The sequence below is a fragment of the Hyaena hyaena genome, unplaced genomic scaffold, assembly GCF_003009895.1.
Source record: "Hyaena hyaena isolate Hyena2069 unplaced genomic scaffold, ASM300989v1 scaffold_333, whole genome shotgun sequence".
Classification (NCBI taxonomy): domain Eukaryota; kingdom Metazoa; phylum Chordata; class Mammalia; order Carnivora; family Hyaenidae; genus Hyaena; species Hyaena hyaena.
Genome location: NW_024080963.1, coordinates 1,290,051 through 1,434,229, shown reverse-complemented (window position 1 = coordinate 1,434,229; position 144,179 = coordinate 1,290,051). Strand labels below are relative to the sequence as shown.

The 144,179-nt window shown below is 42.7% G+C and overlaps 2 protein-coding genes across 2 annotated transcripts in view; one reads left to right on the top strand and one right to left on the bottom strand.

Annotated features, from left to right (window-relative positions):
* RAB33B (RAB33B, member RAS oncogene family) overlaps window positions 1–6,185 on the top strand; it is a 16,661-nt gene extending 10,476 nt beyond the window's left edge. Inside the window, exon 3 of the mRNA XM_039249177.1 lies at window positions 3,377–6,185. Within this exon, the coding sequence (XP_039105108.1) occupies window positions 3,377–3,817 (441 nt within the window). The 3' untranslated portion in view covers window positions 3,818–6,185. The remainder of the gene's footprint in view (window positions 1–3,376) is intronic.
* A 33,502-nt stretch (window positions 6,186–39,687) lies between these two features.
* Window positions 39,688–87,670, bottom strand: SETD7 (SET domain containing 7, histone lysine methyltransferase). Its single transcript, XM_039249150.1, has 8 exons — window positions 87,101–87,670; window positions 79,174–79,303; window positions 66,685–66,886; window positions 61,705–61,894; window positions 56,732–56,813; window positions 53,270–53,387; window positions 50,065–50,222; window positions 39,688–45,427 (listed from the first exon to the last, which is right to left on the bottom strand). The coding sequence occupies exons 1-8, from the start codon at window positions 87,138–87,140 to the stop codon at window positions 45,247–45,249; spliced, it is 1,101 nt and encodes a 366-aa protein (XP_039105081.1). The 5' UTR covers window positions 87,141–87,670; the 3' UTR covers window positions 39,688–45,246.
* Between the last annotated feature and the right edge of the window lie 56,509 nt (window positions 87,671–144,179).

Sequence of the window (144,179 nt, the reverse complement as noted above, 5' to 3'; positions counted from 1 at the left end):
CCATTTTGTGAGCTGTCTGTTCACTTTCTTGATAATATTCTTTGAAACACAAACATTTTAAATTTTGATGAAGTCCAGTTTATTTTGTCTTTGCTTGTGCTTTAAATATCATATCTAATATCATGGTCTAACCCAGTGGTCACAAATATTTATCCCTATTTTTTCTTAAGAATTTTATAGTTTCAGCTCTTAAATTTAGGCTTTTCATCCATTTTGAGTAAATTTTTCTATATGGTGTGAGGTTGGGGGTCCAGCCTCATTTCCTGTATATTGTCCCAGCACTATTTGTTAAAACAACTATTCTTTCCCGTATTGAATTATCGTGACACTCTTGTTGAAAATCAATTGACCACAGATATATGGATTTATTTCTGGACTCTTAATTTTGTTCTTTTGATCTGTATGTCTAATCTTACTCCAGTAGCACACAGTCTTGATTATTGTAGGTTTGTGTAATAAGTTAAAAAATTTTTGTTTTAATGTTTTATTTATTTCTGAGAGAGAGAGAGCATGAGCAGGGGAGGATCAGAGAGAGAGGGAGACACAGAATCCGAAACAGGCTCCAGGCCCTGAGCTAGCTGTCAGCACAGAGCCCGACGCGGGGCTTGAACCCACGAGCTGTGAGATCATGACCTGAGCCGAAGTCAGACGCTTAACCGACTGAGCCACCCAGGTGCCCCTGTGTAACAAGTTTTGACAGCTATAGTTGACACATTTTTAATTGTTTGTTGAGTGTTTTTATTCTTAACCTGTTGGTGGGATAAGAAAGTTGTATTTCTTTTTTTAAAAGGAAAGTTGGATTTTTAAAGAATTAAACATTTACTTTATTAGCTCTTTGCATACACAGTGTAGTTAGTCTATGAATGCTTATTTTTTAGGTCTGAAACTAAATTTTACTTTCACTGTTGAAGAAGCTAAAGCCTAGAGGTAGGCAGTCACCTGCTGGCACACAGTTGGCATTGAATAAATATTTGTTGATTTAAACAGACTTAGTTGTTAGTAGTTCCTAGTTTGCTGATAGTTGTTTGCTTCTATCTCTGATTTATATGATAGTAAGTCTTTATGGCCTATTTGCCAATTATGTTGCTTACATCACAAAAGGACATTTTATAATAATTTATTTTGTGATGTGGTCTCTAGGTGTGTATTGAGGCAAAACCTTGTGATTTAGTGAGTAAATTGAGTGTAGGGTAAGAGTTTTAAACAGTGTACATGGTAAATAATTTTAGGATGCCATTTAGCTACATATAAGAGAAATTCAACTATAATGATTTAACCATGTAAGGTTTTACTTTTCTCATGGAATAAGGAGACCTGAGGCAGCAGTCTGTATGATGGTACCCTGTCAGCAGGATTCCAGGTCTAAGTAGACTTCTGTCGTTCTTATGTGTGGTTTTCTTCTTCATGCTCATACGATAATTGCTGAACCTCCAGTTATTGTATCCAGGTAGAAAGGGTATGGCGACAGAGGTGCAAAAGGCATGTGCTAAATGCTCCTCTTTTTTTTTTTTTTCTTTAAATCACACATCCATAGTTTTCTTGGGACATCCCACTGAAAGACTGTCTACACATTATTGGCTAGAACTATGTCATTTGGCCTCCTTTAGTTCCGGAAGAGCCTCAGAAATCAAGTTTGTATAGTACTTTATATTTATGCCTAGAGCAGAATTTGGTTATTGTTAGTTAGAAAGAAAAGGAGAATATTAAGAAAATGGGGAAATTTGTACTTAAAAAGAACTACTAGGGGCACCTGGGTAACTCAGTCCATTGAGCGTCTGACTTTGGCTCAGGTCATGATCTCAGTTCGTGAGTTCAGGCCCCATGTTGGACTCCTTGCAGTCAGTCTGTCCATGCAGAGCCTGCTTAGTATCCTCTGTCCTCCTCTCTCTGCCCCTTCCCGATGCTTGTGCTCTTCCAAAAATAAAACAAATACTTAAAAAAAGGAACTACCAAAAAAAAAAAAGTAACTGATAAAAACTAGGGTAGTATGGGAGTGCCTGGGTGGCAGTCAAAAGAGCATGTGACTCTTGATCTCAGGGTTGTGAGTTCAAGCCCCACATTGGGTGTACAGATTACTAAAAAAAAAAAAAAAAAAAAAAAAATTAAGAAAATTAAGATACCATGGAAGAGATTGATGATCCATATTTTCATCTCTAATCACACTTTTAAAGTGTATTTATTCATTCATTACATCTTAATTGAGCACTGAATATATGTGCTGAGCACTTTATATCTTATATCCTACTTACATTTTGGGCCATCTATGGAATCTCCTCATTTCCCTCTACTTTGGTGTTGACAGCTCTGTGAGAAATCACCAGTTTAGGCTTCCAGTTCACACTTTAAGTATTTATAAATAGTACAAGTCTGTCAACCAAAAATTATCTAAGCAAGGGGCGCCTGGGTGGCTCATTTGGTTAAGCATCCGATGTCGGCTCAGGTCATGATCTTGTGGTCCATGGGTTTGGACCCTGTGTCAGACTCTGTGCCGATGGCTCATAGCCTGGAGCCTGCTTTGGACCGTGTCTCCCTCTCTCTCTCTCTGCCCCTCCCCCATATGTGGTCTGTCCTCTATCTCTCTCTCTCTCAAAAATAAAAAAAAAAACATTAAAAATAAAGTTATCTAAGCAAATCTACCTTTAGTCTTTTCCACTGAGATCAGTATCCTCATCATTTAACTTCTTTAGGAAATAAAGGTAAGGGAATTCAGTCTTTTAAGATAATTATAACACAGGACTTATATTTAGCTTTCGATATTATTTTCTTCAACTCCCCCATATTTTGACTAGGAGATATTGGAATAGTCTTGTTGGTTGAGATGTTTAGGTTAAATAAGTGATTTTCTAGCCTTTTATAATTTACAAGGGGGCTTTTATAGATTATATATCTGTATATATCTATTTATATCTATCTATCTATCTATCTATCTATCTATCTATCTATAGTTGTGGGGACTAGACCTAATGACTCTTAGTATCTGTCCTAAGTCTACTATTTTAAGTTAATCTAGTAAAAGGTAGAGAAGGGCATATAGTAACTAAATTTACATGGATTAGACAGTTAACATGCTTGTTAACACCGAATGTATTTTTATTTAATAGTTTAAAATCATTTTTTAAGGTAAATTTTCTCCAGACAAATTTAACTTACTGAAATTTAAATGCTAAGTTGAAATATTTGTTCTGATACTTGCATTAATTATGAGGTAATTAGTGTTATGAAATCTGGATCCCATAAATTATACTGAAAAGGCGTTATGGAAGGGAACAAAGTAATATAAGTGAAGAAGTACTAAAGACCATGCAGAGTTGATGAAAATTTTTAGTATTTATGACTGGGATGAAATTTTCAGTTTTCTCTCTCTCTTCATTTTCAGATCCAGTTGTGGGACACAGCAGGACAAGAGCGATTTAGGAAGAGCATGGTACAGCACTACTACAGAAATGTTCATGCTGTTGTCTTTGTGTATGATATGACCAACATGGCTAGTTTTCATAGCCTACCATCTTGGATAGAAGAATGCAAACAACATTTGCTAGCCAGTGACATACCACGGATTCTCGTTGGAAATAAATGTGACTTGAGAAGTGCCATTCAAGTACCTACAGACTTGGCACAAAAATTTGCTGACACACATAGTATGCCTTTGTTTGAAACCTCTGCGAAAAACCCCAATGATAATGACCATGTGGAAGCTATATTTATGACCTTGGCTCATAAACTTAAGAGCCACAAACCATTAATACTTAGTCAACCCCCTGATAACGGAATTACTCTGAAGCCTGAACCAAAGCCTGCAATGACATGCTGGTGCTAAGTAACAGTCATTACACTATCTAATTTTGACTAAAGAAATACTTTTGAAGTATGACAGTGATAAGTCATAAGATTTAATCTCAAATATAATGGATCGTCCTGACACTTTACTATTTATCATTGTCATGCTAATTTTTGTATTTTGTATCTACTTAATTAAGTTTGTCATTGTGACAACACGGGAAAAGTTGGTTTTCATGTGAGGTTGAAATGAAGCAAAGGTAGAATGACTCACAACATTTTCCATTGAGAGCCCAAAGGAGGAGGCTTCAAATGAGAGCATGATGGTATTTTAGGAGTAAGTGACTATGCCATCCTGTGTTCCTGGGATTGAAAGAACAAATTAAGAGTTTAGGATATACTTCCTAGGTATGTGCTTTGAATGGGAAGTGTTCTCAATAGGATAAAACTGGTATTTGCCTCTCCCTAAAGTTCTTTCTCTGTATCATTGAGGTATTTAATTGCATTATTATTGGTACATTTTAGAGCCAAGACTTTATTTAGTTCCAGTGGAAGGAGAAGGCATGGAATGTTTTCTGGTTCTCAGTGCATAAAGAGTGATTTTTCCAGTGTTTCCAGATACTTGATATTTCTATTCAGTATCAATCAGATCTTCAGAAGTCATTGTTCCTTTTAGAAAAATAATTTGAGTTGTTTTCGTACTGAGTTCTATTAAAATACGCAAAAATAAGACTGACTTTAATGAAAATGAAGTGACATATTAAGGTGCTTTATATTTTATTTTGATATCTTTAGTGAAAAACCAATTGAAAGCATTTGAGGAGTTGTAACTTGAGAGAAAATACGTAAACATGGTTCCTGGCTGCCACAGGAGACCTATTCTTAGCTTTTAGTAATTTCAAACTGTATATCTGGCATAGTATCTCTTGTTCTCCTCCACAGTCAGTCAATTTAATAACTAAAGGTTGAATTAACAACTCAACTTCTATTTAGAGTGTAGCTCTGAAGGCATACTGCTAATTGCTATGAGTCTACATATATTTCTGTGATGTGTTGTGTTATGGTATATCAGTTTTTAAAAATCTTTAAATTTTATGGTCACAACAAACTATTCCTTCCCAGTATGAAAAATAAATCAAATATTGAAAAATACCTTGGCTGTCTCCCTCAGTTGTGGAAAGAATAGTTCAAGAAGCTTTTTTTTTACCCTAAATACTTTTATTTTGAATTTGAGACTTTGCACATTGAAAATAGTAAGCTTGCATATAAAGCTATTACATGAATGGAATGTAAGCCATGAACTTTAACTGAAGGGTGCACATTCACTAATTCTGATAGATTGCCATCCTTGATAATTCTAGAAGTAATTAAACCAAAAGATGATTGTACTTAGAATATTTTCAGAACGTGGTAAATCAATTAACTATGTAATCTAATGTAATTTGGGATTTTTGTTGAATCATTATGGTGGTCCTAACTGGATAATATAATTATAAAAACAAGATTATTCTATCAAATGAACTAACTGAAAGTAATAATTTTAGAAAATAATTATTCAGTTTTAAATATTAGAGCTTAAGGAAAAACAAGTTGGCATTATGTGTGTTTAGGGAGATTAATCCACTTTGTTGCTGGAATTAAAAATGGTTTGAATTTAAATTAATGTTGATTTGTAACTATTTTTATAGTAAAACAATGACAACTGTGCTAATTGTGGTGGGTGTAAGAGTTTTTTAAAGAAGGGAATCTGTTTATTGCTTTTAAAACACTTTCTGAAGTGTGGGAAGGAAGTTTACAAACTTTCCAAGCACATTTCTGTTTTTAAGTGCTGTTAATAATGGTTAAAAAAATAATTTAACTTTATTTCTTTTTGTAAGAACTTAGTAATAGGTATCCTTTACAGTTCTGTGAAAGGACTTATTTTTTCACTTTAATATTTATTAATTTTGAAATATTTGTATCTCATTTGTAATGATTTACTGTTTTAATTTTTTCTACATATGTTTTTATTTTTTAAAAGAGCATACTTACCAGTTGGGGGTAAAGCTTTTAGATATTTTCCAGAATATTTATAAAACACTTCATTGTTGAGAAACCACCTCCAGAATGGTGGCTATCAAACAATTATAAATTTTTAAAGCACAAGTTACACATTTTGTAAGTCCTATGTGAATTTATTTTAACTGTGACCTTTAATTGAAAACATCAGATATGTTTTGGAAGAGTCTTAATTTGAGAACACTGACAGAAGCTAACCCAGAGTCTAATGTACTTAATATTAATCATGATGCTTTATTGACAGTATATTGCTAATATGTTTCCTCATGAAATCTTAAATAATTTCATTGTGGAATAGTGTCACTGTAACGTTTCTCTTATGAATTTCAATAAACCAGGTTTGCCATAAAGATATTGTGTTTTATTCCTTTTATTTGGTTATTAGAATGATTGCAGAATAAAACAAAAAATTTTTGTTTTTTTCCCCCCTGGCCTCCAGGTAATGTATAATACATTAGAAACAAACAAACAAACGAAAACTAACCTGTTGGGTTTTTATTTGGAAATACATTTGGGGTTAAAGAACTTTTCAGAAAGGGCAACCAGGGTGACTCAGTTAAGTGTCCGACTTTGCCTTAGGTCATGATCTCATGGTACGTGAGTTCCAGCCCTGCATCAGGTTCTGTGCTGACAGCTCAGAGCCTGGAGCCTGCTTCAGATTCTGTGTCTCTCTCTCTTTCTGCCCCTCCTCTACTTGTGCTCTGTCTCTCTCAAAAATAAACATTAAAAAATTTTTAATTAAAAAAAAACTTTTCAGAAAAAAACCCTAAATATTAAAATTGGTTGATAGGGTAGGTTTTTAATTTGTGTGGCTGAGCAATTAGCTTATTTAAGAACACTTCAGGGCAAACAGCAAATACTGTAAGAGAGGTTGACATCTCCAGATTTTGAGGCAAAACAACAGAATGAATAATTATAAAATATATGAGAAAAAAGAGAAGTACATTGTAGGTATAAAATTGCAATTTCTACATTCAAGTGACTGATTCAGGCCCTTTAGGAGAGTGGATGGGGCTTGGGGTCTCTGAAGTTTGTACTGCTTTACGTGGCCAGTTTATTTCACACGTAAGTTACTCTTCTGCTCAAACACAAAATTATTCACAAAAGACTGCTTTCTTAATCAGATATTAAAACAAGTTGGTCAAATTTTTGGGGGGCAAATTTCCAGAGCCTATGTGGGAAGTGCTACTTGGTTTGAATAATCTGGTTTATCAAACATTTGTGAAGTATTTGCCGTGTGTTTTTCAGTTATGCTAGGCATTGAGCTATGTAAATTAATAAGACTATGTCCTTGAACTTATATAAAGTGGGAATTCTACAATATAATATGGTCAATGTAATCAAGGAGACAAATACTTAGAACAGTGAGCACAGAGAATGGAGCCATGTTTTGACTTTGAGGCAGGGGAGTGAGTGCTGGTGAGAACAATGGGAAATGAGACTATCAAGACAGGCTGTGGTTGAGCCACCATGTTGTCAGGTATGGGGTAGGGGGGTGGATTAGGACTGACTTGGGTGCAGGTATCAGAAACTCTGAACTAGCCTACTAAGGGGGGATTTATTGAGAAGAGTCTGACTCCTCCCACTGGATTGCAGGACAAGGATGCAACTGGACTCAAAGAAGAGCTGGGATTGAGCACTCAGTTTCCTTTGAGCTCAAGCTTCTTTTTTTTTTTTTTTTTTTTTTTTTACGAATAGTTTATTGTCAAGTTGGTTTCCATATAACACCCAGTGCTCATCCCCACAAGTGCCCCCCTCCGTGCCCATAACCCCCCTCCCCCCCCATATCCATCAGTCCTCAGTTTTTGTCAGCATTCAAGAGTCTCTCATGGTTTGCCTCCTTCCCTTTCCCCCACCATTTCCCCCCTTCTTCTCCCCCATGGTCCTCTGTTAAGTTCCTCCTAATCCTCCTATACGTGCAAACATATGGTATCTGTCCTTCTCTGCCTGACTTATTTCGCTCAGCATAACACCCTCAAGGTCCATCCACGATACTACACATGGCCAGATTTCATTCTTTCTCATTGCCATGTAGTATTCCATCGTATAGATAAACCACATCTTTTTTTTTTTTTTAAATATTTTTATTTCTAGGAGAGAGAGAGAGACAGCGTGAGCAGGGGAGGGTCAGAGAGAGAGGGAGTGACAGACTCTGAAACAGGCTCCAGGCTCTGAGCTGGCAGTCAGCACAGAGCCCGACGCGGGGCTCGAATCCACGAACCGCGAGATCATGACCCAAGCGAAAGTCGGCCGCTTAACCGACTAAGCCACCCAGGCGCCCCTAGATAAACCACATCTTGATCCATTCGTCCGTGGATGGACACTTAGGCTCTTTCCATGTTTTGGCTATTGCTGAGAGTGCTGCTATGAACATTGGGGTCCATGTGCCCCTATGCATCAGCACTCCTGTATCCCTTGGGGAAATTCCTAGCAGTGCTATTGCTGGGTCATAGGGGAGTTCTATTGTTAATTTTTTAAGGAATCTCCACACTGTTTTCCAGAGGGGCTGTACCAGTTTACATTCCCACCAACAGTGTAGGAGGGTGACTGGGCTCCAGCTTCTGTACATATCTTCATTCTCTCTCTCTTTTATAACTGGATTTCTCCCCTTTCCTGGTACAGTTGGCAGAAAATGTGGACAGATTGTCTCTGAACTTTTGTATGCTGCAGGCATTCAAAGAGAAATGAACTGATTGTCAGTCCTGACTCGATATTTCTGGAATGGACTATTTTTGGCCTGGCTAGAATCAGATACCCAGCCCAGGACTAATAGCCTAAAAGAAAAAAAAAATCAACTAGGTAATTTCCATATTTGGATATTTGGGGGTAGGGAAGGAATTTTGGAGAAAGAAAGGGAAAAAGGATAGTCAATGAAACATTTGAGCTTTACTCAAATGGGTAACTAATTAAAGTGCTGAAGCAAGATAGTGAGTGGGACCATCAGACTTATGCTAGAAATTCCAGGGGCAATGGTAAGTGTCTGTAGGAATGGAACCATGGTGGCCGGGTAGTTTACCATAAGAGCCTAAAGAAAACGTTTCACTGGGACATTGGCAGAAGAATATAGATTGGAGATATTTCAGGGTTAAAATCCCTAGGAGTTGAAGACTACTTAAAAAAAAATTTTTTTAATCTTTATTTATTTTTGAAAGAGAGAGAGAGTGCGTGCAAGCTGGGAAGGGGCAGAGAGAGAGGAAGACACAGAACCTGAAGCAGGTTCCAGGCTCTGAGCTGTCAGCACAGAACCTGATGTGGGGCTGGAACACGCGAACTGTGAGATCATGGCCTGAGCTGAGTTCAGATGCCTAACTGACTGAGGCACCCAGGGGCCTCAAAGACTAATTAAATATAAGTTATTAAGGCCAAGGTCAGAAATTTAATTTCACAAAGCTGTTAGTATGGTTCTTCCCTAGAGCTGCACACTGCATGCATATATGTAGCTAGATGTTTTTAAAATGAATATTTTTAGCCTTATTTTTTGGATTATTGTATTGCTTTAATTTGCCTATATCAAAAGTTTGATTCCTGTGATCTTTCATTTTCATATTTATTTTTCAAAATTATGAGTCAGATGAAACTTCTCATTTAAAATTATTAACTTTAATGCCTTACCCTAACGCTATTAGTTATTTATACTTTTTAAAAAAGTGTTTTTTTTTTTAAGTTTATTTATTTTGAGAGAGAGAATCCCAAGTAGGCTTTGCCTTATCAGTGTGGAGCCCTACTCCAGACTGAAAGTCATGAATTGCGAGATATTGACCTGAGCTGAAACCAAGAGTTGGACCCAAAAGACTGAGCCACCCCAGCCACAAAGGCACTTTGAAATTGTTTAATTTTAATTAATTACAGAAGATTTTGTGTACTTTTCTTGGAGTCCTGGAGCATTCTTTAAGTTCTAAAACAAAAATTGAATTTTCATTTTGGTCCTTCATTCCACAGAATTAACAGAATATACAAAAGCATTTCATTACTTCTCTTGGCTCCTCAATCGTTTGAGAGTTCTATTTATCTATAAAATATGACAAGGGCTTCTTTTTCGCTAGGAAGTACATTCACATGGTTCAGTATTTGGACCATGTACAAATGAGTAAACAGTGAAGTCTCCTTCCCACTCCTCTCAGCTTCCTGGTTCTTCACAAACAATCAGGATCATAAATTTGTTGTTGTTTCACATAACAACCCAATATCCTGAAGATGAGTTCATATTAAAATATACAAGCATCATTCTCACTTAGGCCTCATGGAATTCTTTTAGCCATAATTTATTTAGACAGCACTTTATTGGTGGACATTTAGGTTGTTTCCAGTCTTTTGCTATTCCAATCAATATTGAGATGAATAACCTTTTACATAAATCATTTTGTAAAAGTGTGAATATATCTGAAGGGCAAATTCCTAGAAGTGGCATTGCTAGATGAAAGGTCTATGCATTTGCAAGTGAGATTTCCTTTTTTTTTTTTTTTAATATTTATTCATTTTTGAGTGCTAGAAATTGAGCCTGGGCTGGGGATGGGCAGAGAGAGTGCAGAGGATCCAAAGTGGGCTCCTCCTTGCTGACAGCAGTGAGCCCAATGTGGGGCTCCAACTCACGAACATGAGACATGACCGAGCTGAAGTCAGATGCTTCATTGAGCCACCCAGACACCCCACCAGTGGAATTTCTAATTGCCCTCCTCAGAGGTTGCACTGGCAAAGGGAAGAGTCCCTGTTTCCTTATACTGTCACCAATGCAGTCTGTTATCAAAGTTTTTGATCTTTGCAGATCAATAGGTGAAAATTTGCATTTCTCTTATTGTGAATGGGGTTGAACATCTTTTTAATAGTCATTCTTATTTCCTTTTCCGTTGAATTGTCTGTTCATATCCTTTGTCCTTTTTTTTTTTTTTTTACTGATTTGTAAGAATACTTTATATATTGTGGAAGTTAAACTTTTTTGTGATAAGTGTTTTTAAATCTTTTTCTAGTGCACTCTTTGCCAATTGAAAGTTTATAATGGTTTTCGCATGAAAATAATAATTTTAATTTGTCAAACCTAACAGTCATTTTTATGATCTTAGTTCTGTGTCACAATTAGAAAGACCTTCTGTATGTCCGGGATAACATAAGAATTCTCACATGGTTTCTGTGTCTCCCTCTCTCTTTTATGGTTTGTTCTTTTTTTTCACATATAAATATTTGATCCATTTGAAATTTATTGCAGTGAAAGATATGAGATATGAACCTAACTTTTTCTTTTTAGATGACACCTACTTGGTCTAACACTGTGTTTTGAATAATGTGTCCTTTCCCCTTGAACTTGAGGTGCCTACTTGATTATTTCCTAAATTCTGTATGTATTTGGGCTTATTTTTGGATCTTCTCTGCTGTTCCATCAATCTACCTATTCATGTGCCATTTGTTCTAATAATATTAGGTTATTATTTTCAAATCTGGTAGGATTAGTTCTGTTTTTACTATCTTTTTCCAAAGTTTCCCTGGTTCTTGCTTATTTCTCCAACTCAGAATTAGTTTAAGATTGAAAGCCTAGAAAACAAAAAAAATCCTGCTAGTATTTTTATTAAATCTATGTTCAATGTTGAGGTTAAAGAGAATTGCTATCTTTACGCTTTGAGGCTTTCTTTTTTTTTTTTTTTTTATAGGTTTTTATTTATTTCGAGAGAGAGAGAGAGAGAGAGACAGCGTGAGCAGGGGAGGGTCAGAGAGAGAGGGAGTCACAGACTGAAGCAGGCTCCAGGCTCTGAGCTGGCAGTCAGCACAGAGCCCTACGCGGGGCCCCGAACCCACGAACCGCGAGATCATGACCTAAGCGAAAGTCGGACGCTCAACCGACTAAGCCACCCAGGCGCCCCTATGCTTTGAGGCTTTCTGTTCAAGGTCATGTTGGGTCTTCCCATTTCCTCCACTGTTCTTTTGTATAATTCTGGAGCAATTAGGGAATTTTTTTTCATATAGCTATTCCTCATTTCACAAGAGGTTTTTTGTTTTTTTTTTTTTAATATAGTTTATTGTCAAGTTGGTTTCCATATAACACCCAGTGCTCATCCCAACAAGTGCCCTTCCCCATGCCAACAACCCCCTTCCCCTCCCCCCCACCTCCATCAGCCCTCAGTTTGTTCTCAGATTCAAGAGTCTCTCATGGTTTGCCTCCCTCCCTCTCTCCAACTATTTTTCCCCCTTCCCCTCCCCTATGGTCCTCTGTTAAGTTTCTCCAGTTCCACATGAGTGAAAACATATGGTTTCTCTGCCTGACTTATTTCACTTAGGATAAACCCTTGAGTTCCATCCAAGTTGCTACAAGTGGCAGATTTCATTCTTTTTCATTGCCATGTAGTATTCCATTGTATATATAAACTGCATTTTCTTGATCCATTCATCAGTTGATGGACACTTAATCTCTTTCCATATTTGGCTATTGGCACATTCTTATCAATGTTTTATGTATTTGGGTGTTTCTGAATTCAGTGCATTATACTTGTTAGCTCTTCCTGATGGATAGACCCTGAAATTATTATATAATGCCCTTCTTCATCTCTTGTTACTGCCTTTATTTTAAAGTCCAGTTTGTCCGATATAAATATGGCTACTCCAGCTTTCTTTTTGATGTCCAGTAGCATGATAGACGTTTCCCATCTCCTCACTTTCAGTGAATGCGTCCTCAGGTCTAAAATGGGTCTCTTGTAGACAGCAAATAGATGGATCTCATTTTTTAAAAATCCATTCTGCTACTCTATGTAAATGTATTATTATTGAAAAATACGGGCTTAGAGTTATTATGTTCTCTGTTCGATTCATGCTTGTAGCGGTGTCTCTGGGACTTTGTGTTCCTTGCAACATTTCCCTCATAGAGTCCCACAAGAGGTTTATTTTTGATATTTAATTTTTTGGTTGCCCTTTTAAGTTATGTTTGTGGGATTATTAAGTGTTCTGAGAATGCGTCTCAGAACTATTCTACACATTTGGTCAAGATGGAGAAATTGGAGGGGCACCTGGGTGGCTCAGTCGGTTAAGTGGCCGACTTTGGCTCAGGTCATGATCTCACAGTTTGTGGGTTTGAGCCCCACATTGGGCTCTGTGCTGACAATGAGGAGCCTGCTTGGGGTTCTCTCCCCCGCCCACCCCCCACCCCCCGCCCTTGTCCTGTGCGTGTCCCTGACTCTTTCTCTCAAAATAAATAAATAAACTTTAAAAAATTGGATCCAGATAGTCTTCAGTCTTAAACAATTAGAATTTTGGACAAAACATATGAAGTACCAGTTTTTAGACACTAGACAAAAGGGAGCACAGGACTTAAAATCCCAGAAAGAAAGTTCTGAGAAATAAATTTGGCATGGTAATTTACTCCCTCAAAAATCCTAGCCTCTCTTACAACTAGGTATGGCCAGATGCCATGGTTCTGGTCAAAGAGATGTAAACACATGGCTGCCAGGGATTCCCAGATAAGGTTTGCTTTCCTGTAAAGAGGACAATCCTTTCCTGTTTGCTTCCTTTTTGTTTTGTTTTGTTTGTTCCTGCATTATACACGAAAGGGAAGCTGGAATGGGTATGGGTGTTTTATCATTACAAAAGAGTCTGAAAAGAAGAATAGTCTGGACAATGGCATCCAATAGCTACTACACCAGCTCAGCCTTCTTACCTCATGACTTCTGGTGAGGAGAATGATCCCTATTGGAGGTTTCAGTTACATGTAGCTGAACACAAGCCTAGCTGGAAAGACGCTTTAGGTGAAAGAGTGAAAGAGGCTTGGGGACACTGGGATTAAGGCTTCTGGAGAAAGGCTGATCTAATGCACTTTAGGAACTGTGCATGTGTAGGCAGGGAGCGAACGCGGTGGCCACAGGCTGTCCTGATGCACTAGTCCTTCATGGGGAGGAACTTGCTGGGAAAGCCTGAGTTCGTGCCATTCCGTTGCCCTCTAAACCTGCCCTGGGGAATAATAGCCTTTTAGGAATTTAGTGGAAAATGCATGAGCCTTGCAGACATTGTATCCGTAGGCAACATCCTACGAGTGGCAGAGCAGCAAAACAGAAGGACCCTGGGTCTCAGGCGCCACCATCGTAGCCCTGGACCGCCGAGAGTCAAGTAGAAGGCTTCTGTCGTATTCAAGCCAATGCTATTTGGGGTTTATGGATTCCTCATCTAAGTTATACCAAAAAAGTAAATCTTGCTTCAAATTGTTAAAGTTTGTCAGTCCATGATAAAATTAATGGTATAAAATTTCACCATTGAATGGAAAGCAATATTTGTGTAAAGTCTGAAAAGGAAACGGTATACATTAGGGGTCTCTTCCAGCTTGTTTAAAGTGAAAAGGCTTTTGGGGCACCTGGTGGCTCAGTCAGTTAAGCATCTAACTTCAGCTCAGGTCATGATCTCATGGTTCGTGAGTTCAAGCCCCACATCAGGCTCTCTGCTGTCAGTGCAGAGCCCGCTTCAGATCCTCTGCCCTCCTCTCTCTGCAGCCTCCCCTGCTACAGAAATTAAATTAGTTAACAAAGAAACTTAAAAAAAATTTTTTTTTAAAAGATGAAAAGGACTTTTTAGAGGGTTTTAGGTAGCTTACAGAATCTCCAAGACCTGGGGCCAAGATTTGGATACTATAAAGACAGGAAAAACAGCAGCCTAGAGAAATGCCCAGGTGTTGTGGCAGAAGGTCCACTGCCTACTACCTCCCCTCAGCACCTGTGACACGCAAGATCTGACTCCAAAGCATCCCCTGGAGCTGCTCCAGAAGAGCTGAAGACTTCTGACAGCGAATGACCATAAAAATGTTTTATGCTATTTGGATGATTCAGTGGTTATCTCACGGCACAGTGGTTAAAAGACTCACCAAAGTCGGGGCGCCTGGGTGGCTTAGTCGGTTGAGCGTCCGACTTTCGCTTAGGTCATGATCTCGCGGTTTGTGGGTTCGAGCCCCGTGTCGGGCTCTGTGCTGACTGCCAGCTCAGAGCCTGGAGCCTGTTTCAGTCTGTGACTCCCTCTCTCTCTGACCCTCCCCTGCTCATGCTGTCTCTCTCTCTCTCTCTCCTAGAAATAAAATTAAAAAAAAAAAAAAAAGCAACCTCAGTGTGATGGAAGGAACTTAACCTGTTAAATTTCCTCCAATATTTTATTATGATAATTATTGTTTTTTTTTAAAAACTCTTTTNCAGTCTGTGACTCCCTCTCTCTCTGACCCTCCCCTGCTCACGCTGTCTCTCTCTCTGCTAGAAATGAATAAAACATTTAAAAAAAAAAAAAAAAGACTCACCAAAGTGAAAGAAGCGCCACACATTTTTCTTTCACAAAGAGACATGGTTCAAATTGTTGGTCACTTCTGTTGTACAAGTGTCTAGAATGTGTTTCATACTAGGAAATACATTTCCTACCTTACAGTGATTTTTTAGGAACACCAATACCCTCAGTCTCTCTTCCTGATTGCCATTTGGAAATGTTTCCATCTGGTGTTCTTTTGTTTCTAAAGTCTGCGTCACCGGTAAAAATGCTATCTCAACATTTTGTTCCAACTGGTCTTGAGGGGTAAGCTTACACGTGCCTTGCTTGCTGACCTAAACGCGGTAGTTCATAGCAGAACTAATTTACCTCCCTTGAGATCCCACATATGTTGGCCTTGAGGAACATACAGCCAGAATTTCTGGAAGATAAGTTCTGACTGCACTTCAAACAGCTGCCACTGGCCATGGTCTCCTCAATAAGAGACACCTGGGAGCCTTGATTACTTGCAGAGCCGAGTCCTTAGAAGCCTTGCAAGTACAAATGTTTAACTGTTGAGCACCAGTTTCTCTTGCAAGTAGCCCCCTCACCATTTTCCACGACTTCCCCTTTAAAAGCCCTCTGCTTGGGGCATCTGGATGGCTCAGTTGGTTGAGCATCTGACTTTAGCTCAAGTAATGAACAAACGGGTTCAGTTTGTGAGTGTGAGCCCCACATTGGGCTCTGTGCTCACAGCTCAGAGCCTGGAACCTGCTTTGGATTCTGTGTCTCCCTCTCTCTCTGCCTCTTCCCTGCGTGTGCGCGCTCTCTCTCAAAAACAAATAAACATATAAAAATTAAAAGCCTTCTGCTTCACCTGGACTGAGAAGATGGTCTTTGGGATGTTAGTCTCCCATCTTTTCGAATAAAGCAACCGGTCTCTTGAGTATTGGCTTTCAAGGGGCCAGCAGCCACTAAGTTTGGAACTGGTCCTCTGTCCAGTAACTTTTTATTCTAGTCTTCTATTCTATTCTATTCTATTCTATTCTATTCTATTCTATTCTATTCTATTCTATTCTATTCGAGAGAGGGTGAGAGAGGGGACACAAGTGAGTGTGGAGCAGAGAGAGAATGGGGGGGGCTGGGCAGAGGGAGAGAGAGTGGAGGGGAGAGAGAGAGAGAGAGAGAGAGAGAGAAGCAAGGCTCACTGGAAACAGGGCTATTGTTCCTGAGCCGGACTTGTGTTCACCAGAAGCAGAGCTCATGCTTACCCCAAGCAGGACTTGATTTCACCCTATATGGAACTCGAAGTAATAAACCATGAGATCAGGACCTGAGCCAAGGTCAGATGCTTAATGACTGAGCACCGAGGTGCCCTGTCCAGTAACAATTTTAAAAGCTAGAATTTCCCGGGGCGCCTGGGTGGCTTAGTCGGTTAAGCGTCCGACTTTCGCTTAGGTCATGATCTCGCGGTTCGTGGGTTCGGGGCCCCGCGTCGGGCTCTGTGCTGACTGCCAGCTCAGAGCCTGGAGCCTGTTTCAGTCTGTGACTCCCTCTCTCTCTGACCCTCCCCTGCTCACGCTGTCTCTCTCTCTCTCTCCTAGAAATAAATAAAACATTAAAAAAAAATTTAAAAGCTAGAATTTCCCATTCTGTTTAAGAATACTCCAAACTAGGACTTACACGAGGCTATGGATCCATTTGTTAAAAATAGGGGCGCCTGTGTGTCTCAGTCCGTTAAACGTCCGACTTTGGCTCAGGTCAAGATCTCACGGTTCCGTGGGTTCCAGCCCCACGTTGGGCTCTGTGCTGACAGCTCAGAGCCTGGAGCCTGTTTCAGATTCTGTGTCTCCCTCTCTCTGACCCTCCCCCACTCGTGCTCTGTCACTCTGTCTCAAAAATAAAAAAAAAAATTAAAAAAATATATAAATGTAGCATCCAGTTAGTTTGCAAGAACAAAATGGGGAGATAGAAATCTAGAAAATGAATTCCGGTAAAAACCTTTGCATAGTTGACAGATGGGATTGAAAACTTGGCATCAGGTTTAAATAAGCCTGGTCATGATGTCTTTTTGTTTGGACCCAAGAATATTTGTGAAGTTTTTTTTTTCTTTCTTCTTTCTTCCTTTCTTTTATTCTTTCTTTCTTTCTCTCTCTCTTCCTTTCTTCCTTTCTTTTTCATCTTTGATAGTCATTGCAAGTATCAACACAAACTGGGTTTAGAAATAGATCTTCACCTTGCTTAATCAGGAAGTGTTAGATCAAGATCTTCAGAATAATAAAGCATATTTTATTATTAGCAAAATAGTCCTTTGTGTGTGTGACAGAGAGAATAAAAAGGCTTTGTGTGGTTAAGTGAAAAGAAACAAAATACTTTTTTTAAAGATTTTTTTTAAAATTTTTAAATGTTTTTTATTTATTTCTAGGAGAGAGAGAGAGAGAGAGACAGCGTGAGCAGGGGAGGGTCAGAGAGAGAAGGAGTCACAGACTCCGAAACAGGCTCCAGGCTCTGAGCTGGCAGTCAGCACAGAGCCCGACGTGGGGCCCGAACCCACGAACCGCGAGATCATGACCTAAGCGAAAGTCGGACGCTTAACCGACTAAGCCACCCAGGCGCCCCTTAAAGATTTTTTTTAATGTTTATTTTTGAGAGAAAGAGTGCATGTGGGGAAGGTGGACAGAGGATCCAGAGAGGGATCTGGGCTGACAGCACAGAGCCAGAGGTGGGGCTCCCGCACACAAACCCGGAGATCATGACCCTAGTGGAAGCTGGTTGCTCAACCAACTGAACCTCCAGGGCACCCGTAAAACAATTATTTAAAAAACATTATTTCACCGCATCTTTCAAATGTCTATTTCGTGTATGTTTCTTGTTATCAGTACAGTCTGTGATTATAATTTTAGGTGAACCAGTAAGCATGCATTGGAAGTCCTGGCGCCCATGCTTTTCCTGATAAGGATGTAGTTAGTGTCTAAAGAGTTGGAAGACCCGGATGTGAACACTCTTGGGCTGGAAAATGGCCTCAGCAGATGGCACCTCGCGGTGGCTTCAGCTTCGCAGCTCTGTGGCTTCGTGCCTCTACCGTGTGGGAAGGGGCAGAGTCAGGAGGCACCGCTCAGGTTTCCTGGTGAGAGCATTCTCTTGCTCCTAATTTTGCTTATAGCAGCCTTGATTGCATATTGTCTCCACATCTTCACAGTACCTAGTATTTGAATGTCATTTGTTTCCTCCAAAATCACCTCTTTCCCTAAGTGTTCGCCATTTAGAAATCACTCATATTCTTAAGTGATTCCTCTTGATTCTATAATAATTTGGCTCCAAGGGCTTTCAAGAGGAAAAAAATTTCCTGATGTGAGGGTTGAGTCATGCTTCATGAAAATGAGCAATTCATTCCCAGCACGCGCTGTAGTAACATTACTTTAAGACTTTGCTGAGAACATGTGTCTTCTGGGAGTTTTGTTACATGAAAGTAAAAATGAAGTCACTCTGCTTTTAACTCCATTGCTAAGCTTAACAAAACAAAGCAGCATTTCTTAATTTAAAGACGATGATGAACTTAAAGTAGAAGTCCTTATTTTCTTCTCTTGTATGCTAATAGCAAGAAGTTCCAGTTCCAGATGAATCTTGGCAAGACTCCTACAAGCCATGTTACCTGCTCGGACTCAGTTTCCCCATCTGCAAAATGGGATCAGTAAAACCTGCCCCCTTTATGCCTTAAAACAGTTATTATTAGATTGACTTACACTAATGAAATCTACTTAGAAGTGTAAGTGGGACTTCATTCTGCATCTGACAAAGCAGTTTCTAAAACAAATTTCTATCTTGTCTTATGTCTCCATCCCCAAATTTCCTACAGCCAGAATCTTTTTTGGTCTTATGAACTGAATTCAAATTAGATACCCTCAATTTCAGATATTCTCCAAGAAACAAAACACTCACAAGAACCACTGAACTCTCCCAAACCGTGGGCTCCAATCTGGAGTTTCTGATCAGAGTGCAGAAGCTTGCTCAGATTACCTCTGGGGCGCCTGAGTGGGTCAGTTGGTTGAGCATCCGACTTTGGCTCAGATCATGATCTTGTGGTTCCTGAGTTCGAGTCCCATATTGTGCTCACTACTGTCAGTGCAAGGCCTGCTTGGGACCCTCTATCGCCCTCTCTCTGCCCCTCCCCCACTTGTGTTCTTTTTCTCTCTCTCTCAAAAATAGAAGAAACATAAAAAAGAAGAAGCAGCTTGTTCAGACTGCCTCTTGTTACTTCTTAAAGGCTTTTTCCCTCAGGGGAGACCCATTAATGCCAGGCTCCATAGGCAGGAAACCGATGTCTCTTAGAGGCAGCTTTTCTCTCTCACCCTTGCTTTCTCTCTGAGCCTCGGGACTTCTCTCGTCCGTCAGTCCAGTTTTTGGAACTTGGGCAGCAGCAGCTGCCTCAGGGAGGAGGAGGTTCTGGGCTTAGGTCCGTTTCTATCTTGGAGGCTGCCCGCTGAGTCACCCTCTCCTATCCTGCCTCCAGCAAGCTCTCTTTATCCATTGGGCAGCTTTTCCCGTGCTTGGGACCAAGGAACTTCCCCCAAACCTACAAACATTATTGAGACCTAAAAAAAAAAAAAAAAAAAAAAGAAAAAAAAAAAAAANAAAAAAAAAAAAAAAAAAAAAAGGAAGAAAAAGAAAAAGGATTGAACTCAAAATATAAAAATAAAACAGAATTAAGAAACATTTAAATGTCTACAAACTAAAAAATTATATTATTGATTGATAAATGTTAATATTCATAAACTATTATATTTGAAAACAATTAGTACATGTGATTATTTCCCTTTAAAAGGCTCATGTACCATGCTTGCTGAGAAGCTGATGACAAATTAAATCGTTTACTTGTAGCTAAATCATTTTTTAAAGTTTTCAGAAAACCAGTACTATCACATATCTGATATTATGTGTAATGTGTAACATTCAAAAGACAGAATGTTTGGAAATTAGAATACAGACTATGTGCTAGATGATATTAGGCAATGGTTGTTAATTTCCTTAGTTGTGTGAATGGTATTGAGTTTTAGTTGGGAGAATCTCAGGAGATACTTATGGAAGTATTTAGGGGTGAAGTGTCCTGATATTGCAACTTGCTTTCAAAATGTTCTGCAAGATAATAACAACTATAGAGGGGAAGAGAGGAGGAGATAGACTCATTTGTTCTGCTCATAGTAGCCTTATGAAGATTTGAAGGAAAAGTATTCCAGGCATAGGGGGAAAGCCATACTCAAAGGCCCTGAGACAGGACTTAATAGCACTTGGTACTGTCCAGCTAAATTTTTGTTATTGTTAATCCGGTGAGAGTAAAATAGGCCCTTATGATTTTAGTTTGTATTTATCTGCTCATAAGGAGAAACTTTTCATGTATTTATTTGCTATGTATGCTTCATTTTCTGTGAAAGTCTTATCAAGCCTTTTGCCTAGTTTTCTCTTGGGCTCTTTGTCTTTTTCTTATTGATTTGTAGGAATTATTAATATATTCTGGATATGACTCCTTTGCCCATTATATGTGAAGCAAATATCTCCTTTGTATTTATGGATTCTCTTTTCATTCTTTTCATGGTGTCTTTTAAAGAGCAGATGTTCTTAGTTTTAATATAACCGAATTTATCAATCATTTTATTTATAGTGTGTGTTTTTGTGTCTTGTGTAAAAAAATTTTTTTTCTTATCCTAAAGTAAAAAGAGATGTTCCATTTATGTTATTCTAAATGCTTTATGGTTGTATTTTGTATGTTGAAGTTTTTAATCCACCTAGAATTGAGTTTTATATGGTATGAACTAAGGCTCCAATTTTGTATTTTTTTTCTGTGTGAATATCTTATTGTTTGGGCACCATTTATTTAAGTAGCCCACTCTTTTCCTTTTGATCTGTGGTGATGACTCTTTATCAATAAAGGCACCACTTATGTGTTTATATTTCTGGGCTATTTTACTCCACTGCTTTGTCTGTTTCCAGATTGACCCAACACATCCTTAGTTTCTAGAGCTTTATATCTTGATAGTTAACAGGGCAAGTTTCTCATCTTGCTCTTCAACCAGAGTCTCATTTATTCTTGGGCTTTTGTTTTTCTACCCAAGTTTTAGATTTAACTTGTCAAATTCTATGAAAAATCCTGTTGGAATTTTAACTGAGATGCTTTGAAGTTATCAACCAGCATAGGGGAATTGCCATATTAACAATGTTGAGTCTTCCTGTCTAAGAATATGGTAAATCTTTCTATTTATTTGGGTTTCCTTTAATGTCTTTGAATAAAGTTTTACAATTTTCTTCTTAAAGGGCTTGATTTGATTTATTTCTAGTGATTTTCTTTTGTTTATTTTAAAAGATATCTTTAAATCTTCATTTTAAAATTTCTTGTTGCTAATGCATAGAAATACAATTGATTTTTGTATGTTGGTTTCACCTAGGAACCAAGTGAAATATTTATTAATTCTAATCATTTATTTGTAGATTCTTTTTGGTGTTCTCCATAAGTAACCAATCACCTGCAAATAAGAACACTTTTTTAAAAAATGTTTTTAAATTTATTTCTGAGAGAGAGAGACAGCGTGAGCAGGGGAGGGTCAGAGAGAGAGGGAGATACAGAATCTGAAACAGGCTCCAGGCTCCGAGCTAGCTGTCAGCACAGAGCCCGACATGGGGCTTGAACCCACGAACTGTGAGATCATGACCTGAGCTGAAGTCGGACACTTAACCGACTGAGCCACCCAGGCACCCCCTCAAATAAGAACACTTTTAAAAAATATATTTCTAATTCTTATACAGTTTTTACCTTTATCTTGTTTTATTGCACTGGTCAAGATGTTCAAAGGAACATTAAATAGGAGAGGTGAAGTTGACATGCATATCTTGTTCCTGATCTTAAAGAGAATGCTTTTGACATTTTACCAGTATATATGAGGTCTGCTGTGGATTTTTTCATAGATACCTTTTCTGACATGTGTTTTCTAACACCACCAACCAATTCTCTAATTCTCAGTGGATGCTGACAGGGTGTCCCACAAAAAAATTTTTTTAAGATTCTATTTTTTTAAAGTAATCTCTACACCCAATGTGGGGCTTGAGCCCGCAACCCTGAGATCAAGAGTCACACGCTCCACCAACTGAGCCATCCAGTCACCCCAAAAGTGTCTCACAAATTTAACCCAGTTCTGACATTACCTACCTGGTAGCATCAGATCCCACAAGTTTGGGACTCAGTCCTGTAAGACTTCTCCTGCTTCAGATGCTGATCACAAGTCCAGGTTGTCACTGACTATAGCTTGGAGTTCCACCATGCCTCCCTTGGGTTTAATTAATTTACTATAGCTGCTCACAGAACTCAGGAAAACCAGTTTACTTACCTGATTACATAGGATATTAAAGGATACAAGTTTATTATGTAGGTTATTGAAGGACACAAATTTATTACATAGTATATTAAAGGATAGAATGAACAACTGGATAAAGAGGTACACAGAATGAGGTCCAGAAGGATCCTGAACACAGAGGCTTCTGTCCCTGTGGAGTTTGAGGTGGGTCACCCTCTGGGTACAGGGATGTGTCACATTCTCAGTCAACCGACCTTGAATGAGAATACCGCATAGGTCAGGGATTTTTATGGAGGCTTCATTAAATTATCACACAATTGATTAAATCATTGACCTTTGGTGGTGCTGGAATGCAATCTCCAGGCCCTCTGTACTCAGAGGTCAGGGGATGGGGCTGAAAGTTTCGACCCTCTAATCACCTGGTAGGTTCTGTGGGCGACAAGCTTCCAGCCTCAGGTTACCTAGGCACTTTCTGAAAGTAGCCTCTTATTAACCTCATGAGGTGTGGTTGAAAGAGGCTGTTATTAATATCAAGACCCCCATTTCACCTTTATTGCTCTGAACTAAGGGCAAAAGATCAGATATTATAACACAAGATGCTCCTTTTGCTCCTATTAGGAAATTCCAAGAGTTTGGGGAGCTTGAGTCAGGAACTGTAGATGAAGACCAAATATATATTTCTTATTGTAAACCATGGTATCACACACAGACACACAGACACACACAGACACACAGACATATACACACACACATCTTTTCCTCATTAAATCCCCTCCAAGTCCACCCTCTTTGTTTTAAAGTTATAACTTTATTAATCTCTTCTCTACTGGGCCAGATGCCTTACATATGATCGATCTCATTTTCTCTTCACAATATCCCTTATGAAGTAGGTATTATGAAGTAGGTGTTCTCCTAGAGAAGTTAAGACACTTTTCTAAAGTAATACTGCTAGAAAGAGATGGAGCTGTTTTTATTTATATTTGAGGGAGAGAAAGGGAGACAGAGCATGAGAGGGCGAGGGGCAGAGAGAGAGGGAGATACAGGATCCGAAGCAGGCTCCAGGCTTTGAGCTGTCAGCACAGAGCCCGATGTGGGGCTCCAACTTAAAAACCATGAGATCATGACCTGAGCCGAAGTTGGTCGCTCAACTGACTGAGCCACCCAGGCGCCCCAAGGGTAGTCTAATTTTGTAGGTTCTGCTTTCTCTAGAAATCTTTGCCACCTGATCCTCAGGTTGGAAGCCATCCAGTACAGGAAACACTGTGGAGATGAATCAGAGCAGCTGATTTGAACAGAGGAGGCCTGTGAGGAGAGGAAGTAAAGAGAAACGGGAATTTAAATGGACAGTGAGAGCCACCTCACTTGACCTGAGATGCCAAATTTGTGGAAAGCAGGTCATTTCCCCTTGATTGGCCTGGCCGCCTTCACTTCCAAATGTCTTCTCTCAAGACTCCTTTGAGTGTCTACAGCCATGGTGATCCAGATAGTTTACAGGGTGATGAGGGCCACTGCATGGCACTCTTAAACCAGTGACAATTGCTCCCTTTCTTTTGTTTTGTTTCTTTGCTACCAAGTTGGCTCCCGTTATCACCCTTTCCTGGAAGCCATATCTCACTGTCACACATGGCCTGTGTTAAGCACTTGTTACTCTTGCTACAAACTCTTGTTCAGCCTCTCATTTCCTTTGATGAAGAAGTAAAATATCAGAGATGGAGATCCGCAGGGAAGACTCATTCATTTGTTTCACAAATGTTGATTGAGGGCTTCATATGTCTCAGGCACCGTGCAAGAGGCTAAGGATATAGCCAGTGAGAAGAATGACAGAGATGGCACCCCAGTGATGCTCATGTTTTAGTGATAGAAGACAATGAAATAGTAAAAAAAAAAAAAAAAAAAAAAAAAATACATGAAATGACAGTGGATTGGGCTAAGGGATAACAATGAAACAAATTGGGTAACACATTAGGGAATAAATAGGCAAGATTTCCAAGAGGTTGGAATGGAGAGGGAAGACACCTCTAACATGAACTGCATGGCTTAAGAGCTGACAGTTGAAAGAGAGAGCAAACCATACAAAGGGTGGGAGGAGGACACCGCGCAGAAGAATCAGCAGGTGTAAAGGCCTGGTACCAGGAAAATGCTTGGCAAGTTTGAGAAACAGAAGGTCTGCCTGAAGTACAGTGAATGGGAGAATGGGCTAGATGACACTGGAGAGGGAGGGGAACCAGGCCATTGCAAATAGTTTGTATTTATTCTACATACAGTATAAAGTCATTGAGGGGTTTTAGCAGGGCAATGGCATGATCTCCTTTACTATTTTAAGATAGCACTCTGGTCACTGCCTGAAAAGTGGGTGGGGGAGTAAGAGATGAAGGTAACATGCCTGTGGAGTGTCTTTCTTTTATGTATCTTTCCTGGAGGCTCCCCTTGGTGAGTCTCCACACCCCACCCCACCCCCAACATCTCATTGGCCAGAACTGGGTCAAGGGGTCAACCTTAGCTGCAAGAGATCCTTGAAAGGTGAATATTTTGCGCACAGGAAGGCAAAGGGAACAATGGCTTGTGAATAGCTCTCGGATAGCCAATCCAGTGTCCATCATGGGGGCCATCTGCGTTACACTTAAGCCCGTGAAGTAGTGGGGGCACTGGGCTCATTTATAAAGGGGAGACAGTGTTAAAACATACAAAGCTCGTAGGGCTTGAGTCCTCGTATTTTGACATCAAATTCAATATGCTTTTCTCAGTACCTTTCCTTTCTCTGGGCTCTGCAAAAGGCTGACCCTGGTAATACATGTCCTGCTATGTCTACGGATGAGCGATTCTTCCAACTCTGTGTTCAATGTCCAATGTACCTGAGCGATTACACAGCTGAATGGGCAGCGGTGGGGGGGGGGGGTAGGGGGGGAGGAGGGATGCCAGGTTATCAGATCAGACTTTGGAATGGAAAGAAGCTTTCAAAAATGAAAAGAAAAAATAAAATAAAAGAGAGTGTCTTTGGTTATAGTAGGAAATACTGTTCCACCAAACAGAAGGATGAGGTAGAAACATTCCAGGGAGTGTGGAAGACAAACCGATGGGGTGAGGGAAGGACATTGAAATCTTGTGTTTGCATGGATATAGATGATACAGACTTAGAGGCTTAGCGTGGCTAGTATTTAATACATGAATTGACATTGGATGTCAGACAGGCACAGCAGCACCCTCAGGGTCCATTCCCTTTCAGTGATTGTGGCAATACACATTTACAAGTGCCTGCTTATGGGTAAACTACCATTCTTTGTGATGACATGCGGACTGTCAATGAAATTCTATTTAGAAAAACAATGGCTAATAATCATACATACAGATATATATCTTCACAAGGCATTGTAGCCCAAACGTGGCATTATAGATTATATACAATGAGTATTTAACATAGGTGCATTTTTCCAGATTAATGAACAATCTCATGCATTCTTTCAAATTTTTTCCCCCATTTAACCAGTTATGATGGTAATCTTCCCCAAGTAATAACAGGGCGCCATGTTTTCTATTGTGAAAATTAAGCGACATAACTAATGGATAACTAATTAGACAACTAACAGATAACCAGAATCCTAATTTAGCGCAAGTAATGAAGAATAGGACTGTCACATCAATGCCAGCACGACCAGAGCATTTTCACCCTGAAGGCAGACTGACAGTCAGAAGATTGCTTTGGTGAGCAAGGAATCAGAACAGAGGGAGTTTTCACTTATAAACATGTAATGTTTAATGCTGTCTGATGGGCCCATTCACAACAGGGATTACTTTGCCAGTGGGACCAGGAAATTCAAGGAAAGCAATTACTTAGACAGAATTAGGATGAGTGATGTTTGCCTCTGGGACACTTGTTTTTTTTGATATATTTATAGGCAACTTTCCCTTTTGAAATTTTATTTTTTCTTTTCACCTTTTATGGTGGAGATTTGGAAATGTATAAAAATGTACGGTATAAGAGAATGACCTACCTTCCCACCATGTACCCATCACCCACTTCAGTCACCATTCACATGAGGTCAGTCTGGCTTTATCTACAACCTCGTCTACTTTCATCACCTCTTGGAATTTGAAGTAAGTTCCCATCCTGATTGTTTCTTAAGGTATTTTATCAAATCAAGTCCTGCTGGTTTGACAGCCATTTTTTTCTTTCTCCAGTGACTTTAGATATCTCTGCTCTGATCTTACAATGGCTCCCCCAGAGCCATTTCTGAGTTCTTGGAGGAAGCCTATGTTCTGACAACAATCACCATCATCATTAGGCAGAATACATTCCACTTACTTTTATCTTTCCTTAATCACGCAGGAGCCTCATTCTCAGATCCCTGACAAGGCTACATTGTGAAGCAAAAATGCCGGGCTTTCTGTGTACTGCCGGGGGACTTGACCCAAATGCGGAATCTCTGGGATTGGCGTCCAGGAGTCTACACACCTAACACATTCCCAGGTGACTGCCCACTGAGTTGGCATAGCAGTGGCTGAGTAGTTTGTGACAGGTTGTTACAGTACATAGGTTTTGTTTTTAAGCATATTTACTTATTTTAGGAGAGACAGAGACAGCACAAGATGGGGAGGGGCAGAGAGATAGGGAGAGAAGGAATCCCAAGCAGACTGCACACTGTTAGCACAGCGCCAGACCGGCTTGAACCCATGAATCATGAGATCATGACCTGAGCTGAAACCAAGAGTCTGATGCTTAACTGAATGAGCCTCCCAGGTGCCCCAGTACATTGGTTTTTAAGCCGTGGTGCTGAAAAACTGGAAGAGAGACTTTCAGAAAACCAGCCACATTTTCTTTTTTTTTTCTTAAATAATTTATCGTCAAGTTGGTTTCCATATAACACCCAGTGCTCATCCCAACAAGTGCCCTCCTCCATGCGCATCACCCCCCTTCCCCTCATCAGCCCTCAGTTTGTTCTCAGCATTCAATAGTCTCTCGTGGTTTGCCTCCCTCCCTCTCCCCAACTATTTCCCTCCTTCTCCTCCCCCACGGTCCTCCGTTAAGTTCCTCCTAATCCACCTATATGTGCAAACATATGGTATCTGCCTTCTCTGCCTGACTTATTTCACTTCAGCGTAACACCTTCAAGTTCCATCCATGTTGCTACAAATACCAGCCACATTTTCTAATGCTTCTCCCTCCCCTCTCTCTTGCCGGTTCCCACATCTTACTGGTCAGAGGCTCTGAGGCTGGAATGGTGACGTTCCTCAGTGCCTAAGTCAGGGAAGTTTTACAGAACAAAGGGCATGAACTTTGAAATAGCTATTGGCTGCTCAAAAGTCACTTACTTTCAGGTTTCTGGCTGTGTTCCACATGGCCATGGGGGCTGTAACTCTTACCTACATAAGTGGTATTCCAGCACACACACACACACACACACACACACACACACACACACACACACACAGCAATTACTAAATTTTGAATAGCTCTGTGTAAAGAAACTTTTAGAAATTTCTCTGATATCCCATTCTATTGGGATAAGTTATCCTTTTAGGGATCAATTTTAGTAGTTATGGGATGGACACAATTTCCCCCAGTGTATGTCCTGCTCTCATGGTAAGCTTGAATATGACTCCATTTTTTATTTAAGCTACTTAAGATGCTCTTGTTTTAGAGAAACTATATTCCTCTGCCTCAGCTATAAGCTAGATTCTAGAGTCTAGAAGAATCTCAGGAAACTGCTCATTGATGAAGGTCTCTTAAACACTTTCATTCAGTTCTGCATAGTTTTGCATATGGTTAACCAGAAGGTAATGTCCCCTGGTGATCCACGACTCTCTCACAACTCATGGTTGACTCATTAAAAAAAAAAAGAAAAGAAAAGAAAAGAAATATGATAGGTTAGAGAAGTACAAGATTAGATTAATTCAGGACTAATGAATTTATAACCCATGTTTTGCAGAAAATTGTGTTCTACCCAGAAAGAGATTTTAAAGAGCTATATGACATAAAATGCTTTTGTTTGTTTTAATAAGTAAGCAAGTTCTATTCAACTTAGTTTACTGCAGGTTTCAAATGTATTCTTAGCTCTTTTGAGATTTGGGTCTATTTAAAAGTTAAAAAAAAAAAAAAAGGGTGCCTGGGTGGCTCAGTTGGTTAAGCGTCCGACTTCGGCTCAGGTCATGATCTCACGGTTTGTGAGTTTGAGCCCCGCATCGGGCTCTGTGCTGACGGCTAGCTCAGAGCCTGGAGCCTGTTTCAGATTCTGTATCTCCCTCTCTCTCTGACCCTCCCCTGCTCACGTTGTCTCTCTCTCTCTCTCAGAAAAAAATTAAAAAAAAAAAGCTCTGGAAGTGGTGTCTTCATCTGGTGAGTCAAAGTTCAGCTTGATGATGGGGATATACATCAGCACACGGTTTGTCTCTGTCTTTGAAATGTGTTACATCATCCTTTTGCTGAAGTTCATTTTGTTTTACAACTTCATGTCAGAAACAGTATCAAATCCTTACCACAAGAGGGGGCTGGACCATGAAGAATTAATGGGTTGCTTTGGAGTCAGAACTGAAAACAGGGAGAGTGCCTGTGATTTGGGGGAAGACCAGTGTGAGCAGTGGAGACAGAAGTCATTCCACAGGTAACTACCTCATTCCTGCAGCAGCTGTTTATATCAAAATTCAGACTTAGCCTTGACTCCTAACTTTCCACGTATTAAAGATATCCTTTTATTCCATTACTTCGACATCTGGGCCCTTGTCGACCCTGGCTGTCAGTTCCAAGAGACAGCAAACAACTCATGCTTCTTACATGTCCAGACACCACTGCAGAGCCCACACCGCCACCAGCTTCTTTATACTCGGCTCCTACAGGCTCTTTCACGCTGGGCCGCTGTCACCCCAGGGCCAGATTCCAGGCAGCTGTTGAAATTATTCAAAGTAGTCAATCCTAAACTTGCTTACACTGCCTCACCTGTTCCTTTCCCCCAAGTTATCATGGAGGCCCTTGCCCCCTGACACTGATGCTTCCCTGTGGCTTGTGCCCCCACCTCCCTGCCCCCACCCGGGCTCTCTCCTTTTGGGAACTGTGAGTAGCCAGCTGTCTTTCACTAGCACTCATCTCCTGATGTGTTGGCCTCACCACACCTCAATGATACTAAATATATCTTTGAAAATAATTAACCCCATTTCTTGTCTCTGCAAATCCTATTGTCTCTGCTTTACTGTATGCCTGAGGTCCTACCACCTCTCCTTGTCCTTTGTGTTCCCCTCCACCGTCGTCTTCTTCTTCCTGCAGTTACCTGGCCCCGTGCCCACTCTAGTCTGTTCACCTGTTAACCGCCAGAGGGCTACAGTGATCCTGCTGCAGCTGGGAAGCACCTCTGACCACTCTGTCGTTCAGAGCACGCCAACTGTTGGGATGATAGCAATTAAAATTTTAAAAGTGCTTTCGGGGGCGCCTGAGTGGCTCAGTCAGTTGAGCATCCGACTCTTGATTTTGGCCCAGGTCCTTATCTCCTAGTCTGCGAGTTCGAGCCCCACGTGGGGCTCTGCACTGACAGCACAGAGGCTGCTTGGGATTCTCTCTCTCCCTCTCTGTCTCTCCCTTGCTCACGTTCTCTCTCTCTCTCTCAAAATAAATACATAAACATTTTTAAAAAGTGTTTTGGAACCCACAGTAAACTAAGACAAAGCTGGTTTGTTTTTAGAAACAGACAAAATGGGTTTATATCATGGGTTGATTTCCCATTACACTCTGAGTTAATAAACAAGGTCTTTAAAATGGCTTTGAGGGCCCCCAGACGTCTGGATTTCTGCTCTTCCTTTGAGTACTTGAGCACATCGCCCCAGCCTCTCCTTGCCAGCCACCCTGGCCTGGACACTCCACGCAAGTTCCCGCCTCAGGGAATCCTGGCTCATTGCATCCCCTCCTGCATTGAAACTCTCTCCAGACCCCCTGATTTGTGTTCTCCCTTCTTCAGTGAGGGCTCCCCAGTCTTGCCCCTGCAGACCCCTTCCCACACTCCTTCCTCCTCCCCTGTCCCACAGAACTTTCCTGGCACATGCAGCCATTCTCTGGCTGGTTTGTGACTAAGGTCCCCCTGAACATGTAAGCTCCGCAAGGCAGAGACTTTATTGTTGTTCAGTGCTGAGTTGTTAATGTTTTAGAATAGTGGCTATTATATAGCAAAACTTAAGCAATATATGTTGAATGAATGAGCAAACTGAGACATAATTTTTTTAAAAATTATTGTTGAGCTAGCCTACATACAGTGTAGTCTTGGCTTCAGGAGTGGATTCCTGTGATTCATCACAGACAAACAACACCCAGTGCTCATCCCAACAAGTGCCCTCCCCAATGCCCATCACCCACCTCTCACACTCCCTCAACCCCCCACTCCCATCAACATTCAGTTTGTTCTCTGTATTTTAAGAGTCTCTTATGATTTGCCTCCCTCTCTGTTTGCAACTTAGTTTTCCTTCCCTTCCCCTAGGGTCTTCTGTTAAGTTTTCAAATTCCACATATGTGTGAAATCATTTGATATCATTCTCTCTCTGACTGACTTATTTCACTTGGCATAGTACCCTTTAGTTCCATCCACGTTGTTGCAAATGGCAAGATTTCATTCTTTTTCCTCGATGAGTAGTATTCTGTTGAATATAAAAACCTCATCTTCTTTATCCATTCATCATGTGATGGACATTTAGGCTTTTCCCATAACCTGGCTATTGTTGAAAGCACTGCTATAAACATCGGGTTCAATGCGTCCCTATGAATCAACCCTTCTGTATCCTTTGGATAAATTCCCAGTAGTGCTGTTGCTGGGTCATAGGGTAGTTCTATTTTTAATTTTTTGAGGAACTACACACCGTTTTCCAGAGTGGCTGCTCCAGTTTGCATTCCCACCAACAGTGCAAGAGGGTTCCATTTCTCCACATCATTGCCGACATGTGTTGTTTCCTGAGTTGTTAATTTTAGCCACTCTAACAGGTGTGAGGTGGTATCTCATTGTGGTTTTAATTTGTATTTCCATGATGATGAGTGATGTTGAGCATTTTTTTATGTGTCTGTTTGCCTTCTGGATGTCTTCCTTGGAAAAGTGTCTATTCATGTCTTCTGCCCATTTCTTCACTGGATTATTTGTTTTTTAGGTGTGGAGTTTAAGTTCTTTACAGATTTTTGATATAATCCTTTATCCAGTATGGCATTTGCAAATAGCTTCTCCCATTCCATTGGTTGCCTTTTAGTTTTGTTGACTGTTTCCTTTGCTGTGCTGAAGCTTTTATCTTGATGAAGTCCAATAGTTCATGTTTGCTTTTATTTCCCTTGCCTTCGGAGACATGTCAAGTAAGAAGTTGCTGCAGCTGAGATCAAAGAGGATGCTGCCGGTTTTCTCCTGTAGGATTTTGATGGTTTCTTGTCTCACACTTAGGTATTTCATCCATTTGGAATTTATTTTAGTGTGTGGTGTAAGAACGTGGTCCAGTTTCATTCTTCTGCATGTTGCTGTCCAGTTCTCCCAGCACCATTTGCTAAAGAGATGGTCTTTTTTTCATTGGATACTCTTTCCTGCTTTGTCGAAGGTTAGTTGCCCATATATTTGTGGGTCCATTTCTGGGTTCTCTATTCTATTCCATTGGTCTCTGTGTCTGTTTTTTTTTGCCAATATCATACTGTCTTGATGATGACAGTTTTGTAATACAGGCAGACGAAAGTCTGGAATTGTGATGCCTCCACCTTGGTTTTCTTTTTCAACATCACTTTGGCTATTCAAGGTCTTTTGTGGTTCCATTCAAATTTTAGGATTGTTTGTTCTAGCTCTGTGAAGAATGCTGGTGCTATTTTGACTGGGATGACACTGAATGTGTAGATTGCTTTTGGTAGTATTGACACTTTAACAATATTGTTTTTCCAATCCATGAGCTTGGAATGTTTTTCCATTGTTTTGTGTCTTCTTCAGTTTCTTTCAGGAGGTTTCTATAGTTTTCAGCATACAGATCTTTTACCTCTTTGGTTTGGTTTATTCCTAGGTATTTAATGGTTCTTGGTGCAATTGTAAATGGAATTGATTCCTCAATACCTCTTTATGTTGCTTCATTATTGGTGTATAGAAATACAACTGATTTTTGTACATTGATTTTATATCCTGAGACTTTGCTGAATTTATGTATCAGTTCTAGCAGTTCTTTGGTGGGGTCTTTCGGGTTTTCCATGTGGAGTATCATATCATCTGTGAAAAGTGAGAGTTTGACTTCTTTGCCAATTTGGATACCTTTTATTTCATTTTGATGTCTGATTGCTGAGTCTAGGACTGCCAACACTATGTTGAACAACAGTAGTGAGAATGGACATCTCCGTTGTGTTCCTGATCTCAGGGGAGAGCGCTCAGTTTTCCCCCATTGAGGATGATATTAGCTGTGGGCCTTTCATATATGGATTTTATGATGTTAAGGTTTTTATTAAGAAAGAATGCTGTATTTTGTCAAATGCTTTTTCTGCATCTATTGACAGGATCATATGGTTCTTATCCTTTCTTCTATTCATGTGATATACCACATTGATTTGCAAATATTGAATCAGCCCTGCAGCCCGGAATGAATCCCACTTATCATGGTGGATAATTCTTTTAATATACTGTTGAATTTGGTTTGCTAGTGTCTTGTTGAGAATTTTTGCATCTATGTTCATCAGGGATATTCGCCTGTAATTCTGTTTGTCTGGGTTGGGAATCAAGGTAATGCTGGTTTTACAGAATGAGTCTGGAAGCTTTCCTTCCGTTTCTATTTTTTGTAACAGCTTGAGAAAAATAGGTATTAACTCTGCTTTAAATGTCTGGTAAAATTCCACTGGGAAGCCATCTGGCCCAGGATTCTTATTTGTTGGGAGATTTTTGATAATGGATTTAATTTCTTCACTGGTTATGGGTCTGTTCAAATTTTCTATTTCTTCTCTTTTGAGTTTTGGTAGTGTGTGGGTGTCTAGAAATTTGTTCATTTCTTCCAGATTGTCCAGTTTGTTGGCATATAATTGTTCATAGTATTCTCTAATAATTGTTTATATGTCTGTGGTGTTGGTTGTGATCTCTCCTCTTTTATTTGTGATTTTATCTTTTTAAAAAATTTTTAATGCTTATATATTTTTGAGAGAGAGAAAGACAGAGCATGAGTGGGAGAAGGACAGAGAGAGAGGGAGACGGACAGAGAGAGAGGGAGACACAGAATCCAAAGCAGGCTCCAGGCTCTGAGCTCCGAGTTCTGAGCTTTGAGCTCCCAGCACAGAGCCCCACATGGGTCTCAAACTCATGAACATGAGATCATGACGGGTGCTGAGGTTGGACACTTAAACAGCTGAGCCACCCAGGCACCCCTTTCATTTGTGATTTTATCTATTTGGGTCCTTTCTCTTTTCTTTTTGAGTAGTCTAGCTAGGGGTTTATCAATTTTGTTTATTCTTAAAAAAAAAAACAGCTCTTAGATTTATTGATCTATTCCGTTGGGTTTTTAAAATTTTTTATATTGTTTATTTCTGCTCTAATCTCTATTATTTCTCTTCTTCTACTGGCATCAGGCTTTATTTTCTGCTATCTTTCTAGTTCCTTTAGGTGTGGGGTTAGGTTGTGTATTTGGGACCTTTCTTACTTCTTGAGATAGGCCTGGATTCCAATGTATTTTCCTCTTAGGACTGCCTTTGCTGCATCCCAAAGGGTTTGGACTGTGATGTTTTCATTTTCATTTGCTTCCATATACTGTTAAATTACTCCTTTGATTTTCTGTTTGACCCATTCATTCTTTAGTAGGATGTTCTTTGACCTCCATTTATTTTGGGGCTTTCCAATTTTTTTCTCGTGGTTGATTTCAAATCGTACAGTGTTGTCATCCAAAAATATGCATGGTATGATCTCAATCTTGTTGTACTCATTGTGGGCTGTTTTGTGACCCAGTATGTGTTCTATTTTGGAGAATATTCCATGTGCACTTGAGAAGAATGTTTATTCTGCTGCTTTTGAATAAAAAGTTCTGAATATATCTGTTAAGTCCCTTTGGTCCAATGTGTCATTCAGAGCCATTGTTTCCTTATTGATTTTATGCCTAGATGATCTGTTCATTGCTGTAAGTGGAGTATTAAAGTCATCTACAATTACAGTGTTATTATCAGTAAGTTTGCTTATGTTTGTGATGAATTGATTTATACATTGGATGTTTCACAATGGGGGCATAAAATTTACAATTGTTAGCTCTTCTTGATGAATAGACTCCTTATGATATGATGCCTTTCTTCATCTCTTGTAACAGTCTTTGTTTTAAAATCTAGTTTGGGGGCGCCTGAGTGGCTCAGTCAGTTAAGCAACCGACTTCAGCTCAGATCATGATCTCGCAGTTTTTGAGTTCGAGCCCCATGTTGGGCTCTGTGCTGACAGCTCAGAGCCTGGAGCCTGCTTCCTATTCTGTGTTTCCCTCTCTCTCTGCCCCTCCCCTGCTCATGATCTGTCTCTGTCTCTCAAAATAAATAAATGTTAAAATTTTTTTAAATAAATAAATAAAATATGATTGAATCATCAAAAAAAAATCTAGTTTGTCTGATATGAGTATGGCTACTCCAGCTTTCCTTTGATATCCAGTAGTATGATAGATGGTTCTCCATCCCCTCACTTTCTTCAGGTGTCCTCAGGTCTGAAATGAGTCTCTTGTAGGCAGCATACAGTTGGATCTTCGTTTTTTATCCATTCTGATGCCCTGTGTCTTTTGATTGGGCCATTTAGTCCATTTACATTCAGAGTGATTCTTGAAAGATAAGGATTTAGTGTCAGTGTGTTATCTGTAGGTTTCTTGCTGTGGTGATGCCTCTGGTCCTTTGTAGTCTTTGCTGTTTTCCACTCACAGAGTCCCCCTTAGGAACTCTCTCAGGGCTGGTTTAGTGGTCATGCACTCCTTTAGCTTTTGTTTGGGAAACCCTTTGTCTCTCCTTCTATTCTGAATGACAGTCTTGCTGGATAAAGGATTCTTGAGTGCATATTTTTCCTATTCAGCACATTGAAGATTTTCTGTCACTCCCTTCTGGCCTGCCAAGTTTCAGTGGACAGGTCTGCTACTACCTTTATGTGTCTGCCCTTGTAAGTTAAGGCCTGTTTGTCCCTAGCTGTTTTCAGAGTTCTCTCTTTATCTTTGTATTTTGGCAGTTTTACTGTTATATGTTGTGATGTTGACCTGTTTTTGTTGATTCTGAAGGGAGTTCTCTGTGACTCCTGGACTTGGATGTTTGTTTCCTTCCCCAGATTAGGGAAGTTCTCAGCTATAATTTGTTCAAATAAACCCTCTGCCCGCTTCTCTCTCTTCTAGAACTCCTATGATATGCATATTACTTCTTTTCATTGAATCACTTAGGTCTCTACCTAACCCCTCAAGGTCTAGTAATTTCCTTTCCCTCTTTCTCAGCTTCATCATTTTCCATAATTTTATTTTCTTTCTTACTCATTCTCTCCTCTACTTCTTTCATTCTTGCTGTCACTGCATTTAGTTTATCTTGCATCTCATTTACAGCATTTCTTAATTCATTGTGACAATTTCTTAGGTCCTTGATCTTTGCAGCAATAGATTCTCTGCTGTCTCCTATGCTTCTTTCAAGCCCAGCTATTAGTCTAATGACTATTATTCTACATTCATGTTCAGATATATTGTTTACATCTGTTTTGAGCAATTCTCTGGCTGTCATTTCTTCCTGGAATTTTTTTCGAGGAGAACTCTTCTGTTCTATCATTTTTGCTAAGTTTCTGTCTTTTATCTGTTTTAATAGCTTGTTATTGTTCTTTTTTTGCACCTGTGAGAACCACTGTATTAGAAAGGGGTCATACACTGCCCAGGGCCTGGAACTTCAGGAAGTGTTTTTGGAGTGTGTTTTGTGCACTCTGTTGTTGTGTATTTGGCTGCTTTATCCCACTACTTATAGTGGTGGATTGTTTGGACTTTCTACCAGGTGTGCTTTGATTTGTTCACTGAAGTAACCCTAGAAAAAAGGGGGGAGAAGGGAAACCTTATCCCAAAGAGAGAAATGAAAGGGGCAAAAACAAAGCAAAACAAAACAACCTAAAAAACAGACCCACCAGGCTGAGAATCAAAGAAACTATATGGCTTAGTCCAAAGAGAGAGGAAAACAAAGAAGAAATAGGATAAGAATAAAGAAGAAAATAAAGATACAAAGAAAAGATGTAAAAAGAATAGAGTAAAAATGCCTGATTAAACAAACAGAACAGAGAAAGAAAAAAGATATAGATAGATAAGATATATCTATCTTATATCTATCTTATCTTATATATCCATATATATCAGATATATAGGTATATATAGGTATATACATCTGATATATAAGATGTATATGATAAGAACTGACCAAAAGTCAAATCAGAAACTATGAGCCTGATTCCAAAAGGAAGAAAGAAGAAGGAAAGAAGGGGGGGAAAAGAGGACGTTAGAAAGAAAAAGAAGGAAAAAGAGAAGAAAAGAAAAAAAACCAGACTAACATACAAATCCACAGGACAGTTGTCTGTTAGTGCCTGGGACTGGTGGCTATGCTGGTCCGGAGGAGAAGCTGTCTGGTTTGGTCAGTGTCAGTCCCACTCGGGGCGGGGGCGGCGGGGGAGGGCGGGGGAGGGCGGGGGGGTGGGGCAGGGTTTGGTGTGAGTGGTCCCGCCTCCGCTGGGGGCGCTGTCCTGTTCCCTGAAGCCCCGTAGTGTTGGTGATGGGGAGAAAAATGGTGACATTCCAACCTCTCCTCCCTGGACCACGTATCCCAAATCATGCTGTTCAGGCCACGCTGGCAGAGCAATGTGGGTGTGCGTGGGCAGCTTGCTCCACAGTCTCCTGTGCCTTCCAGGTGCTCAGCTGGGGTTCAAACTCAGATGTCTTAAAGGATCCCGCACCTAGTGAACCCGGTTCTGGGGTAGCGCCATTCTGCCCACCGGCCAAAGGTCCTCTGGCTGGTGCCTGCAGGGTCTTTTCTCCTTGTGGGGAAGCAGTATACCCTTTCCCCACAGTACTCAAGGGAGGGGACAGCTCTCTCCCAGCATGCCCCCTGCGATCACTACGGAGTCCAAGGGCTGGCTCCCCTCGCCACTAGGTGTGCAAACACGGCAACGGCTTCAGTCTGGAGAAAGTCCTGCACCCCTGATAGTTGATCTTCAGTTCTCAAGGCTGTTTGCAAAGTAGAAACTGGCTCTCTGTACTTTTTGTTCTCCTGTCCGTGGTCCAGAGAGGTTTCTCCCTTGTCCCAATACAATCTCACACTTCCCAGTCTCTTTCTCTTCCTTTTGTCTCTCCACAGAAGGGGTTCCCTCCCCTCTGTGCCTGTGCTGTTGACTGTTTTATCCCTCCCAACTCATCTCTGTCCTGCCAGGCTGTCTTGCCAAGCTGTCTCCTCCACCTGTGATTTTTTTCTGTCATTCTGCAGACTGTATTCCTGGGTGTTCTAAGTGTTCAGAGCTCAATACAGCTGTGTTTGAGGGCTGGGGAAGTCCCGGTCCCCCTACTTCTCCGCCATCTTGAAGAGTCTCCCAGAACCTGATTTTTGAAATAAAGACATGCTAGTTAAAGTCATTCTCACAGCAAATATTTGGAGACTGCTTCATATGCATCCACTAGGATACACTTGCTGGTCCCCTAAAGCCTGTCGTGTATGTGAGAAATCAGCTAGAGGTTTCACTCAATGAACAGTCAAGGATATGCAGTGCACACCCTGGCATGGCCCGGCAGCATCCACGTGGTGCAGAGAAGGGGGACTCCGAGGGCAGGTCCTGAAGAGTCAGGCCAGCTTCCCGGGACAGGTTGTCTGCATTGGGGACTTCTTGGAAGGAGGTACTCTTTGGCTATGCCTCGAGAGTGGCATCCTGAAGCAGCAGGGCCACAGTTCATGAGCCTTCTCCACGGGTCAAACACAGTCTTTTGTTTGGTTTTGCTTTTTTTCAGGTATCATCGTTAATGCAATTTTGCACATAAGGAAACGGAGGCACAAAGAAGTTATGTCACACAGGACATGGTAGAGCTGGGTTTTCAGCCTACGATGACTACCAGAGTTCTCTTAACCATTACAATCTATTCTCTCCTGTTCCATCATTCAGTTTACTGACTGTTTACTTTGGGCCACACATGAGACAAGTACTGAGACTAAAAGGATGTGGTCTCGATCCTCCTCACCTTACCTCAATTCTACATCCCCTGACTCCACACCAATTTTAATGCCCGAAAAGTTGCCTGATCTTTTGCTTTTGAGATTTTAGCTTCTTAGACTCACCCCATTAGCATTACAATTTTAATCTCATACCCCTCCCCGCACAAGGAGGAAGAATACCAATATTGTGTTAGTGGGTGAAACTTTGCCTTAAAGAGCCAGCATAAAATTTAAAAATTTTTTAAAAATGTTTATTTATTTTAGAGACAGAGCACAAGTAGGGGAGGGGCAGAGTGAGCTGGAGACAGAATGTGAAGCAGGCTGCAGGCTCTGAGCTGTCCGTACAGAACCTGACGCTAGGCTCGAACCCATGAACCATGAGATCATGACCTGGGCCGAAGTCGGACGCTTAACTGACTCAGCCACCCAGGGGCCCCTATATGGAAGCGTCTTTATCGAAGTGATATAGCTGATCCAGCATCAGTTTAGATTTAATCATCTTACTTGCTTGGGTTTTCTTCCTAGGAGGTGTGATAAGATCAAAGACTGAGCAACTGAGGGAGGTAAGATAAAGCAGGTCTCCTGGCCTGCTTCAGCTGGATGCCTAACTGCACCTCAGGTAGTACCACCCAGCTTACTACAGTCCTTTGCTTTGGGTCCCTGGGCACAAGGCGCAACTGGTAGCAAGGTGTTATTTTTACATCCTGTGTCTTTGGTTTCTGTTCTTTGGGAATGTTGTAGGGGCGAGTCTGGGGATGCCAGCTGTGATCCGGGGAGGGATCAGGGGTTGCCGGTTTTCTCCGCTCAAAACTGTCCTAAGATCCAAAATCTACCACAACATCTAACAAAATCCCTATGATCTTCTTTAAACCATGAGCGGAAGCTTCCCATCCTTGAGAAATTTCCCGATTGTTTCATTTGTATCCAATACCCTTAACATTTATGTAATCAACTAGACCCTTTTGTTTGATGTTGAGAATTCTTCCGGATTCATAGGTGTATGTGGAGTCATGCTAAATACAAATCTCCTAACCATTTTATACCCCTCCTCTTGTCTCGCCTAATGCTTTGAAAATGGCAAATGGCTTAAAAACATTTAAAAATAAGTCAAAGTGTAAAGTTTGCTTAGTGATTTCAACATACCGGAAGACATGTCATGAGAACAATGTTACTACCTTTCTGCTCCAAATGACAAAGAAAGACACTGACAGGTGATTGTATATTTTGTTTAATACTTGCATTGTTTCTATAGCGCAATTATAGCAATCTTTAAATTTACTTTTCATTACAAATATTTGTCAAGTTTTGTTTCAGAAACATTTTTCCTACTCTCTTGCACATGCACCCAGACACACTACAAAAAAACTCATTCATAACACAGTAAGGGCAAACATTATTCATGTAAACATCTTTCAATAATTTCCCATAATTTAAAAAAATCATAGAATTATAGATATTGAATAAGGCTCATAGATTTAGTTCAAATTCCACAAAAGACCAATCTTTTGTTAACTGTGACGGGGTTAACTTTTGGTTGCAATAAATGCTGAAAGCATACCCCTAGGTTCCAATCCTTAAACATACCTCACAACCTAATAAACGCATTTCAGGATAAAAGGAGAACATAGAAAACCCAGGAGGAAACCTTTTGAAAGAGGGAGCTCAGACCATGAACCTAATTTCTTCAATGATAAGCAGACATTACATATTCCTGTGGTTTCCCAATGCAAGGATCGAAGTTAATTATAGGAACTCAAAATATAACCAAGTCGCTGTGTTAAGATACATTGGCATGTGTGTACATATTGCTAGTATACACAGTGAAAATTTGTCGTATTTATCATTTCTTTATATCCAGGACCGAAGCAGAGGAAAAAAAAATCCCACTCAAGTTGAATACCATTATAAAGGAGTGTTCTAGTAACGTAAGAGTCAGGAGAGTTGGGAGGTATGTCCCAGAGATGTGATTGGTCTTGATATTAAAACGACTTCTAACAACAGTGTGTAAAGTCACAGACAGAGGAAGCAAGGATTTGCGTTATCCGAGGACGTCTCTCTCTGGTTGGAAGTTTGGTGCTTACGTGCATAGTCTCCCAGAGCTGAGACAGGAAATGGACTGTGCTGAGAAATGGGCCCCTTGCCAGCGGCTCCCTCCTCCTTCCTCTCTGTGAGGCGGAGGCCAGGAGGCAGGGACTGCTGGCAAAACCGTGAAGTTCCACCCTGGGGTCTGAACCCCAACTCCACTGAGGGCAGCCTCCCTGACATGTGTGACTAGGCAGTAAGGGTGGCGGTTGATGGTGGCCAGAAAACCTGGTTCCGAGGTTCCCGTGGCCACATCTGGCTTCTGATTCTGCTGCCCTGCAAAGAAATTGTGCTCCGGATAACTGCACCAGTGTCTCTAATGCCTCTAGTTCACTCCTAGGCCCTCAAAGGCCTGGAGCGATGTCACTTAAAGGTAGACACACCTCCATGAGCACCTAACTTACACCAGGAAGCGGCGGAGGCACTGGGGAAGCCTACGAGCTCTCTCCACGGCAGATGCAACAACGCGGGGAGGTTGCCATGAGTCAGAGTTATTTGTAGGCTTTTGAGTTTTAAAAATCAAAATTGATCTGCATTGTATCTCAATAGACTCAGAGAATTCTCACCAAAAATTTTGTAATTTGTTTAAATAGCACTGGAATAATTCAACTTCATTTAAATATATTCATTCTACCATGAAAATATTTCATACAAACATCTATTTACATACAAACACATTAAAATTTGTGAAAAGGGTTTCCACCCCTGTGGTTGTATGGCTTGAAATAGTTTCATTGCTTTGAATATGTTTGCACACATTTGGCAAAATAAAACTATTAAAATTTAGTAGTTTTAAAATAAAAAAGTGACATCAAGACTCCAAATTCCTGAAGGGAAAGATCAAAGAAAACACAATCTATCAAGGTACCTCAAGTAGATGTAAATTTAATATATTTTGTGAACCTTTGATCTGTGGCAAATAAACATTACAACTATCAGTCTTGCAACATAGTTTTGCTTGTTTTTCTAAAAGAAAAGATGTCTGGATTCTAAATCACTACTCTTAAGACAGAAACTTGAGGCAACTGTTTTAAAACAAGGCAAAACAGAAAACGACACTCTCTTGGAAGATCTTAAATGCACTTCGCAGTGAGTGATTTAAAATTTTATATATTAAAGGAAAGTTTCTATAAAGTGCCACATACTGTCTCACTGAGAAGGCAAGCCTTGAATTCACCGTTTACAGTTACCGCCATTTTAAGAGTTCCAATTAAATGTTGTCATTGGTTACACTTTTGCCTCCATGTTGGCCTTTCCAGGTTGTGGGTGATAAGGAAATAGTTTTTCAAGTGTGAAGAACCCCCAGAAGGCAAATAAATTTAACTAGAGCCCCGGCCAGGTTCAAAGAGGTCTTGAATTTCCTTCTTTGTTTCTCCCATAGACCAGGGATGAAGCCGGTTAAAATAAGAATAGGTACTACGAAACTCAAGTCCTCCCTGCCTGCTGCCTCTTAATCTCATCATTCCTTTGTGTCGAAAACTCAGTCCTTATCGTTGTTTTGTTAGTCCATTCAAATGTCCATTTTGGGGACATACTCCTACAGGTTAGTTCCTATTCCTAACTCTAACACAAGATAATATTTTGTCATAGAAAAGCTGCTAAGGAAAGATCTAGTCATGCAGGAGTTGGCCCGAGACAGCTCTGAGTGAATCTCCTCGAGACAATGGTGTCACGTACCCTCACAGGTGCCAGCATTTTTGGGGAGAGCACGAAGTTACTTTTTTCTTCCCTACCACCTGGAATCTTCCACAATTCTGCTGTGGTCATGATGCCACTAAAACTACCAGATCTGGCTGCTTCCTGACAGGTTTCCTTCCACAGTGGATGTAAAGGCTCAGCAGAAAAATTACATCCCGAGGCCTTCCCTGTCACACTTTGGCTCCAACAAGGAGCAAACAAGTTCCTTCCTAACCAGTTAATTCCTTATGGTACCTCCACCGCCACGACTTTACCTACCTACAGAACACAGTGAACCTCAACCCTGCTCTGATTCCAGTCCGTGACGAAGCCTTCTGTTTGGGAGTGGGGTGGGGGGCGTGGGAGAGCAGGAGCGACAAAGCCAGGCAGAGACTCAGAGGAAATGGCCAGAGGTACACACAGAGGGCCGCTCAAGAAAGGAGAGATGCTCAGAACAGGGAGGGAGAGGAGGGAAAAGGGCAAGAGACCAGCTCACACAGCAAAGCTTCTTACAGACAAGAGAGGACGTGGAAAGGGATGGGACAGGAGAACGGGACAAAGAAGAGCCAGAAGACACAAGAAGAGAGGAGAGAGAAAGACCAGGCTCGGCTTGGGTGTACTTACTGTTTCCTCGGATTTGTCTAAAGGTCACAGACACACTGCTGGGTTTTAAACTGAGTGTTGTCATCACATATCTAATTCGAAAAACGGATTAGCTGGTACTACTTACAACTCTTCGATCCCTTGTATCAAAAGAGAGAGAGGAAGAAAGAAAGATTCCATTTGAGTGGGGAAGTTCCAATAACCCATTAGGTCAGAGGTTATCCCCCTACCGCAGCCTCAGCAAGAATGGTATCTCCCCCAGGAATAAAATCATTCAAGGCCTAGCTGTGTGGGAGGTGTGACCGGCTCCATGCTGCCCTCGCTCCCTGACTGGCTCCAAGCCCAACTGGCCGGGGCTAAGTGAAGCCGCCTTTCTCCTGAAGAAGTCACTCACTTTGGGACGCATCTGAATTAAAGCACCCATCAGAATACAAGTCCCGAGACTGTCCCTCTATCACTGCCTACAGAATCATCTCTTTCTGCAGAACAGAAGCTATCCTATCCTGCCGCATTTTCATCTAAAAACCCTATTTGGTTCCTTTTGTGGCAGATCCTTTCAGCAGCCCTGACCACTGCTCACGTATGAACGCTCAGCTCCAAAACCATTGCCACCTGGCTGCACGCCTTGTGCTGGCCACATGCCCTTGGCACTGCTGGGGTGGCGGGGAGCGGGGAGCTCCAAGACTCTGGGTCCCGCAGAGGAGGGAAGGGCCCTTTCCGTCACTGAGGGCTGAATACTGCATCCAGAGACCGCCTGAACTGAAAGTTGTGAATAGCGCTGGCTCGGGCACTTTTGCTAACTTCTTCCTAAGAGCAATGGGTACCTGCCAAGAAAAAGCAAATTCCTTCCTGCCTGTTTCTTCACTCCCCTCACTGCCACCAAGCAATCTGTGCTCAGCCAGAGCTCCCCACCGGCTCGGAAGGCTTTAGCTTTCAAGACCTAACCAGCTCAGGTGACAGGTGCCACCACTGGCAGCGGCATTTCGGAACCACCGCTGCTCTCCAGAACTTTCCAGCTGCCGTGTCCAGGCATCTGAAGAAGACCCGGCTATGGCATGTGGTGAGGGTGCTTGCAAAAGCCCAAGACTCTCGGAATTCATTCAGAGCGATCCCAGACACGTTACACACCAAACTAGCTAAACTAAAAAAAAGGGGTTTTCTCCTTATTTCTGCAGCTGTGATTACACATAGCTGGCAAAATGGCTGAAATGCTATTGATATCATTGCTTTTAAACTACACAGGTATTACTCTTAATTTACAATGCTTTGAAGCAGGTAAGTGCTTTGAAATTACAATAATGAAGAGTTTTAGCATTACAGTTCGATTTGTACCTAGTGATCAGTATGTCTCTCTTAACGGTAGCAATTAAAAAAAAAAAAAAACTTTTGAATTCTGTGTTAGAATTCTAGTTTGTTGTTTGACTTCTGAATTCAATGCAATGTGCCACGAGCCAGACTGCTCTATGTTATGTACATTTAAAGTGTACCCGAGGAGAAGAAATTACTAGTACTATTAAAGATATTGCAAAATTGCCACAGTTACTGCTCAGAAGTACTAATTTCCCTCTCTCCTTTCTTAAAGTATATATTACAACTCTTCCATAACTTAATGCAGACAATGTAAATTCATCCCTTCTCACATCTTAAAGCAAAGATATCTTTGTTTACATGCGAGAATAATAATTCTATAATAATACCCCGGCCCTATGAGCCAGTTCTTTATATTAGGACATAAGAATGAAACAATGATATAGAAAGAGCCAGAGAGACCTACGCACTGGCACTGACACGAAACCCATTTGGAAGTTTTCTCTTATAAAAGATATAGCTAAGATAGAGATTGAGACTGAGGGGTGAAATGACTCAAAAAGTGGGGTTCTGTCTGCTCGGAAAAAAAAAACAAAGCCATTCTATTGCAAGATACAGATCAAAGGTTAAAAGGCAAATTATACTACATTTAGAGAATAAAAATGTAGTAATTCTCCATCCTCCATATGGCACACACGCAAGTGTGAAAACACACCTGGTGTTGGCCATAGGAAAAAACATCATGGAAAAACCACTGGCTAAAAATGACTGAAAAGCCCCCTTTCCCTTTTTCAGTCTAATCATTTGGCATCTCTGAGTGTGGTACAGATTTAGACTTGAACCACCCAAGAACGTCACGCTGTCTGTGTCAAGTGTTCGACAATACCTCTCAGTAGGACGTTGTTGCAAGGCTAGCTAATTTTAAATCTGGTATGAGTAATACAGTCAAGCCTAGTTAGTATGCGAGAAAGTCGTTGCTAACGCAGCGTGAGAGGATATGATGTCACAGCATGAGCAGTCCCTGGTTGTCCCGTGGTCGGAAAACGTAGTGCATAGATCCAAGTTTCTATTCCAGGTCTCTGAGGCCCAGGTCTGAGCCTTTCACTTCTGCTGGGTGGCCTGGAAGGCCTTTAGCTCCACCTGGTACCACTCAGGGGCTTCAGGCCCACTCTTCCCCGGGGGGCTGTGGTCATAGCCGTAGGCAACGGTGAGCTCCTCATCAGCCTCTACAGCTCGAAGTGTGCGGATACATTTGATGGGCCCAAAGCGGGGGTGGACAAACCTAGACATCAAGAGGCACAGAGTCATTCCTGAGCCAGACCAGGAGGTTAGAAGCAAAGCCTGGGGGGCTGGGGGCGGGCAAGGGGGTGGGAATCCCCCACGTGCTCTTTCCTGAGCACCCTGGTATGTCCTCAAGTGTGGCCCATGTATCGGCCAGCATCAGCTTCACCTGGGAGCTTCTGGACATGGAGAAGCCCAGCCCCACCCACACCTGATCTGGAATCTGCATTTGTAACAGCACCTCCAGGTGACTCAAATGCACATTCAAGGGTAAAAATCTCTGTTCCGAGGGAAAGTGGGGGATGGGCACTGAGAAGGGCACTTGCCAGGATGAGCACTGGGTGTTGTACGGAAACCAATTTGACAATAAATTGTATTTAAAAAAATAAAAAATAAATAAAAACCTCTGTTCTATCTTTCTTTTTGAGCATATTTGGCACTCTGTGCTTATCAACCAACCATCACGGTCAATGACAAAAGTCTGTCCTTAATGAAAAACTGGATCCAGAGCAGCCGGCTGGCATTTCTGTTCTTCTGGCCCGTAGCAGCAGATGACCTGGCTGTACCGTGTGGGCAAGGCTTTACCGGGGTGCTTTGGGGGCTGTACGGAAGAGCCCTCTGGATGTTCAAAAGCAAAAAACTCTGTACTCCACCCTGTACAGACAGAGGAAGTGTCATGTTCTAGCATAAACGCAGATGAAGATTTCTTTCCAAGAGGGAAGCCTAGACCTTTCTGCCAACCTGCTTTTTAAATATTTCCCGGTGAAGCATCTCATGAAGCGAGCAGCCTCGGGTGCCTCAGAACCGGGGGCAGGACTAACGCTATGGCTATGTTCCTCTGCCAAAGGCTCCCAGCCCAGGTCACCCCCACAATGCCTGCGGGGGAAGAGGAGCTAAATAAGTTATAGACTTAGCTCACCTAACAGCTACGAGAACCCAAGATGGAGACACACACACACGCGCGTGCGCGCGCGCACACACACACATACACACACACACACACGTGAGGCATGGCCAAAAAGAAATCTGCTTTATTTCTATATGTATCTGGTCAAATCAATCTCATTCATTTATAGTCTTGTTTGGAGGACACTGAGACACCAAAGAAGAAGTTTCCAGACCTTAAGTTAACTTAGTACATGGACCATGATAGGAAGCACTTGTCTAGTTCCCTCTGTTGGTGGTGGGGAAAGGAGTGTGTCTGTGGTTCAGGGACATCTTTTAAGTGGTGGACAAAGGAACGATCTCACCCTCACTCCCAGGGGCTGCTATGTCCACCCCACGTGGCTGTCATCTTCCCTGGAAAGCACTCTTGACTCCGGGTCAGAAGACTTTGGTGTGGGTCCAGGATCGACATGTTATTACTGCCCCCTCTCAGAGAGCTTACTTCCGTATCTCTGAATCTCACTTTTCTCACCTGCAAATTCAGGGTAATACTAGTAATCCTAATCCTGTAAGAGTCCTCGTTGTGACGAACTAGGATCATACATATAAAGCATCTCATGTAGAGATGCATGTGGCACAGAGGACTCAGCTACTCTGAGTGTGTGTCTGTGTGTGAGCGTGCCCGCGCACAGAATTCTCACATTGTGCTCCGTTACAGACGTCCCTGCCCCAGAGATTCAGGAATTATGAAAATCACAACTCTTTGTCTCTAAATTAAAGATTTCATTAAAAAAAGAATACCCCTGAAATGGAGCTCCGGCTAACCTTCTTGTACACTGAACAAACCTGGGGGAAGCCTAAGATTTCTGTTATAATCCTCTTATATTTTCTTTTTCCTGCTTATTGCCGTTATTTTCAAAGAGAAGAAAATGGACAGACTGAAAAGAAAGGACTTAGTTTCAGGTGCTGATTCTCCAAGGCAAGCACTAAGGCCCAACAGTTAAGGACACTTAGCCACTTGGACTGAGAGGCCCGCGTTTCCTGTCTGTGAGTGAGGGGACAGTAACAGAAGTTGCCCCACAGAGGTACTTAGAGGATTATATGAGATAATTCAGGAGAAGCCGTTAGCACAGCACCAGCCTCAAGTGCTCATTAAATGCCAGCAGCACAGTTACCGGTCAAAGCAAACCTCTGCACCAAGTGCTTTGGCCCCTTGGCGACATGTTACCTATATTTACAACTAGGAAAGTAGTCCATTTGACATTTTGTATCAGACTACAGCTTATGAGGATATTGTTTTATGTTAAGGCGTGCATAATAATGCCAATGATTTTAGAGACAAATGAATGCCATGAACTGGTATCTGAATTTTTTTTAAATGTTTATTTTTGAGACAGACACAGTATGAGCAAGGGAGGGGCAGAGAGAGAGAGAGAGAGAGAGGAGAGAGAATCTGAAGCGGGCTCCAGGCTCTGAGCTGTCAGCACACAGCCCAACACAGGGCTTGAGCTCACGAACCGCGAGATCATGACCTGAGCTGAAGTTAGACGTTAACCAGCTGAGCCACCCAGGCGCCCTATGTTTCTGAATCTTATATTATGATATATTATTATTCAGGTAGTCTTCCCATTACCCCCAAATAACCAGTATTTCACACTGGACTCAAAGAAAATAACTCTGAAGAGTACAGGGACTTGATTCTGCACAAATGGTTTCCTCCCTTGTCTCCTGTGCTTTCTTCCTTTTGGGGAGAAGAATCATGCCCTTGCAATGAAATCACAGAACTAATTTGTTTTCAAAGAGCAGTCTAAGTAGCATTTGTTATCGTTAGTTACCACTGCTTTAAAAGACTGTTGGTAAGCTGTGTGCAGCCTGGAACGATGCTTTGGCCTAATTCACATTGGCCGTGAAAACCCTGGAGTTAATAACAGTGTCAGTTTCGTTTCATATGACACATGTCTTTTGCCATTTCTACCTGCCCTTTTACACAGCAGTTTAGCTTCAGTACTTGTTACTGGCTGCCAAGGGGAACGAGTCACTGCCAGAGCAATTTTCAAGCCATCTCAGGGATGCAAGGAGGGACATTCAAATCCTGGCAGTTTTCTGGCAGTTTTCCTACAGATTAAATGCATATGATCTAACCCTGCTTCCATTAACAAGCAAGGCACTGAGGGACTGCCAGCTCTAACTGAGCAGAAAAGGTTGCACGCAGCTGCCTGGCTCCCAGGAGGAACCGACGTTCTCTGGCTGAGCTAAGAGATCGATGATGATGGTACGAAGAATCCCAACTGTACCATTCAAGGAATAGTCAGAGACGCTTGATTTTGGAAGAAGCACATTCAGGGGGTATATGAAAACTTCTAAAATATTTGTAGAGCTGGGGCACCTGGGTAGCTTAGTCGGTTGGGCATCCAACTTCGGCTCAGGGCATGATCTAGCGATTTGTGAGTTCAAGCCTGGCATCAGGCTCTGTGTTGACAGCTCAGAGCCTGGAGCCTGCTTCAGATTCTGTCTCCCTCTCTCTCCCTCTGTACCTCTTCCACTCGTGCTCTGTCTCTCTCTCAAAAATAAGTAAACATTTAAAAAAATAAAATATTTGTACGGCTGCTATGTGGAAGAGTGACTGGCACAGTGCACAAGAAAGGGAAATGATTAGGGCCAAGGGCTGGATATTACAGGGAAACCCATTTGGGCTCCATAGAAACAACATTCTAATCATCGGAGCCCAAAAGCTAGTTTCGTAATATCTTCTTCAGTTTGTCCAGATAGCTGCCCTCATGGATAACAGTAAGCTCCTCATCCACGGAGGTTTACAAGAAAAGGTTCTATGAGCAGGTGGAAGTGGAGGCTCAAACTCCGAGAGGTAGGATTATTTGGCTTTTTAAAACAGGAGCTTTGTTGAGACACAATTTATATACCTTATAATTTGCCCCTATGAAGTATACAATTCAGATTCCATCATGTAATGTTTAGCACTCAGGACTCTGAAGTATACAATTCAGCGGGTTTCAGTCATGCAATCATCATCACTCTCTAATTTCAGTACATTGCACCACCTTCAAAAGAGACCCCATACTCATTAGCCATTAACTCCACTTCCTGCACTTCCCCCAGCCCTGGGCAGCCACTCCTCCATATTCTGTCTCTGTGAATTTTGCTGTGTGGACAAGTCATATCAATGGAATCATACACTATGGGGTCTTATGTGACTAGCTTCTTGCACTTAGCATGACGTTTTCAAGGCTTATCCACGTTGTAGCATGTGACGGTATCTCCTTCCTCTGTATTGTCAAACCATGGGGGCTCTGATTTTGTAGGTCTTTTCCAACACCAAGACCTTGCACCCTAGGCTTTAGCATTTTGTTTTCTTCCTTCCTTTCACACCTAAAAGAGTGTGCAGAATAATTTCAATTTTTCTAAGATTTCAAGTATAACACTATCCTTACTTTTCCAGAATGAGACAACAGAAGGACAAAAAAAGCGTCAACAAAACAGCACGAAGTAGAGCGTTTCTGCAGCATTTCTACTCTTCCAAGAGCTTTTCCACTTCTTAGCCTTCTAAGGCCAGAGGAGGGGCTGGTCAGGTAATGAGTTTCACGTTATAACCTGAGGCCCCGGGGGGAGGAGCCTCGGGCACTTGGAGGGAGTGGCCTTTCTGTGGGGCGGGATGACACCTGCTACAGACCCTCCTCAGACTCCGGGCCCTGGAGGATAGGGCCCCGATCTGCCCTGGCAGCTCGGGGCCATACTCACATGTCGTAGATGCAGTTTGGAGTGAAGGAGTGATTTGCCTTGTGTCCCAAGGAGGCACAGTACTTGGATACGTGGTTGTAGGGCTCAGGCACATCAATGACCGTTTCTTCATCGAGGGAGAGGGTATTCCCATTAAGGGCCCAGTCCCTGTTATCAACCTGTAGAAAACACGAAAGCAAACATGAGAGAGGGCCTTTCTCCCCAAATCTCAAAGAACAGCAGCAATAGTAGATCATTTATCCTTATGTTTCACGGTTTGAGGGTTATATACAGAAAAGCACCTGAGGCAGCCGTCTACACACTGATGGTGTGAAAGCCATTTGTGGGTAGCACCAGGCAGCTCAACTTACGATGTATTGATTTTTCCTTACCTTCTATGAAAAAAAAGAACTTACAGTCCTTTAAAAGACACACAAATATAAAACCAGATGTCCCTAGATTGTTTATTTCTTGAGGGCAGGCTAAGTCCTGTTAGTACAAAAGCCCTCCAGCACCAAACTCGAAGTTTTACACATTGAATTGTGTTTTTGTTTTTGTTTTAAATATTTTTTATTTATTTCAAGAGAGAGAGAGAGACAGCGTGAGCAGGGGAGGGTCAGAGAGAGAGGGAGTCACAGACTGAAACAGGCTCCAGGCTCTGAGCTGGCAGTCAGCACAGAGCCCGACGTGGGGCCCGAACCCACGAACTGCGAGATCATGACCTAAGTGAAAGTCGGACGCTTAACCGACTAAGCCACCCAGGCGCCCCTCACACTGAATTGTTTTTTAAAGGTCCCAAACAAAGCAGACTTTTAGCCATTCAGGGCCTGCTTTTCTGAGGACACCTGACCCCACATCTGCCAGGAGTAGATGAGATATGTCCAGCACCATAAGACGCCCACACGGCCTCTGTCCTTTGGAGCTGTCTGGCCCAGAGACCCCTCACCGTACCCCCGGTCACCTCGACATGTAGGCCCCCTCTCTGCCCCTCTCTTTCCCAGGAGTTCCCTGCCCTCCTCCTGCTCTGCATGTGGCCCTTGTGCACAAGCTTCTGGAGCATCTCAGGCTGGGAGGACATCCCCTCTCTTGCCACCCTGTCTAAGCACTGCCGTGTCAAGGAAACCCATGCGCTACTGTCACCTATGCTCTTAACTGTTTCTCTGATCGGCCTCCAAATCCCTTGGACCCGTACCGTGAAGAAGGTGAGGCAAAAGATAAACCAAAGTAAGAACATCAAATGGACCCAGAACTGGAGGAATGCAAAACCGTGTTTCAGGAGAGTTCTTCACCTTTGTTACAAGTGGGTGACCAATGTGACCAGCTGATAGAGCCCCCAGTTACCAGTGTGCTTTCTTACCTACAATAGGACTCATTCCCCGTCCTGCACTCATGGGCTTCCCTTCTCCAAACCACGTCCCCATTCCAACCCACAGCCCACGATCTGGCAATGCCAGCAGAATAGTTTTTTGGGAGTAAATAGGATCACATTTCTTTTTAAAGCTTATTTATTTATTTTTGAGGTGGGGGAGGGGCAGAGAGAGGGAGAGAGAGAATCCCAGGCAGGCTCTTCGCTGTCAGCATGGAGCCCAATGCAGATCTTGATCTCATGAACTGTACGACTGTGACCCGAGCTGAAATCAGATGCTTACCCGACCGAGCTGAGTCGGATGCCTACCTGACCAAGCCACCCAGGTGTCCCCGGTATTGCATTTTTACATAGAACTACTGACTCTCAGAAGTATACAGTCTCTCTTGCGCCTAAATTACAATTATGCTCTTATTTATACCTAATATTCACTCAACAACTATTTACTGAGTGCCTGCACCATATGCCAGGCACTGTCCTAGGTGCAGGGGCAGTGACGAAAGTGAAGAAAATCTTCATGGGTCTTAATAGTCCAGCCCTGTCATGTGGTGCTGATATACGGCACTTGGTACCATCCACTTTATGTTTCCATTAGCTGGGTATTTTTCTTATTTCCCCAGAAGAATCTAAATTTCATGAAGGCGAGGACAGTGCCTCATCCACTGATAAGTACAGCACAGTGAGTTTCGCCTGAAGCCATACTCTGCTGTTTGAAATCCTGCTTGAATTCTGCTGGTGACTGCAATTGTGACCTTGGGCAAACGGCTTACCCTCTCTGAGCTTCAGTTTTGTGATCTGGAAAATGTTAGAATAAACCAAGGGCATGTCAATACCCTGAGCCACCTTTCATATCTGAATTTCCTGGACTGTCAGACACAGAAGTCTGGCCATCACCAGGGGGATGTGCGTGCCAGACCACGGCTCAGTTTGAGTGCAAAGCCATCTCTGTCCGTAGGACAGCTTTGAAAGTGCAAAACCCTGATTATTTCATGGCATTTCCCCTTAGCTGTCCCAGCGGGAAGTAAAAAAGTGAAGACATGAATTGGCGATAGGAGCAAGAAGCCTAAGTCCACATGCTTAACGCAAGTGAGACCAGATGGAGCCGACAAGCCGGGCTGAAGATCGGACTTCCTGCCCTTAAGCAGACATGCGAGGAAGTTAATTGTGAAATGAAGAAACAAAAGCAAAAACACAGATGAATTCTAGAAAATGTATCAAAGATTGTATTTTAAAGGCAAGAGGTGATTATTCTTTAGCTTTTTATTTTCAGTCTTTTGGGCAGTAGAACCCTTCCTGGCTAGCTGTAGGCTACTGTGTGACTTTCACACAAATAGAAGGAAGGGGCCTGCCTATGCAGAGCCCTGTGCAAGATCATAATAATTACTGACAGAGTCCAGCTGGATCTCAAGTTTTCAGACGCTGTGTGTAGCACAGTGCAAAGCAACTGCTGTCTCATCGACGGCAATATCCCACTTTCTATAAAATAGTTGTGAAACTGAAAAGAGACCCCAGAGAGGTCTCTTGTCCTTCCCGCCATGTGAGGTTGCATTGGGAAGAGGGCATTTAATGAACCAGGAAATGCACTGACTAGACACCAAATCTGCCGACCACTTGACCTTGGACTTCCAGCCTCCAGAACTGTGAGGAGTAAATTTCCGTTGTTTACAGGCCACGCTGTGGATGGTATTTTTGCTACAGCAGTCTAAAGACTGCTTTATATCCCACCAATTTTACCAAAAAAGACTGTTTGCTCTTTCATATTTCTAGTGAATACTAAAGGGGCTAAACAGGAAAATTAAGAGTGTTTGAAACAAAGCCCTTTAACCAATCAAGTTGGGTCTCCACTTCTGCCCCACTCACCTCTTGGTGTGTAATTCGAACTCCATTATAAAAAGACATAACAGTATTAGGTCCCACTGCTACCTTTGAAAATAGTCCTTCTCCAGCACTGGATATGAGAGATTCAGCAACATAAACCCTAAATAGTAAAAAGAGTCAAATGATAGTTCTTTCAGTTTGATATGTCACTCTTTATGTCAACTACCATCATATCAGTATGGCTACTGAACCCAAAACATCAGTTCATAGCAATCCAGTGAGGAAGGAAGGAAGGAAAGAAGGAAGGAAGGAAGGAAGGAAGGAAGGAAGGAAGGAAGGAAGGAAGGAAGGAAGGAAGGAAAGAAAGAAAGAAAGAAAGAAAGAAAGAAAGAAAGAAAGAAAGAAAGAAAGAAAGAAAGAAAGAAAGAAAGAAAGAAAGAAAGAAGTTAAGCCACGTATCTGGCATTAGAAATTGAGGAACTGGTATTATGTACCTTTTAAGAGTGGTGTCTAGGGGGTGCCTACGGGGCTCAGTTAAGCATTTGACTCCTGGTTTCAGCTCATGTCACAATCTCACAGTTTGAGGTTTCGAGCCCCACACTGGGCTCTGTGCTGACAGTGTGGTGCCTGTCTCTGCCTCTCCCCTGCTCATTCTCATTCTCATTCTCTCTCTCACACACAAAATAAATAAATAAAACTTAAAGAAAAAGAGTGGAGTTTAAAATATGCTCTCTAATAGGGGGAATATTATATACAGTTGACCCATGGGTGTAAACTGTGCAGGTCCATTTATATGTGGAATTTTTACAGTACAGTATCATAAATGGATTTCTCTCCCTCATGACTTCTTATGTATTTTTTTTATGGTTTTATTTTTAAGTAATCTCTTCACCCAGCATGGGGCTCGAACTCACAACCTTGAGATCAAGAGTTGCACACTCTACCAACTGAGCCAGCCAGGAGTGCCCTCTAATGACTTTCTTAACATTTTCTTTCTTTCTTTTTTTAATGTTTATTTATCTTTGGAGGAGAGAGAGATAAAACATGAGCAGTGGAGGGGCAGAGAGAGGGGGAGACACAGGATTCGAAGCAGGCTCCAGGCTCCGAGCTGTCAGCACAGAGACCGACGTGGGGCTCGAACCCATGAACTGTGAGATCATGACTGGAGTCGAAATTGGTTACCTAACTGACTGAGCCACCCAGGCGCCCCCTTAATAATATTTTCTTTTCTCCAGCTTAATTTATTGTAAGAATACAGTATATAATAGATATAACATACAAAATATGTGTTAATCAACTGTTTATGTTATTGGTAAGGCTTCCAGTCAACAGTAGGCTATTAGTAGTTAAGTTTTGGGGAGAGTCAAAAGTTCCATGTGGATTTTCAGCTGTGTGGGGTGGGGGAGGAGGATGTTGCCCCAACCCCTGTGTTGTTCAAGGTTTCACTGTATTCATAAAAGCAACTCAGTGTTTGATAAAAGGTTTTATCAAAAAATTATGTTTTTAATTGATGAGTATATTCGCTATCTTCCTGGGCAAGTAAAATATTTCCAAAGTAATTTAAGCATTGCCCAGTTGTCAATGCTAAGTTGGAAGGAAAGGCTGTTTTAATTTAGCCCCAAGATGAAACTTTCACTTGAAAGACTGACAAACAGTTAATAAAACATATTCAATAAGGACTTCCCAACAAAAAAGTTTATAACGCATCCGCTAACTATGGCCCAAGGGCCAAATCTGGCAGCTGCCCACCCTTGTAAATAAAGTTTTATGGAACACAGCCCCGCCTATTTGTTGTTTCTTGCGGCTTGAGCGTTACAAAGGCAGAACTGAGTCATTGCAGTAGAGACCCAGAAAGCTTAAATATTTACAATGTGGCTCTTTATAGAAAGAGTTTGCCAATCCCTGGTTTACAAGAAAACAGCACTCACTCATCATTATTGAACTGGGTTTAATAAGAGAGTGCACACCCCATGAACAACTATTTCAGTTCTTTGGGTGCTGTGTTGTAACGACTCTGGTGGAAATGCTCAGCTCTAATTTTTGTTCCATGGACCTTATGCTTATTTTATGGACTAGAGGACTAAATTATTGCTTCCAACTCTACGCCTTCCCTGTGGTAGAATTACACATCCCGCTAGTTTGCCAGGTGACCTTGTGGTGCCTCCTTCACAGTGGGCAGACCATGTACCCTTGCCGGGATCACGCTGGGCTTGGCTGAATGCTCTACTTTGCTACTTGAACATGGGCAGGAGGACTGCATGCCAGGGCCCAGGTGTTACGAGGATGGCAAATTTCTGCCAGCCTTCTGCAATTTCCATTCATCTCCACCAGAAGAAGATGTCCCCGGAGGCCTCGGCTCCTTCGGCCTGCATCTTGGAATACAGACATGTGAAACAGACCTGAACCCAACATGAAATCTGGAGTCCAGCCATGTCCAGTTGAGCCAAGTTGAGCCTGGTCAACAGTGGCTGAACCTCAGCTAACCTACAGAATCCTGAGGGTAACATAAAATGTTTGCATTCATAAACCACCGTTAGGTTTGAGCGTATCATTCTATGGCATCATCATAACAATAGTAACAAAAAAGACTGCTACATATGATTATGGTGCTATTGTGTTTCGGGAGGGTTAACAAGAGACCAAACCCTTCTCTTTTTAAGTGGACCAGAGTTTTGTATCAAGAAAGAGGCCATTCATTCATTGACATTGTGGTGGGAGTCCTTATCAGTTGAACCAGGGACGAGGCTCATTTTTCAGATGGGAACAGAACAGAAGTGAATGGGAGTTGTGCTTTGTAAGCCAGGTTTCCAAAGAGTGAGGCAAAGAGACAGCCAGCTGCAGATGGCACTCTTCCTTAGGAGCAGGCCAGCTGCTAGCGGACAAGCATCGTGGGCACGGCACCAGAGAAAGTCATACCAAGAACCGAGAGCTGGAGTTTAGAGAAAATGAAATAGAATGAGACCTGACACTTGGGGAATGAGTTTACAGAATCGGGAGCTTGTCTTTTATAAGCTGGAATGGTTTTATGCTTCTTATATTGTCCTTCTTTCCACTCCTGTTCTCCCTTAGTGAATATAGAAATTGTCTTGTGTTCCAGACCCCCTTCAGCTGTGCTAAGTAAAGGAGGCATTCTGGTTCCTGCCTCGCTAGGTAGAGCTTTAAAGAATGTGAAATACTCCTCTAGAGGCCAGCATGTGGCTGCAGCTTGAATTGCACCAGGGCCCTCAAGAGAGGGGACATGTGGGTCGGGCAGAGCTGTCTGCCCGGCCCAATGGCTGTCTGTATGTAGAGGGTTCATTCTGGGACTGACATGTGGCTGTTCTGTGCTTTATAGGTGGAGAAACTCTTTCACAGGGACAGAGTCTAACGAGCATAAAAACACTCTTCATCAGAATATATGAATTTTTTTCCCCCAGAGAGCCACAAAGAAGCATTAGTTCTCACCATTAGGGTTATTTAACCTCCCATAAACAGTGCTATTAAAACTACAAGGAAAGAAATTACCTCTCTGATTCATATGGATCTGGAAGAAGAGCATTGGTAGAAATGCAAGATGAAGTCGATTTATCAAAGTGGTACACCGAACCTGAAAAGCAAACAAAAATCTCAATCCAGGGATTACAGAGTTAGGGAAACACATTTACAGCACCTCTTTGTATTCATGGAACAGAAAGAGTTAAATAATAAAAAATGTTATTCAAGTTATACCACTTGGGATAAATTCTTCAATATAATTGTAAAAAATTCCCGGGGCACCTGGGTGGCTCAGTTGGTTAAGCGTCCAACGTAGGCTCAGGTCATGATTTCGCAGTTCATGGGTTCGAGCCCTGCGTCGGGCTCTGTGCTGACAGCTAGCTCAGAGCCTGGAGCCTGTTTCAGATTCTGTCTCTCTTTCTCTTTCTCTCCCCCCTCCCCCACTCATCCTCTGTCTCTCTCTGTCTCAAAAATAAATAAACTATAAAAAAAAATTTAAATTCTTTTTTAAGTTTATTTTGAAAGTGAGGGGGAGGGGCACAGAGAGCAGGAGAGATGGAATCCCAAGCAGGCTCCGTACTGTCAGCACACAGCCCGACATAGGGCTCAAACCCCCAAACTATGAGATCATGACCTGAGCTGAAGTTGGATACTTAACCAACTGAGCGACCCAGGTGCCCCTAAATTCTTCAATATAAATGAATGGTTTTTAGATTTGCATTTGAGTTTCATTTTTAGGTCTTAATGAACGGCCATCATATATATTTTTAAAATCCCATTTTTGCTTTTGAATTGTATTTATTCAAATGGTTTAAAAAATGCTTGTGCATTTTTTAATCTAGAAAATGCTTTGTCATGAAATTCTGAGATCTCTCTGGTCAGATCAGGTTGGATGATGGTTTTTAAATTTTCTTGCGGTTTTCTTCCTACTAGACACAGTCTGTAGCCTCCAACCACCCAAGCCTGGCAATTGTCTCCTTCACTAAAAATAAACATTCAGTCTCACCAGAATTAAGAGCAGAACTGCTTTTGATAAAGCAAAAACAAAGTCATCTTATTTCTATTAAGGTTTTCAGAAGCCAATTAGTAATTTATTCCAGAAGCTAAGGTACACAACTATCCTAGATTTAATGCTGGTTCTCTGCGGAGGATTAGCCTCAGAGAACCCTCCCAGAGCACAGTGAAGACATCCGACGCTCTAACGCACAGTAAGTAAGGAAGCACATTTTAGAACCTATGGGCTTACTCCTGTGAAGTAAATTCTTTTAGGTCCTAAACCATCACAAATAATCCCATTAAGCAATTCCCCAGTGGTTCCCAGTGGTTCCCAGTGGTTCCCAGTGGTTCCCAGGTCCTCTTTCTGTTCTGTTTTTGTTTTGTACAATCACAAAACCCAAAGTCAGTATCTCAAACTAAAAGCTAAAAAGCAATCCAGATCAGTCAAGGTCTAGCCAGGAAACAGACATTTGAGTATTCCAAAGAGAGAATTTCACTCCGGAAATTGGTTATACAGAACACGGAAGAACTGAGAAGCCAAACGGGCAGGTAAGGAGCCCAGAAACTGGCAAGAGCTGGCCGCCATGTAACCCTGAGCCAGAGGGACAAAAGAGGAAAAGGTGTGCCTGGGGCTCTAGAGCTGGATTGATGCGGGACCTTCCGGGTGGGAGATGGAATCGCGAGACAGGCCACTGCTGGAGACACTGCTGGACACAGAGAGAGTTTCTCCCTGATTCCTTCCCCCTCCGTGCCCTTGGCCAGTGCCTCCCTGTGGTCAAACCCAGACAGAAGCCAATGCACACCAAAGACCCTAGGAAATGTGGCCTGCCTGCGGCACAAGCCCCCTGCAATGAAAGCAGGACATACAGACAAGAACTGCATCTGAGAGCAAACTGGTTAATGGACCAATGCACAATCCATTAAGGGAAGTTAGTTTAAAAAAGAAATCCATGTGAAATCTACGTTCTATTGCACAGAGAATCTCCTATGAATCTCCACCTCCCTTCCTTAGACTAAACCTTTCATCAAAAACGTGCTAAGTGCCAATTACATGTAAAGCACTCTGTTAGGGACTATGCTATCTTTTCCAGCCTTATGTCCCTTCCTGTTTTTCCTAGAAATGCTTCAGGCAAATGGAGCACAATCTTTATTTTTACTCCTCTCCTCATTAGTTTATACTATGCCCCTTGACCAGAATTCATTCATTCTCTTGACAGACATTAATTCTAAGAGGTGAGCCAAGCCTTAAAGACAGAATGGGCATGAACAGAGAAAGGAGTTCCTTTGTGGAGAGGTGAAGAGATGAGGCAAGAAGAAAATCCTGCCTGAGGCATACCGAGGAAATCAGCGTGTATTAAGTGGAGAACTAGAAGCAATTTGTGGGGAGGGCCTGGGTGGCTCAGTCAGTTGAGTGTCTAACTATTGATTTTAGCTCGGGTCATGATCCCAGGGTCGTGGGATTGAGTCCTGTTTTAGGCACCGGGCCTGCTTAAGATTCTCTCTCTCCCTCTGGCCCTCTTCCACATGTGCTCTCTCTAAATAAATAAATAAATAAAAATAGAAGAAATAGTGTGTGGTTACAAAAGCATAAAGAGACAGGGTGTGGTGGGAGAGGTCAGCGAGGGGTAGGTTGGGAGCACTTTGTGTGAGGTATTTGCATTACATTCTCCTCCTCCCCACGGTAGCCCCTGATGGCATTGTGGCCCTGTCAGACCTCATGCTTAGGTTAGTTTGCAGAGCACTGACTATAACTGAGAGGGGCTGGGGGGAAGCGGGGGGCAGAGAGGGAGAGGTGCGGGACACTGAATACCTGTGTTCTTCTCAGTCACCCAAAGCAGCCATGCTTCTTGACCTTTGTGAAACCCAAATTATTCAATATATCCTTAAATTAACAGGCCTGCCAGAATCTCACCAATTATTAGGCCCCTCCTCCCACCTTGCTGTGGCTTTATGTGAAGAGGGGTTCATTATTTACAACCAGGAGGTCTAAAAAAAAATAACCCTTTGAGAATTATCACCCTCACTTCCCAAAATCTGTTTCTTACTTACTAAGAAGGATGTAATAATAACAATGACTTGAATTATGATGTTTTATAGTAGGTACCAGTACCTGTCTTTTAAAATGAAGAAACAGGTTCTGAGGGGATAAATAACTTGCCCGAGACCATACTGTGGTGCATGCTGAAGCAGAAACTCAAATGAGGTGACTCCCAAGTTCAAGGCTCTTGCCACTAAAACACGCTGCCACTTCTAAGGTTTTAAAATTGGCATCACCAATTGGGACCCTCCCCTAGCCCAGGACCCCTCACATCTAACACTGTGGCACTGTCTCCTTTCAGAACAGATGTGAAGAGCACAGATAGGAGAATTTGAAGTGCAAAGGTTACTGTTTCACTTAAAAAGAGAAACAGCTTTTCATTCAGAATGATTTTAAATTTACAGAAAAGTTGTAAAGATAGTACAGAGCTTCCCCAATACCCCTCATGGTTTCTCGTAATGTTAACTTGTTCCTCTCCTTCTTCTTCTTCTTCTTCTTCTTCTTTTTTTTAATGTTTATGTATTTATTTTGAGAGAGAGAGATTGAGAGAGAGAGGCGAAGGAAAGAGATGGGGAGAAAAACAGAAACTCAAGTCGGGCTCTGCTCGAACTCACGAACCGTGAGATCATGACCTGAGCCAAAATCAAGAGTCAGACGCTGAACCCACCGAGCCCCCCAGGTGCCCCTCTCATAATGTTAACTTCTTACGTTGCATGGTATGTTTGTCAAAATGAAGAAACCAACATAACTACATTACTATTAACTAAACTTCAGACTTCATTCAGATTTCACCAGTTTTTCCACTAATGCCCTCTTTCTGTTCCAGGATCCAATCCAGAATCCCACGTTGCATTTAGGGTGCCTCAATTTTTAACTTAAAAAAAAAATAAAAAACTGAGATATTTAAAATAACTCACATTGTAAATGCTAGATTTCCTATTTTTGGACATTCTTCTCTAGAGATTCTCCTTCAGATCACAAATAACTAAATATTATTTAGGACTATTAATGCCTAGATTATCTTTTCTACTTTTTTCTTCTTAGAACCTAAGTTAGATTGGAAATACATGCATATATTGTTTTCAAGGAATCAGACCAATTTAAACAGTTGTCTTTTTTCTAGACTTTCTACAATACACATTTTTGCATTGTTTTTGTTTTTGTCTCTCTCAAAATAACAAAAACAAAACAAAACAAAACATTAAGAAAAACTAAAAGGAAATAGAATTTTTCTCTAATATGATTCCATTGGGCTCACTCATGTGCCCAGAATGTGTCCTGTGAAGATGCCAGACTCTGAAGAAGGCAAGGGATGCCAGTGTGCATTTGTCTTTCCCAATCAGAGCTTGGGCTGAAACAGCTCTACGGTCTGTACAACCTAGAGATCTACATAATTAGATTCTTTAATATCATTAAACTGTATTTCAGTTTTTCCTGAGCTACATGGAATTCAGGGAATTACTGCTGTCATTTCTTCAATTCTTCCCTGTATTATTATATAGCTATGCATCTGCTACTGAAATGCATGGTATATATTTCCCCATCTCACTGATAGCTGGCTTGGCCATGTGATTTACTTTGACCAATGAAAAGGGGGTGAAATTAATTCAACTTCAAGTCAAGCTTTCAGAGATAGCCTAGGTGTCTGCTCATGCTCCGACTTCTGGTGACCCACTTGGGGAAATCTTGACCCAGGCCACCAGTGTCCCTTTAGATGGCCCCAGAATTAAGACTTATAAGACATAATCAGGTAAGCCTCAAGTTCAGCCATGCCCAGCCCAGCCCAGCCTAGACTCCAGCTGGAGTACAGCTTGTCACCTGTATTTGAGATGTTAAGGTGTCTGTTATGCAGCAACATTGACTAATGCATGATTAAAGTGGACTTGACAAGGAAATTAACTTCTCTCAAATATGCTCTAGCAACCTGCCCTGGAATCACAGCAAACCATCTGAAGCAGATCCAACTTACTTCCAGGCATCAGTTCAAAGTGAGGCCTTCCTTCTTCAGTGGACATAAGGTTAGCCAGCTTTCCCTCTATCATCTCTCCGTCAATGAATTTTCCATAAAGTGCGGTCCTCTCGTCAGGGTACACATACGCTATCTTCTCGCCCGTCATCTCCCCGTCTTCATTTACTTCTCCCACAAGGCTGCCGCCGTCCTGATGGGAGAAACCAAAAGCCAGAAAATATTATATATAGTATTTATCCACACGGCACGATTTCAAGAAATTTTTCTTGTGCCCTCCCTTCGTGGAGCGCACTAATGTAGCAGTTTAGGAACTCAGAGGGGAGCGCAGAAGGGAGCGCCTGGTTGGCTCAGTCAGTTAAGCGTCCGACTTCGGCTCAGGTCATGATCTCACAGTTCGTGGGTTCGAGTCCCGCATCAGGCTCTGTGCTGACAGCCAGCTCAGAGCCTGGAGCCTGCTTCAGATTCTGTGTCTCCCTCTCTCTCTCTGACCCACCCCTGCTCATGCTGTCTCTCTTTCTGTCTCAGAAATTAAAAAATAAAAAAAAACATAAAAAAAAAAAACAAAGAACTCAGAGGAAACCCTGGTGCATTCTTCCCCATCCAGCCTCGTACAGATAAACAGCTAGAGGCTACATGCAGAGAAGCCCAGAAACCTGATTTAGGGAGTCAGAGACCCAGCTGCACCTTATAATCCTGGCAAGTTACCAACACTCTCTCCTGGCTTGTGATGGAAGAAGCAAATATGTTGTATTTGTAATATTAGTTACAAACACTTAAAGGAAATGGGACTATAAGTGTTACTTTGGGCCAATCCCAAATGTGCAGAAGATTCAAACCATCTCACTTCTCTATGCTGCATTTTGGATTTCTGGTCCATTTAAAAAATCTTTAGTTCAAATGTATTTAAGAATTAATTTAGGGTACATGAGTAAAGAGAGTTGTCTGCAGTTTCTTTTTGAGAAAGAGAGAGAGTGTGTGAGTGGCGGGGGGGGGGGGGGGGGGGGGGGGGGGGGGGGGGGGGGGTATTGAGCATCTTTTCATGTGTCAGTTAGCCATCTGGATGTCTNTAAAAAATAAAAAAAAACATAAAAAAAAAAAACAAAGAACTCAGAGGAAACCCTGGTGCATTCTTCCCCATCCAGCCTCGTACAGATAAACAGCTAGAGGGCTCAGTCAGAGAAGCGTCCGACTTCGGCTCAGGTGAGGGTGGTGGGGACAGAGGATCTGAAGCAGGCTCCAGGCTCTGTGCTGACACCAGGAAGCCTGTGGGGCTCGAACTCACAAACCATGAGATCATGACCTAAAGTTAGACACTTAACCGACTGAGCCAGCCAGGTGCCCCTGCATTTTTCTAAGAGATAAAAAATAAAAAAGACTTCTGGACACCGCCTTTCTAAGAATCCTATACCATCACTTTTTATGGCATTAGAAGGAATGAAAAAAAAAACCACTAAACTCTATTCCCTTCCCCATCACCTCTTTCTTCTCACTTTTCTTTATTTACTGCTCCCTTCTGCCTCCTTCCAGGAGAGAAGCCAGCTGTGCTTCCTGCTTAATTGTCCCTTGCTTTCATTCCTAAGGGTCATTAAATACTTTAGAGCAGAGGCTATCACATAATTCTGTATCCTTGTAAGTGCGAGGGACACAGTAGCTGATTCACAAATACTTTTTGAATTGAAGTGGGATACCAAAAAATAACCTAATACATAATCAAAATAATCTAGGGTACAAGAAATGTTTCCTTTTTCACTGCCCATGCAGAAGGTCTTTATGGTATAACTTTGAAAATCTGGGACCTCTGTGAGTTTGATATAACAATGGTGATGCCACAACATCTTCTAAAAGCTTGGTAGCTTCTCCTGCTCAAAGGTTCTGGAAGCAGCTCATCAAGGTCAGTGGTACAGGAGGGCTCCTGAGTGATCCCAAATGCTGCTTATGGACAGATAGCAGGAATAAACAACATCAGGTACATGATTTTACCATTCTCCACAGTCTAAGTGTTCTTTGGAGAAAGAACTTTATAAATTTAAAAACAAATCACAGCACTTTCATAGAAAGAAAAATACTTGGTAGCGTTTTTCACGGATAAAAAGTGCATTAGGGCTGTATTATTTCTCTTTCTCCTCCCAGAGTTAATTCTTAATAACCCAGCATAAACGGGGATGATACTTCCCGCAGTATTTGCCTTCAGGCTTTCAGGGGTGATTACTGAGCAGCACAGTGTTAGTGCATTTCTGCTTCTTATGTGCCGTAACTAATGTAAGCCAACGTTAGCAGTTATTTGTACAGAATTCTGTCTTTCTAGGGTCCCACATTTTTTTCCATTAAATACTCTAAACTTCTGGTTTTGGGGTGGTGGTGGTGAATTTCTTTGTCTAGTGTGATAAGGAAGAGGTTCTTTTATTTCCAACAGGAGGTAAACATTTTTAATTAAAAATAACGTCACTATTCCAAGGTAAAATCCTGAAAGAAATAAGCTGTCCTGAGAGTAAGCTTATAAATACTATAAGGGGAGCCGTTATATTTTCTTCCCTGTTGTTTCTGCTTTGACCTCATATCACATAAAATGTCCTTGTCTGCTGTGTCAGGGAGCCCTGGGGAGGAGGTCGCTGCCTTCCCTCCTCTGCTCGGAGGCTCCTCTTCCCGGGAGAAGGAAATCGCTCATTTGAGTATTGAGAAGGCAGGGTCTGACACGCATGCCACCCATCTCTCTATTTGGTGGAGGTGACAGGGTAAAGCCTTCTGCTCCTAAAGGTCCTGTCCTGGCAGCTGTCAGTGCCTGCAGGCTGCACCTGTTGCCTTCTCCATTCCCGTCCTCTCCTTGGGAACCCCCCTCCCGCACACCCAGGCCGGGCCTCTTTCCACAGGGGACACCCGCAACTTCCCAGAGCTCTATCTGCAGCTGGTGCAACTGTCTTGTTCAGAGGGGGAAGGAACAGAAGCCCATTCCGACTTAGGGTCCATACCACATCTCCAATCCAACAATGCTGTAATAAAACCAACATCTTAATCTCTGACACCTAGGTCTATTTCTTAGTCGATTCTGAATTCAGAGAGAAGAGGGGTGTGATTAGCCCCCTCAACTGCCAACAGATACCATATATAAAGCAAGTGTTATCCCAGGTTAATTTTGAAAGCTTGTAACTCCCCAGTGCTTCCTTCATAAGGCAGAGTCTGCTCTGGGTATTTAATAAGATAATAATTAATATAAAAGGCTAATTAAGACAAAAAGCTGATCTCCTTTGGAGACTTTAATTGATCATAATCACAAGTATGACGACAGGTAGTAGGAGGATCTGGTAATCCCTATTTTGCCTCTTTCCTATACCCAACTTCACATACAGAATTCCACTTTCCCTGACTCCATGATTTACTGTCATATCAGCAGAACCCCAGAGCCAGGCAGCAAGATGCCACACCGGCCAACTCGTGAGGCAACAAAACTCCCCATCTGGCTAAGCTGGTTAAGTACCTGCACCACTTCCCTCTTCCCGCTTGCCTTGTAATAGGCAGTGACTGAAAGGACTTTTGATCTATTGGATACATATCTTCTTAGCAGGCTCTGATCTATTCCAGATGGAAGCCTATTAAGAAGATAGGTAAATGTTTTCATAATTATTTAAAAAACATTTTGCAGTATTCTTTCCTTCTGCCCTGCTCCTAGAGTATAACTTAAAAAAATTTTATTGATTGATTGATTTTGAGAGACAGAGACAGAGACAGAGAGAGGGGGGAGAGAGAGAATCCTAAGCAGCACAGAGCCTTATGGGGGGGGGAGTTGCTAAATGCCACAAACCACAAGATCATGACCTGAGCTGAAATCAAGAGTCGGACACTCAATCAACTGAGCCACCCAGGTGCCCCTTTAAGATGTTATTTTTAAGTAATCTCTACACCCAATGTGGAACTCAAACTTACAACCACCAACTGGGCCAGCCAGGCACCCCGAGTATAAATAAGTTTATTTTTAAAGAACAATAATGTGTCAGTAGATTTAGCTGGGGGCTACTTTTCTTGTTATATCTGTAATAGATCTTTTTTATTTAATCATAAGAAGAAGATAGGGTTCAAAGTAAGAAAAGATGTATTTTGATTTAAGCTCTGGACAAAATTAAATATCATCACCATCATCATCATCATCATTATTATTATGTTAAGTAAGCTCTTTGCCCACACGAGGCTTCAACTCATAATCCCAAGGTCAAGAGTCGCATGCTCTACTGACTGAAGCAGTCAGGTGCCCTGGAAAAAATAAAATTTTAGATAAAATTTTCCAAGGTCTATTTTCTGACACATTTTCTGGAAATTCACTAATAACAGATGGGATATTTGAAATGCAAACAACAATTAGAGCATTAATTCCCAACCCGATGAGTTTTGCCACATCTTTTTGCTCTGGTAAGCTCTAGAAATACTGGGGAATGTTATCAAATACTCAAAGGCAAGTTCATTTTAATCACCTTAATTCAAACAACATTAGCCATAAATCACTTATAAAGTAGAGAGTAGGGTTGTCAAATCAAGTAATAACAGTGCTCTAAGTCCCAAAAGATGGGAGATTGCTGGATCAGTCTCCTGTATGAGAACCAGAATAAAATTACAGCAACAATGAAATATTCCACGATCTCCTTCTATATCCCAAAAGACTATTTATAAAAAGTATGCCTTTTTTTTTTTTTTGGTCTTTATTAGTGGTAGAATCAAGCCATTTTGTCTTGATCTGTTTGATTCATGACTATTCTTTCTTTTCCAAAACACCACTGAAGTGGAACGAATAGTAACTGCAAAGATCAACAGTCTAAGTGGACAGTGAGTAACAGGAGCACACTGAAGCTGGTGGCTTCAGCTCCTGTGAGTCTCAAGTTTCACAGACTGACATTTTCTAACACAGAGAATACATTTCACTCCTTTTTGTGAGGAGTCAAAGCATCGGCTTGAAACATGTTACATTCCAGCAAAATGAGCAGTCACCAGGCTTACTGGGTAGTATATCCAACAGATTCCGTGCCGAATGTTATCTTTGTATTGCCCCTTGAAGATCAGTCTTCCATCCGTGTCATACTCCTGGGCGGGACCATTCAGCTCTCCATCTACATACGTGCCCTGGAGAACGCCTCCGTCCTCATAAGTGTACACGCCCTGGCCCTGTAGGGCATCGTCCACATAATACCCCTCCAGGGTGCTGTGAGAGAAGGGAGAACAAAAGGGAATGGTCAGATCATGACTGTGCTCTCTGAAAAGAAAGGACCACATGCAAGGCACTGCATGCCCAGCTCCGGTTTGATGCTGACCTGTATTCAGTGCATCCCGATTTCCCTAGATCTCTAGAAGAAACACTCCCGAGAGACAGGTAGGATTGGAGACAGAGGGAGATTTGCTTCTTAACTTCCTCATTCCTATTAATCCTTTTTTTCTGCTAGCAGAAACCAAGAAGAACAAAGGTACAGGTGGAAGCTGAGAACAAGCCTCATCTGAATACGTTTCAAGGCTAAGATGCAGACCCATCCGGGCAATAGAAATGGTGGCGTTTCATACAGAAACCATTCATCCTTAGTTCCCTCAAGAGTGGTCCAGATCTTATTGGTAGTTCTCAAGCTCTTTCAGATGGCTTGTGTATGGTAGTGTCTAATAATACAAACGTGGTTTAGAATGTAAATGTCTACATCTTTGTTTAAGTCATTAAATGTATTATTTATGGGTGGTGACCATTAACTAGTATCAATCAAAAGAACACCTTCTATTTCTTTGGGTAAATAAGTAAATATGGGGATTTACTTAAGTAAATGCGTGCGTGTGTGCGTGTGCGTGCATATGTGTGTGTGTGTGTGTGTGCATGTGCGTACACGATCAGGGCAAATGGGGGCAAGTAAGGAAGATTGCAGGATGAGCCCTGCTAATATCGTTAGTAGCCCAATAGTATCGAGACCCATACTTCTAAAACAGAAGAAAGCTCACACAGGTGCTCATGGTGATTTTACAAGAACTTCTCTGTCTCTCCTCATAAAACACTTTTGGAATTTCAATATGTTTTCAGCCTCCCAAAGGCCATTATACAATGAAACTATCTTTACCAAAAATTCCCTTTACGTACGGCAATTTGGAATAAGGGAAAGACCAGCTCAAATAATTTTTAAAAATTAAAATGTAAGACATTTAGCAACAAAGATAGTTTATTTTAGCATCTGCAGATAGCGTTCATTCATCAATTCAGCTAACAAACCTTTAGAGGGTGCCTTCTAAGTAGCGGGCATTGCGGGAGGTTCTAGAGAGCATTAGGAACAAAATAAACAAACAGGAGAGGCTGGAAGGCACACAGTGTGTAGTGGGGACAGGTGGGGTGCAGAAGGGGCAGAGAGGACTAAGGTGGCTGCACCTGACTGGGCCTGGTAAAGTCTTGTCTTGCTCGCTGAATGACAGACTGATCTATAATTATGAAATGAAAAGCACAGTCTAAACAATAGTAGCCTCTGATCACATTGTAATTACACTATCAGTAGTCTCCCAAGGAGATAAATAGTTCTCTTTCAGTTTTGTTTGTATTACCAACGATAAACAGGCTGAGTAAATTCATGAAGAGACTGAAGTGCACTTTAGCATAGCCCTTGCATAAATAATCACAATTCTTTATCAGTGAGGTCGGGCACTACTGAGATTTGATTGTCATTAGACTTCCCCAATGGCCAAAAAAATAAAAACAAAAATAAGAACAACCTCACTGAAGGACAGTTAATCAACTAATACTATGATGCAGTAGATAGTGCAGAAAACGACTTCAATCATCTGTCTTCACGTTTAGCAAGGGCCAGATAAAATATAGGATGTTCATTTAGGCCTGAACTTCAGAAAGACAACTGATGGTTTTTTTTAGTTTAAATATGTCCCTAATATTGAATGGAACATAGTTATCCTAAAACACTTTCTCTTGCTTATCTGAAATGCTATTTTAACTGGGTGCCGTGGATTGTTATTTGCTAACCCTGGGAACCCTATTGACGAGATTCTCAGGGAGCATTCAAAACATTCCTGTGGGTGTTCGAGCAGAATTATCCCCTGACAGACTAGTCTGCCAATATTTCTCAGGTCGGTGGATCAAATCTACAAGGCTGGGTCTTGCAAATCCTTTAAACGGTAACATGGACTTGCACATATTTCCCCGTAACCATCCCCAGAAGCGTGTCCCCTCTTCCCTTACCATGGAGCTTACCATGATACTTCATTAGTATCAAAACATTAAGAACAAACAGCTATTTCCCTCTTAGCCTGACTGACAAAGCTGCACAAATGCAAATTCTTAAGGCACCAGAGAGCAAATTTACTGCATTATTTTTCAGCACCTGCTTGAAAGAAACAGCTTAGCTCCTTTAGCAAATTTGTATGATAGCTTGGATGAAATCTGACGACAAAAGGGGCATATTATCCCATGAACTGGATTCTGCAGGGCAATAAAAATGACAAAGCTCTGAAATCCTGTCACCAAGGAAAGAAAACAAAAGCTGCTTAGTCTGGTGTGAAAGGTTCTGCCGTTCTTTCTAACTTATTCTTCCAGAGGATGCTGGCAAACCACGGCCTGCTGCCTGTTTTTGTAAATGCAGTTTTACTGGAACACAGCCTCGCACATTCCTTTCCGTGTCCTCTGTGGTTGCTTTCGTATTATAACAGCAGAGTTGCAGAGTTGTGCCAGAGACTGTATGTGGTCCCCAAAGCCTAAAATATTTACCATCTCAGCCTATACAGAAAAAGTTTGCTGACTCCTGTTCTATAGTCCTCTGGTCACCCTGGTTTATTCGCTGAGCCCAAGTACACCTCTTTCCATCTTAGCTTCTATACCATGTGATGCTTGCTTCTTCCTGTAAAGCATATGTAACTAAACGTTTTAAATCCCGGAGGACACATTCAGGAAAAAAGTTGTGGGTCACAGTTTCTTGTTGTTCGTTCAAAACAGAAATAACCTTGGGATAAAAATGAGTCTTCTCAAGCCTCTGGCATTTTTCTGTGCAAAAAAGAAATAAACTGAGGAAATGGCACTGTTTTGTGGCTGCTAAATTGTTACTCTCTGAGAATATTTGAGAAGTGGCTACATGCAAGTAGCTTTCTAATCCTTCTTGTGGAAATTGGATTGAGAGTTGCATTTTGCAGGAAGTCTGCTCATACTGGCTTAGCCAGAGCCTACCCCCACTCTCTGCATGGAGTCCTACTTCCCCCAGTCTACCTTGACCTCTGCAACCGTGGTTCACCTTTCTCACTGGCACCTCATCATGAACCATCACAGGACTGTCCATGTCTTTAATGATGGCCAACTAATGTGTCCATTTCTCTACCTAGATTGTAAACCCTTTATAGGAACAAATGAGGCATTATCCATCCATGCATCCCTCCCCTGACATACGAACACAGCTTATCTTCAAGTGGTATTTCCTAAATCAAAGAATGGAAATGGAAACTGGGCTAATTTTGCTTTGAGAAGAGAAGATTAAGAAGGAACATGACAATATTAACAATGTTACTCAAGCGCAGGGAGTAGTCTTTATATGCAGGATACATGCACACAGTCTTCAAGTTAGGAAAGTTTCTTAGACTCTGTGCTTCATTTCTCTATTTGTCAACGGCAGCTACGAGTAGCCTTATTATGAGGATTAAATGGCTTAATACTTATCAAGTGCTTAGAAGATGATCTGGGACATAGTGACTGTTCAAATAAGTAATAACTATTGTTATGAAGCATGTACACGTTTGATGGTGAGCTTTCTACTGAGAAACTAGGCTTAAAACAGCATCAGGGAAATGGTTATAAGATACTAGAATAGTCAAAGAAATGTATAAAACTGCTTAAATGCACTTTAAAAATAAGCAGGAAAAGGGGTGCCTGAGCGGCTCAGTCGGTTAAACTTCAGACTTCAGCTCAGATCATGACCTCAGGGCTAGTGAGTTTGAGCCCCGTGTCAGGCTTTGTGCTGACAGCTTGGAGCCTGGAGCCTGCTTTGGATCCTGTGTCTCCCTCTCTCTCTGTCCGTCCCCCACTCATGCTCTGTCTCTCTCTTCTCTGTCAAAACAAAAATGAACATTAAAAAAACAGGCAAGAAAGATTCTTCTGTCTGGAATAATTTATGAATGATCCATTGCACAGCAGAAGGATGGAATAAATGCTTCTTTAAGTGAAAAAAGTAACATGTATTCGTTGCAAAACAAACAAAAAACAAATCTAGCACTACAAAGATGTAGAAAGTAGAAATTCCTACTACCCTTACTCAATTTGGCATATACCATTTAAGACTTTTTTCCCTGTGTATAGATCATGCACTTTCCCACCTCTGTTGTGGCTGTTTCAGTAATAAGATCATACTTATTATTTCCATTAATAATTCCATTATGAAACCTAACTTAAAAAGAAATGAGGGATTTTTATAATTATTTATTTAGAATGACATATCTGCATTTTATTTTATTTTTTAATGTTTATTTATTTATTTTAAGGGGAGGGGCAGAGAGAGAGAGAGAGAGAGAGAGAGAATTCCAAGCAGACTCCCTGCTGTCAGTGCAGAACCCCACAGGGGACTCTCTCTCTTGAACAGTGAAATCAAGACCTGAGCTAAAATCAAGAGTCGGATATTTAACCAACCACTCAGGTGCCCTTACATATCTGCATTTTACTCAAATATTACTGTATTATCATTTAAAAATCTTCTTTAGCACTGAATACACAAAAATGCTTCTAAGGGACTTGACGGCTTTGGCTTTTCCTTGGTATTGTGTGGCTAGAATGTTTCGGGCTTTCCACCTCATGAGGCATACACTCTGTTCGCTCCCCACTGCGTTCCTTTCCTTCGGCCAGCTATAGTAATATAAGAACCAAGATGACTGGGGGAAGTACTATCATACTTCCAGGTAATAGAGTATGTTGTCTGTCTTTAAAGTTGTTTGTTTTTTTTTCTTATCCTTTAATAGAAGGTCTGTGAGTCCGTAGGATCTGATTATCATAAAGGCTCAAGATGACAGTAACATTTTTTAAATTTTATTTTTAATGTTTATTTTTAAAGAGAGAGTGAGAGGAGAGAGAGAGAGACACAGAGAGACACAGAGAGAGAGAGAGAATGAGAGGGGGAAGGGCAGAAAGCGAGGGAGACACAGAATCCAATGCAGGTTCCAGGCTCTGAGCTGTCAGCGTAGAGCCTGATGCGGGGCTTGAACTCACAGACCATAAGATCTTGACCTGAGCCGAAGTCAGATGCTCAACCGACTGAGCCACCCAGGCACCCCTGACAGTAACATTTCTGAAGAGCAATTATTGAAATTAAGTTTTGCTCTCTAAAAACAAATCCTAAGAAAACTCTGCTAGCCACTATAATCAACAAATAATAATAAAAGATAAATTATCAACAGCAATAATAAAAGATGATAATAATAATCCATCTTGACCTTGAGGGCATTATGCTAAGTGAAATAAGTCAGACAAAGACCAATGTTGTAAGTCCTCACTTACATGTGGAATCTAAAAAAGCCTCACTCAAAAAAAAAAAAAAAGCCTCACTCATAAAGACAGAGAATAGAGGGGCAGTTGCCGGGGGCTTGGGGAGGGGGAGCTGAGGAGCTGTTGTTGGTCAAAGGAGACAAACTTCAAGCCATAAGATGAATAAATTCTGAGGATCTAATGTATAGCATGATGACTACAATGAACAATACCATATTATATACTTGAAAGTTAAGACAGTAGATTTTAGATATTATCGTGATCGGGGCGCCTGGGTGGCTCAGTCAGTTGAGTGTCCAACTTCCGCCCAGGTCATGATCTCACAGTTTCTGAAGTTTGAGCCCTGCATGGAGCTCTATGCTGACAGCTCAGCCTGGAGCCTTCTTCGGATTCTGTGTCTCCTTCTCTCTCTGAATCTCTTCGGCTCACACTCTGTCTATCTGTCTCTCTCTCAAAAATAAGTAAACATTAAAAATAAAATAAGTAAATAAATATTATCACAACAAAAACAAAGGTAATTATATGAGTGGATGGAGGTGTTAACTAACCTAATTGTGGTAATCATTTTATAATATAAATGAATCATATCATCATGTTGTATACTCACACTTACATATCTCATATGTCAATAATATCTCAGTAAAACTGGAAAAATGCAGATACAGAGTAAACAGAAAAAAAAAAACCATGTTTTCCCATGAATGCCTCCTAGGTAGTCTCCACTCTGCAAGGTCTTCACAGGTTTTCTCCTTCAATCTGTACAACTTGGAGAAGTACGGATCATTATCTTCACTTTATACATGAAGAAACAAGTTCACTAGATCAGAGCTCTTCTGGGTTGATTCTCAAGTAAACTTTCCATCAATCTGCCAAGCTCCTACCAAGGCTGTTCAAGCTCTTATGAGAAAGTAAATACATTCACCCCAGGACTCTGAACTTGTCACAATTACTGCTAATGAGTGACCCCAAGTAAACTTAACACAAAAAAGAAAGGCAGTCAGTCAGGGTCAGAGCTATTTCCTCACTTCTGGCTTCTTCTGGCTTCTCACGTCTCACAGAAGATTGATTGGTAGGTGCAGTGAGAAGAGGAAGGCTCTGGAATTGAACTCACCTTGGCCTGAACCTTAGCTCCAACTCCTACTGACTAGGTGGCCTTGGACAAGTTATTTAGCCTTTCTGTGCTTTAGTTTCTTTACACGTAAAATAGGATTAAAAAGCTTACTTCACAGGTTGTTACGAAGGGAACATGCCCAATGTGGAGCAAATGGTAGGTACTCCAAGTTCTCCGTCTCTTTTCCACTCCCCCACTTCCTGTATGTCACGGGAACTGTTCCCTTAATCAAAACAGTTCATTACAATGCAGATGAATATCTTTGTTGAGCCTGGTTCCAGCAAAAGCTGGATGACTATCAGGAGCATTGAAGGGACTTTTGCTTTGTGTGGGAGGCTGGAATACATGACTTCAGAAGTCCATTCCAACTCCGGTTTCCCTGAAATGTGACCAAGAGCTTTCTAAAAACCAAACCCAATAAATCCTGCGTAGGCCTGTCACCTGGAAAATGGCAGCCTTTCTCAGTGGCTCACCAAATAAACACCCTTGCTTAGATTATTTGGCTGATGTTAAACTACAAAAAGCCCTCTTAGCTTGACACATTAGTGTAGGGAATCAACATGAGGAGTAGTTAATAATACTTTGAAATCTAACTGGCACATCAAGAGGGAGCATTGATAATATAAAAAAATATAACTAAATGAATTCACTCTTCTTTATCTCATAATGAGACTAAAGACCACACAATTCCCTAATATTCCACAGCCCAAAGCCAAATACCTCTTTCTTGTTACCATCCTAAAATTCCAAGAAGTTCTGCAGAATTGCCTTTACACCCATAAATCTTGGTTGAAATGGTAACAATTAAGGAAAAAACACCTTAAAATGAACATTCAGGGGCACTAGATGGCTCAGTCGGTTGAGTGCCAGCTGCGGCTCAGGTCATGATCTCACAGTTTACGGGTTGGAGCCCTGGTTCATGGGTTCGAGCCCTGCATCAGACTCTGTGCTGACAGCTCAGAGCCTGGAGCCTGCTTCAGATCTGTCTCTCCCTCTCTCTCTCTGCCCACCCCTCCTCCACTCACATTCTGTCTCTCTCTCAAAAATAAAATAAAAAAATGTTTAATGTTTATTTATTTCTGAGAGAAACAGAGAGAGAAGAGAGAGAGAGAGAGAACCAGCAGGGGAGGGGCAGAGAGAGGGGGAGACACTGAATCCCAAGCAGGCTCCAGGCTCTGAGCTGTCAGCACAGAGTCTAACAAGGGGCTTGAACTCACAAGCTATGAGATCATGAGCTGAGCTGAAGTCGGACACTTAACTGACTGAGCCACCCAGGCGCCCCTAAAAAATTTTTTTTAAATGAACATTCAGAACTGGGGATTAGTATAAAAACTGGAGCTGTGCACATGAAAGTATTCTGCACAGTAAACATTTTCATAATACTCCAGCACAGGGCTCCAGCAAATCCACTGGGGCCAGATGGACTCCAGAGCCCCATTGACAAAGCCTCAGATCCCTTTCTCCTCACTGCATAAATGCCTTCATCTCGGCACCAGACCCGATGTTAAGTCCCAATTAACTAATCTTAGTCTTTGGACATTGGCTTCATTTCTTTACAGAGGGGGAGAAAATGGAAAGCAATAGCTGCTTGAAAAGAGAATTTAAAAAATAAGGTCCATTTTCCCATTCATTCCAAATTTGTGGGATAAATTATCTGGTAAAGAAGGACTGGTCTGACTTTAGGTTCTGACATCAGTTTTAATAAGTTTTTCTGTTCTACATTTTGCCATTTAAAATAAAGATCAACTGTTGGTTCAGATCTCAAAACTAGCAAACAGTCTGAGGCTGAGATCATAGTAAAAAGGCAAACCATATACATTTTTGCTATTTAAATTGATTTAGAAATAGATAGCTATTTCCTGATTTTACCTTGCATATATTTAATTAAGATGCTTTAATTCTCCACCAACAGTGGGCACCTCTGTGGCGTGGTGGTGGGGGGGGTGAGAAAAAATGGGGAAGTGTGTTCGCTTTTTACACTGGTGTATTTCTTAAAGTTTGTTATTCTATCAGAAGTATTTGGTATACCTGCAAAATTTAAAAATAAAATATTCTGCTTCTATCTAGGAACTTAGTTGAAAAATTTAACAGGGCCAATTTTCCTGGTGATCTCAGTGTTTAAAATTCTTATTCAGGGGGCGCCTGGGTAGCTCAGTCGGTTAAGCGTCCGACTTCAGCTCGGGTCATGATCTCATGGTTTGTGAGTTTGAGCCCTGCGTTGGGCTCTGTGCTGACAGCTCAGAGCCTGGAGCCTCCTTCAGATCCTGTATCTCCCTCTCTCTGCCTCCCCCATGCTCATGCTCTGTCTTCCTCTGTCTCTCCTTAATAAAAATGTAAAAAAATTTTTAAAAATCTTATTCAGGATTATCATATTCTATGTAAAGTAGAAAAGCGATTCTAGACTTTCCCTGATATAAATTTATATTTGCTTGAAACCCTCTCATAAATCACATGCCCCATTTTTGGCAGAGGTTGTGGTAATGGTTTCACGAATATATACTTGACTCCAAATTCATCAAGTTGTGTATATGAAATATGTACAGCTTGTTGTGGGTGAATTATACTTCCATAAAGTGGGGTTAAAAATGCTGTGCCCAGTTTCACGTTTCATAGAGGATTAGAAGACGCCGGGCCAAATCTTCTGTCACTATACTTTGCGATTTTCCAAACAGGCTCTGGCAATTGTAAACCAACTCTTTGACGGGAACATAAGCCAGCATTACAGGTGTGAACAACTTTTAAAACCTCTTAAAGAAACTTTTTGTTTCCTCATCTGTTATTTCAAAACCTTGATTTCAGCTTTTTTGGGGGAACTTTTTTTTTCCGACTAAAGCCTCCTGACTGGCAATAAAAGCACAGGGTCCCCCCTCTGTTTTACCCAATATATCAGCCCTAAAAGTTGGGAGTCGTAGTAGGGAGAAAAATAAATAGACGAATGTAAATTAAGGTACTGGTGCCTGGAGAAACAGCAGACTTCTCCATGACCACATCCCGTACCCGCCTTACAAAGACCTAGTAGATTCCACTGTCTTTTTTTCTCTCAGTCATAAGATTATGTCACTAATGTTTATGGCAAATCCTTTTAGCAGATGTCTCATAATATGATCAGTATTGGGCTTAAGAAAGAAGGTGACAGTGACCTTTTGAGAACTTGTCACCCTGCCACTACATCACATGTCATAAAAGCAGTGATCCTGACCTTCTCCCCTCAAAGTATTAGCCCCCATCTATCTGAAGAAGGCTAACAAAGATAATCTCTTAAGGTCCTTGCTAATACCAGCATTCTTTGATTCTACCATTTGATCTAAGTCTCTACAGGTGTTTGAGTGGTATGTATAAAAACTCGTGAATTAGTGCCTCAAAAAGAAAAAAAAAAGTCAATGAATTTATTTCTGTTTCACACATAGTTACTGGCCTGGTGTTTCCATCTGAGCTAGGGCTTCACCTTTTTCATGCTGGGACACCCGTACACCTGACCGCAGGGGTAAATGGAGGAAACTACTCGTGGCCAGAAGTGACTAGCTTACTAGCTTGACAGAGGGAGGAAGGTGCTTGGGAAGTGTCAGGCCCACCCGGCTACCCCCAGAGCCCACAGGATCAGTATCTTGGAGCTAACACAGCTCATTCTTAACCCACTGGTACATAAGTTCAGTCTAATCCTACAGCACCGTGCTGGGTCTGGGAAGCAAGACTGTAACCAACGTTAAATTAAACCAAACCTGCTGGACGGTTTTCCGAGTCAGTCAATGACAGGGTATGATCATCACACTACCAGATTGAAAGCATGAGTGTGTGTCGCAGGAGGAGGTGGGGGCAGCGTGGAGTGGGTGCTCTGGGTGAATTCTACCTTTTCTTTCAGCTCTCATACTCATTCAGCAAGGCTTTTGTTGTTGTTGTTTGTTAGTATCAAATTAAGGGAAAGTGCCACGAAGCAGATGAAACAGACACAGATTCTAACCTCGAGGAAACCTCTGTCCTGTAGGGGAAATCAGACATTTACAGAGATATAAATTTGTTGAATGAATAAAAGAATAATTGTAGCATCATGAGGTAAGAAGTAACACTTTCCAGAAAAGAGGTATAAATAAACTGCTATGAAATGAGGCAGGAAAAGTTTCCCTCTGGACAGGTTAAAGGAGCCGTGAGAGAAGAAAGCATTGATACCAAATCTTGAGAGCCCTCTAGGGGACCGAGGATCCACCAAGCATCCACAGCAGGGCAAAAGAAAGGAAGTAAAATATCTGCCATTTAAAATGAACAGTTTGCAAGCAAACCTCGGCTAAAAGGAGATGTGGTGCGGGGCTGGGGGCAATGAGAAAGAAAACATTGGAATTAATAATGAAAATACGATTTTACAGAAAGTCTCTGATGGGTTTTTATTGCTTTCCTTACTCTTCCCTGTATCAGGTAGTGGGAGAGCCTGAGGGACTGTTAAAAACTTTAAAAACAATCCACGCCAGGGGCATCTGAGTGGCTCAGTCGGTTAAGCATCCGACTTCAGCTCAGGTCATGATTTCGTGGTTCATGGGTTCGAGCCCCGCCTCGGGCTCTGCGCTGACAGCTCAGGGACTGGAGCCTGTTTTACATTCTGTGAGTCTCTCTCTGCCCCTCCCCCACTTGTGTGTGCCTCCTCTCTCTCCCTCTCTCAAATAAATAAATAAACATTAAAAAAGAAAACCCTCTCCGTCTATAAAAAAGGGATTCTGGGTCACAAGCCAGTCTCTTGATCACCCCTGAAATGCCAGCTTAGACATTTTCTTTCCCAGAAGAAATCTGTGGTTTAGGAAGCCTTAGCTCATTAGCAATGTCCAGAGCTTAGACGTCCTATAGATTCCTATAACCTTCGTTAGCTAAATCCATTTCTGCATTACCCAACGAACTGGTCAGAAGGAGAGCCGGCCCTCCCACGGCTCTGAATTCGTCTAAATGCTAGAGAAATCCATGCTCTTTGTTTCTGAAGCTGACATGGTTTAAACGCCACGGTTCGAAGGCTAGGCGTGTGCAACGCCAACTCTTCTCGAAAGAGAAAGTCACTTCTACAGTCATTCCCTCCTATCTCAAGAGGGGAAGGAGCTTCTGCCTCACCACATTCTCAGGTAGGAGGCAAAAGGAAAGTAATAAGAACCCTGCTGGGAAACATATTTTAAGTTATGACATCAGCACTAAAGTCTCACACATGATGAAGGTTATCCCAAAGAGCTATATTTCAAACACCGTGGGTCTGGAGCTGTACGCCTCCAATGTTTACCTGTCCCATGTCTCACTGCCTGAACTGTGATGATGTGGCTCTGACGAGCTTTGCTGAATATTTTTTTGACTAATCTCACGAGGACAGAGAGTATGCTGAGGAAATCATGAACCCACGAGCTGGCCGCATCTTCCTTCGGGATGAAGAAACCAGACCGTGACGACTGGGCTGCATGTGGCAGACTGAGTGTGTGTGGTACTAGAGAAAAAGCAAGAAGCCTTCGCTACCTGAACTGCCCAAACTGGCCCCTGGCAAAAACAATCCCCATTTGTGGGACTTCATGGAGACACATTACCCAGAGGATCAGGTGGAATCCATCAAAGAATTGGGTGACCCACTTAACTAACAGGTGTGCGATGAGCTCCCCGATTCTGGCGTGACAGAGTGTCTGTGTCAAGGAGACAGATCATCATACCATAGAAGGCAGTGATGACAGACCGAAGCCTGACGCTGGCTTTGCCAAAGCAGCACGGGTGACTTTCTTGGTCCGCAAGGCAGTGCATACATGTTGGGGCTGCTTTTGCCTTTTGTATTAGTTGTACCAAAACATTTACTGAAATTTCATTTGTATCATTCCTTTAAGTACAGTAATTTGGTACCCCCCCACGCCCCTGAAACAAAACAAAACACAACTATGAGTGGTACCTGCCATCAAAGAAGAAGAACTTCCCCCGTCCGTTCTTCTCTCCGTGAACAAAGTTCCCCTCAAATCTGTCCGTGGAGGAGTAGGTGACCGTGCAGAACCCGTGAGGTAAGCCATCGTCATCCAGGTGCCCTGGAGAAAGGGAACCACAAGGCAGACCTTAAGATCTTCAACACTCTCCCACTGACATGTCTGTGCTCAGATCCTGCCAGCAAGTTCCCTGAGCAGGGCCCCCTCCCTGCTTGAGCAAGAGAGAATGCCAAGGTCTCTGTGCCTGCATCAGCAGTATGAACTTGACTGTGAGGTACACTTTGTGAGTGGATGCGGGCCACAGGAGAGGGACTTACACACATACAGAATATGAGCCAAAAAAAATAAGCTTCTGTGTTACTGGGGACTAAATCTATTACCAATAATAACACGTGCATGTTTCAATTTATGAAGTACTTCCTCCCGAAGCACTGCTTCTGTTTGGTATGTGTGCTGCCGAAGCGAGCACTCACTGCTTCTGTTTGGAATTAATGCCCCCAAACATTTCATGCTTAATTGAAATGTGACTGAGATAGCACCATTTTATAGCCCGTTGGAAGGTACACTATCTTTGCAATAAGGTATCTAATTGTAGAACTCAGTATATAGTATGATTTTATATAACATTATACAGTATGGTGAGGAGGATTGCTAGCCAGGTGACTTTTGAAAACCTCACTCACTGCTTGCTATTTGTTACATTTGAAAAACAAGGGACATAGCCATGTCTCTAAAACTGCCCTGGTATTTATACACCTCATTGTACTAATGCATGAACTCCGAGTCCTTCTAAGCCTGAACTTAAGCTTGACCTTGAACTTGCTGTTTTACTTTACAATTCATTTCAGCTTTGAATGTTTAGTAATAACCTTGTCATATACCCTCTACCACGATGTTCAGGGGGCTTGTGCTTTAAATGCAGCTAGAAGTATCCACATGGCCATTTAGGCAGTGATGTTGAACATCAGCAGCATTTATTATACTGTGATCTTTAAATTGCTAGTTCTTCCTGAATCATAGACTGGTATATTCTAAAATTTATGTATGCAGTCAATATTTAGTTTTTTTTAATCATTATCTGCATATTTCATAAAACCCGGGAATTACCTCACTGATGTCTTCCCAATTACTCTGGAGAGCTAATTTTATGGAGGTGGGTGAAAGTGAAGGCAGTAGTTAATCTACTGGCTTCTCCTGAGTTAACGACCTGGGTCATGGATGAAAAAGGTATGAAAGCATTAAATACTGTGTGCAGTGCAGGGACATTAAACACTTAAATGTGGCTTCCAGATGGTTCACAGACATAAAAGAATACACAAACCATATCACCACAATGAATGCTTTGGTCTCCTAAAATGATTTCTTCTAACATGATAAAAAAAAATATATATCATCCCTTAGAAGAGACATTAAGTGACAAGTGTTATTATGAAGAACAAAACTCTCTTTATTTGTGTTACTGATCACATAAACATAAAATAACAATGAACAACTACACTGTTTTATTGCTACATCTGACTCTGTATAGAATGAGTTACCTAGAATATTACAGCAAAACATGGCTCCTTAAATAAATCACAATCAATATGGTTCCTTTCCTCTTCACACAAATTTTTTCCTACAAAAGGGCCAGGAAATTAGAGATTAGAAAGCTACTAGGCCATAATTGCTTTCTTCTCCTCCAGAAGCTAACTACACATGACATATTCAATGATACTTGAGTCATACGAAATAATTTGGACAATTATTTCCTAAACACGTACTGATAACATTTCTCTGATTGAAATAAATTACATATACTTTTTTCCTTTTCATTAAAAAAACCCACTCAGTGTACAGCTAAAAGCGTTCTTCTATGAAATGTTGGGATTAACATTTCTATGAGTTTAGCATTCTACTTATATTTTAGGTATAAATATCAGGATAATCATTTCAGCCTTATACTGAAGCAGTTACTAATTAGTTGAAACTGTTTTCCCCACAAAAACCAGTTCATGTATTTCAGACTTTAAAAAGTTAACATGTGATGAAACTTGTTATTCTACTTTAGATCAAGAGTACTATTATGAGAAACTTGAGTACTAAGGGGGAAAAAGTCCAGTGTAAATTCATTTCCACCTTCTCTCATTCACAACAGTCCTGTCCCATTTCTGGATAATACACTGCAGGTGCATCCCTGGCAATGGAAAATTAGAGAATTATTAAAGTGTCACATAACACGCTAAAAGCACTTGTGGGGGAGTACTGATCCCAGTGAGATGAAAGCAAAGACATCACTCAATCCCATTCCATGAAGGATGCTTGTGTTGATGTGTCTTTCCACAGGCCAGTGAAGAGATGTCCCTCACCTTCTTAGTCTCTAGGGTGAGAGAGGCACAGGGAAGAGCTGCTGAGTGAGGGCCATTTCTCGGGTGACATTGTGTGTTTGGACAGATGTGGACATGTGACACTTCCTCCTCCCTCTATCCGTCCGCAGCAGGACCCTTGTTGGCTTGTTTGCTTTGTTTTCCTCTCGTCTTGCCAAAACGAGGATGATGTTATCAATGAACAGGATCAGTTATAAAGGGTTAGAAATTACGGGCTGTGATCATTCAAGAATTCCACTCTGGGGGCGCCTGGGTGGCTTAGTCGGTTAAGCGTCCGACTTTCGCTTAGGTCATGATCTCGCGGTTCGTGGGTTCGAGCCCCGCGTCGGGCTCTGTGCTGACTGCCAGCTCAGAGCCTGGAGCTTGTTTCAGAGTCTGTGACTCCCTCTCTCTCGGACCCTCCCCTGCTCATGCTGTCTCTCTCTCTCTCTCCTAGAAATAAAAAAATTAAAAAAAAAAAGAATTCTACCCTGAATATTTAACAGCCTGGAGCGGTTTTCCTCACAGTAGAACTTGGTATCTAAAAACAACAGCCACAACAAAAGGAATAACAAGGACAAAGAGACTTTCCAAAGAGAGAAATGTAGGGGAGAGAAGAAATTGAGGTGTAATGCCCTCACGCTGCCTTTCACATAGAAGATCCTCTGGTACAACTCTTATCCAAACGCCCTTTGGATAATAACATCCTGTACTATTTGTTTGGTCAGTAACAGCTGTTTAATGGAGGGGGCTGCTGCTATACAGAAAAGAAGTGTGCAAACCAAAGGGGTAATGTCCTTCCCTGTTACCTAAAGTAAACCTTAACGCAACTCCCCACATTCCAAGCTTCTTTTCTCATCCGAGGAAGCTAATGCTGAGCACCCAAGAAACCCACTAACCACTCTGAGGTGCTAATGAGTACTAAAGCCCCTTCCCAGTCCTTTTCTCTCCAGAGAAGGGCACACTAGCGGACTGCCCTTTCTTCCTTGCTGCTGGGGGAAGAGGGTACTGCTAAAGAGGTAAGGTATCCTCAGGACCCAGGAAGAGACGTGGAAGAAGCCTTTGTAGTTAACATAGTTCTCAAGAAAACCACCAGGATCTTCAACAGCATGTCCTGGTTCCGAATTCTTACCCCTTCCAAGGGTTAGCTAACTCAGAGAGAAACACCAGTCCTCCTTGCTCTCATTGAGGTCAATTTGTAAAATGCTCCAAGGCAGCCAACAGCCTTCTGGGCCAGTTCCCACAAAACAGAGGTTGAACACCAGACCCAAACAACAAGGAGAATTCACTTGAATGACTTTGTTGATAACGCTGTCCTGGCTCATGTGCTATGTTATCTGTCTGCAGCATGATTCTAACTATTTAGAGGTTAGAGAAGGAAAAATGTATTTTTTCACTCTGTTCTAAAGATCATTATCTACGGAACAGATAGAAAGTTAAACTTTTCCCCCTCCAGTTACCTCTCAGCCTTTTCCCTGTATTCTTGTAAGAATTCAAGACCAGACCTGTAATTTGGGCAATGATGGTACACCTGGGCAAAGGAAATCGCCTCTGGATCAGATACTGGCTGCCTACCTGCCTCAGGCTTACCCACAGGAGATCTGAGAATAGGGTGTGTGTGTGTGTGTGTGTGTGTGTGTGTGTGTGTGTGTGTGTGTATGTGTTTCCTTCAGAACAAGAGACACTTATATGCATTGCTGGTTTCACAGAATAGGCCTACTTTAAAAGTAATAATAATAAAAGGCAAAAGTATTATTAGTGCAAAGAACATGTCCTTGTGATGATGCATTTACACTGGTTGTTAAAAACATACTTCGATTTTTGAGAGTGATTCTTTGTAAGAGCTCAATTATTAGTTGTGAAGGTCATAATTTTAATGCGTGGCCCACAGGGAAAGGGTTCTCCCAGGGCACTGAGCATGTGTTTTTCCCAAGTACAGAGTGTGAGTCGGCCTTATTAGAGACAGGCAGTATCAGATATTAGGGGGCCTTAAAAATATTTTTAATATTTTGAGGAAGTTGGAGGGCAGTGAAACACTGAGGTGCTTATTTTCCTTCTGGCTCCTTAGTTCTGAAAATTCTGATATTTCATTTTTTGAGTATTCTCCCTCAGTGTCTCCTCTATTTCTCCAGCCTTTCCATTTTTTTTTTTCTTGCCTGCTTAACCAAATATCTGGATTCTTTCAAAGCACCTTCTAGGCGATCCCTTATCTTGCAGAGCTCTGGGCCTGACATTCCCAGCTCTAAAAAGCCCTCATAGCTTCCCATTGCTTGCAGCACGCAATTCACATTATCAGCCACCGGGTCTTAGCCTCCACACTTCTCCTTGGCCCTCCGAGCAGAACTGAATGATGAATCTCTGAATGTGCCTACGTCACAAGATGCCAAACCCGTGTTCACTCACGGTGCTCCCCTCTCCACCAGAACCAACTCGGGACCACCTCTTCCGGGAAATCCTTCCTCAACCACTTCCCGAAGCTGGAAGCGATTCTTACTTTTTCTCAACCACCATAATTCATCTGTTTGGATATGATACACTTATTGAAAATTATATTAAGGACCACATTATATTCATCTTTGTATCTATGGGTAGACAAAGAAATAAATCTAGTAATAAACAGCTCTGTTCCCAAAGCTAAACACCACCGAACCAATGAGCTTTGAAGAGTTTTTTAAAAAGCCACAGCAGGATCTCAGGTGGCACTGTCACTCTGAGGCCAGGGCTTGCTGCCTTCCCCAAGGAGCACAGCCACTAGGAGTACACATGTTCCCTCCACCACCCAGCTTTCCCCTGAGGATTCATTCGCTCAGAGCCTAGAACTTCACCGAGGCTATAGTTCCACCCTGATAGAGAACCGACATTTAAACTCTGATCCTGCAAAGAGCAAATTCTCCCCCAGAGCAAATTGCCAAGCAGGAAGAAAAAGAAAAAAAAGGAAGTCTGTTGGAGAGGCTGTAAGCTAAATTCTCTTTCCCCAAATACATTTTTCTGAAAGTCACTGAACTCTGTCAGAACCAACCTCTCGAGTGATGAGGAGTGAAACTGACAGAATACTTAACTGTTGCTTCCACACTCAGCTACCAAGTATTTCATATATTTGAATGACTCATTAAAAAAATTTATTTTAAAGGAAAAATGTAGGGAGAAAGTCTGGTAGGGGGACAGAGGTCGTCCTGGAGGCCCAAGCCTGTCTCCTACCTCACTGAGTGTGCTTGGATTTGTGCCTCAGTTTTCTCCTCTGTAAAATTAGGCTATTAGTGCCCACCTCAGAAGACTGAGTGGATAACGTGTGTGTGAAACATTTAGCACAGAGCCTGAACACGATAAGAACTAAATAATTACAGCAATGATAATAATTGGGAAGACAAGCTGTTTATGGAGAGAGGTAGGTGATAATTCGAAACCAAGATATTCAGGCTAGCCTCTTAACCAGTCTCCCGTGCATGCGGTAGACGATAAGTCAAGGCTATTACAGAGGCACTGAAAAGGCCAACAATAGTTGGAGAAAAGCCCACTGCTACAGTTCACTTCGTGTACACACACATGCTCTGGACACTGAGTTTGAGCTTTAGATGCTTCAGAGATTCTGTGCTGCTCTACTTGTTTACACTGAGGTACAACTGAGTCACCATGTGTCCTGGAGTGACCCAAACAGTCAAAGCTTAAACTAGTTTTTTCCAGCATGAGCATATAATAGTGACCCCTCTGGCTCTCAAGCACATTCTGATTCGGGACAGTAATGTACATGGCCGTTCTATATAACAGATTCTTTCTTGTTTGTACACCGAATCCTGCAAAACAACAGAAACAGTTCTAAAGCTGCTTGTTCACATTTTACAAGAAGCCCAGGGACTGCGGACAACTGGGTCTTATGTTTCTAAAGAGCTTCAAAAAGGAGGGTGGTCTAACCTGGGGAGCACTGTCTGCGATCCAGGGTTTGCATTAAATTTTTACAAGTAAAAGTAAACTTTGAAGAATGACAAGTCTTAACAATTTGAAAAGAGCACATTTTTCATTTATCTTTCATAACATGAAGGCACAAGAAGTCAATAACTTAACTTTAAGGAAGGCTTCCAATAAACCCTCTCAATGTCTTTGGGGCCCTCTAAGCCCCCAACGTTGGCTTCAATTATTAGATAGTTCTGTGAATTCACAACATTGTGAAATTAAGACAAAAACGAATAGTCTTTGAAATTAGATAAAGAGACAAGTTTTAACAGTTATACCAAGATGGATAATGTTTAGAGAATTCAGAATAATTAAGACCTCGAGGTCACTGCAAACAGTCAATTATGTTTTATTAAAACATTAAAAACGGATTTCTTCTCCAATGTAGCAATAACAATGAATTCTTATGCGTTTGTACAGTGTTGCTACTTTTTCTTTACCTTTCATGAGAACTTGTTAATACAAATTAGACGCAAACCAGACTCAACCAAAAGCTTAAAATTATTTACTTGGATGCTTGGTTTAAAATATTCTGGAATAATACCACACAACACTGCAAAACATCACGACGCACTGTCTGGGGTTGGAATCAAATAAATCAACACGCTAAAGAATATTTTCCAATATTCAGTGTTACAAAATCATAACATCTCCTGATACAAACAAGTAGATTGTATAACGTCCCCACCTCGCTCTTTAGAACTAGGAAAAAAAAAAAAAAAAAGAGGTGGAGAAACTCAGCAAAACAAAGTGGCGAGAAAAGTCGGGGGAGGGGCGCTAGAAGCGAAGGGGCGGAGAAACACGACACCAAGGCGGTGATATCACCCACAGCCAACAGCATGGAATTCAGAAAGTTAAGTGTCACCCAGCAATTTCGGTCAGGGCTTGCGGCGCGCCTGCACAGCGTGGCGGCGGCGGCACCCGGGCTCCGAAGCAGGAAGGGGGAGGGGTGGTTTGACTGAGTTCGCTCGAGGGCATTAAAGCGGAGGGCCACCTCCTCCTGGTTGCCGTGCGTTCAAGCCCCGGGGCGGGAGCGGCGTTCACTGCCCTGCAATGATTTCATCTTTTCGGAAGAGCGGCCGCCCGGGCCGCGGCTGCCACGTGCCTGGTTCGGCCCCATGCGCTGCGCGGGGGGACGGACCCGGCCGCGGCCGCGGTCACCGCAGGTCGCAGCGGCGAGCGGAAGGAAAGGGCTGGCAGCCGGAGAGGGGCTCGGGGGCGGCCAAAACCGGGGCGTGGGGTCGTTCGGCCGAGACTGCTGGTCTCAGGGGGCTGTCTCCTGCGCACCCCCACCTTCCATCCCCCAAAGGGGGAAGGCCAGAGTGCGGGGCAGGTTCGCAACTCGGAGGGCGGACGCAGGCGGTGGCCGGCGGGCTGGAGTGGCCGTACCCTCCCGGGGGCCCCGGCCTGCGCCCCAGCGCGCAGCGCGCGCTCCCGGCGGCGTGGCCGTGGCCGCCCGGCCCGTGCCCGAGCCGGGCAGCGGGCCACCCGCGTAGGGGACAGTGGCGGCCGCCGGGCCCGGCGCCGCGCGGGTCGCAGCCCGCCACTCCTTCCGCGTTCCAAGCCCTCGGCGCCTCCTCCCCCAACCCCAGAGAAAAGCTTGTACCTTCCACCGCCTCCTCCACCATCTCGTCGTCGCTATCCATGGCGGCTGGGGACCGTGCCCAGCTCCGGGCCGCGCAGCTGCCTCCGTCCGTCCGGGTGCTCCCGGCGGCTGAGCGAGCGCTGGGGCTGAACCCAGCGAGTTTGGAGGAGGAGGAGGAAGAGGAGGGGCAGCCGGGGCTGGCTCGCACTGCCTCCCCCTACAGCCCTTTCAATTCCTTGGTCTTAAGCTGCTGCGGCAGCAGCCGCCCCCCCCCTCCCTTCGCCCGCTGGCCCCTAGCCTCCGAGGCTTCGGGGTGCCGCCGTGGCCGCCGCCTCCGCCGCAACTTTCTCCTGTGATACCCCCTCTTTGTTATCGAGCAGATGATCCGCTGACATCACCCAGCGCCGGTGCGCTCCCTCCCTCGCTGATTGACAGTTCCCTGTCCCTTCCCAGAAGTAAGGCTCCTTAAAACGAAAGGCGCTCCTGGTCCGCGCTGACTCTGCGCCCCAGCCAACCAGCCCCCGAGCCCATCAGGGTTTATCTTTCGCTTCTGCTCGGCTGGGTGCGCTCCGAGAGCTTCCTGCGGGTACCTGGGACCACCCGGTTACCGCCCTCCGGGGGGCTCAGCGCTCTCGCCCTCCGGCTGTGCTGGGGCAACTCTGCAGGCGCCCGTGCCGGGCCCTCCAGCCCCGCCTCGGGACAGCCTCCGCCGAGCAAGGGAAGCCGCGGCAGTGCTTCTGACGCCCCGGCACCTCAACTTCCTTTCGCCCTCGCCCCCACTTTACCCCGTTTGCCACCCGGAGCTGCACGAGTGAGGCACGCAGGGGAGCGCAGGTGTCCCTGCGTCGCCGCATCACATCCGCGAGCAGGTTTCCCAAACTCAAGGGGGTGACATTCAGCCCCGATTCCTCCGGGCTGGGCCTCCCACCCCTGCGCGCCGCGTCCCCACCCTCCTCGGGACTGTCAGGCGTTTCGAGGGTTTCGGAAATTCAGCAAATCCAAATGGCAGCGGGCTCGTTATCAGGCAGGAAACCAGCCGCACGGAAGGCCCGGCAGGTTCCTCCTCGCCGCGGCGGTGATGGAAAAGAAGCCACCGAGCGGAGCTGACGAGGAACGACCCTCCGTCTGGCGCGCCGCCTTCTCGCGCCTTCCGCCCTGTACGTGTGATGCCCCAGCTGTCTCCCTGTTTCTCCAAGTGCCAAGCACTCCATAGATTCGGGCTCTTCAAAGTGGAGAAAATCACGGGGCACCCAGTTCCCGGCCCAGCCACTTAGTGTCATTATGGCATCGCCTCTTACAGGTGGCAGTAAAGGGCGGCTGTAAATAGCTGGTTAAATGGATGCAAATGTACACAGTGTACCGTGGAATTACAGGGTGCTGCTCTGGGCATCTGCCAAGAACAGCTACTGCACGGGAGGAGGGGACAGGAGCGAGCAAAGAAAGTTGTTCCATTTTGTTTTCTGAACAGCAATGAGACTTTGGGGATTTCAGAGTACTTCCAGCACCCGGAGACCACGCCTTGCTTTTGGCTTTGTGCTTAAATGCTAGATATTTTTATCGAGTATTGTGAGTTTCTTCTTAAATTCAGTTTTTCTTTTGTGGAAAAAAAAAAAAACCCCAATGTTAGGGACATTTCGTCCCATACACTGCCCGGAATTTCAATCTCTTTTGACTGATTTTAGAAACAGAGAAGGACCCTGAACCAGCAGTTAGGACACTTGGGTCCTGGTGCTGCTGACCTGCAGAGGGGTCTTGGGAGGCCACCCTTGCCAGCCTGAATTCTTCCCCCAGGAGTGAAGAGGCTTGGGCCACTCTGGTATAAGGGTGCTCAGGCATAGCTTTACTACCCTGAGATTCCCTGGCTGAGGCTAGACCACTCAGAGGTCTCCTGGCTGAGGCTAGACCACTTTGAGTTCCTCCTGCTTAGGCATGCTGATATAAATTCCCTCCAGCTTAGTCTAGATCACTCAAAGGACTTCCAGCCTTGTATTGACCACCCTGAAGTCTCCCTCACCCCCGCCCCCACGCTGAGACTAGACTACTCTGAGGTCCCCCGGCTTCGACTGCACCTCGACTACACCTCTCTGCAGTCTTCTGGCTTAAGAGTCACTTCAGGTTATGTCATTTTCAAACACGATCCACAGAAATAGGATTTTATTTCTGATTTTTAAAAAGCTACCAGGTACTGCACTTGGTCACTCGCTGGTGTTATGTGATATTTTTTCTTACTTCCTTTTTAAACATATCATCTCCTCTCTTACCTGTTACATGAGGCACAAAAACACACCAGTTCTTCTCCCCCCACCTTCTAGTTTATGAGAGGCAAAAACATGCCAAAACCTAAGGAAGCAGAAAGATTTTATTCCTTTGTTCTGAGGGAGCTAAGGCAGGGGGAAGGTGGCTTGGAAGAAATCGCCTTTCCCGACACACAGGTGGAACTACAGACACTGGGTTTATGGTGGGTAGGTATGTGGGGGTGTGGGGATGAATCACGTCACAAGTGTCCTACCCCTAACTTTAGGTTCAGAGGAGGATGTCCAACTGTTTACTGTGCTGTGAGGTTCCCCTGCCTTTACTGCACGCCCAGACGTCAAGTGCTCACTTTCCACCTGCTCCTTTGAAATTACCTGAAACACTGCACACAGTCATCACTGAAGCAGGTCCCCTCTGGACTGTGAGGGTGGGGGTGGGAAGCACCAGGACCTTTCTGCCAGAATGAGCAGTAGGGATCGAAAGCTCCAGAGAACCTTCCTCAGATTTGCACATGAGGCCGGCAGCAGCCTGGACACAGCCCCAGGCCCCTCCCCCTACCATTCATCCCTGCTGGCTCTGGGCCCAAAGTTTAGGCAAAATTGTGTTTATGGCTCCCTTAAGATACATTTACCTTTTTACAAATCCTTCTGTGTATGTTTTCAATCCCTTTTCTCTATCTAGACTGACCGATTCTTACGTGTAGCTGCAGAACCCAACACAGCACCTGGTGCAGAATGAAGGTGAAGCATTGTCCAGGGTGATTCTGCAGAGAGGAATATTTAGTTTTACAGAAACAGCACGGAGGCTCACAGACTGGATCCTCTTCCTGTGTTCTGGCAAAGTGCTTTGTTTGAGCTCAAGTCTGGAGAGTGATTTTGAGTTGTTCTACTTTCCCACATCTACTGGCCCCAAATCTGCTTCCATCGCATTCTTTCCCACAGCTTCCTTCATTGAGAGCTCATTTCATAAGCCCACTTTGCACTTGGCTCCCCGCCACTCTCCTCTGTCGTACTCCGTCCCCACCAATGTGGTCACGGGCTAGAAAATCAATAAAGCCCTTAATCACCATGTGCAGCAGCGGCAGCAGCACGGCCCAGCTCCTAACTCAGCAGATCCGGGAGCACCGCAGCAAGCCCTGGCAGGAGGAGGGGGCCGCACAGGAGCTCCGACAACCAGGGCCGAGGGTGGGATTGCTTCCGTGCTCACACCGAGGCGTGACTTCTCTAAGCTGCTCGGTCTTGCTTCCTTTGCATTCAAGGAGATACGCCTTCTCTTCACACTCAGCTTGGGAAACGTAAGTCCGTCTTCCGCTGCAGCAAGCAGTCACAATACTGAGTTATCTTATTCATTTTACTGCCCGGGTCTTTCCCCAGAGAAGGCTGGTGCTTACTTGGAAGACTCCTAGAACTCTTGCAGTAAATATATTTTTACCGGCGTCTTGTATTTTATGCACCCTCCTGCATTTAGGGGCAACAATTCTGTCCATACATCACTATGCGCTAAGTGAATTGCGAAAAACCTACTGGATGTGGAGCTCGTGTGGGATTCACTAGTGCTGGCTGGTGGCCCGTGGCTAGTGACTCCAGGATCACTGATCCCTCAGCCTGCCCTGCTGGTAGGTCTGGAGGGGCCCAGGCAGTCTTCTGAGTCTCCATGATCCAGGAAGGCAGAAACGCCTCAGGGGTCCCTGTGGACCTGTGGCTGATATCCTGGCCCTACTTTAATTATTTGCTTACACTGCCAACAAGGAGACAAGAGCAGAATGGGTGAAGGAAGTCTTAAATAATCATCAAGTCTCATTTTGGCATTGCTCACCCCATAACAAGATTTTTTTCCCCACCACGTTCACCAATTTGATTGCATTCTCACCCCGCTTATTTTGTATCCTTCAAGAACTGGCCATGCACCTGGGCAGTTAAGCTCTCTGGACCTTAGTTTCTCCATCTGTAAGTGGGCTCTAAAAATTATTTTCCTGAGGACAAGTTAAACAGATCATGAAGAGCCCCAGGGACATGCACAGAGAAAGGAAAGGGGAAGAAGCCAGGACAACTCTAAAAGCTGAGTATTCAAGACCCAAGTCAACTCAGCTTAATGGCACTGATATCTGGGGGCGAGAGAGAGAGACTTTGACCTTACTCTATCTAGCAAGAGAGGCATGGGACTTTCAGGAGAACCAAGGTGCTTGGATTCTGAATTACTGAGTCACTAATCAAGTGGCTGTGTTGGTGACAACTGCAGAAACTGGAGGGAGGGGCAGGGAGAGGAGCAGCAAGAAGGAGAAGGGTGTGGGGGAGGAGATGTGCATGAAAGGGAAGCATTTACAGCATGGGGTGCACAGCAAAGAGCAACCAGGAACATCGAGGGCACCAAATAAAGGTCCGGGAGCAAAGGAAGAGATGGAGAAAATTCATTCTGCTGGAAATAGACATGACTGCAGTCATGAAGAGGATTTCCAAATTCAGGGTGACCTGATTTGATTATGGCAACAGGAAGTGCAGGAGAGGGCAGAATAACCTGACCTGAGGAAGTGAATTAAATAATAGAGAAGACACCGTAGTTGCCATGGCATTAAAATACCTCGCACCACATTAAGCTTCTTTTTTTCTCTTTTGCTTGATTCTTGTTCTTGCAACATGTTAATGTCATTGCAGTATAGCCAGTAAACTAAATTTAGATCTTCTGGGGCATGGGGGAAGGGAAGACGCAGCCCAGATCTCCCTATTTGGGTCCACTCTGGGCAAATACTCTTCCTCTGCAGCGTGCCTGGTACTTTCGGTCCTTGCCCTGTAAGATATGAAAATCCTTGTCAGGCTTGGGTCTGGTGAAGCTGCTGAGTGACATAATTTGGTGGAAAAAAAAAAAAAAGAAAAAGGAAAATGGGAAGCAATTTTCAAAGAGGCACTTGCTTTAGAAATTACTTCAGAAAAATCAATAGGATGCTGAAATTTGAAAAATACAAGTACCATCAAACCTAATGTGTTTGGGGCACCTGGGTAGCTCAGTTAAGTATCTGACTCCTGGTTTCAGCTCAGGTCATGATCTCAGCGTTGTGAGATTGAGCTTCTCACAGGGCTCTGTGCTGGGGGTGGAGCCTGCTTATGATTCTCTATCCTTCTACCTCTATCCTTCTATGGTCCTGCTCGCTCTCGCTCTCTCTCAAACAAAAAGAAAAACAAAAACAAGCCCCCCCAAAAAACAAAAAAATACAACTAAACTAAAAACCAAAGAAAAGTGTTTTCCTAAGTATTATTTTATTTTTATTACTTTAAATATTATTTTACTTGGCAATAATTAAGATTTTTAGGTGCTGTCAAATACATGGATTAGGAGGAACTTAACGGAGGACCATGGGGGAGAAGAAGGGGAAAATAGCTGGGGAGAGGGAGGGAGGCAAACCATGAGAGACTCTTGAATGCTGAGAACAACTGAGGGCTGATGGGTGTGGGGGGGAGGGGAAGGGGGGTGATGGGCATGGAGGAGGGCACTTGTTGAGATGAGCACTGGGTGTTATATGGAAAACAACTTGACAATAAACTATTTAAGAAAAAAAATAAAAAGTTTACAGTGGGAAAAAAAGATTTTTAGGTGCTGCTATCATTCATATGCAAATGCTACCATGGCAGAGGGTGGGGACATTGTATTGTCTTTTGATATTACCGTACACAGAGTGAATAGAAGGGTATTTTCAGCTGGCTTATTTACCACAAATGTTACCACATTCATCGAGGCCCAGATCCTGCCCTTCCTCAAGTGGATTCACATGAGTCAGTCCTCAGAGACTGGTGTATCTAACTGAATTATGACCTACAGACCAGAATACTCATGTTGTCATGGCTAGCACAGTCTCCCTTTGTAGATAGGTATACTTGAGAAGACAAATTCCATCCAAATGTTTGCTTAGTTAGCCTGAGTTAGAGTAAATGAGATTAGTTCTGTGGTCCCCAAGAGACATGCTCCTGATATAATGTCCTGAATGCCGCCACCCATACCCACTCATCTCTGCTCAGATGGCCCTGCCAGTCTTTGAGACTTTGGGCTTCTTTTCTGCGTGCTCCAGTCTCCTCAAACCGGTTTTTCCACACAGCATCCTATACAGCCAACGAGGCAGATTCACACTTTTAAAGTCATAATCACATTCTATTTCTACCTTCCTGATATCACAGTCCAGTCACTTTGATGGGGATTTGGAGCATCTCCAAATTCTTCAGTCACAAATTTAGTCACTGTCTTGGTTTATGCCTTCTGAATTCTAGTCAAATCCATTGTGTATGCAGAGTTTGCTAGTCTGACTTTCTGAGGGCAACCTGGTTCCCAAGTCCTTAGAGAAGCAGCACGTTTTTGCTGCATGGGTCACCGCCAGAAGCCCAACCTAACTTAGGTGACCATGCACTTTGGATAAAGAGATCAGGCTTATTAAGATCTGTGTATTCTGGGCTGTGATGGAGTTGTCCATGTTTTCCTGGGTATCCAGTCAAAGGATAGTTCTCTCCTCTGTGCAGGAATAGAGAGGTTGGCTTTTTGCTACAATGACTTAGGCTGTGAAATTTCACCTGGAGGGGTACAGGTGCATCCACTAGAAAATAGAGAGCAAAATGTGTTACTCGTTGTCCAAACGGGACTCCGATTTTGAATTCATTATCCAGAAATGAATATATACACATGGCCTTGTTAACAGGTCACAAACAGGTCACAAACAAGGTCAAGTTGATGAGGTGTTTGGTATCCTGGGCATTGAAATGGCACCTTTGACCCATGAGCAGCCCATACCCAGAGACACTTGATGCTAAGCCATCCCTTTTATGAATGTACTTTGCTGGGGACATACTTTGCAGTCTTTTTGAATGTAGAGTGTCCTTTCAGGTCATTTAAGGTCCTATTGATCCTCCTTGCTGAGTCCATAGATCAATGGACTAGGATCAATTCCTAGGAAAAGATGCTGTGGCTAACCCTTTGGAATATCTTTCAGCCACATTTAAAGAGCCCAGCTCAAAAGCCCCGGTGCTCAAGACAGAGGGAGGCAAAGAAGAGCCCTGTGGCTGGCCTTGCACTGTCTCCACAGGGAACAGTGCTAGTTGAGCAGCCCAGTCTGGGGGGGGGGGGGGGGGGGGCGCGTGTCTTCTGTAAACCCTAAGCATCTCTTCCCAACCTGGCCTCTGGGCGATGCCTCAAGCCTGGGCTGAGCGTGGGTTCCCCAGCAGAGCGGGCAGCCTAGTTACTGTAGATCTGGGAGGGCGGGGCACGTCTTCCACGTAGCTGGTGCTCTCCCTCTCTGAACTGGCCTTCCCTGTGATTCTCTACCCATTCTGGTGAGGACAGCCGTAGTGCATTAAAGCAGGCTAGGTTCATTCTCAGTTGTAGAATGGTCAGCTTTCTTTTCTCTTCCACCAATCTTGTTGAGTATTTTGCAATTAACTTTCCTATTTCAAACTAGTCCCTCTGAAAGGGTTTTTGGAAGTTTTTGGATCATAGAGTGGATCTATCATATTTATAGATTCATTTTCATCCCAGGGCTGTTTCTCTTATTCTCTCCTAGTTTTTGAAGAGCTTTGTCTTGAATAAAAAGCGATTTGGTATCTATGATCTCATGTGTATCTGAGAGTAATCCCCAAGACCGTGAGGATTTAAAGGCTTGCCCAGGATCCCACAGCAAAAAAAAAAAAAAGGACTGATCGGGGCACATATCAAGGCCCATTTGGGCCTTCAACCATTACCACACACCTCAGTGCAGAGGAAGAGAGCATTTTAAGGGTGAGCATGGGGAGGGCAGGAAAGAAGCAAGGAGATAACGGCATGTAGGGGTGGTCTATTGTACCCCAGGTACTTGTTCCTCATGATTTCATTTAATCCTGAGAATGACCTTGCCAAATATTAATGATCTCCATTTATCGATAAGGAAACCCGAGACTCAGAGCTTAAATCACTTGTCTAAGGTCACATAACTAGAGATCGTGGGATTGGAGCCATGATTGTCCACACAGTGACAACACCTACAGAGAGGAAGGCAAGTAGCAGGAGAGTGGTGAGGAAACCATTCAGAAGAAGGCAGAGTTGAGGAAAAGTTCGTGGAGAAGCGTCCCATCAGATTTCTTGGTGCTGTCCAGCTGGATGTATGGGGACTCAGATGTCAGAGGAATTTATCTCTGGAAGTGCACTTTGATAGAGGTGTCTCGAATGACAGCTTGAGATGTCCTTGAGATATTTGAGATGACCTTCACTGTTGTTGAGATGACTTACTACTTGGGCCCAAGTGGTGCAGTGTGTTTTTCTGGCTCTAGCAGCTGAAGTGGAGGGCAGAGATTAGGTCTGCTGCTGCTACAGTCGGGCATCCTGATGCCAGCACAGAGCGGGCTGTGCGGGACATGTGTGTAGGCTTAGTGCCACGAGGTGTACTCTGCCGCTGACCGACCCAAACAGGCCCACCAGAGAGGCTTGCTGAGTATGGCCATCTTGGGAACATTTGTGTCTCTGACAGATGATTTTTGAACTGTCAGCACAGCAAAGGACAGAACAATGCTTTTTGAAGAACTTCATTACATTAAAAAAATCCAATCTTACTCTATAATTTTAAGCCACCATTTACTATGTATTACAAGTCAACATTCTTTTTCATACCTTCATTCCAAATGGATTTGTGGATGGTGTTTCTAAAATTAAGAATAAGAATGTAAAAAACCTGTACTCTAAGAATTACGTCACATACAGAAGTAAGGAGTCCTATGCTTCTGAGAATAATAGATAATATATTTCTGTAGCACAACATCTATGAATATATGAACCAGCATGTTAACAATAGTTATCTCAGAGTGGTATGGTCTCAGGTGATTTAATTTTTCTTTTGCTCATTTAAGAAAGTTTTTTATAATAACTATTGTTAACTTATATAATTATAAAAGGAGAGTTTTTTATTTTTATTTTATTTTTTAATTTTTTATTTTTATTTATTTTTGAGAGAGAGATTGAGAGATTATGAGTGTCGAGGGACCGAGAGAGGGAGACACAGAATCTGAAACAGGCTCCAGGCCCTGAGCTGGCTGTCAGCACAGAGCCCGACAAGGGGCTAGAACCCACGAACCATGAGATCATGACCTGAGCCAAAGTTAGACAGTTAACCGACTGAGCCACTCAAGTGCCCCAAGGAGGGTTGGATTTTTTTTTTTTTTTTGTAATGCTACCAGCCAGAAGGAAGTTTCTCTACTTTTCTTTATTTTCTCTATGTGTGATTTGGAAATTCTAATAATTTCCACTGTATAGAGTGGTTGTGAGGATTAAACAGTATATTACAGGTAAAGTGCTTTAATTATTTAAGTTTTTATTTATCCATTTCAAGAGAGAGAGAGTGAGCAGGGGAAGGGGAGAGAGCGAGGGAGAGAGAAGTCCAAGCAGGCTCTGCCTTCTCAGCGTGAAGCCGGATGTGGGGCTCGAACCTACGAACTGCAAGATCATGACCTGAGCTGAAACCAAGAGTCAGACGCTCAACCTACTGCACCACCCAGGCACCCCAGTAGGTAAAGCATTTTCAAGAGTTTCAGGCACAGGGTAAGTGCATAGTAGCTGATGGCCACCACCACCTGACTGTCTTCTATTAGTTAAACTTCTGCCTCTCCTCTGGCCTTCTCGTGTTGTAGGAGAGTGGACTTTCAAGTCAAATCACATAAGCCATTGCCCTGTTCAAAGCCTTCTAAATGTTGCCTTTGCACTTAGGGTCAGATCTAACCAGCTCACCAGGGCCCCAAGGCCCTGTGGGATCTGATTTCTTACCACCTCTGCAACTAGCCCTCACATGGCCCCCCCTCTTTCTCATGTGCTGCCCTCCAGCCACACTGACCCTTTTGTTCATGGAATAAAATCAAGTTCTGTCCAACCTCAGGGCCTTTGCATTCCCTGTCCCCTTTGCCTGGCATTCTCTTCCCTGTATCTGTTCGTACATAGCTGGGTTTTGATCTTGGCCTAAAAGTCCCTCTTTGGGGAGGCCTTCCCTAGCCATCCAATGGGAAAGTAGCTCCCTAGGCTCACTTTTCCTGTTCCATGCTTCCCCTGCTTGATTTTTCAAAAAAAAAAACAAAAAAAAAAACCCATCTGTTGCTACTTTTACATGTTCTTGTTTATTTGTGTAATTCTGTTACTGAGTGTCAGTCCCCCCATAGACCTCGTTTGTTTTGTCAGTTTTCACAGGAATACCTGGAATAGTGTCCAGCACATCATCCATACTCAATATATGGTTGTTGGGTGATTTAATTAATTAAGTGGATGATTGCTGCCAACAGAAAGAACAATTTAGCCACCTTCCACCACCTTCCCCTTAGAAGGCTGGCATTTTCCTAAAGAGGAAGAAGGCAAAAATATCACTGTATTTCTACACTCCCCTCCTAGTTAGAACGAGGATGATAAAATCAAAGTGGTCTGTTTCTCAGGGTCCCTCCACATGTGGCCAGATTCATAGCTTTCTATCCCAGATTGAGATTAAAAAAAAAAAAAAAAGGCTGCCCAGATTTGAAAAGAGATTGCTTGTGAGCTTTAACTCTGATACATGAGGCTGGACAGGCGGTCCCTACTTTACAAAGAGGTCGTGTTCCCAACGTTTCTTTGTGTATGTTGTTTGTTTCCAACACAGAATGCATTTTTTCACTGGAAACAATGTTCCCGGACTAGCCCACAAAAGCCTCTTTAACCCGCAATGCTCAGTATCAAAAATATGTTGAAATTCTAAGAAAGGAAATGAGGAAAATGAGTGCAAAGTACAATTTAAATGTTTATCTGGAATACTAGTGCTTGAGGAGAAGCAGCTTTCCACAAATGATGGGGGGGGGGGGTTCGAGCCAGGGGTGTGGAAGTTTCGGGGAGCAGAGTGGAAGACCAGCCACGGTACCATATAAACCTGATATGCTGAGGCTGTGCACAAAAGCCACACCGCCTGTCAGGGCAGCTGGGACACAGGCAGGTCTGAGCTTGTCCGAAGGAACATTGCTGCAGGTCTACATGCAACAGAGGACGGGCAGGCACTGACGCCAGCACTTCCACCCGGCAAATTTGAGAGGCTAGACTCAACATGTGAGCATTCTTCCATAAAACCAAGATCTGAGTATGTAACAATCAGGGACTCATGAGCTTTCCCGAGGAATTTCTGCTTGAGTTATCTGAGTACAAACATGATAATGCAACTTAAAAAAATCATAGGTTCAGTTTGGTGTCATCTTTGAAAATCACTGAAATTACCACTAGGTAACATCAGGCATTTCCCACCCTTGTAGCTGATCATTACACCATCACCTTGCAGCCAAAGCTTTTAGCACCTAAAAGTTAGACCTCACCAAGGAGGGGGCACGTACGTCTCCTTCTCAGGGAGTTCTAGAATTTCTCATGTTATTTTGAATAAGAAAGTGTTCTGTTTGGGAAAGACTCATTAACCCTGAACAATTCTAATCAACCTTAATTTTGGAAGCTTATAGAGGTCCTGGTAGAATTGACAGAGAAGGAGGCAAAGAAATGTAACACATGGGCACTCAGTTATTATTATTCCTCCAAAGAGGTCCTCATGGTTGTTATGCTGTGCTGAGTGGCATTGTAAATGAATTCTTAAAGATCATTTAAGAGCAATAGTAATAAACAGTCATAGAGATGATGAATCTAAATTTAGAGGGCGATACAAGAGGAGGTAACGCTTCCAGCCAGTGCTCTATACGGAATTTTAAGTGCTCAGGCAGGAGCAGAGTGTGCTTCTGAAAACCGTGTTAGGTGATTCCTGAAAGGGCTCTTGTGACGATGAAGCCACGAAAGCTGAAGATGTTTGTGAAGAGTCTGAATAAAATGGTTTCATGAAATGTGAGATTGAAAATAGCAATAGTTCTTATGTAATGTGTGATTTAAATATATGTGCAACCACATTAATATCTTAAATATTATAGACGTTTGACTCTTTCACCTCCAGCCCCAGTAGTTTATATATTCAACTGGGCAAATTCAGGTGAAAATAACATCAGTGGACAAACGAGGAAGGAACACCTTATATATGTTATCTCTTTATAATTAGCTGTGTGTGGAATGCCGCACACACGTTTGCTTCTAAAGGAGGCAGAGCATGCTGGATGAAGAGGGAGAGGTTTTCACTCTCCAGGCTCTGGTTCTGGATCTGGTGCAGCCTGTCCTCTGGAACGGTCACTTCTCGCTCTGAAGGGCTCCGTTTCATCGACTGTGATGTGGAAACAGTCGTACTTCTTACATCACTGCTTTTATCATCTTTATAAATAGGCAGACTCAGTCGTTGATTAATAGATACTAAGAATTAGAATCAGGGTCTGGCCAATCTCAGATGACTTACTTTAAAACAATTTCACATTTTCCTTGATACTGTGTTTTGGTATTTACCTATTCTATCTGGTCTGCAATTTTACTCTAAGCAAAACAAGGAGATGAGGCCCAAAATATCAGCCTCAGCATTTTTCTAGGAATAGCTTAGTCCCTCCCTCCCCCCCACCCCACCCCGCCCCAGGTGTGGTTTTTCATGGAACCTACTCTACAGTGTCAGCAGCAATATAATATGAGGGGGGGTGGCCCTAGACCAAGTCCAAGTCCCACTCCTTTTTAGCTGTCTGATCTTTAGCAAATTTCTTATGCCTGTCTGTCTTTCTGTCTGTCTGTATTTATTTATTTATGTGTGAGAGAGAGAGCACACACATGCATGTGCAGGAGAGGGACCGAGGGACAGAGAGAGAGAGAGAGAGAGAGAGAGAGAGACTCTCAAGCAGGCTCGGTGCTCAGCATGGAGCCCGATGGGGTGCTTGATCTCATGAATCAATTATAGCCGATGTTGTTGTTATTTTAACTGTTTACTTACCTTTGAGAGAGAGATTGAGAGCATGAGCAGGGGAAGGCCAGAAAAAGAGGGGGACAGAGGATCCGAAGTGGGCTCTGCGCTGACAACAGCAAGACTGTTCTGGGGCTCGAACTCATGAACAGAGAGATGATGACCTGAACAGAAGTCAGATGCTCAACCCACTGAGCCACCTCATTGTTATTTTAAAATATAGGCTAGTAATTGTATCTGTGTCCTGGGGTTGCTATAACAGAGCATCATGAACTGAGTGGCTTTAAATGACAGGTATGTATCATCTCACAGCTCTAGAGGCTGGAAGTCTAAAATCAAGGTGTGAGCAGCACCTGGGTTCCCTCTGCAACACGTAGGGGAGTCCTTCCTTGCCTCTTCCGAGCATCTGGTGTTTGCTGATAGTCTTTGGTGTTCCTTGGCTTGTAGATGCATTATGCCAGTCATATGGAATCCTCTCTTTTCTTTTTTTTAATTAAAAAATGTTTATTATTTATTTTTGAGAGAGAGAGAGAGAGAGAGAATGAATGCAAGCAGGGGAGGGGCAGAGAGAGAGTAAGACACAGAATCTGAAGCAGGCTGAGCTGTCAGCACAGAGCCCTACGTAGGGCTCGAACTCATGAACTGTGAGATTATAACCCAAGCTGCAGTTGGATGCTTCACTGACTGAGCCACCCAGGCGTCCCATACAGCATCTTTTCTATGTGTGTCTTCATATGGTCTTCTTGGTGTGTGTTTCTGTCTCTGTGTCTAAATTTCCCCTTTTTATAAAAGCCCAGTCATATTGGATTAGGGCCCACGCTAGTGACCTCATTTTAACTTGGTTACCTCTGCAAGATCCTAGTTCCAAATGAGGTCACATTCTGAGGCACTGGAATTCGGACTTTACATATCCATTTTTTGCAGGGGGACATAATGCAGCTCATATAACAGCAATAGTTCTTACGAAAATTCTCCAAAAATAACTAGTGTCTTGGATTTTGCTCTTTAAAATCTCTTCTTTGCAAGATATTATCATCACAGGGACTTTGCTCATCAAAGCATGCTTAGACATAAAAACAAACTCAAGTTGGTTCTGTTTGTCAATAAACTTGGAAGTAAGGAATCTGCTCTGTTTACAGAGCAAAACATTCTTTCCGGCAGGACTCTGTCAAGAACACGTTACAAATTGTCACTGTTTCCAGTGAACTATTCACCGCCTTCTATCAGCCAGGCAAGAGCCAAACCCCATTCTCTCTTGGGTGGCGGCCAAGCCCCTCACTGGGTCTTGATTTCAAAAGGTCATCAAAATTCACCCTTGCAGGGGTGCCAGTTAAACATCTGACTCTTGATTTCAGCTCAGGTCATGATCTCATGGTTTGTGAGATGGAAACCCGTGTTGATTTCGTGCTGACAGCTTGGGATTCTCTCTCTCTGTCCTTCCCTTGCTTGTTCTCTCTCTTTCTTTCTTTCAAAATAAATAAATAAACATTAAAAAAAATTCATCCTTGCAGTGTCTGGTCTGCAATAGAGACCAATATCCCTTTTACCTGACGTTTGGAATGTACTTGGCAATGCCTGAACCGTGGGAGCGCAATCAGGCCACCCTTAGTGGACTAGGGGGATTTTTAGCGGTTCCCAAGCCTGGCTGTAGGTAGGGATCACCCAGAGAACTTTCAAAACATATTGATTCCTCAGCTTCATCTGAGAGATGTTCAGTAAGAGTCGTAGGATGGAGCTGAAGTTTTAAAAGGCTCTCTGGGTGATTTGGTTATAGTCGACCCAGCACCAGCCTCTGGAAGTCACTAGCAGGTGGGTTGCTGAGGCCCAGAGAGGCTGACGGATTACCAAGGTTGGTCAGTTGTTAAGTAGTTTGTAGTGATGCCTAGTGAAGGGCCAGTTCTGCTGCTCTGTCTTCTTCTTCTTCTTCTTCTTCTTTTTTTTAATGTTTTATTTATTTCTAGGAGAGAGAGAGAGAGACAACATGAGCAGGGGAGGGTCAGAGAGAGAGGGAGTCACAGACTCTGAAACAGGCTCCAGGCTCTGAGCTGGCAGTCAGCACAGAGCCCGACGCGGGGCTCGAACCCATGAACCGCGAGATCATGACCTAAGCGAAAGTCGGACGCTCAACTGACTAAGCCACCCAGGCAGCCCCTGCTCTAACTGTCTTCTTCTGTGGTGCCAGGGCCTTCGTACTGGTGAGATTTGCGAGGAGAGCACAGAGGACCTCGCCTTGTGTGCATCAGTTCCAGAGAGGCTTTCAAGGTGTAAAATAGCTTTGCGAGGGGTTGTACAGATTTGGTACATCTCCTTCTAAGAGTTCTGTCTTTAATGTTCTTTGTTCTGACATCATTTTCTATTTCGCTGAACCATGCTTCCACATTTTAAAATCTAAGCTTGTTTTTTTTTCCATTTTTTAAAAAAGAACTAAAAGGGTAGTTACAAAGAGCCATCAACACCTTTCCATCAGAAACCACCCATGAAAGGTAGAGGGATTAAAGGAAATATGGGCAGTCCAGAGAGAAAAGTGACAGGAAGTCAGCTCCCCGCAGAGGCGAGAGTTGGGGATACAGAAAAGCAGGAAGAACCCCTCACTGGAGATTATCGAGGTCCCTACATTAAGACACTGTCTGCTATCAGTGCTGGTTGGCACGAGTCAGCCTCCTCAGAGGTAGGCTGACTGAGGAAGCATGTATGAGTAAAGAACATGGGTGTTGAAGTCAAGCAGACCTGGGTTCCGATTCAAACTCTGTCACTAGTGGGCCGGTTACTAATGTCTCCAAGCCTCAGTTTTCTCATCTGTAACATGGAGGTAGTAATACCTTCGAGGGCGTGGTGACACATTTGGGGTTCCTGATTTCTGGTAGACAGTGTACAAATGGCCGTGCTCTTATCATGGAAGAATTATATTTTGGAGACTCATGGGGATATTTTTCTTTTTTTTTTTTTTTTTTTTTTTTTCTTTTATTTATTTCTAGGAGAGAGAGAGAGACAGCGTGAGCAGGGGAGGGTCAGAGAGAGAGGGAGTCACAGACTGAAACAGACTCCAGGCTCTGAGCTGGCAGTCAGCACAGAGCCCGACGCGGGGCTCGAACCCACGAACCGCGAGATCATGACCTAAGCGAAAGTCGGACGCTTAACCGACTAAGCCACCCAGGCGCCCCTCATGGGTATATTTTTCTGCACTTGCTTGAGGCCTTCTACACATATCTTCCTGAGGGAGAAGAGTGGACCTGCACCCCACGTTAGCAGAGTAAGTGGTCTGATTTGAATGTGGCCTCATTTTTCTCTCAGAGGAGAGGGCACTCTTTCTGGCCATCTAGCCGCCTTTCCAGTCGGCCATTGGTGGAACTGGGGTAGAAACCCCTTCTTTTGTACACATGAGATCAATGCAGCAGAAGCGAGTTAGGTTGGGGAGGGGAGCTGGAGTGGGGGGCCTCGGGTAGAAAAGGGTATTTGGCTGTGAAGAGGGCCTGGGGCCAGGCCAGAGAGGGCAAGCCCCAGACACGGGTTTTGCGGGCGGGCATGAGGGCCAGGAGAGCAGCCCTGCAAAGCAAGCAGGGCAGGCCGGAGCAGAGAAGGGGACACAGCAAAGACAGGACAACCTTGTGCGCCTTCGGGTTCTGTCCAGGCCCGCCCTGCTGGTGGACTCAATTGTAAACTGAATTCCTTCCCGCCTGGGCAGGGTGCTCCTCTCCAAGCCCTGGCTTTTTCATCTCTAAGATGGACAAAACCCAAGGCCTCTGTCATAAATTCATTAGAACAAGTAAGCCGTAGATCAAGAATGGCTGTAAAAGTCCTGACTGTATTCCTTCTACGTGAAGACACTGTGCTGGCACATTCCCGCTCCTTCGGGGCTTTGAGGGGGGCACTCTGTAACCCTGGGAAGGACTCAGGCAGGTCTGTAGCAGCCAAATCACATCATCCCTGTTTTCAAAAGCTTTATCTTTTGTGCTCTGTGATTGCGGCTGAATTAGCTGGAGTTGTATTAACACAGGGCTAAGCGCTGAATTGTGTGTGAGTGTGCTCTTCACTTCACAAAGACAACGTCCAGATGTTGTTAAACCCTGACTCCATTCTTTGCTTCTGAAGTTTTCTAAGTCCTTTGATACGGTGATTATCATCCAGTCACTTAACACATTCACTATGAAGTTTCTAGAGAAGCACTGTGGGCAAGTTTCTAGATGAAGCAGAGATCCAGGTCATTTCTTCTCTCCGAGCCTCCCTTTACTGTGTAGAAAAGGTTGTCTGAGCAACAACTAGGGCCGCTCATTGTGACAAAATCCTCCATCCCAAGAAGCAGTGGCCCAGGGCAGTCCACAGTGGGGGTGACACAGGCAACTTGTGGTCAGTGCCACCACCAGGTCAAAGCAGGGGAAAATATGTGTCACATGCTCTCTTAAAGGGGAAGAATGAGTCCATTCACTCTTCTTTTATCTTTCATTCAACAAACATGTATGGAGCATCTAGAACATGCAAAGGAACTGCAAAGATAGGGCACAGTTCTTAAGGAGCTCCCAACAGAAGGAAATGTGGGAAGACTACAGACCTCTCTGGAAGGTTGATGTGAAAGGGAGAGACTGTTCAGGAAGTGACAGGGAATGCAAACTATGCCTTTTGATTTAAAAAATCCAGCCTCATTTCACTATAGTTACCTTCCATTTGCTAGGCATGTACCCCTCTACTGAGCTCAAAACGTTTGGGCAGAGTGGGCATAGGGTAAGAGGGAATCATGAAAAAGCACCCTCCCCCTCTCCCCCATCACCCTCAAAGTCTGAGAGACAAACCAAGGCCCAAAGCAGCCCAATTAGCCTCGGTGGTGTGGATTCTGGGTGGGCAACTCACACTCTCAGGCTGTGTGTGTGGATGAGCTGGAGGGGTCTTTAAAATACCACCCTTTCCCCAATATTTCCCTGAGTTCTACAGAGGTGGGTCGAGACTGGGCTGCTCTGTCTGTAGCTCTTTTCCTTAAAATTTCTTTTCTGGGGGTGCCTGGGTGGCTCAGTCAGTTAAGTGTCTAACTTTGGCTCAGGTCATGGTCTCATGGTTCGTGAGTTCGAGCCCCGCAGCAGGCTCTGTGCTCTGTGCTAAATGCTTGCTCAGAGCTTGGAACCTGCTTCAGACTTTGTGTCTCCTCTTTCTGCCACTCCCCCCCCCCCCAACTCTCTCTCTCTATCTCTCTCTCAAAAATAAATAAATGTAAAAAAAATAAGAATAAATAAAACTTCTTTTCTGGATCACACAATGAAGCCACTGCCCTTTTGTGATGAAGGAAAGAGGAGTTACTATCTCTTATATTTCACACACAGGAGTACTAAAGAATCAAAAGCTTAAGTCATGTTCCCAAGGTCATAAGGTGTATAGGTAACAGAGATAGGGAAAGGATTCAAGTTCCTGGTCCCCTTAGTGTTGCTGCCTCAGCGTTAGACCTAGCTGCTTCTTTAAAGCCCACATTTAGTTAGGATGAGGGGCTGGGCTGTGAATTATTTCCGCCTTAACTTTCCTCATCACAAGAAGAAAAAGTGGGGCAACTCTCTTGCTTTCCTCTGCTTCCACTGCAAAACTGCTTTATGGCTTTATGAGCACGGCCGGTAAGATGGTGGCATTTTCCCCTCGGCACGTATGAATGCCCTTGTTCTTTCCGCTATTGGTATTCTGCAGCAGCTGTCTTATGGAGCCTGGAGAGCGCCAACGAGGATGGGCCGGAACTCCAGCTGCTGGTGAGCAAGTGCTCACTATTTATAGCGAGAGGGGGGCTGCGAAGCAATGGAATTTTTTCCTTCTGAGTAGTTTCGATGCAACCAACAGGAAGTGGCCTGTGATAGATGCTCAATTCTGTCACATGAATGAAGGCTCTTCTAATACTTCGCAAACTTGGTTGTGCATCAGAAACACCTGGGTGGGCTTGTTAAACGGTGGATGGCGGGGTCCCGCCCCCAGAGTTTCTGCCTGGGTAGGTAGACAAGTTTTTAGGCAGGGTTGGCGCAGCTGTTTGGAGGAGCAGTGTTATGATGGTGGCGGTGGGGTGGGGAGCAGTGTACAGGGAAGAGCCATCCTCCACGGCAGTGGATTCAACCAAAGGAATGTACGGACAGGCACCAAAAGACACTTTTTGGTGAGCTCACTGTCCTTGTCAAATCCATTGCCAGAGCAAAAGTGTTATTTTATACAGAAAGAAAACTGCATTAAAGTTAAACGATAGGATTCATAAGAAATGTGTATGCATACTATATAATAAAAATTCTTTTTCATCTCCTCTTTTTAGTGAAAAGATGCAATTTGCTTGGTCATTTTGTCACATCATAATGTTTGGAGTCAAGGCTGGCAGATATGACCTCCAGCTTCAAGTTCAAGCAGAACCAAACCTGGGCCTTGTTGGCTGGTGTAGGCCATCCATCCTTGGTCAAGGGCCAGGGATAAGCAGGCAGGCAGGCACCGGAAGAATGTGGCTTATCTGCAGAGCAGATCAAGACCAGGACTTTGGCCTTTGATTGCTTCTATGAGATTGGTCTGGTTAGGTTTTCTGCTCCTTTGGGAATGATTCTTGTTATCTTATGTTTTCCTCAAAAGTTATCCATTTAACTCAGATTTTCAAAATATTAGCACATATTTGTACAAATGATTCTTTTATAAAAGTTGTAGTTTCCAAAGACAAATATTGAATCATTATGTTGTACACCTGAAACCAATATAATGTCAATTATGCCTCAAACTGATAAATACAAATTTTTAAAAAGAGAATTACAGTTTTTTTCTTATTTATTAAAGTTTTTTTAATGTTTATTTATTCTTGAGAGAGAGAGAGCATGAACAGGGGAAGGGCAGAGAGAGAAGGAGACACAGAATCCAAAGCAGGCTCCAGGTCCAAGCTGTCTGCACATAGCCCGACGTAGGGCTCAAGCTCACCGACTGCAAGATCATGACCTGAGCCAAAGTCAGATGCCCAAACGACTGAGCCACCCAGATGCCCCTTTTTTCTTATTTTTTAAAGTTTATTTTTATTTATTTGGAGAGAGAGAGAGAGAAAGGCGGAGAGAGAGAATCTCAAGCAGGCTCCACACCATCAGTGCAGAACCTGATGTGGGGCTTGAACTTGCCAACAGCAATGCAGGATCATGGCCTGAGCCCAAGACAGACACTCAACCAACTGAGCTACCCAGGTGCCCTTAGAATTGTAGTTTCTTATATACATGTGCAAATTCACTTTCTAATTCCTAAATTTATTTGTATTTTCCCCCTTTTTCTTGATCAAGCTTACTGAATGGATTATTTATTATTTTTGCTGTTTTTGTCTTTTTCAGTGAATCAACTCTGCATTTCTTTATCCAAATGAAGACTGCAAAGGGCCTGAGATTTTATTCTATTTGCAAGTGAACTGGTTAGTCTGCTGGCAGAACACACAAGCCTCCCAGGCCTGGGAGAGCAGCACGTCGGCATTCATGCCTTTTGGACAGGTCGATGCCTGAAGGCCCTGCGCTGCCTGCTCACATAGTGGGTTGTGTTCCGGGAGAAGAATTCGAATCCCAAGCTTAGGGGACTTGAGTCTTTTGTAATGCACGGTAAGAATGCTGCCCTTGGTTCTGGGTAGAGGCACTCTCTATTTTTCAAAGCTGCTGGCTACACAAACCTCCTTGAAAAGATAGTCTGCAGCAAAAGCAGCTGGTGCGTCTGCTCCTGAGATGTGCAGGGACGCAAGAGACACGTGCGGCATTTTCTCCCAACAGTCGGTTCCATTGATTTTGTTTTCACCTTCATGTTATTCTGCTTTTATTTAATTCCTTCCTTCTACTTTTCTTAGATTTTTAAAATTGTGCGTTATCTTATTTTATCTTCTTGAATAAGCGCTTCCTTAACATGCGTTCTTCTTAAACTAAAAGAACAATTTAGTTTTCTGAAAAATTTTTAATGTTTTTATTTATTTCTGAGAGAGAGAGAGAGATGAGCAGAGGAGAGTCAGAGAGAGAAGGAGATATAGAATCAGAAGCAGGCTCCAGGCTCTGAGCTAGTTGTCAGCACAGAGCATTACGTGGGGCTTGAACCCACAAACTGTGAGATCAAGACCTGAGCTGAAGTCGGACACTTTACCGACTGAGCCATTCAGGCGCCCCAAAAGGTTTTTTTTTTTTTTTAATTCTTTAATGTTTATTTTTGAGAGAGAGACAGAGAGTGAGCAGGGGAGGGACAGAGAGAGAGATAGAGACAGAGACAGAGACAGAGAGGGGGAGACACAGAATCTGTGTCTGTGTCAGAATCTGAAACAGGCTCCAGGCTTGGAGCTGTCAGCACAGAGCCCGACGCGGGGCTTGAACTCCTGAACCCTAAGATCATGACCTGAGGTGAAGTCAGATGCTTAACCAATTGAGCCACCTAGGCGCCCCTAAAAAGGTTTTAAGATTATATTTTTTCCTCTGAACAAATCTTTGACTACCTCTCCTAGATTTTAACAAGTAGTGTTCTCCTGATCATTATTTGCTAAATTATATAGCTTTTCTTATTTACGGAAGTAGAAGGCTTTGAACAAAATTAAACATCTCTGCGTCTCCTCACTCTCATGGTTCACTCTGGAAGCTACTGTTTTTTCCTCAGTCTCTGGTATTTAATAGGATGTCTGTTACTGATGTGCCAAACTAAACAAGGTTAAATTGCACTTCATTGCAATTTAAGAGGAAATGGAATTTGGAAAATGAAGACTCAAGTCCTGACAGCCACTTCTTACAGATAACCAAATAAACCATGCACTTTGAGTCTCCTTTTTGTCCACAAATGTAGGGTTGAATTACATGATCCCTCACGTCCTTTTCAATGTAGGACTCTAAGACATTTGGACTTAGTTTCAATTAAAGGGGCTTGACGATTTCTAGGCTGACTTGTTAGTTGAGTTAGTTAGTTAGTTGGAATAGCGGAGTTTACCCCTTGCCATGTTTTCTTGTGTGACACTCTCAGAGGAGAGAAAGTCACATGGCTCGTTCCCTTCTCTTTTGTAGTAAGAAATCAGCTCAGCTGGTCCGACTCAGATAAGAGAGGACAAGGCTGATGCCAAAGGTGGAGCCTCTTTCTAACAAGGCTGTTTCATGCTCGGGAAGCTCCATGGCCACAGAGTTATCCAGATGTTCCTGTTCTTTCTCCAAATGTGTGTGGAGCCCTGAAGGCACGGATCCCTTTCCTGGGATTTCTCCGGGTGTACCTGTCCTGTGCTGAGTCCAACACACTACCCTGGGGAATTGTGGGACCTCAGAGCCTCATCAACAGTCATTATTTCTAGGCCTTTAAGTGTTTCCCCAATAAATCTGATTCTTACTTTACACCACGTGTGCTGTTAATGTGCTCCCATTCTTTTTGCACAACGCGTACTATTTGAGGAATGTACTGCTCAGTGCTTTATGTACATGGTCTCATTTAATCCCCACAACAAGCTTGATAGTTAGGTAGATTATCCCCATTTGACAAATGGGGAAAACCTAGTGCTCAGAAAAGTGAAGCAGTTTGTCCAAGGTCACACTGTTGTCCAGAGCTAGGACTGGAATCCACATTGTCCTGTTTTAGGGCCTGTGCTTTTAACTCTGAGAGGGCGCAGTTCACATCCTAGACACCACAGACGGTTTCCTGCAGGTGGCACTAACGGGTCTCATTCAAACACAATCAGTATATAGTGACCAGTTTTTCCTAGAGAAAAGTGAAGTGGAAGGGACATCTTTTCTACTTTTTCCCAAAGCACCACATGGATGGGCAGCAGCTCTGATGTCATAGGGCCGTATCATAGGAGGCGACTAATACGTGGTGATGAAAGTGTTTTTTGTTTTTTGTTTTGGTTTTTGTTTTTAAAGGAAATGGTTAATTCAAGAAGCATTCACCTTTGAGGAGAAAGCAAAGCCAGGTGTCAGAGGGAAGGAGGGAGGGAGGGGCGGAGCGGGAGGTGGAGTGGAGAGTCCGAGGCCCTAAGGCCAGAACGTTCAAGATAGTGCAGCTTCTAACTCCTTCCTCACTGCTCAGCAGCACTTACTTCTCAGATCTTCTAGCAAAATTATTGGGGACCAGGATGCCTGTTCCACAGCACTGCTCCTCAAAGGAAAAACCTACTGTTGTTGGGAAGGCTCTGACTAGGAACATCTGTTTAAGAAGGCAGATGGGGAAAAAAATCTTCATTTTAAGGAAATGAACTTTAATATGTTTCCTGAGATGGAAATGACCCTTTGGCTCCATAGTGCCTCAGGCCCACAGGGACTACAGAGATCCCCTACCTCCTGAATGGCATTTTGTTACAAAGTATCCTTTAATTCTTTTCCATACGCTCCAATGTCCTACTTCCATATGCTATTTTCAGTTTTTGTGAGCAAAATACTCTTCTGGGATCTGCCAGCATTCACATTAACTCATTCCCTGCTTTTCTCCATGGCTGAGCAAACGGCAGATTCTCTGGTGTCCAAGAAGAGCCCAGCCTTCTAGAATCTCTCTTGACTCAACTTTCGTCTGGTTTAAATGGATTGTCACTTCAGGGCATCTGGCTGTCCTGAGCAGTCCTCAAAGTGCCCCTGAAAGATTTGTATAGTAAATACTCGTGTACACCTTTTTTTGTTTCTTAAAGTTTATTTGTTTTGATGGGGGGAAGGGAGACAGAAAGAGAGAGAGAGAGAGAGAGAGAATGCATGCAAGCAGGGAAGGGACAGAGAGAAAGAGAAGGGGAGAGAGAGAGAGAATCCGAAGCAGGCTCTGCACTGTTAGCTTCAAGCCTGATATGGGGCTCGAACTCATGAATCATGAGATCATGACCTGAGCCAAAACTAAGAGTCAGCTACTTAACTGACTGAGCCACCCAGGCGTCCCATAAATATATGCATACACTTTCTTTTTTTAAAAAAATTAAAAAATTTTTAATTAAAAAATTTTAAATTATTTATTTTTATGCGTACATTTTTAACACCCAGATATGCACATGTATGCACCCTCAGATGGGTGATATGCCTGAACACTGAGGTAAATGTTCACATGGGGCTTGTGAAGTAAGCACAAGGCTTTGCTGTCACACTATAAATCCATGCACCGGAACGCAGATGTACGGAGAGTCCCACAGAGGCACATGCACATATCCATGTGGAAGTAGATATGTTACCCAGAGAGAGCATATGGATGCATGGAGGCCATCCTGTAGGAAGCATACAGAAGCCATCATAGACTGCTGATTTAAAAGGATCCCAGGAACTAGGAAGAAAGTAAAGTTGGCACAAGCTCACGATGATAAATAACTGCCTTGATGACAATAGGTTCACAGACAGCCAAAGGCAGAATCATAGGGTCCTGAAATTTCACATAAGTGTAGTTCCCAGCTTGGAGTGCAGGAAAAGGAAGAATTCCAATAACATGATTTGCTGTCATTCCTTAGTACTACCAAGCTGTTGGAGGGATAGGAGGGAGCTTTGATCTGCTGCACAGGAATGTCCCTAGTAGAAAAGTAGTCTTATGTAAGTTGTATGAATGACTTCTATGAATTTTCTGTTTCTTTTTAGTTTTTTAATGTTGTATTTTATTTTTTGAGAGACAGAGCATGAGCATGAGCATGGGTGGGGCAGAGAGAGAGAGGGAGACACAGAATCCAAAACAGGCTCCAGGATCCTAGCTTTTAGCACAGAGCCTGACGCTGGACTCAATCCACAAGCTGTGAGATCATAACCTGAGCCAAAGTCAGACAGACACTCAATTGACTGAGCCACCTAGGCGCCCATGAATGTTCTTTAAGTCCAGGTAGTTTCCATTTTATTGATTCCAAGTTCTTCTATATTAGCCTTTGGATAATTAATTTGGCTCCCAGAACTCGTAAATACTGCTCACCTCAACAGAATTTTAGTAACGCCAAAGATAGTTCCCCTTGGAATCGTTTTGGGTGCTTCCTAGGGAAATGATAAATCAGGTATGTCTCCTACTGCAAAAATAATAAGTGTATCATGGTGTGTAAATTAGTCTCCTGAGAGTCTGGGTAATATAAACTTATTCAGTAGAATTTAAGCTAAGAAAATGGTGTCTCTTATCTTTAACATTAGCAAAATAACTCTTCATTGGGGGGACTCACCCTACCTCTTCAGAAGTCATCTCATAGCTCTCATTCATTCAATGAATACTTACTTTGAACCTAATATGTGCCAGGCTGCCTTCTAGATAGGGAACAAAGCACACACAACTCTTGCGGAGTTTGGGGATAAAACCTTGGACTGTCTTTTCGTGAAGCTTCACATAGGGTGTGGTTCTTGTTTGCGATTGTTAGATTGCTGGTTTTTTCCTCTTGTGTAAGGACTGGGCCAGTTTTGCTGAGCATTACACATCTGGCACTAACGCTACCAAGTGGTAGAAAGCACTCAATAAATATTTAAGGAAGGAGTAAATTAGTAAATTCTCAAAGCTTTGTAACTGGACTCTGGACCTCAAGGAACTGATCCTAAACTCTTACAACCTTTAACAAGTATGCATGCTTGGAAATTATTCATGAACATTGCTCTCTTGGTACACGATCTCTGGCCCATCCAGACTCTGGCATAGCCATAGAGAAGTAAAGCAGTCTGATCCAGAAAAGAGGGGCCCTGAGCTTAGCTTTCCTGAGCTGCCCTCAGCTTTCACATGGTCCAGAAGCTGAATTGAGAGTTGGTGGTCCTACCATGGGGTCCTTTGTGAACACTAGATGAGTGGCCCCCACAGCAGGGCTTGGGGTAGACCAGTTGGCCATATGGACTGATGAGAAGCCTAGGATTTTGCAGCAAGAACTGAAATGAGGCTGGGTTGAGAAGGAAGGAGTCCCCTTCCATCGCATCCGTGCCATGTCCCTGCATTGCCTGCTATAGAGTTGCTGAACCGGCAGTTGCCAGTGTCAGCATCTGGGGCCAGCAGCACCAGGAGAAACAGGAAGATTGTCTAGAGACCAGTGGATTGCAGTCAGCAAGTATCTAGACACACGCACCAAGCCAGGGTCACACTGTCCACCGAGGGCCATGGGGACAGTCAAACACGTGTGCTAATCAAGCACATCAGAAAATGCCAAACCAGTCTTTAAGCTGGCTGGTTATCCTGTATGGTGCAGGTGAAGACGTTTGTCAGAAAAGGAATGAATGGCAACAAAGAAAGAACTCTGGAGCACAGCGAGGTTGGGACAATCCAGGAGGACAGTACCAGATTTTGCTGCTTGGGTTACACCAAGCTAGAAACCCCTACGTCTCCCCTCTTGGGAGACAAAGGCAGATTCCCCCCGCTTCCTTGTCTCATCATATCCTATATTCCTCTTCTGTTGCAGAACTGGCCAGACTCTGTCCCAGGACAAGCCAGGGACACAAAATTCTCTTCCCTCATATATCCTGGAGCCATTACAGCAGAGAAGCAAGGGGAGGGAAAGGCTATCTGAAAGCGTGAGATCTTAAAAGTTTTTGTAATTGACCTTACTGAGATATTATTTACACACAATAAAACTACAGATTTTAAGTACATAGTTTGGATTTTGACAAAGGTACTCACCAAACCAATAAATTCCCCGGTGAAGATATAGAATTACTTCTATCACCACAGACATTCACTTAGTCCTGAGGAGTGAACATTTTTTATCTGAAAATATTGTATCCTGAAAATACATAAACGATCAGATCAAAACAAACAATTTTTTTTCTGACACATCCATAGTTTCACAGCTAAGGAAGAAGATCAAATGAATTATAGACAAAACAAAGTAGCTACATTTTATCTGTGCATCTTAATTTTAGTGGGAGCTAGCTTTGTGTCCTTGCTATGCTTGAGAAATGGAAGAATTTGATGTTGGGAATTAAGGGAATTACAGATAGACTAGAACTGGGGAGAAGAGACTATTTAGATGAAGAGGTAGGCATAGAAAGTCTGGTATACCATATCCGTTGCAGCATTATTCAATAGCTAAAAAGTCTGGGGCACCTGGGTGGCTCAGCTGGTTGAGTGTGTGACTTCAGCTCAGGTCATGATCTCACGGCTTGTGAGTCCAAGACCTGTGTCGGGCTCTGCACTAACAGCTCAGAGCCTGGAACCTGCTTCTGATTCTGTGTCTCCCTCTCTCTCTGTCCCTCTCCTGCTTGCATTCTGTCTCTCTCTCTCTCTCTCTCTCTCAAAATAAATAAACATAACAGCAACAATAAAAAGATAACAAGTGGATGAAATCTTAGTGTCCATCAATGGGTAAGTGGATCAAATATATATATACACAAACACACATATATATAAAAATGGAATATATATATTGCATACATACATATATATTCCATATATGTACATATATATAAAAAATAGAATATTGCAATACAAATATTGGAATACTGGAATAATTCGATATTTTTCAGCCTTACAAAGGAAGGAAATTCTGACACGTGCTACTACATGGATGAAGGTTGAGAATATTATGTTAAGGGAAATAAGCCAGTCACAAAAAGAAATACTGTATGTCTCCACTTGTGTAAGTTACCTAGTGCGGTCAAATTTATAGAGACAGAAAGCAGAATGCTGCCTGCCTGGGGCTGAATGGGAACAAGGCATTGTGTAATGGCCATAGAGTTGTGCAAGATGGAAAAGTTTCTGGAGACGGGTGGTGGGGATGGTTGCACAACACTGTGATTGTATTTTATGCCACGAAACTGTACACCTAAAAATGGTTAAGTTGGTAAGTTTTATGCTATGTCTACTTTGCCACAATTAAAAAAAAAAAGGTGGGTGATGAGAGAGAAATAACATCTGACTCTAAAGCCAGCACTTTACCACGGCATATACACCCTTCACCAGGCCAAAGGGGTCCCATCTCATTCCATCTCCTTTCAATCATGAGCACAGCTGTGGGCCACAAGGCCTCTTTCCCATGACTCTCCAGAGAGGTGTGTCTGTGGCATGCATGCACACGACCATGCACTCACGAGGAGCACACATCTCTAGCATTCTCCTTGGTGCAACTCAAGGTGGTGACTGGCATGTGGGTTCGTGGCAACGAGCGAATCAACACACATGGATTGAGCACTCTTTTGATGACACTGAATTAAGCTTAGTGGAAAATGTCCATAAATTAGCATTCTTCATGATTTGCTAAATGATTTCCATGTTTAGATGCTGGGTTAGGAGCTGTGTGTGTGTGTGTGTGTGTGTGTGTGTGTGTTGGGGGACTGAAGAGGGAAGACCTACCTGATGCCCTTAAGGAGGTTATGCTCTCCTAGGGGAGGTTAATTTGTATGCAAATAACTACGGAACAAAGTTCAAAGTTATAAGTGGCACAGTAGAGGCATAGATAGAATGTTAGGAGGAAGACAAATGGAGAAGGAAATTTATCGACATTGATCTTAGCCTCATGGTTGGCAATTTTACAGAAATAGTTTCATGTGATTCTCCATGCAGCTTTGAGACGGATATCACAACAGGATCATTGAAGTTTAGAGACAGCAAGTGACAGCCCTCCCCAGATCACATAGGCAGGAAGGGACAGAGCCAGGATGCAAATCTAGTCTTTCTGACTCAACAGTCAATGTTTTATTTGCTGTACCAGTAGTCTCAAAGGAAGGAACCTAACCCAGAGGCACCCCGAGATATTTCAAGGGCGTATGGGTGAAGATGGTTTTAAGGGTATGGTTGATTTTGTTTTCCAAAAATAGCTTAAATGATATTTCCCACCCACATGTTCTTCAGGAATCCTGCACACCCCAACAAGTAGAAGAAAGAGTCTATGTCTCTTCCCTCTCAAACTGGAGTGGGCCTTTGTGAACATCTCAACTAATAGAGTTGGCAGAAGTGAAGCAGCATGACTTCCGAGGCTATGTCCACCTGCTCCCTCTCAGGGTGCTTGCTTTTGGAATCCAGCCACCATGTTGTGAGAAATCCCAGACCTCAAGGAGAGACCCACATAGAAAGGAACTGTGTTGGGGACGCCAAGACCCCGGGCTTGATGATTCACTACGAGGTCTCACAGGACTCATCATATGGTTGTACTCATGGCTAAGATTTATTATCGTAAAAGGATACGTTGCAAAACCAGCAAAGGGAAAAGGTACATAGGGTAAAGTCAGGAGGAAACAAGGTGCAAACCTTCAATAGAGTCACATAGTACATGCTTAATTCCTTCAGCAATGAGCTGTGACAACCCATGTGAAGGGTTGTCTACAGTGCCCAGGGTTTTTATGGTGGGCTCATCACGTAGGCATCCTCTGCCTAGCGGGTACTAAGATTTTAGACCCCCAGAAGGAAAGCAGGGGCTCAGTTTAAATCACACTGTTCATACAGTTTAAGCACCAGAAGACACCCTTTCCAGTTAGGGTGATGGGACCCCTCCCCAAATCCAAAATTTCAAATACCAGTCAGAGCCAGCCGTATAAATAGTTCTGCCTTAAGGAGAGCAGTCAGGCCTGTTGTGTTGCCTCTTTTCTGCCTTGGACCTAAAAGCCTCTGACACCATCACCCTAATGGAATCCCCAGTTGACAACCTTCAACACTTGACCTCCATTGTAAGGAAGTCATTTTGGAAACACATTCCCCAGCCCTTAGGCCATTCCTGCTGAAGTCACACGGAACAGAGATGAGCTTTCTCTTTGGAGTCCTGCCCCAGTTACAGATTTGTGAGCAAAGTACGTGATTGTTATTGTTTTAAGGTACTAAATTTTGAGTGGTCTGTTATGCAGCAATAGATGTGGGAATCATTTTCTAGATTCTACTTTCCAAATGTATCTTTTCTAAAATTGATCATCGTGAGATGATCACAAAGGCCATTCTTTCACTTTACAAACAAAGATGTATGTGCACCTTCCATTCTTACCAGGCTGCTGTGTCCTAGATCAGGAGTTGGAAGACTTTACCTGATAAGAGCTAGATAGTAAGGATTTCAGAATTTGTGGGCCATATACTGTCCCTTGGTATATTTGTGTGTGCATGCGTGCGTGCGTGTGTGTGTGTGTGTGTTTTACAATCCTGTAAAAAATGTAAAAACCGTTATTAACATGAGGGCTGTTCCAAAGCAGTCTAGACAGGATTTGGCCACCCTCAGTTTGCCAGCCTCTGTCCTAGCAATTAAAAAAGCACACCCGCCCAAACCCAACAACAACAACAACAACAAAACAACCCAGCAAACCAATAAAAGAAAACCTCCAGTGCAGCAAAGAAGGGTACAATTAGAAAGAATGGTGTCAGTATTGAAAATATTTGGCTAACAAACCGTTTTGCAAACCACATGTTTTCTAATTCACTGCTTTCAACTGTATTGAAGAAGAACCTAATGATGTTTTTAGCTGGTGGACCATTAAGAATAATTTTAGATGTTAGATCACTATATGATTGTTGGTCTATAACCTGGAAGGCATTCAGGGAATTAAGTGAAAGGAAATATAAAATTCATTCCATTTTTCACCTACTTTTTTTTGTGTGTGTTTATTTTTGGTAGAGAGAGAGAGAGACAGAGTGTGAATGGGGGAAGGGCAGAGAGAAATAGGGAGATACAGAATCTAAAGCAGGCACTAAGCTCTAAGCCGTCGGCATAGAGCCTGATACTGGCCTCGAACTCATAGACTGTGAGATCATGACATGAACTGAAGTCGGACACTTAACCGAGACACCCAGGTGCCCCATTTTTCACCTACTTATTCATGTCAACAATATTCTTCAGTGCATGTGTCTTTAAAAAATAGAAATAGGAATAGAATTCATATAGAAGCTTGTATCATTCTAGCAATAACAAATGTTGATGAAAAATACAGGAACTAATTGGAAAAAAGACAGCCCCATCTATTTAAGAGATACGTGTCCAATAAAATTTTACTTTTCATCTTTAAGAAATATACATATGTTGTTTTGTTCAGTTGTATGCTCCTAATAATTGTGATACTAACTAATCCAAAGTAGGCAGTCTACTAGTTATAGGAAATTTAAATAAATTCCAATTTCAACTTCTATGCATATATTCATAGCAGAGATATATCAAAGAATAACCAGTAAAATAATCTTAAGAATGAATATATGGGATTAGCATAAAATTCAGTGGAGGAGTTAGAAAAGTGGATGATGGTGGCTCTCAAATTGCTGTGATATTCAGATTCCGCTGGGTGCATTTAAAAGAGTGATGGGACAGTTTTATTTATCAATGTCAATAGTCACAATACACCAGGACAGCAGTTCTCACAGTGGGGTTCCTGAGCCAGCAGCATTGGGATCTTTACAAATTCTCAGGCGGCCCCGACCCACCAAATCAGAGACTCTGAGAGCGGGCCCAGCAAGATGTGTTTTGACCCATTGTCCCGGTGATTCTGATGCACGCCCAAGTTTGAGAACCACTGCATCAGAAAGGACTGTCTTTTGCAGTTCCTTAAGCTTATAATGAATGTGTTTTTTTTAATTAAAAAAAAATCTTTTTTTTTAATTTCTAGGAGAGAGAGAGAGACAGCGTGAGCAGGGCAGGGTCAGAGAGAGAGGGAGTCACAGACTCTGAGACAGGCTCCAGGCTCCGAGCTGGCAGTCAGCACAGAGCCCGACGCGGGGCTCGAACCCACGAACCGCGAGACCATGACCTAAGCGAAAGTCGGACGCTGAACCGACTAAGCCACCCAGGCGCCCCATAATGAATATCTTTTTATGTCAATTTAAAATGTGTGAGGGGCCACAGGGTCTTACAAAAAATTTTTGAGGCCCTCAGGCAACAATGTTTGTGGATCCTCACACCAGACCCTGCACCTATTTTCTATCTTTAAGCTGAAGAAGAGTTTTCCTTTGCGGAGGGAATGGCAGAGCAGGGCAAGCACCTGGGGATGGTTTCACGTGGAAACAGGGGCGGGTTGGGACATGTGCAGGGAGAGGAGATGGCAGGCGGAGAGGACCATATGAAAAAGACTCAGAGGTGGGGTGGCCCAGGGGTGAGTGAGGGGAGGGCCAGGCTGGGCTGGAGCCGGGAATGTGGGCAGAGAGTAGTTGAGGTAAATCTGGAAGGACATGACCGCAGTGACGCCAGGACTTTATTCTGAGCAGGAGAAGGTATCGTCAGAGATACGGTTTGTTGGAACAAGTCTGGCATCGATCAGGTGCGAGAGACTGGAGGAGGTGACACTAGATGTAGGGGGGCACCCTGAAGTCCTCACCCCAGGGGGTTGCCATCCTCTCTTATCTGGACCAGTCGGTCCCTGCCCACCATCCCTGGAAAGTGCGGGTGATGCCCTTCCAGAGTATAGTAGGAAATATTTTGGTCTTGGTCCCTGGTTCCTGACACAGAGCTCCTTAAACCTTTGGAATTCCTTGAATGATAGGAAGGTCTTTGGGGATTCCTAAAGGGTCCCTTTAGAGCACACTTGAGTTCATGCTAATATGGTGACTTAAAGAGCCTCAGGATGCACCTGGTCACCAGAAAGACCGAACTGATCGGAACGTTGGAATTTTCAGCCCCACAAGCCAACCTCTGAGAAAGAGGAATAGGGGGCTGCCGATTAAGTTCTACAAAAACTCTTGAGCAAGAAGATTTGATGAGCTTCTCGGTTGGTGAATGCATTCACGTGCTGGGAAGGTGATACACCCCTATTCTGTGGGGATAGAAACTCCTGTGTGAAAACCCTGCGGGACCTTGCCCTATGTTCCTCCACATCTGTATCCCTCACAATAGCCTTTATAATGGGCTTGCAGAGGTAAGGAGTGTATCTCTGAGTTCTAGGACATGCGGAAGGAAATTAATCAAACCTGAGGAGGGGGTCATGGGAACCTTTGACTTATAGTCAGATGCTTAGAGCACAACAATTTGGACTTGTAATTGGTGTCTGAAATGGGGACTGTGGGACTTTAGCCTTTAACCTGTGTGATCTGAGGCTATTTGCAGGTAGTGCCATAACTGAGTTAAATGTGTAGGACACCCACTCGGTGTCTACTGAGAAAGGGAGAATTGCTTGGTGGTGTTGGAAAACATTCCAAACCACCCAACCCAGGGAGACTGGCAAACCCTAGGGACAGAGAGAGTCCTATGTTGCTGCTCTGAGGCAGCTATGGTCCATCTGTCACTTTGGGCTCTAGCTTGGTCCCACATTTGAAATCCTTGCCATTTCTTAAGCAGAGATTGTGCCCACCTCCTGAGATCAATGAGATGTCTGTAAGATGCCAGGAGTTGTTCAAGCAGAAGAAATTCACAGACTCCTGGAGCACATTATCATTATCTTTGTTTCCATTTAACCAAGGACTCGCCAGGGAGAAAAGGCATTACATCATCAAAGCAATCTCTCATTGGCTGCTCATTCCCCAAGGGGAGGGTTTTCTTTCCAGTGGCTTGGTTCTCCTAAGTGTTATTTGCAGCACAGAGGCCTGTCCTGTCACTTCCGTTTCCAGATTCAATGCCTCTTATATCATTAGGTAACGGCAGCAGGAGAGTGAGATAACACAATGATGGTAGATTTTAGTTGCTAGAACCACGTACCTGGTGGTAAGGGGTCCTGAGACTCATGCTGTCTCCTTTAAGGTTGCTTCAGATTTTGCATCACTACATTAATTCATCTTGCAATATGCATGAGTGACAGGGATAATGAAACGGTGACATTAGCTCTTCTATTTAGTGTCCTATAAAATGGGAGGCAAATGAATTGGTTCTGTCGGTGCATTTGAAGCTTCGATTTACAGTTCCTGCAAGAATTACTGTCCCCGTGCGTATGATGTCTGAGGCCACCTCGGTTTTCATTATCTGCCTCATTTCTTGAAGGTTAATGATTTAACTGATTTTTAAAAATAAGCCTTATACAATTATGTTGAAAAAAAGGAGGAAATTGTCACAATTTCTTTTCTCCAGACTTGAATTTGATGTTTCTTTTGGATGAGAAGAAGAGTTAAAATGAGCACCTCATTTTTTTTTTTTTGGCAGTTATAAAGCAACATAATTCTAAAGTGAAATTTCACTTAATCATCAAGCAGTTCCAATCATTTGATGGAAAAAAACGTAAAGATTAAGATTTCAAAGGAACTTTATTTAAAAGCAGCCACTAGGGGGGAAATAGCCACTGGGCATGTACTGGAATAAAACTTCTCTAAAAAGTTTATTTATTTATTTAGAGATAACGCATGTGTGAGTGTGCATGAACAAGGGAAGGGCAGAGAAAGAGACAGACAGAGAATCTCAAGCAGCTCCAATGTTGTCAATACAAAGCCTGATGCCGGGCTCGAACTCATGAACCGGTGAGATCATGACCTGAGCAGAAATCAAGAGACGGATGCTCAGTTGACTGAGCTACCCTAAGTGCTCCTGTAATAAAACTTTTAACGACCATTTTATTTTTCATATATGAGTTCATCTTTAGTGGAGTTAGTTGGTGGTGAACAAAACCAGAGCGATGGCCTGGTAGACAAAACTTGGTTTCTAAAAATGACGGTAGCATCCTCTGGTGATTTAGACTCTTTCTCAGGAACTCGCTGCTTCCTCTAAGTAGCCTCACCCACACCTCCCCACCTCCCCTGCTTCCTACACACATCTCTCCCAGAGCTGCACTTGTAGCACTTCATGGGTCCAGGCCTGAGACACAGGGAGGCTTCTCAGCATCAAAGCCCTCAGGGAAACCTGACCCAGCATGTGTTTTCTTTCTTGCGAGTGTACAAGTCTTTCTGGGGCATGGACTAAATTTACTGCAATGATGTCCAAAGGAACCCGTTAATTAAATTGTGTTTTGTGAAGGGCTTTTATGTTTTCAGAGAAGGTTTGGGGTGATAAATTTACACCTGAATGTTAAACACTCATATGGCATTGTAGCTCAGAGCTCAGGCTTTGGAATTACACGGGGTTGGGCTTCTGGATTTAGCATTTACTAGCTGTGTGGTCTTGCTTACAAAACTTTCTGAGCCTCAATTTGCTTTTCTGTAAAATTGGAATACTAAACCTATGTCATTAGTTTTGTGTATGGATTAAATAAGCAGAAAAAAGCGGGGGGCACCTGGTAGCTCAGTCAGTTGAGTGTCTGACTCTTGATTTCGGCTCAGGTCATGCTTCCAGGGTTGTGGGATTAAGCCCCATGCAGGCTCCATGCTAGGTGGGGAAACATGCTTAAGATTCTCTCTCTCTCCCTCTCTCTCCCCCGCCCACTCATGCCCTCTCTCTCTATAAAATATATATATATAATAAGAAATGAGTATATGTATTCTTATAAATAAACATATATTTTTATATAAGTAAGAATATATATATAATGTGTAACACAGTGGCTAACATAATAAAAAATCAATAAATTAAAACTCTTCTTATGAACACTACTACTATAAATTTGATTCATTGTTGACAGTTCCAGATTACTGAATCCTTTTCTACAAGATAACCCAAGAGTGTGAATCTGAGAGAGCTGCGGTTGAGAAAAAAATATTTCGGTCTCCACTTCCGGGGTCCCTCTTTACTTTGGTTCTGGGAGGGTACGTCAAGGTTGAAATACCCTGCTGGTTTCCAGCTCCACCTCGGGCAAGCTGAGGTTTTCTGTCAGGCGTGGGTGCCTGGAGGCTTGCACAGGGTGAGGTTGGGGGTGGGGTTGGAATGGATCCCTCTTCCAAAGGGTTCTAATCATTGCTCTTATTTTCCCAATGGTTTCTGTCTTTTGTTGGAATTGGAAACAGTCTCCTGGGCTATCATTTTAGAAGACAGACCATTTCCAATTAAAAAAAAAATTTTTTTTTTCTAGAAATGTCTCAGTTGGAGATAGAGTGGAAATTCAGATGGTTCTGGAAAGTAAACTTAGGTGACAGTCTCTTCTTCAATCATTGTATGCATGACGATAATCTCCCTCCTTTACCTGCACGGAATACCTTCCAAGGCCACCAGTGGGTGCCTGAAACCACACTGGTACTGAGCCCTACATATGCTACTATTTTTCCTAAGCATATGAAGGGGTTCAGGACAAGCCCCCCCCACATCTGGCTCCCCAAATGTGCCACTTTGGCTGTGGATTATTTCAAGCTGAGGGCACTTGAGAGCCTACACAGAGAAGAATCTAAGCTGGGGGTCTTTCTCAGAAAAAGGGTTATTAGCACAGATAAATTTTATCTGAGTGACCCATCTGTATGCCTAATTGCCAAACATTCTCTCTTCTTCTTATTGCCCTGTAAAGCTCATTCCTTTCCTCTGAAGTCCCCGACCCCCACCCCCGTCTCCTTGCTTCACGTTCGCTTGTATGCCTCATTTTGCCTGTCTTTGGAATTTGTATGTCTGTGTGGATTCCCTGTACGTAGACTATTAAATGTGATTTTTTCCTGTTAATCTGTCTCATGGTAATTTCATTCTTAGTCCAGCTAGAAGGACCTTTGAAGGGACAGGAATTCTTGCTCCCTGACACATACATTCCCATGATAAATGAATTTTAATTTATAAATTAGGCACAGTAAGAGATTAGCAACAATAACTAATAATAAAATGGAACAAATATGATAATATACTGTAATAAAAATTATGTGAGTGTGGTCTCTCTCAGAATATCTTATCATACAAGAGGGTGCCTGGGTGGCTCAGTCGGTTAAGCATCCAACTTCAGCTCAGGTCCTGATCTCATAGTCCATGGGTTTGAGTCCCAATGACAGTATAGAGATTGGGATTCTCTCTCTGCCCCTCACCCACTCACTCTTCCTCTCTCTCTCTCTCTTTCTCTCTCAAAAATAAATTAATTAATTAAAAAAATCTTATTGTGCTGCACTTCCCTTCTTCTTGTGATGATGTAAGATGATAAAATGCCTTGTGCTGAGATGAAATGAGGTGGATTACATGGACATTGTGATGTCGCGTTAGGCTGCTATTGACCCTGATGACACTTCAGAAGGAGGACCAAGTGCTTCTGGACTGCTCCTGCCGCCCCCAACCTCCCCCCCCTCCCCCCCGTAATTAAACCATGGATAAGGGAGACCACTGTGCTGCAGTCCCCAGGGGTGAGTGGCCCCCTGGGGAGAATGGGACCATGATGCCAGTGAGGCAGACTCAACGAAAAGGGCTGTTTTCAGAACTGCCTCCCACCCAGGCTGCTCTGACTTCATGCCCAGGGGAGAAGAGGGCTTTGTGCCTGAATTGAAAGGGCCTGTGACTAAGGCTTGTGGCACTCTGAGGCTCAAGGACCCTTGTGTTGTCAGCCCTCTGAGTATGAGCAGGGAATGTTCTTCCTTCACCAGAGACATGAGACTTTTCTCCCGCCTGGAGCTTGAGAGCCACTCCGGCCCCACAAGCCCCCGGCTGGGGCAGAGTAGCCACGAGCTTGGAGGAGCTTATCTGGGGTCAGGGTTGAGGTCTCCTCTCATCCAAGTTTACAGCTTTAAGGACACTATAAATACACACCCTGGAGATCCCCAAATACACTCAAATGAGGGAAATCCTTTTTTAATTTAATGTTTTATTTATTTTTGAGAGAGAAAGAGAGAGACAGAGCACACGTGAGGGAGGGGCAGAGAGAGAGACAGACAGACAGAATCCGAAGCAGGCTCCAGGCTCCAAGCTGTCAACACAGAGCCCAACTCGGGGCTGGAACTCACGGACCGTGAGATCATGACCTGAGCCGAAGTCGGACGCTTAACGTACTGAACCACCCAGACACTCCCAAGTGACAGGAATCTTAATGCCAAACTGATGGAGGCTGTGAGTCATGGAGATTTAGGTATTAATCTATATGAAATCCCAGTTGTGGTCACAGACTAGTGAAACCTGAGATATTTTGGCTACAGATACATAAATATATTTCCACAAGATGCATTCTTTAGGATTTAGTGCTCAATTCTCTAATTTAACCATTCATTATTATTCACTAAAAAACCAAAAACTGCTCAAGATTTCATCTGTATCTTCCAGATGCCCCTTTGGTGGGAAATCCAGTCAATCACCCCACACTGCTTTCCTCCAATGGATGGCAAACTACTGGTTTGGGACGTGTCACTGCATTGATCGATTTGACCAGATGTTTGGCAGTGTGGGACAGACTTTCCCACACTGTGGAACGTAGGGAGTTTTAAACTTGTCTAATTGTTGCCTTAATTCTGAAGTGGCTGCCTTATTCAGTAGCAATAGAACCTTGTAAAAGAGTTTCTCTGAGAGATTTTCCTCACACAGCCACCTGTGCCATTCTGGACAACAAGACCTCTATCTCAGGGACCTAAAATTGGGAACATTTAATAACTCCAGACTCAGTCTTGGCATCTCTCCTGACCCTGCGTCGGGATGAGTCATGTGCCTTTCTTTCGGAGTCAAGTGCTCTAACCACCAACCCAACAGAAAGGCTTTGCTGATGAAAGTAATAACAAAAACCCTTTGAAAAAAACACTTCATGATAAGGTAACTTTAGGGCATTTGAGATGATTTCACATAGATGCCTCTTGGCTTTCCCACATCGTGCATGAGGAGCTACGCAAGACTTGCAAAATCTTATTACAGGAAGCAACAGAGGAAATTTCAACTTGGACCTGAAAATCCAGGTCTGAGAATTGGCAACTGTGATACCCCCATCACAATAAGGGTCTGATTATACTTTCCTCCTTGGAGTAAGTTCTTCATTTGGCTCCTAGGACCTCACCCTTTACTGCTTCTCCTCCTCCACCTTGGCCACTCCTCTCAGTCCCTCAGCTGGCCCTCTGGATGCTCTCATGCTTCACTCTCCATCTGCCCTCCTCCCCTGGTTGATGTCATGGGTCTCATGATGTCATTGCTATCCATATCCTGGTACTTCTGTATTTATATCTCAGCCCGTACGCTCCCCTGAGCTTGGGCTCATTCACTCAGCCTGCTCAACATCTCCACTGAATGTGAAAGCCATCTTAGGACTGACACGTCTGACCCTGAGGTCCTAGGCTCCTCTCGCAAATCTGTCCAGCCCACATTCTTCCCCATCTCAGTTGATAGCGAGTCGATCCTTGCATTTGCTCAAGCTGAAATAACTTAAGAGTCGTTGCAGTGAGTTGAATGGTGGCTCCCAGAAAGATGTGTCCACGTCCTAACCTCCAGTGAATGTGACCTTGTTTTGGAAGAAGGTCTTTGCAGATGTAATTACATTGAGGATCTTGAGTTGAGATCACATTGTATATTGGGGTGGGCCCTAAATCCAATGACAAGTGTCCTGAGATGAAAGAAGAGATGACAAAGACACAGAGGGGAAGTTCATGTGAGGAAGGAGGAAGAGACAGAAGTTTTGCAGTCACAAGCCAAGGGGTGCCTAGACACCCCAGAGGCTGGAAGAGGCGAGGAACAGAGTATCCCTCGGAGCTCCTAGAGATAAGGCAGTCCCACCAGCTCCTTTGTTTCAGACTCTCTGGCTTCCAGAACTGTGAGAGAAGACATTTCTGTCATTTTAAGCCTCCAAGTTTGTGATGCTGTGTTACAGCAGTTACAGGAAACTAATACGGTTATCTTTCACCTTCCTCTCTCATGTCCGGTCTCAGAGCGAGTCCTGTAAACCCTGATGGTGGATTTTTTTTCTTTTTCATCCTTCTCCTTTTCCTACTTCATCTTCCTTTTTTTCTTTATCCTTTCCTTCTTCTCCTTCTTCTTCCTCTCCTCCTCCTTCATGCCAGTGTCTGACATAAGTTTTGATTGTTGAGGCAACCACTTCAAAGAGGCATCACTTCAAAGATAAGGTATCTCAAAAACCAGGAAAAACGCATTGCCAGCCACAGGATCAGATAAAGAGCCTGGCCACTGTCCCACAGTGAGACTCCTTTGTTTCAGAGGTCTTGGTTGAGTTCAATAACTGACCATTTGGACCACTTGTTTTTTTCTCTTCCCAATTTTTTTTTTAATGTTTCTTCCTTTTTTGAGAGAGAGACACACACAGAGAGCATGAGCAGGGGAGGGGCAGAGAGAGAGGGAGACACAAAATCTGAAGCAGGTTCCAGGCTCTGAGCTGTCAGCACAGAGCCGGATGTGGGGTTCAAACTCATGGACCTTGAGATCATGACCTGAGCCAAAGTCAGATGCTTAACCGACTCAGCCACCCAGGCGCCCCTAACCATTTTTATGTGGACAGTCCAATGGTGTTAAGTACATTCACATGGTTGTATAACCATCACCAGCATCCACCCACAGAACTCTCTTCATCTTGCAAAACTGAAATTGTATACTCATTAAACCATAATTTGACATTCTTCCCCTCAAATCCCTGACAACCACCATCCTTTCTCTCTTTATGATTTTGACTACTCTATGTACCTCTAGTGAGTGGAATCATATGGTATTTGTTTATTTGTGACTGGCTCATTTCACTTAGCATTACTTCCTCAGTGCTCATCCATATTGTGGATGTGTCAGAGTTTTATTCCTTTTTCAGTCAAAAAGCTGTGCTCTCCAGTAGCACCGTTATTCCACAGGGACTTCCCTGGACTGATCCAACCCCTTCACCACATTCACTGTGGGGCCAGCATAGGGCAAACAACCAAACTTGATTCCAGGGTGAAGCCGTGATGTTGAAAACCACATATCACGCGGTTTCCTGCGAGTTCTGTTTCCCAGGGTGTCAGCCAGCTTTGCTGGGCCCACTGTAGAGACGGCAGAGGGACCTGGGCAAGTTTTGAGGCCAGAGAACGCCCTATTCCTGCCACAGCATCCTTTTCCAGTACTCACACACTCATCCCCACGTGATGGGTTTAAGGGCTTTGCCTCCATTTTAGTGGATACAACTCAACTCCTCATTTCACGAAATAATCTATAAATTCTGAGAATTAACTCAGATGGCAGGCAGTGTGACCAGAATTAAAGGATTTTTGGGGCATCTGGGTGGCGCAGTTGCTGACTTTGGCTCAGGTCATGATCTCATGGTTCATGAGTTTGAGCCCTGCATCTATCTCTGTGCTGACAGCTCAGCGCCTGGAGCCTGCTTCAGATTCTGTGTGTTTCTCTCTCTCTGCCCCTCCCCTGCTCACGCTCTGTCTTTCTCTCTCAAAAATAAAAAATAAACATTACAAATTTTAAAAAGGGGGGGCACCTAGGTGGCTTAGTCAGTTATGCACCTGACTCTTGATTTAGGCTCAGGTCATGATTTCAGGGTTTATGAGATCGAGCCCCCAAAGGGCTCCACACTGTCAGTGTGGAGCCTACTTAGGATTCTCTCTTTCCCTCTCTCTCTCTCTCTCAAACTAAATAAATAAACATTAATTTTTTTTAAAAAGACTTTCATCGTGAATTTCTCTCCCTGGAAGAAGTGACCCTCTGGCTTAGGCAGAGGGGGTGAAACTGGTCAAAGAAGAGCAATCCTCACTGCTGTCGGTGAGGTGCAGAGAAGGCTGTCCACTAATATTTAGGAAAAAATACATGTATATATTTTTTATGTGCCAGACACTATTACAAGGGTTGTGCAACATTGACTTATTCAATTCTCTTAACAACGTTATTTTATGTATGTGTTTAGAAGCACTTAATATGTGATCCTTTTAACAGAGTTTTAAGTGTACAATACAGCATTGTTACCTACAGGGATAGTATTGTACATCAGACATTTAGAATTTATCCAGCTTGTATAATTGAATATTTAAGTACATTGATTACCAATTCCCCATTTGTCCCTTACCCCAGCCCTGGCAACCATCATTCTATTCTCTGCTTCTATGAGTTTGACTTTTTTAGATACCTCATATAAGTGGAATTATGCAGTCATTGTCCTCTGTGACTAGCTTATTTCACTTAGCATAATACCCTCAAGATTTATTTATGTTGTTGCTCATTCAGAATTTGCTTCTTTTTAAAGGCTGAATAATATTCCATATATTCTTAATCTGTTCATCTGTGGATGGGCAGTTATGTTGCACAACCCTTGTAATAGGTTGTTTCCACATCTTGGTTCCTGCAATGGTGCTAGTATCTTTTCAATGTCTTGATTCTCATTCTTTTGGATAAAAAGGCAGGAGTGGGATTGCTGGATCATATGGAAATCTAGCAACAAATGTTGAGGAACCTCCTTACTATTTTCCACAGCAACTGCACCATTTGGCATTCCCACCAACAGTACAAAAGAGTTCCAATTTTTCTACATCCTCTCCAACACTTGTCTTATTTTTTAAATGTTTATTTATTTTTGAGAGAGAGAGAGAGAGAGAGCACAAGCAGGGCAGAAAGAGGGGTACACAGTATACAAAGCGGCGGGCTCTGTGCTGACAGCAGTGAGCCAGATGTGGGGCTCGAACTCACAAACCATGAGATCATGACCTGAGCCGAAGTTGGATGCTCAACCGACTGAGCCACTCAGGTGCCCCCTTTTGTTTTTTTGATACTAGCCATCCCAATAGGTGTGAGGTGATATCTCATTGAGGTTTTGATGTGCATTTCCTTGATGATTAGTGATGGTGAACATCATTCATATACCTGTTGGCCATCTGTATGTCTTTGGGGAAATAAGTCTATTGAAGTCTTTAGCTCATTATGTATGTATGTATGTATGTATGTATGTATGTATGTATTTTTTCAGTTTCCCACATCTGTTTACTTTTATTTTTTTTAAATATAATTTATTGACAAATTGGCTAAAATACAGTGTATAAAGTGTGCTCCTGGTTTTGGGGGTAGATTCCAGTGGTTCATTGTTTTTATTTTTTTAAATTTACTATTTTAAAAAATGTTTATTTATTTATTATTAGAGAGAGAGAGAGAGAGAGAGCATGCACAAGTGGATGGGACAGAGAGAGGGAGACAGAGAATCCCAAGCAGGTTTCACACTATTAGCACAGAGCCTCACACAGAGCTCAAACCCATGAACCATAAGATTATGAGCTGAGCCAAAATCAAGAGAATTGGATGCTCAGCCAACGAAGCCACCCAGGCGTCCCTTTAGCTCTTTTTAAAATCAAGTTCTAGTTGTTTTGCTGTTGAGCTGGAGGAGTTCATTGTGTATTTTGGAAATTAACCTCTTATCAGATATATGGCTGGTAAATATTCTTCCTATTCCGTAGGTTGCCTTTTCATTGTGTTTATGATTTCATTTGCTGTGCAGAAGCGTTTTAGTTTGATGTAGTCTCACCTTCTAATCTTGCTTTTGTTGCCCTTCCTTTGGTTTCATATCCATGAAATCATTGCCAAGACCAATTTCATGAAGATTTCCCCTGTGTCCTTCTAGGAGTTTACAATTTCAGGTCTTATGTTTAAGTTTCATTTTGAGTTGATATTTGTTTTAAGATATCAGCCCACTTTGTTCTTTTGCATGTGGATATTCAGTTTTTCCAAAACCATTTGTTGAAGGGACGATCCTCTCCCCAAAGTGTGTTCTTGGCACACTAGTCAAAGATCAGTTGACCCATATGTGCACAGACTTAGTTCAGGGTTATCTATCTTGTTCTATTGATGTATATAGTTGTCATTTTTCTGGTACCCATACTGTTTAATTGCTGTTTCTTTGTATATTTTGAAACCAGGAAGTGTGATCCATCTAGCTTCATTCTTCTTTTTCAATATTGTTTGGCTATATGGGGTTCATAGGGTTCTTTACCACCACTTTACAAATAAAGAGTGTGAAGCACAGGAGATAAAGTGACTCTCTCAAGGGTGCAGAACTAGCAAATGGCAACCCTTAGATTCAAACCCAGGGAGTCTGATTTTGAAATCTGTACTCAACTATCATACTTATTGCCTCTCATATCTTTCCATCACCTCATCTCTGTGCTCCATCCCAATATATTTATTTTTCTTAATTTATTTCTCTGTAGGAAAAGCAAACTGTAAAATCTCACCAACTGCAGAATCATTTTGCAAACAATTGCATCTTCCAGAAACCAGTTGCATCATGAGGCTTACTCCTGGCCCTTTGTAAGAAGCCAATTAGGGGTGTCAGTGTCCCTTGGGCGTATACAGATGTACAGTGCTGTGAACAAATAGGAGAGTGAAACTATGAATGTATAAGACAAACAAAGTCAGAGGGTGATTGTTTACATTACAAAAGGATTCTTTAATTTAGAAAAGAAACCAGTATTGAATGCCTATAAATAGCATCTCCCTAGTGCAAATGAGTGCTTGTTTGTTTGACTAAATGGTCGGGGTCAGAAAAGCCTCAAACTAAAATGGCATTAGGTCAATGGGATCCCTTGAAGATCAGTCAAAAATGGTGGTAAATTACTGCTAAAATGATTATATAATTGGTGAGAAAATTGTAATCTGTAAGAGAAAACTCCCTCCTCTCAAATCATCGTAAACTGACACTTTGGAATGCACATCTTTGACACGGCGCTAAGCATACTCGTACACGCAGTTGCCGAATGGAACAGTCTGGCTTCGCAGCTCACACAGAATTAAAAGCAGAAGACAGTGTAGCTGTCAGCATTTTCATCAGCTCAGGAGAGAAAACAAGTCTGTTTACAGATGGGCAGCCAGACCCATAACTTCTTATTGACAAACAGCACACACCCAATCTTTTTATGTATGTGGTTTGTCACAAAATAACTTATTTTCTCTCACAATGAAGATTTAAGGGCCTTGGAAAGCACTCCGCCTTAGTGATTGTAAGCAGCTGCTTACAAAACATGAGCTTCCCAAATGCTAATTAGATTCGACCATAAAAACCATGGCTATTTGAGGAGAAAGTGTTGCGGTAAACAACCTGAAATTTTGTTATTTCACAGGAAAATCGTACTATTCAAAAACACTCAAAAGGACATCTGCGAAGACTTCGGAGGTTATATGCTTTTTAACTCTTTAAAAAAAATTTTATGGCTAAAGACACCATTCTGGTAGATTTCTTTTAACTGTAAAGACAAAATTCAATTTCTCCATAGTGAGAAAGTCCCATACAGCAGCAGGGAACTAGATTGGTGTCAGTTTGGACAGACTTAGAACAAGAGACAATCCATTTCTGACACCAGAGGGCACCAGAGCTCAAGTTGCTAGGAAACCGGCAAGGCCAGGGTCCGAGTCAGGGACTAGAAAACCCTTGAAGGGTCGTTCCTGTGGCCTTCAGATGAGACCTTCTTGAATTATTTTGGAGGACCAAGAATGTCTCCTAAAAGGGATAACTTCTCTAGCTTGGTTTTAAAGCTCAGCCTACTAGTTAACGCTTTCCTGGCTAGGGAATTCTGAGTACCATTTGTTCATCCAGCTCGAAGGTACTGAGGACCTCCAATGCACCAGGCCCTGGGGAAGCAATGGTGGTCAGGTATGGCAAGGTCCCTGTCCTCATAAATTTGCAGTCTCCAGGGAAAGACTGGCTTCAAACAAACCCTCACAACAGAGTGTGCTCTGCGTTATGAGGGCAGACAGGGGTCATGGGAGCCGTGAGCAGGGACCTAACCTCGGCTGAGAGGTCATGGGCATGTACTGGTTTTCCGCTCACAACTGTGTGGCTTAACATAACAAAAAGTTATTCTCTCCCAGTTCTGGAAGCCAGAAGCTGAAACAAGGTGTTGGCGGGGTCACTCTCCCTTCCAAGGGACTAAGGAAGAATCTGTTCCTTATCCTTCCCTAATCTGGTAACTGCAGGCACTCCTTGGCTTGTGGATGCAGCACCCCAGGCTCTGCCTCTGTGGGCATATGACCTCCTCCTCCTCGTGTGTCTTCTCTCTGGCATGTCTACATTATAAGGATACAATTGATCGCATTTGGGGAATGTTACGGATTGAATTGTGTGTCTCCTGCCCTCCCCTTGTACGAATCTCTGTGGGAACCTTAACCCCTCATGTGACCATATTTAGAGACAGAGTCTGAATATAACTAAGGTTAGACGAGCTTTAAGGGTAGTTCCCAGTTCCAAAAGAACTGGTGTTTTTAAAGGAGATGAAAAGATACCAGAGCCTCTCCCTCCCTCCCTCTCTCTCTGTAAGGGAAGACCTTGTAAGGACACAGCAAGAGAGCGGCCACCTGCAAGCCAGGAAAAGAGGGCTCGTTAGAAACCAGCCTGCCAGCACCTTGATCTTTGGACTTCCAGCTTCCAGAACGGTGCAAGAAAAGATTCACATCTGTGGAATTTTGTTATGGCGGCCTGAGCAGTTTAATATAAGGCCCACCTGGATAACCCAAAATAAGAGAAAGAGGCCAGATGGAGTGGGATGAGTGAGGGGGTGGATGGAGAAAATAGGTTTTTCATGGAGAGGAAGGAGACAGGTTAGAAGTGGGGACTGAGGGAGATTTTGATTTTATTTTTTGAGGTGAGAGAAAATGAACATGTTTAAATGTTAATGTAAAGAGTCTACAGAAAGGGAGAGACTGAAGATAAAAAGAAGAGCTACTCCATCCTTGAGAAGTGGTTGATGAGGGTTTCAGAGCTCAGGTGGATAAGATGGATGAATGTGACCTTGAGCATTGTAACCAGAGGGAAGGGGGTAGAGGGACAAAGGCAGGTGTGAAAAGTTAGTGGCAAAGGTTATAGATGTTCTTTTCTGGCAGCGTCTATTTTCTCCTGGGTGAACAGGCTGGGGGATCTCCTGAGGGTGTAGGTGGGGGGTGAAGCAGTCACCTTGGAGATCGGGAGAGTTGACTCAAGAAACAAGGTGGGGCTGTTGATGTCAAAGAGATGTTATCTGGGAAGTAATTGAGTAAACTAGTTGGAAGGGTAACAAGTTACCATTTTAAGTATTATTTCAGAGGAAGAGAGGGCTGATGGGACAAGTATATTATTTCAGGGGAAGACTGGGCTGGTGTGTCCATGAAGTGAGGAGTTCTGGTCATCAACGTGGCTACCTAAGATGCTGACAGCTCTTGGGTGGGGAGAAAGGGCTCAAATCAGGTGCAAAGATCCTTACTGGAAGACAGAAGCCTGTGTGGCTTAAAGGCAAACAGAAGACTCGTGGTTCCAGGAGGCTGGACTATGGACATGTGTTCCTCTGGCTAATGAAGGTCTACAAACCAGTCTAAAGATGGATTTTTTTCGAACTGTGATAAAAGCTAATTAAAGTGTCTCAGCTAAAACAATTACCACAAGTTATCTATGAACGTACCCAGTCAATTGTGCAATCAGTGAATGAAGCAGGAAAAAAAAATCTGCAGGACAGTTAATGGTTGTTTTCATAAAGACATTTTCTTAATAAGTGTCAATGACTTGACGTCAAAGCCAAACAGTGTTTTACATTATAAACTGCTTTATACTACCAACTTCTTTGATCCTAAATTTGTTTAATCCAGAGTTGGCTTAATCTCTACTTTAAATGCTACACATAAGCCTCATTATTCATTTCTGTCTTCATGGGGACAGAGCACAGCTGAACACTGTACTCATCATGGCTTTAATATCCTTACTGAAGACAGCTATTAATTTCACACACCCTGCCTTTTTTTCCCCAAGACAAATCCTGCTTCTGTTGTCCTATTCACAGTGGATCCTCCTTAATAATTTTAATGTAAGCCTTACAATGCCCCTTTTAAAAAGCAATAGCTTTGAGGCTCCTGGGTGGCTTAGTCGGTTAGGCCTCTGACTTCGGCTCAGGTCATGATCTCATGGTTTGTGTGTTCGGGCCCTGTGTTGGGCTCTGCTGACATCTCAGAGCCTAGAGCCTGCTTTAGATTCTGTGTCTCCCTCTCTTTCTGCCCCTATCCCACTCAGGTTCTGTCTCTGTCTCTCTCAAAAATAAGAAATAAACCTTAAAGAAAATTTAAAAAGAGACAGCTTTGATAGAATCACGTATCTATTAAGAGTGCCTAAAGTCAGGTCAGCACTTGAACACTGTTGATATCATGTCTAGGAAAACTTCTACTGTAACAAGGGATTTATATTCTTTTGCTGACATACTTTTTGCTATCCCATGGCAAGCCTGAGTCTCTCTTTCTCTGGTCTGTAGCAGAATAAAATTAGTCCAGGATGAGTTTATTTTTATGAATATCTCTGTTGGCTAGTGCATTTGCATTAGTCACTATACGCCATTACGTGAGAATTTACTCTGTGTCAGGCTCTGGGCTAAACATCTTATATACACCTAATTTAAACATCCCCAACCCTCCAGAAGGTAAGTATTTTTATAATCTTCATTTTATGGGTAAGGACACAAGCCCAGGAGTTTGAGTACATGCCTGATCGGCACAATCAAATGAAAAGCAAACCTTGATTCAAAGTTAGATCAGTCTAAGTCCAAAATCCATGCTGCTAATGAATGGTTTATGACTGTGATAAGAGTGCAAGGCTAATGTGTGTGTGTGTGTGTGTGTGTGTGAGAGAGAGAGAGAGAGAGAGAGAGAGAGAGAGAGGAAAGGGGTTTTGAGGAAGGCAGGGATAGGGATAGAGAGTTGTGAATGATTTGGGAATAAGTGAGACAGAGAAGCACTAGCACCAACAAAAAAAGTAAAGAAGATATTTACTCTTAATATTTATATTATATATACTTATAAATTGCATCCTTGCAAGAATATGCTTTTACACTTAAAAATTTTTTGTTATGTTTATGTATTTATTTTGAGAGAAACAGAGACAGTGTGAGCAGGGGAGGGGAAGAGAGAGAAGGAGAGAGAGAGAGGGAGAAAGAATCCCAGGAAAGCTCTGTACTCTCAGCGCAGAGCTCAGCACAGAGCTTGAACTCGTGAAACCATGAGATCATGACTTGAGCCAAAACCGAGAATCGGATACTTAACCGACTGAGCCACCCAGGCAACCCCAAGCTCTTTTTAACTTCATGAAAATCTATAGGGATTTGGGATTTGGGACTGCCTAGAATAAATTTTTTAAACAGTATTCTAATTTGGTTTATAATTATCTCTTTTTCATGAGTGAAAGGGCTATAACTTAAAGCCCTGTCTTCCTTCAACCTGGGAACAGAAATGTGACTGTAGGTAAGCCAGTCAGGTGTTTGTCTTACATTGGAATTTGACTCTTAGATGTGCCATCCTATCATAGTGGTAGGTCCTCACCAGAATTTTCCTGCTACACAGTTGCTGTTAGCCTTTGAGTTTAAGTTTGGCTCAGTTATATTCCATTGATCTACTTGTCTTTCCTTACGGCAGAATCATAGTCTTGATTATTGTTGGTTTATAGTAAGTTTTTACATTGACAAGCATGAGTCCTCTAACTTTGTTCTTATCTTTCAAGATCACTTTGGTTATTCCAGGTCCCTTGCATTTCCATATGAATTTTGGGATCAGCTTGTCCATTCAATTCAGGGAAAAAAAGGCAACTGAGATTTAAAAAATTTTTTTTAAGTTTATTTATTTATTTGGAGAGAGAGCAAGTGTCAGTGGGGGCAGGGCAGAGAGAGAAAGAATCAGAAGCAGGCTCTGTGCATTTGTAAGTGTGGAGTCCCATGTGGTGCTTCATCTCATGAACCTCGAGATTCTGACCTAAACTGAAATCAAGAGTCTGCAGCTTCACCAACTGAGCCACTCAGGCGCCCCAGGCAACTGAGATTTTGATAGGGATTGTATTGATTCTGTAGATCAATTTGGGGAGTGTTACCATCTTAACAACATTATCTTCCAATCCATGAACTCAGGAAGGTTTTCCACTTATCTAGGTGTTCTTTAATTTTTTCCAATGATGCTTTCTTTATAATTTGCAATGTACATGTCTTGCATTTCTTTTGTTGAATTTACTCTTCAATATTTATTCTTTTGATGTGATTGTAAATGGGGTTGTTTTCGTAATTTCAGTTTTGTTCTTTGCTAGTATACAGAAATACAATTGATTTTTGTATATTAACATCGTTTCTCGCAGTCTTGCCAAACTCACTTGTTAGCTCTACGAGTTTTTTGGGGTGGATTTTTTTTTTTTTAGGACTTACTCTATACAAGAAAAGATTATGTCATCTGCAAACAGAGATAGTTTTATTTCTTCTTTCCCAATTTTTATTTCACTTTCTTGGCTCATTGCCCTGGCTAGAACCTACGGTACAATGTTGAATAGAAGTGGCAAGAACAGACATCCTTGTATTATTCCTCATCTTGGAGGGAAAGCATTAAGCTTCTTACCCCTAAGTATGATGTTAGCTGTGGAGTTTTCATAGATGCTTTTTATCAGGCTAAGGAAGTTCCCTTCTATTTCTCATTTGTTGAGTATTTTTACCATGAAAGGAAGCTAGCATTGAATACATGAAAAAGACCTGTGTTCCATCTATCTTTTCCCTTGTATGTGGACCAGATCCACTCTTGTTAGAGCAGAGAGAAGGAAAAACATACAGATAGGGACCCTGTTGCTAGAGCTTTGATCTACATCAGAGAATGTTGTTATCCATTAGCGTTATCTTTGAATGTAAAAAAATAGTGCCTGCAGTGGTTAAGCCATCCTAACTGACGTAACAGTTGGGATGTGGTCGGTCAAGGGATATCTGCTCATGGATGTTGCCAAAGACCCAGGATCCTTCTAGATTCCTACTCTGTCATCATGAGATTTGGTGCTTATCTTTTGGATGGCTGTCTACCTCCATGACCACAACTGTGTTCCATGAAGGAAATACGGGAAAGGAGAGAAGGGCAGCAGGGATGAACTAGATGAGCTTGTGTTGTTTTTTTAACTGTAAAAACTTTTTTTTAAACTATGAAAGTCTTATTTCTAGAAACTTTATTTAGAGTATTTCTGCTTTAATTTCATTGATCAAGATGAGTCAAGGTCATCTCTAGTTGCATGGGAGAAATGAATATATTTAATGAGGCACATTGCTACCTGTTTAAAAATTGAGGTTCCATTGGCTAGGAAGAAGCAGAGAATGGATATCGCTCAAGGTACTAGCCTATAAGTAGAATTTCTGGGAGTTAAACACAGGCAGTTTGATTCCAAAGCTCATACTTTACATTATGGATTATGATAATCAATAGATGCATTTTCCCTTTAATTTATGTATCCAATCAATCATTAGGTATGTATTTATTGGGCTTCATACACATCACTAAGCAAAAGAGATAAACTCTCTATCCTATTAAAGGTTTACTTTACAATGGGGGATGGAGTGGGGCCAAGACAATAAAACAACCAACAATTAACATATTAAATAAGTCAAACACACAGAGAAGGACAAATACCATATGTTTGCACATATAGGTGGATTAGGAGGAAGTTAATGGAGGACCATGAGGGAGAAGAAGGGGAAAAGCAGTTGGGGAGAAGGAGGGAGGCAAATCATGAGAGACTCTTGAATGCTGACAACAAACTGAGGGCTGGCGGGGGTGGGGGAGAAGGGAAGGGGGGTGATGGGCATGGATGACGGCACTTGTTGGGATGAACACTGGGTGTTATATGTAAACCAACTTGACAATAAACTATTTAAGGGGAAAGAAAGTCAAACATAAATGATGTTGGCAGGTGTTAAGAGCATAGAGCAAGGGTAATGGGGACTGGGGACTGGAGGCGTGTGTGTGTGAATAGGCTTCAGTGACACTTGATCTTAGTCAAAAGGCTAAGAAGCGATTAGGCTTCGTTGAGAAGGCGGTGTTTGAGTACAGACTGAAGGAGGAAAGGGAGTTTTTTGGAATCCTATCTAATTCTCCTTTTTCTGTACTTGTAAATATTTCTCAGTGAAATTTAAACCAGTCTAATATCTGCCACATCTGGTCTCTAGGGTAATATTGCATTTATAGCACCATCTGTAGCCTCCTTGGAATGTTCATTGAGCAGAGGACTCAAACTTAGATATCAAGTTACTGGAAACTATAACTAATAATATACAGCTTGGCTTCAATTATTTGAACATTAGATGAAAACAGGTTATGGGGGAGAGGAGTGAAGATGTAGGAGAAGTAGAGGGACCAGAATTTCCCTGGTCCCTCAAACACAGTAGTTTTGAGGTCAGAACACTTGGAATACCAAGAAGACACAGTGTGGAGTGACAGAAAAATTTTCACAGATGAAAAGAGTTTGTCGGGGCAGAGGTTCAGATATGTGAATTGGGAAAGATCAAACAGGCAGTGTAGGCATGGGGCTGGGTGGGCGGGGTGGGAACTTCTTCCTTCAATGGAGAAAAAAAAGGAAGAGAAAGAGAGACTATGGGATTTCATTTGGACAAGAGAAAGACCTCTCTGGATCTCGGATCGGGAAATGAGAAATACAGAGAGAGCTAGTTTCTACTTTGCAAACAGCCTTACGAGCTAAAGATCGTACTTACCAGGGTTGTCTGACTTTCTCCGGATAGGAGCCCACAGTGTGCATGCACCTGGTGGAGAAGGGATTAGCGCTGGGCCGTAGTAGAGATCCTGGGGGGCGTGCTGGGAGAGAGCAGTGCCCTCCCTCTAGTACTGTGGGAAGAAGGTTTATTGCCCCCCTCCCCTCCCTGAACCAAAGACTCTGAACGCACCAACCAGAGGCCCTTTGTCAGCCGGGCACTATTCCAGAGCTGGGTTCGCCCCGTGCAAGATACTTTAAGACATTGGGTTTTGAATCCTAGCGGAGCACCTAGTAGGCACAGGACGCTGTGGAGCAGGGCAAGCCTGCTGCGTACTCTGGGAGGATGGCCTGAACAGTGTGGTTTGGGACACTGGGTCTGGGGAGGAGGGACTGGGTTGTTGCCAGTTTTCTCCCCATCACCAGCACGGCGGGGCTTCAGGGAACAGGGCAGCGGGCCCGGTGGAAGCAGGAGCCGCTCACACCAAACCCTGCCCCTTGATGTTAGTCTGTTTTCTTCCTCTTTTCTTTCCTTCTCTTTTCTCTTCTTTTTCTTTCCACCCTCCTCTTCCCCTCACCCCTCTTTGGAATCAGGCTCATAGTTTCTGATTTGATTTTAGGTCAATTCTTATTATATATAATATATTATTTATGTGTTATATTACATACATAAAAAATATATACATCTTTCTTTCTTTCTTTCTTTCTTTCTTTCTTTGTTCTGGTTGTTTGTTTAAGCAGGCATTTTTGCTCTGTTTTTACTTTACACCTTTTCTGTATCTCATTATTCTTCATTTTTCTCTCTTTTGCTCTCTGGAATAAGCCTTATACTTTCTTTGATTCTTGGCCTGGTCTTTTTTTTTTTTTTAATTAATTAATTTTATTTTTATTATTGATTTATTTATTGCCCCTTTCATTTCTCTCTTTGTACAGGAAAAGGTTTCCCTTCTCCCCTTTCCTTCCTTTTTTGCAGGGTTACTTCAACGAACAAATCAAAGCACACCTGGTAGAAGGACCAATCCACCACTATGAGCAGTGAGATAAAGCAGCCAAATGCACAACAACGGAGTGTACTCAACACACCCCAAATAACACTTCCTGAAGTGCAAGGTTCTGGACAGGGTTCAGGACCCCTTTTTAATATAATAGCACTTGCAAGTGCAGGACACAAAGCAAGCTATTAAAATAGGTAAAAGACAGAAACCTAGCCAAAATGATGAAGTGGAAGAATTCTCCTCAAAAGAAATTCCAGGAAGAAATGACAGCCAGAGAATTGCTCAAAGCAGATATAAACAATATATCTGAACAAGAATTTAGAATAATACCCATTGGACAAATAGCTGGGCTTGAAAAAAGCATAGAAGACAGCAGAGAATCTATTGCTGCAGAGATCAAGGACCTAAGAAATAGTCACTATGAATTGAGAAATGCTGTAAATGAGATGCAAAATAAACTAGATGCAGTGACAGCAAGGATGGAAGAAGCAAAGGATAGAATAGGTAAAATAGAAGATAAAATTATGGAAAATTATGAAGCTGAGAAAAAGAGGGAAAGGAAATTACTAGACCACGAGGGGCAAATCAGAGACCTAAGTGATTCGATGAAATGAAATAATATCCATATCATAGGAATTCTAGAAGAAGAAGAAGAGAGAGAAAGGGGCAGAAAGTTTATTTGAATAAATTATAGCTGAGAACTTCCTTAATCTGGGGAAGGAAACAAATATCCAAGTCCAGGAGTTGCAGAGAACTCCCTTCAAAATCAACAAAAACAGGTCAACACCATGACACATCATAGCGAAACTGGCAAAATGCAAAGATAAAGAGAGAATTATGATGGCAGCTAGGGACAAACAGGATTTAACCTATAAGGGCAGACATATAAGGGTCGTAGCAGACCTGTCCACTGAAACTGGGCAGGCCAGAAGGGAGTGGCAGGAAATCTTCAATGTGCTGAATAGGAATAATATGCAGCTAAGAATCCTTTATTCAGCAAGACTGTCATTCAGAATAGAAGGAGAGACAAAGGGTTTCCCAAACAAAAGCTAAAGGAGTGCATGACCACTAAACCAGCCCTGCGAGAGTTCCTAAGGGGGACTCTGTGAGTGGAAAACAGTAAAGACTACAAAGGACCAGAGGCATCACCACAAGCATGAAACCTACAGATCACACACTGACACTAAATCCTTATCTTTCAATAATCACTCTGAATATAAATGGACTAAATGGCCCAATCAAAAGACATAGGGTATCAGAAGGGATAAAAAAAACAAGATCCATCTGTATGCTGCCTACAAGAGACTCATTTTAGACCTGAGGACACCTGCAGATTGAAAGTGAGGGTTGGAGAACCATCTATCGTGCTACTGGAAGTCAAAAGAAAGCCAGAGTAGTCATACTTAGACCAGACAAACTAGATTTTATTTTTTTTAGTTTTTAAAATATTCATTTATTTTTGAGAGAGAGAGAGAGAGAGAGAAGTGAGTGGGAGAGGGGCAGAGAGAGAGACACACACCGATTCTGAAGCAGCTTTCAGGCTCTGAACTGTCAGCACAGAGCCTGACGTAGGGCTTGAACCCACAACCACAAGCCATGAGATCATGACCTGAGCCAGCCTACCACTTAACCAACTGAGCCACCCAGGCGCCCCCAGACAAACTAGATTTTAAAACAAAGGCTGTACCAAGAGATGAAGAAGGGTGTTATATCATAATTAAGGGGTCTAGCCATCAAGAAGAGCTAACAGTTGTAGTTTATGCCCCCAATGTGGAAATACCCACATATATAAATCAATTAATCACAAACATAAATAAGTGTATAGATAGATGAAAACGGATATTCCTCCCCACGTATCTGATCTACCTACTTGTGTTGACTCAATCTGAACTATGTCTATAAAACTCATGGGCAAGATAAATGTCATAAATGGCCTACAGAACCAGAAGAGAAGCTACTGAAAAATAAAAGCCACACATGCTATTCTCTGGCCTTGGCTGTCATGCAAAAATCTTCCAGTGAAATTGGTGTAATAATACATGAGAAGTATTGAGGTTTACTGTGTGTGTTTTGTTTTCACTTTTGTTGTTTGGTGTCTTGACATAAAATAGTTTTTGAACTGCTTTTGAGAAATATATTGAGATGCCAATTGTTATTTTAAAAAAACCCAAACAAACTGGCATTGACATAAATGTCTGGGCTGAGTATCCAGTTTGTTTCAATCATTGACCGGATGTAACAAAGCTCCATGAGACCAGGGGATGTGTCTGTCTTGGTGATGCCCAATACTCATTTGCTGAATTAAAGGAGAGAAGAAGAAAAAAATAGTGAAAAGAAGGAAAGGAATTTTAAAAGAAAGGAAGAAAGAAAAGAAAGAATGAATTGTCTTTATTCGGCTGCCTGAGCTACATTGAGTGGTATTTGAATAGAAGAGCATAGGGTAGGGCCATGCTGCAGAGACAAAATGTTTAACTTTTATCCTGAATGTGTATTAATTGTTTTATGACTATGACAATTGTGAAAGACGTATTTGTGCTTGACAAGAGTGACACTAATTTACTCTCTTTTAAAAACTGAAGTATAATTGAGATATAACATTGTATTAGTTTCAAGTGTACGACATAATACTTTGACCGTTGTCCCCATTGTGAAATGATAACCATATCAAATATATTTACCATCTGTCTCCATACCAAGCTGCCATATTTTTTCTTATGATGAGAAATTTTAAGAGTTATTTTCTTAGCAACTTTCAAATCTGCGATATAATATTATTGACTACAGTCCCCAAGCTGTACATTCCATATTTATTGTATAACTGGAAGTTTGTACATCTTCATCCCCTTCACTCATTTCATCCACCTGCCAATCCCCTTCCCCTCTGGCAACCACTGATATGTTCTCTGTATCTGTAAGTTTTGTTTTGTTCATTCATTGTTTTGTTTTGTTTTTCAGGTTCCAGATATAAATGAAATCATTTGGTATTTGTCTTTCTCTGACGTATTTCACTTAGCATAACACTTTGAAGTCTCTCTGTGTTATTGCAAATGGCAAGATTTCATTCTTTTTTATAATTGAGTAGTGTTTCATTGTGTGTGTGTGTGTCTTGTTATGATCTTAAGGGAAAAGCTTTCAGCTTTATGCTATTAAGTATGATGTTAGCTGTGAAGTTGTCATATATGGCTTTTATTATGTTGAGGCATGTTCCTCATAGGTTAAGGGCTTTGTTTTTGTTGTTGTTGTTGTTGTTGTTGTTGTTGTTGTTGTTTTGAAGTAGGCTTCATGTCCAGCACAGAGTTTAACCTGGAGCTTGAACTCGGGACTGTGAGATCAAGACCTGAGCTGAGATCAAGAGTCAGATGCTTAACTCACTGAGCCACCCGGACAAACCAAGCCCCCTGCCCCCCACACCCTTTTTTGGATCTGTATACCAGGTTAATTTAATTAAAAAAATTTTTAATGTTTATTTATTTTTGAGAGATGGCAAGAGAGAGCATGGGCAGGGGAGGGGCAGAAAGAGAGGGAGACAGAGGATCCAAAGGGGACTCTGTGTTGACAGCAGAGAACCTGATAGAGGGGCTCCAGTCCACAAATTGTGAGCCAAAATCAGTTGCTTAACCGACTGAACCACCCTGGTGCTCCTGAGTTAATTTTATTTTTAAAAAATCTATGCCATACATCATTTTGGGAGGAAGTACGTGCCTAATGGAATAAAAAGAGGGTATTATAACTCCAAAAATGTTGTGAATCTTGAGAGTGATTTGTCTCCCTGATAAAGTGATTCAGAGCAATCAATGAAGGGCAGTCCTGCATCAATTTTTAAAATATTTTAAAAATATGATCTGGCACGTGCTAGAATGTTCACAGCAACATTATGCATGTGGTCACACACCAGACCACCCAAATGCCCTGACCAGTAGAAGGGATATATAAATCCCACAGGTTTAAGCAACAGGATACCTATAATAATGAGAGCAAAAGTCAATGAACTATAATTACACACCACAAAATGGTTGGCTGTCACAAACACAGGGTTGAGTAACAAAAATGACATGAAAAAGTATGCAGTGTGTGATTCTCTTTTGTATGCAAGTTGTGAAATAGGCAAAATGGACTGTTAGAGTTAGAATTCGGTCAGGGTCATGGTTCTACCTGAGGAGGCAGGGGCTGGGAGG

Excerpts from the sequence above, each read along its gene's own strand:
- SETD7 (XM_039249150.1), bottom strand. The coding sequence starts at position 87,140 with ATGGATAGCGACGACGAGATGGTGGAGGAGGCGGTGGAAG. Across the intron at positions 56,814-61,704 it reads CTTTGAACTGATGCCTGGAA|GTTCGGTGTACCACTTTGAT; the intron begins GTAAGTTGGATC and ends TTTGCTTTTCAG. Across the intron at positions 53,388-56,731 it reads GATCCATATGAATCAGAGAG|GGTTTATGTTGCTGAATCTC; the intron begins GTAATTTCTTTC and ends TTTACTATTTAG.